The sequence below is a fragment of the Lepisma saccharinum genome, chromosome 22 (assembly GCF_977018435.1).
Source record: "Lepisma saccharinum chromosome 22, izLepSacc3.1, whole genome shotgun sequence".
NCBI classification, from domain to species: Eukaryota; Metazoa; Arthropoda; class Insecta; order Zygentoma; family Lepismatidae; genus Lepisma; species Lepisma saccharinum.
In genome coordinates this window covers 39707118-39851296 of record NC_139250.1, presented here as the reverse complement: position 1 = coordinate 39851296, position 144179 = coordinate 39707118, and the positions used below count along the sequence as shown (strand labels likewise).

The following is a 144179-nucleotide window of genomic DNA, read 5'->3' as shown; positions in this document are numbered from 1 at the left end:
TTTTTTACAAAAAAAAAGAGAGTTGAGAGAGAGGGAAGAGTTAAACAACCGACAAGTACCAACACCCATCTACAGCTTTTTTTGGTCTAACCTAACCTAAAGCAAGAAGCTGGCAATTTTACTTAAGACTTGGTTTACAGTGCATAAAGCACTGGTATTTTTGCCATGGCTTTTTACAAAAAAAAGAGAGGAGAGAGAGAGAGAGAAAAGTTAAACAACCGACAGCTGCCAACACCCACCCTAACCTAACCTAACCTAACCTAACCTAACCTACTCTAACCTAACCTAACCTAACCTAACCTAACCTAACCTAACCTAACCTACTCTAACCTAACCTACTCTAACCTAACCTACTCTAACCTAACCTAACCTACTCTAACCTAACCTACTCTAACCTAACCTACTCTAACCTAACCTAACCTAACCTAACCTAACCTAACCTAACCTACTCTAACCTAACCTAACCTAACCTAACCTAACCTAACCTAAAACAAGGAGCTGGCAACCTTGCTTGAGGCTTGCGTTACAGTGCATAAAGCAATTTTGCCAACCTACTGGTACTTTTGCCATGGCTTTTTACAAAAAAAAGAGAGAGGAGAGAGAGCGAGAGAGAGGGGAGAGTTAAACAACCGACAGCCCACCTACAGTTTTTTTGTCTAACCTAACCTAAAGCAAGAAGCTGGCAACTTTGCTTGAGGCTTGCGTTACAGTGCATAAAGCAAATTTTGCCAACCTACATATACTAAACAAGAAGATAGGTTAGGTTAGGTTAGGTTAGGTTAGGTTAGGTTAGGCAACAAACATATATACTGCCGTAAAAGAGAGGGAGATATGGGTGGATGGTAATATAGTATGTGTGTGCGTGTGTGCGTATAATATGTAGCATTATTAACTAGAGTGTGTTGGCAATTTACTTCCAACTAAAAAAATAGAGATGCCAATTTTGCTGTAAGATGAAGAGAGAGAGAGATTTATGGCTGGCAACAGTGGTGAGCGATGTCCTCTTATTGTAAATTTTTTCCAAGTCCCAAAAAAAAAAAAAAGAGAGAGAGGCCAATGTTCATATATTGTGACTTTTGTAAACTTCTCTCGGGGAAACGATGTGCCACACACGCGTGCGCGCTTATGTATTGTGACGCAAACAAACAAACAAAATAATAATTGTTGTTTTTTAGGATACCTGGCCCCTAACCCCGCCAGGGTGCGTGGTGCCCAACCCAAAAAGGTTCTAACGGCTGCGGTTATCTACAACCGCACCTCTGTAGGGTTTCACGTGTTTTTTTCCCCCCAAACTTCCATGAAACCCTACAGAGGACCTCCGTAATGCATGCAACGTGTACTAACGACTCTAGTGTTATTTGATGTTGTGATATTTTTGGATATAGAGTTTTATTGTGAGATATAGATAAAAATAATTATGTTTATTATAATATTTTCTTGATGAAGATGGAGAATATGTGTGTGTTACAAATAAAGTTGCATGCTTTTTTTTTAGTGTGTGTGTATGTGTTTTTGATGTTTCGGCAGCATCTGAAACGATAAAAAAGAAATTTTATTGTTAATTTTCACGTGTAAAAAACAACAACAAATTTTGTGCAAATTCTGATTGTCTTGTGCTATAGTGCAAAAAAGATATTGTAACTGATAACTAATAAAATTGACATTTGTAACTGATCTGAACTAGTGAAATTCGTATTGTGCTATTGTAACTGATTGTGCTAGTACAAAAAATTTCTTATTGTGCAAGAAAAGATGTTAAAAAACTTGTTAAAACTGCTCTGTGACCCTCTCGTTCTTCACGTCGTAGGCGAAGGACTTCTCTGCAATCAGGATGACACTGCATAGGGTATCCTCGGGCAAGGCATCGTGGAACTCGCAGACGATCTTGATGTTGGTTCGATCGTTGACCACAACCTTCTTTCTCTTAGATGTGTTGATGACGGTCATGGGTCTCCGTGCTTTGAACTCGCTGGGCGTGTAGTACATGTCCACGCTTCCCTCGGTCACGCGTTTGTAAGCCGAAAACGCTTCGTAAAGTTTGAGGTAATCGTTTTTGGTCACGTCGAGGTTGTAATTCTCGCGCGGGAACACTTCGTTGCGTCCATTCTTCAGATAAACGTTCTTGATCTTGCAGTCGTCGAACTTGCTGGAATCTTTTTCCTGATTCTTGTCCCTCCCGGTCTGAAAAAGCACTACGACGAAATCTGGCATGTCGAACTGTATGTTGTTGAACTGCGTCGTCACGTCGAATTCCATGTGACTTCCCGACGCCATCTTCTGCACGCACTGGTAACCGTGAAAGTGAATCGGCACCTGCGGACTTTTCAAGATCTCCGCTTTGTACTTGAGGGCGTAGTTCGTTTCGTATTCCACCACCGGCATTCTCAATTCCATGCTCCGGATGACGCATTTCGCCGCTTCGGGTAAAGTGTTGGCTATCGGCGTGGTGCCGTCCGGACCCAAAGTAGCGTATCGCATCAGTGCGTCGTTGTCGTTGGCCGCTCTTCGAAACGTGATCCTCAGTCCTCCCTTCCACATGATCTCCTTGTAGTCCGAGAAGAAACCAGGCAGCAGACGCATGGGAAAAAGCACAGTGTGACTTCTCGTCGATATTTTGGTCCCGGCTTCGAATCCCCCGGCCTGGTAGTACGCTGCGTCCGTTTTGGATAATTTCAATGTTCCCACTGCCGTCGACGTGATGCCTGGATAATCTATTCTGTCGATGACGGTGTTGTGTTTCCTCACCTCCACCTGCGAGAACAGGTGAGGCACGAAGTTGTCCACGAGTATCAAGTTTGCTGCTGCAGGAAACGCGTCTCCGCTTTCTTTCTTCACCACGTCGAATTGAAGGTAGAGGTCCGCTCTGTGAGGATGAACGAACCCGTCGCCTACGTCCACGTCGTATTCGATCTCCCTGTTCGCTTCGTTCAGATTGGCGAACGTGCGACGGTTGGGAGGGAAAGATTGCAATTCGTAACTTTCGATTTGCTCCATTTTACATGTATGGTTATTTATTATACGTTGATCTCCACGATGGCCGTCGTAGTGGCACCTGCGAAATCCACCGCGTCTCCTTTCTCGTTCGTCACCACCAACTCTATGTCGTCTATGCGGTTGCGACATACTGGAAAATAGATCGGCGAAGAGGGCGTGTAGATGATCGGTTCCATGAACTCGGAACTTGGTTTGAAAGTGGCTATGATTCCCGTCTGCTTGTGACTTCCTAACAATCCGTCCGAAGATTTCGTGATCATGCCTTCCGCCACGTTACAGTGTACGTTCAGAGTCTCTATGGCCAAGAATTTAGGAATGTTGGTTGCTACGTGCTTGATGCCAGCTTCGAGTTTTGTGTCATTCTCGAAACCTAAAAGTTCTCCCATGGTGCCCAGGTCCACGGTCTCCGTCGCGGATAGGATTTCCACTCTGTGAGTGACCGAATTTTGAGAAAGGTACGTGCCTTTGGGTAATTGAGCTTGCAAAGTGGAAAGATTGTATTGTCCTGGCGTGACGACGATGTGTTCGCTTCCGACGCTAATTTTGTTGTTGTGCTGCGTGACGTTAGGTATGAGGTACATGCTGTAGAATGCACGCAGAGCCACGGATTTAGGATAGACGATGTCGTCGTGCAGCGTGAGTTTCAAGATTGAAGATTCGCTCGTGAGATGGAACACGCCCATCCTAGTGAAGCTGTTTGAGGTTCCACAATGCTTTCTGGAAATCCTCGATCGTAGGGTTATTTATTTCAGAGAGAAACGCGAGCACGGAGAGGCAGAGATGGCCGCAGTTCACGTCTCCGAAATTTTGAATGCGTTCGTCGTTGTAGTATATAGAGGTTTTGCTCGTTTTCAGATAATGAATTAAATTTGTAGGTGAAACACCTCCGAAAGAATCGAAAACAAATGCTTTATCATCATTTTTGTGGTAACATATCCAATGCGTGCCTGGATTTTCTTGACCTTCCAAGTTGACTACTCCGCATTCTTTTTTTTTAACGCTTGAAGGTAACGAGTCGGACATAAAAACTCCTCTGAAGTGTTTGATTTGTAACGGTCCGATCAGAGATTCAATGTCTCGGTTGGTGAGTGCTTCTGTTTCTTTTTTTTAAACTTTCTCATCACGCCCTTCCCCTTTTTCTTCTCCATGGCCAGGTTGTGACGTTTTTGTTCTTCCAATTCCGCTTTGTTCTTCTTCGAGTCGATGACGGTTTTCGCGATGGCGGCACTTCCGCCGGCTAAACTTCCAACGGCCCCCAATGCTGCCAGGATGGCCGGGATGCTGAATATGAAACCTCCGACCTTTTGCTGTTTCCGCGAACGCTGCAAGCGTCTCAATTGAGGTGTGCTGAGAAGTAATTTCATTCCGTGTCCTTTCGACAAGCAAGAACGTTTCTTCTCGCGTTGTTTCTTGGTGAGTAACCCATCGAGGGCACCTAGATTTTTAAGATTGGAGTATGGTATCTGGTACACGACACCCTTGGGCTTCATGTTGATGCTCTATGTGTTATTTTCACGGTATGTTATTTATATATATATTCTGAGATTTTTTTCTTGTGTAGTTTTTTTACGGTATGTTATTTATATACCCCACCCCAATTTTTGTTTCGTGTTCATGGCGATGGTGGTACCCAGTGCGGCGACCCGTTCACCCAGCGATGCGTCTCTGCTCACGAACCTTTCGAAAGCTGCGTGTTCCAATTTTTTGTCTGCTTCGTGACGTGCGTCCAGATCCGTCTGCGTGGTGTTGTAGGCGATGTCGTGATCTTTGCATGCGGCATCCAACGGATTCACACCCTTGTCTCCTCTCTCCAATCTTTTCTCGAGTTTGGTACCCGGTCCGCAGTACTGGTAGCCAGGTAGATGCATCTCGAAAGGTAACTTGTTGGTGATGTCGTTCACGAGCCCCTTTCCTTCGGCCACGTTCCAAAATTTCGGAGGCAGCGTGTTGATGATTTTGATCAGGTAACCTATGCCCTTGTCGTCGTTCACGATGAAGTTGGAAAGTTTCGTGCTGATCATGTCCACGATGCCAACCTTCTCGTTGTAGAAATTACGGTTGCCTGCATTCTCTTCGCCGGCTATCACCAACAATCGGTCCACGAGTTTCCTAACGTCGTCCACCCAAACGAATTCTTTGGGTAACGTGTTGTAGCGTTTGACGCCGCTGCCTGTTTTGACCTGGTTCCAAATCGGTTTGATGAGATTCCTGTACTTCTCGCCGCTGCTCGATTTCACCCTATTCTGCGAGGCGTCGTTGTTCTGGTACAAGGCATCCGTCATGATCAGAATTTCCTTGTAACTTTGGTAATCTTCGTCGGTGTAATCTTTCGGCTGCTTTTTGGCGACGAGTTCCCACAGTCCCACCGTACCTGGATACCTGTTCCAACTATCCTTGTCGCCTAAATTGACTTTAATGTCGTTGCCTTCGAAGGTCACCTTCGATTTCCCAATCTTCCACACCACACCGCCGCCTTCGCTGGTTTCCATGCTGGGATACAATCCGAACACTTCATCCTTGTCGAATTTCCCCGTGCTCAGGTAGTCTCGTGCCAAAGGTCCCAACTCGATTTTATCCGAAGACGACGACGTGCTACCAATAGCTCGACGTCGTGCCGGTGCATCCTTCAGTTCGAACGGCGTCGAAGGAATGCTCGAAATAGGTGTGGGTACGGTGTAACTTTTAGCTGCGAGCGGTACGAGTTCGTTGATCAAATTTTTATTTTGTTCCGTGACACTTTTAATTTCTTTACCTAGACTGCTGATGGCATCGATCACGGGTTGATCCTGACGTTTCTTCTCTTCGTAGAATCCGCGATTCTCGGATTTCCAACCTTTGAAGCGTTTCGCGAGGTAATCGCGAAGCTTGAGATTTTCGTCCTCAATTTTTCGTTTCGTCATCATGTTTATTTATACACGTCGTTTCTCACAACGTTGCAACGTTTAGAAAATCGTTGATTTTGTTTCTGTATTTTCCGTCGTTGGGTTTCCTCGTCATGTCGATCGTCGCGAATCCGAAATCGTCACCGTTCCAGCAAGTAGAGCAGCAGCCTTCCGAAAATTGATTGTAGTTCATGTCTCCGCCTACGTAGTCATCGTACGCATGCTTGAGGTTGGTGTGATCTTGACGAAACAAACATATGAAATTAGCGTTGTCGCGCACTAACTGTTTTGGAATTTTGGAAAACGTTTGAGCTAGGTAAAAACAATCCATTCCTTTGTGACGACCTTGCGTGAAAAAGTTGCGAATTTCATTTTGATTTTCCAGGATGGCGTCGTCGAACACAACAACTGAATTTTCACGACAATCGTCGAGTGGTTTTATTTCCGAGGCGAACGTTGCAATGTCCAGACCATCGTACAGTTTCATCAGTTGCTGGTATTTGGATTGCTCCAAACTTTTCGAGAACACGTACAGGTTCCTGTTCTTCCAATCTAACCAATTCGGTGCGAGGAGAAAATTGTCCACGAGCAGTGTTGTTTTCCCACACCCCGAAGGACCTACGATCAGACAGCGGATGCTGTCGGGAAGCAACTCGCCGTTCTTTTTCTTCGTTTGACTTTCCGGATCCGGTAGACGCTTCACCACGTTCCACGTACTCATAAGATTACTTCGTCTGCGTCGATCCAACTCTTTTCCGGAAGTCCCAGCCATTTGACAAACAGTTTGTCACCTTTCCTACGCAATACTTTCTCGATGAGGTACGTGTCGGGGTGTTTCGTTTTAGAGAGTTCCTCTTCGTAAAATCTTCCTTTCAAAATCTTGCCGCTACTATCTTTTATTATATACGTGTGTCGGTTTCCGGGTAAAACTCGAACCACCGTAAAGAGTTCCGTGCTCCAATTTTTTGTGAACCCCTTCTCGAAGGTGCGTTTGAATTTGCTGATCCTCACCCGGTCTCCAATTTTGTATTTAGCTTCTTTTGTCGTGGGTGTGTACTTTGGACAGTAAACGGTAGAAATTAAACGCTGCTCGTCAGATTTCGTAACGTCAGCTGGCTTCATGCCTATCGTTCTGTGTACCGTATCATTATAGGTGTCGACGAGTTCCGGTAGGATGTCGACCCATTTGTAATTTCCCCGAAGCGTGAATCGTTTCCACATGTGTGTTTTCAAGGTTCGATTGAATCTTTCCACGATGCTGGCTTTGATGTGACTGAAAGTCGAATAATGTCGAATCTTGTGTTTTTGAATAAACTTTTGGAATACGGCGTTGTAAAATTCCTTACCCTTGTCTGTTTGCAGAAACCGTGGTCGTCTGCCGCCGCTTTCGCGAAAAATTAATTTGAATGCTTCCGTGACGCATGTTCCCGTTTTGGCTTTCAAAGGTAGAGCCCATGCGAATTTCGAAAACGTGTCTATGACGGTGAGGAGGTACTTGTTACCCTTGTTCCATTTATGTACGTTTTTCAAATTGCCGCTGCTCATCTCCACGAGGTCACTTTGCCAGAGGTCGTCGATGCCCTTGGTTACCACAGCCAAAAGTTCGTAGTTGCGGCGTGCAGGTTTATGCAATTCTTCGACGATGGCTTGCCTAGACATTTTTTTGTTTAGAGATTACGTTTCAAGAGAAGCACCAGCGTGATGGGATTCAAAGAGGGTGGCACTTCGCTCGTGTTTTGAATGATCAGCTTATCGCCGGCACTCACGTCGAAAACGGTAAGATCTTCGTCTTCGTGTATTTCATATATGTTGCGCGTTTCGTTCCAACGTGCCAGAGGAATGTTTCCTGCTTTCTGGACACCACGATTCGATATCAAGGTCATGGTGGGAACGCTAGCTTTTCTACCGTGAGACCAGTACGAAAATTCGTTTATCTGAATCGTGCCATCGAGGAGAAACTTGTAGTACGGATGATAAGGATGCAACATGTACAGTTTGTTACCTTCGACGAACGTGGAGATTCTCTGTTGATTGGGTACGCTGTTGATTTCGATGGCTTGCAGAGAATGCAGTTTAGCGAATTTTGTGTCGACGCCGAGCAGATTACTGTGAACTTGTCCGAGTTTATTTTCGATGGGCAGCAAATGCTCGACTATGGTATCCGTTACGGCAGAAAACGACGGTTTGATTTTCACTTCCACGTTCAACTGCTTGTAGTTTTCGTTGAGTTCTTGCAACTTGGCACCGAAAGAGGTCAGCGTCGATTCCTGCGTGGATTCCAGCACTCCAACTTGATCTCTGATGTTGACGACGATGTTCTGAAGGTTCTCGACTTGATTCAATTTCGAGCTCTTCTCTGTAAGATCGTTCACGATGCTTCGCATCTCTGTAAACTGCGTGTGAAGGTCGGCTACGCTCTGCGAAGTGGGCAGCGTCGACACCAGCGAACTGATTTCGTCTCGAATCTGTTCCACGTTCGCCGTTTCCGTTTCCAGTCGTTTCAGCATACGTGATATGTTTCTTTTCAAAGCGTGCAATTCTTTGGAGGTGGGGAGATTGGCCACCCTACTCTCGAGATCGCTCAACGAACTTTTGATGTCGCTCGAATCGGATAGTGCCGTCACCGCCGTTTTCAATTTTTCCAAATCTTCGCTCGAAGGCACGCTCGTCCGTAACGATTCCAAGTCACCCTGTATGTTGTCCAGTACGTGATGAAAATGAGCGAGATTCGTTTCGACGTTCAAATTTTCTAAATATTCGATCTTCTGCTGAACCGTGCTCAACGTGTCTTGAATGCTCGTCAACGCTCTCGCTTCAGCGTGAATATTTTTAATTTCTTCGTTGATCAATTCCAGAGACGCCTGAAGCGTAGCGATGGTGGTTTGAATGTGTTCGAAATCTCGATACGCCTCCAATTGAATTTTTATGTTCGCGACGCTTTTACCGATGACCTGCAGTTCGTCCGACGATGGTAGGTTCGTCATGGTATCTTCCAAAGTCTGCAACTTGGATTTAATTTCTTCCAACGTGCTGGTGAATTCTTCTTGTAATTTGGAAACAACAACGTGCAAGCGTTCTACATCAATATCGTTCACGACGGTTTGAAGTTCAGAGAAATTCTTTTCGATTGCGGAAGTTCGTTCTTCGATTTCGAGTTTCAATTTTTCCAAATCTTCATTTTTCGATTGAAATTGCTGTAATTTGGCCAAATCATTTTGAAGCGAATCCACGCTCAACTGTATATTTTGAACGCTGTCGTAAGAAGGTACGTCGACATAATTTTTTATGAGTGTTTTTAGTTCGGAATCGATTTTCAGAATGGGGTCGAGACATTGCGTTTGGAGCGTAGCGATTTCCGACTCTAAACTTTTGTTTAAGGTCTCCTGCAAAGCGATCAAATCGGTCCTCAACTTCTTAACTCGAATGTCCAACATGAGAATCTCTTCTGCATGGTCTACACGCTTGGTGTTGCCGAAAATGTCGTTAGGCATTTTTGGTTAACGGTTATTTATAATAGGATAGACGATTCGTAATTCTACAAAAAGAGGAATGAGTTTGTCGTAATCTCCGAGGAGTTCCACGTACAGGTAATCTCCTGCAGACACATCGTACGTAATGTTAGAAAGCATCTTGTCGTGCTTGATTCGAAAAATGTTCTTGCCGGTAGAAATTTTGATTTCGCCTGCGTTTTCCGGATTCACGGTAATTTGAAGTTTCCCGTCGATCGGAATTTCGTAGAAATGTAAATTGTTATTAAAAACATAAAACATCTTGCCCACATCGTCATTCAGTTTCGTCCAAATGCTGTTGAGGTGAATGATCAACAGACCGTTGAGTTTAGGTAACACGGAAGGTAAGACTTCATGATCTGGTATGGTTTCCATAATGATCTCTTTTTTGAAACCGAACAAATTCATAGGCATGCTGGTTATTTAAGAATACGGTCAAAGTTTTTTTTGTAATGACAGTCAAAGTGTTTTTTTTTTGTTTTGTTTTGTTTTTATGAATCTTCTGTTGAAGATGGACATATGTTGCAGGTTTTGCTTTCTGCTAAGCGATAGTGCCCCCACGACAATACGTGAATACCACACTCGAGAACGTACTTCTTATTGTCATCAGGATCCAGCGCAATTTTTCTAACTTTGTTTGTGGTCAACACATGGTCGACGCTCTGGATGCGCTGTTCTGCTCTTAGAACCGGTGACCTGGTCTTGAGGCAATCGAAGAAGTCCTTGAATATGAGATTCTCCTGAACCACCTGTCTGCCGACACCCTTGGCCATCTTGGTAACGCTGCCCTCGGCTTTGATGGCATAGGTTTTGGAGCAAAGACCGGCATTCTCGAGAGCCACATCACCTTTCTTCTCGTCTTTGAGTTTGCCGACCACCATCTTGTTGCGAGCCAGGATGCCGTATCGGTTCGGCTGGGGATAGTTTGAGGTGTCGAAGAGGTCAACCAAAGATGGAACCGTGGCCATATCCTTGTACGCGTCGGCTGTGCGAACGTGGTACACCAAGTTGTCCGTGTCCGTGTAGAGTAGGCTAATATTGTCGTTATAGTGCTGGCGTAGTATCCCATAATATATTTGAAACATGTGCAGCTTGCTCAGGTCTAATACTGAGGCGCCAACATAAATTGGCTTGTTGAGCTTCACCTCGCTCTTCCTCATATGCACCAGAGCAAGCTGTTCGTTATAAATGGTCCTCGATTTGAATAACGGGTTTGCTACGAGCCTGCGACATTGTGCTTTGTTTGATATTAGCCTCACATCTACACGATTTCGTACATTCTCCATGGTTTTCCCGAACACCGCATTGTTCATAAGCTTGAAGAAATCCTTATCAAGCTCGGACGTGGCTGCGGTGCGGTGTTTGGTGTTGACTTCAATATATGGACGCAACCATGGAGAATGCTCGAACTTGAGGATGCGGTGAACTGCGTGGACCGCGACCCCTTGCTGCATCAACCACCGGAGATTCTGGTAGTGTAGGACGTAATTCTTCTTGGGCTCGAAATCCATGACGAGCTTCTTCTGGTTGGAATTGGGTGGACACTTGAACTCGGGTGCAGGGGAGAGATCGTTGAACAAATCCTGCAGCTTCTCGGAGAATTGCAGATCAACCTCGGCGAAGAACCCATGTTCTGAATCGTCGAAGCTTTCGATGTCGAAGTTGGAGGGGTCGGCCCACTCGAAGTCTCTAAAAGGGAGTGGCTGCATCATGGAGTGTCCGTACAAGTTATTCACGTCCGTGTGCATGATGTAGCTGGACGGTTGTGAGGGGTCGTAGCCAGTAGCCATGTGATGGTTGTTGGCGCGCGCGTACCGTTGCGACACCTGGACCATGCCACCCCGGATGCCGCGTTCCACAAACAGCACCATGTCATAATCGGAAAGAAGCTCCAGCTCGATCTTCGTCACCAGAAACATGGCTGACCACGCCAGTCCGGGGAGACTATAGAAGTAGGTGGGGTCCAGCTGGTAGATCTTCATTGCGGTCGCACGGAACGTCTGGAACACGTCGGCGAGGAGCGTCACATCAAGTCTGAGGTAGGCGTCGTGGTAGTCCCCGAGAGTTCGACAGCCCAGCTCGCGCCACATGGACTGGGCATGGTGATATTCTTCGTCGGTGATGTTCGAGCCTCGTAGCTGACTGTAGAACTTCGCCTGGGGAGGTAGCGACGTCTCCGCGAACTTGGAAGGGTCTGTGATGTATTCGTAGGGATAGACCCCCTTACGCTTGAAGAGGCCGGCGTCCAAGTTCGGAAAATTTGCTGAGGTGATGAGCATTTGCTCGTCGCTAAGCTTCCCCACGAGAGCATCGAGGCTTGCCGGGAGGAACCTCAGGGAGTCGAGGAAGCGAAGCTCGACGGTAGAGCATGACCCCGGGATCGACACTTGTTTGCTCACACTGATGTAACGCTCCTCGTTCTGGGCGAGAACGTTGATTCTCTTGTTGTCGTATCCAAGATGCTTGATCAGGTGGTGGAAGTCGTATCCCGAGCCATTGTGGAAGAAGATCGGAATAAATCGAGAGTCCCGGGCCATGAGGTTGCATCCGTTGCACCATGGACCAACGTACCTACCGTTAAAGTGATCGTGGTGTTGGACTTTACGGTTGTTGGCGGTGTACTTCTTGACGCAGACAGGGCAAGCGATGGCCTCGTCGTGTCTACGTTGATCGTCGGGGGACAGTGGGAGCATAGACTTAGGGGCCAACAGTATCTTCCCTATCTCGTTGGCCTCGACAACCATCCTCTCGAGGAAGTGTTTGGCTGCGTCGGGGCCACGGTACACGTAGGGCTCGGGGGCGATGTGCTGGTCACGTCGCACCACAACGTATGCGAAACTGGATGCCTCGTGGAGTTGGTAAGGGGTGGTGGAGGAAACTTCGGGATCTGGATCGCAAGTGGACAGGGGTTTGAGGAAGGCCTCGAAATCCGCGATGATGATAGCGGGATGCTCCACCATGGCACCGTGCATGCGGAAACGCTCCACGGCACCACGTTCGGGTAAGACTGCCACACCCGGCTCGTTGTTACTACAGTAGAACTTGTGGCGAGCGAGCTTTTCTGCAGCGATGTTGGGACCTCTGATGCGCTGGTAATCCTGCTGATTTTGATTGTCAAAAGTGAACAGACACCTGCGACAAACTTCTATGTGGTGTTCGTGTTTGCTCCGTTGGCTCGACACCAACCGGCAGAGGGAACGGATGAGGGTGTAGTGGTGATGGGTCTCGTCCTTGATGAGCAGAAGGTGAATTTCCTGCGCACCATCGTCCTCTACGTCGCTCACCTGGATGGGGTACACCACATTTTTGTCAGTGAGGCCATAAACGTTGATAGCCAACCGCGCACGAGCCTCGAATTTTTGAATGTCCGGGACCTCTACGGGATAGTCGATCCCAACCATAGCATCTTCCAGCTCTGACTCGTAGGGTAGGTAGTGGTTAACTCGATGTGGATGGTTTTTCCTGTTGACAGGGTGCAAAGCTGCCAGAACACACCATACGAAGCACTTGGCGTCACTGTTCTGAATGTTCAGGACAGCCTTCTTTGCCGCGATGGAAGGTGGTAAGGGGACGTAGCTGGAGGCGGAGAGAGGCGTAAACTTGCAAAGTTTGACGCACAGTTCGTGAGGCCCCCCACACAGCGAACCCCCCGAGCCTTCAGCTTCATGTTCTTCTTGTTTTGCCACCAGCTCCTCGGCAAACTGGTTGTAGATGACCTCGAGGTTGTCGACATCCGCCAGATGCAGCGTCTTCGCCTTGGTGTTGTGGCAGAAGCTGTAAATTTCATCGGACGGCTTCTTGTACTGGCAACGTAGCGATGCGTAGAATTTGGTGGAGTGCGTTGCAAGCGCATCACCGAGGATGGAAATTATCTCTGCTCGCTTCTCCTCTAAAAAGCTACGCACGTCGCATAAGCCCTCCGAAGTGAGGACAAAGTCCTCTAACAACCGCTCGAAAGCAGTCCGGTTCGCTTTCGCCACAGGCTTGACACGTTTCGTGGGTGGTGCATTGATGGAGGCTGCTTCTGCCTTCCTCTTGGTGGAGCTGGTCGACGGTTGTGGAACAGGTGTTCCGACGACAATTTTGCATGATGTTATATGCCTCTTTAAATTATTAATGGTAATATGTATACCGCACCTGGGACATGGTTCGGTGGCAGCCAAATGCTTGCCTGGCACGCAGGTACGACAATGTCTTGCAAAATTTCTGCTTGATATGTTTATTTTGCACACAGGGCAACTTTTCATGGAGCGCATTTTTTTTGGGGGGTATGTTTATTTATATGTGATCTGTTGGTGGTAGAGTGTTTACAAAAAAAAATGCCTTACGAGAAAAATTTTGTTTTCCTCAAATATGTGCTTTAATAAACCCTGTAAAAAAATTTAAAAAAAATATATAAGAAAAATATGATTGTAGATAGAAAAAAAAGCACAATAAATATTGTATGCATGTGTAATTCTATTTAGTTTATTTTTTGCTAGACACGAATCTTCTTCAGATTTTATTGCCCATTAGTATATTTTTCTACCAATCTAGTAGAGGTATGAAACTATGAAAATGTACTTGTTTATATATATTCTATTGTTTCGGCTGATATAATAGCAAATATATATAGCTATTTTGAAATTCTAAAATTTTCAGGTATACTTATTTTTACATGCAAACATACATCATAAAAAATTACACAATCGTATTTTTTTTCCATACACACATTTTTTTTATTTTCAGAAAACAAAATTATTTTCGATTTTTTTAAATCAAACAATAAACATTATTTGTGTTTATAGTATTTGTCGGGCAATAGCAGATAAAACAAGAATGGGTTTTCTACGACCCATAGTTTACGAGTTACAAAACAACTTAGAAATTACATCTTGAAATTTAAATTTAAAATAACTTGGAAACAGTAAGCACTAATCATTATGTTTCCAATAGGTTGTAGAGTATATTCAATTTTTTATCAAATATCATTAAAATTTTCGAAATAGGGTAAAAACTAAGCCGGCAAATCAAGTTTCTCAAAAAATTAAAAAATTGTCTATATTTTCGAAACTTGAGGGGGTGGAATCGATTTTATTTGCTAGTCGTATAGTTTTCGTCAAATCCTATCCAACAAACCTAAAATTATTATCCTAGCTCAATTAGGAGCCGAGAAAATCAATGTCTTGGAAAACGTCTTAAGATTTTTGTCTTAAGAAAATTTTCTTGACAGACCGGAAGTAACATCTTGACAGACCGGAAGTCGACTTTCTTAAAGATTAAGACAAAAATCTTAAGACGTTTTCCCAAGACATTGATTTTCTTGGTTCCTATGGGGCCTAGAACCACGCAATTTTGGATTATGTATATACCGTTGTTTTTTCCTACATATTCATTAGGGTTCGAAAGTGCGGTGGTTGTGTTGTTGCCTTGTAATCAAGAGGTCCTAGGTTCGAACCCGATAAAAGTACATAGTGGTTCGGATCCTATTTTAAAAAAACTAAAAGCCTAGTCCCGATTAGTTTTACTGTACATATGTGAATATAGGAAAATACAATGCAAAATCACCAATGTGTGATGTGGTCAGCACCAAATATTTTAATTTTATATGTATATTTAAGTTTCATGCATTAAACATGGCAGTTTTCCTATATGCTTTTATGGTATGGTGCTATGCACAGAGGAGCACTTTATTTAAGCATATTTAACTTCTCTTTCCATCTCTCAATCTATTCATATTTGACACAGTCATTGTAAGTCGGCCATTTTGTTTACGTAGCAATTAGGCTTAAAAAAAACCTTGACACACTCATTGCAAGTCGGCCATTTTGTTTACGTAGCAATTACGTTAAAAAACTTTAAACCACATTATTGTTATTTTTTTGTGAATGCTTGTTGTGATAAAAAAACATAATTAGATATATTTTATTTAATTTTATGTTTAATATCTTTTCTGTGTATAAAACTAAATAATAATAAAATTCGAAACACTATGTACCTCCACTAAATATCAAACGCACAAAAAAAAAAAAACAGGCTAACACACGCAAAATTATACTGGTCTGCCAGACGCCAGAGCCTCGTTACTCTACAGTCCAGGGTGTACTACGTGGAAGTGAGGTTAACTGTTGGGCGTCTTACCAGAAAGTCGTTCTCTTACACCCCTGCATATTGCTATTTTGCATATGCTTGGTGTATATAGTAATATGTAATAAATATATATATAAAAAAGCAAGAAAAAAAAGAGAGATACATGCAACACACTTAAAACTCGTATACTCTATCTCTCTTCTTTTTGCGTGCTTTGCGAGTATATATTCCTTCCACAATATGCTTAAGAATTGTTTTGGTTTTTGTAGAGAGTTTTACTTTTTATCTACAATTTCTTTACATTTGTTTGGTTATTACAGAATCAACTCACAGAAGCAACACTACCCTATTTATATAACACAAAGCCAACTCATGCAAGCTAACAAACAAATTTACTCACGTTAGTTAATTTCAATCACAATCACAATATTCTTCTTGCAGCTCACAATAAAAAATAAGACCTGATGCCCCTCGAGCTTCTAGTTTATTAGTCGAGGAGTAATATGTAGGTTAACAACGTGGACTAGTAGAAATCCAGTCTAGAACATTCTTCCCCCTATATTTCAGCCACATCATTTTGCGAGTTCGAAAATTCACAAGTTAATACATCGCATCGCATCACTGCTACCAATGCTGTTAACTGACGTCACTATTTCTCAACAGTTGCCAGACCTGATGTTAACAGCTGTTGTAACCTAAGCATCATGTGTATGCTCTAGAAAATAGTTCTATACTTCAATTTTTTAGCACCGTCATTTTTCCTATTTTCGTAAATTCATCACGTCACCCCCACCAATGCTGTTACCTGACGTCATTATTTCTCAACAGTTGGCTGAGCTGATGTGAAAATTACATAGCATTATCTGTGCTGAACACGAATTTTTGAACAAAATAAATGCGTCAGCATGAAATTCCATCATTATTGTTAGCTTTTGAAAAAAACAGGAAGTACATCCGCCACTGTGAATAGCCATTCTTCCCCCTATATTTCAGCCACATCATTTTACGAGTTCGAAAATTCACAAGTTAATGCATCGCATCGCATCACTGCTACCAATGCTGTTAACTGACGTCACTATTTCTCAACAGTTGCCAGACCTGCTGAAATGCCAGAAATGCTGCCCCCCTCCCAGTCATCCATCTCTCTTACAATAGCGTGTATGTGCTGGCAACTCTCTCTAGTTGCAGGTTTTTTTTAGTTAACTCGTAATCCTCGTCAAAAACTACAGTAACATCATAATGTCATATTGCACAGAAGAGGGAGGACATCGCTCACCACTGTTGCCAGCCATAAATCTCTCTCTCTCTTCATCTTACAGCAAAATTGGCATCTCTATTTTTTTTTTAGTTGGAAGTAAATTGCCAACACACTCTAGTTAATAATGCTACATATTATACGCACACACGCACACACATACTATATTACCATCCACCCATATCTCCCTCTCTTTTACGGCAGTATATATGTTTGTTGCCTAACCTAACCTAACCTAACCTAACCTAACCTAACCTAACCTATCTTCTTGTTTAGTATATGTAGGTTGGCAAAATTTGCTTTATGCACTGTAACGCAAGCCTCAAGCAAAGTTGCCAGCTTCTTGCTTTAGGTTAGGTTAGACAAAAAAACTGTAGGTGGGCTGTCGGTTGTTTAACTCTCCCCTCTCTCTCTCTCTCTCTCTCCTCTCTCTTTTTTTTTGTAAAAAGCCATGGCAAAAGTACCAGTAGGTTGGCAAAATTGCTTTATGCACTGTAACGCAAGCCTCAAGCAAGGTTGCCAGCTCCTTGTTTTAGGTTAGGTTAGGTTAGGTTAGGTTAGGTTAGAGTAGGTTAGGTTAGGTTAGGTTAGGTTAGGTTAGAGTAGGTTAGGTTAGAGTAGGTTAGGTTAGAGTAGGTTAGGTTAGGTTAGGTTAGAGTAGGTTAGGTTAGAGTAGGTTAGGTTAGAGTAGGTTAGGTTAGGTTAGGTTAGGTTAGGTTAGGTTAGGTTAGGTTAGAGTAGGTTAGGTTAGGTTAGGTTAGGTTAGGTTAGGTTAGGTTAGAGTAGGTTAGGGTGGGTGTTGGCAGCTGTCGGTTGTTTAACTCTTCTCTCTCTCTCTCTCCTCTCTTTTTTTTGTAAAAAGCCATGGCAAAAATACCAGTGCTTTATGCACTGTAAACCAAGTCTTAAGTAAAATTGCCAGCTTCTTGCTTTAGGTTAGGTTAGACCAAAAAAAAGCTGTAGATGGGTGTTGGTACTTGTCGGTTGTTTAACTCTTCCCTCTCTCTCTCCTCTCTTTTTTTTGTAAAAAATTATGGCAAAAATACCAGTAGGTTGGCAACCTTGCTTTATGCACTGTAAACCAAGCCTCAAGCAAGGTTGCCAGCTTCTTGCTTTATGCACTGTAAAGCGAGCCTCAAGCAAGATTGCCAGCTCCTTGCTTTAGGCTAGGTTAGACCCAAAAAAAACCTTGGTGATTTTTTTCGAGTAAAATATTGGCAACACTGCGAGAAAATAAAGCTTATGCCTTATCCATTAAGGCGAGCCTCACTGAGCCTCAATAGAGGGCGCTCAACCGGCACGCTTCCTCTACTGGCATCGTTTGATGAAATTTTGATTCACACGCGAAAGTTCTTCTTCCGTAATTCTTCCAAGTTCTGCCCTTATATTGTCTTTTAGTTCGTCGATGCTATGAGGGTTATTTCGGTAGGCTCTATTCGGAGCTTTCAGATTGAAAACAATGCTCACGAAGACCATTGGCTTTTAACGGTTTAGTCTACATCGTAATCTTGATACAGTGTTGCACATTCGAAACCTTCAAACGATTATGAGCGAAGTAAAACGCTTTCGAGGATAAACGTAAGCGGGACGTTACTTGTCGAAAATGTCGGCATCTCCGCTAGCGCCGCCCGCCACACTTCTCCCGATCTCTCGGCCTCGCAAGGAAATGGACGCACTGTACATTAATTAATATGTGTCTTTGAAATTAAATATCAGTAAAGAAGTAATGCAAAAATCATAAAGAGTAATGGTTCTATTAGGGATGTGCCGAAGCCGATTACAGATGTATGAAAATCGGCCGAAATTGACACATCGGCATCGGTATCGGAATTGGCAAAAATCCGATATTTAAACCGGTACAGATTATACTAGAGTTTTTACCTTCTATTAAGTTTCATATTCTAGTTTTGTAAGATTTATTGAAAATTTGGTTATGATTCATCATTATTGTAGAATTTTTGTAATAAAATTATTGCAAACTCATTCAGAGGATCAACCTAACTACAAATCGGAAATAAAACAGTACATTGCTGAACCAGGATCTGCTGTTGTAATGGAAATTCAAAAATGAATATTCAAACCTGAAGCAAGTCCTGAGAAAATACTTGGGCATACCTGCTGCATCAGTATTCAGTGATTGAGTGTTCAGTGTTGCTGAACAGATTTGAGATAAGAGAAGAAGTAGGTTACTTCCTGAAGTGCTTCCAAAACTCGTGTTTCTGAAGTTGAATCTGGCAGAACAGGAATTCATTTTGCATTTCAAAGAACTGCTTGTGTACTAATGTTTAATCTCATGAGAATCCATGTTCTTCTTAAAGGTTCACATAACATTTTGTAGATGCAAATGTACATTCGCATCTCTTGAGAATATATATGTATATACATATGATATGCAATAGAAATGTACATACCAAATTTATTTTTGTCATGCTGAAAATAACATCCCATTTCTGTTTAATAATCTTATGTATCGGAATCGTTTAAATATCGGCATCGGTATCTGTTCCAAAAATTATCGGTGAGTACATCGGCATCGGTAAATTTTCAGCTTCGTCACATCCCTAGGTTCTATTATGTCTAAGCTTGTTGACAAATATAAACGTTTGTTGATGAAAATTGCTGCACAAATTAAAATTTCAAATTCCAAGAAAACATTTCTCGGTCTGGAGCAATTGATGCCAGGACCCGGTACGGAGGCGCAGTCCGGTGGTTCCGAAACACTGTTCCATTATGAAACACAGCTAATCAACTGGAATGTGGTAAACTGAATATGGCTGACATAACAAACAACACCTTTGAAGATTATTTACACAACATTAGAGAACTATCTCCGCGATTGCTATTAAATGCTATCACAGTGCTGTAATATTTTAACGAACATTTTACTTATTTAACGTAATATAATCCGTGGCGCAGCAACAGCCCTTGAGGGCCAAGGTCAAACTACCGACTAACAACCTTACTCCCACATTCAATCATGGTGGACAATCATCCAACCAGTTAAGGGGTGACGTGTGGTCAGCAGAAGGGGATTTATAAAATTCCGGCTCCTAAGGCATCCTTTGGTTTGTGGCCCTGTTGACATCATCACCACCATCATCATCATCATTATTTTTTATTATTATTATTATTGGAGTACTGTTACGTGCAGGGTGCTAAATCACTGCAGATTGGGGGGGGGGGAGGAGCAGAAAGACAGACAGACACAAACACACACACACACACTATATATATATATATATATATACAGGGTGATTGGTAATTAGATGTATTCCCTGAAAGGGGTTAAAGTAGAGACAATTTGCAATAAATTTGACCATATGATACCCTGTCCGAAAATTAGTAGTTTTCGAGATAATCGAATTTCTTTTGTTTTTAAAAAAAATGACAATTTTCCACATAAAAAGATGAATTGAGAAAAAACTGCGCAGTGTATGGAACTTATTTCAGCGTTTTCTGATAGGTAACGAATAAGTGGTTCGTTGAAAAAAAAGTTTTTCCCAAATAACAATCACATGTAAGTACAGGGTGGGTCTAAACTTACAAGTGATGATAAAAAAAATGCACTCTTAGTTTACTTGGCAACGTATTAATAACAAAAATGGTATGGCACGAAGCGTACAAATTACTTAAATTACTTCCTTGTGTCATCTGCTATCCAACAAGGTACAAATGTTGCTAACATTCATATTTGTGTACAAGCAATAATACTTCATTCATCTTCATGTGAATGGAATCAATGAACAATACAATTAAAGAACATTACACGTCTTGCTCAAAGTGGGCACCTCCGTTACGAATGCAGGCACGCAGGTTTTTACGGACATTTGGTCTCTTAACTCGTGATGTGATGGTGTCCTTGATGTGTTGACCAGCTGTTAAGATCCTCTCCCTGAGCTCTTCTTGCGAGTTTACCGGTGTCTTGTCATGTGGCTCCAAATGTAAAAGTCGCAAGGCTACAAATCGGGGGATCGAGCCGGCCAGGGAATCAGGCCGCCTCGGCCAATCCATTTCTTGGGTAATTTTCATCCAGCCACTGTCGCAAGCCCAGGCAGAAGTATGGATGGGCGTCATCAACAATCATTTAATCGAGTGATTTTTCCTGCCTCAAATCTTAAATGGCATCAGTTATGAACATTTTTTGAGGAACGGGATGGCAATGTTGTTAGAGGATGTGCCTCTAGCTACAAGATGTGACATGATTTATCAGCTTGATGACTGCCCAGCTCGATCACCCGATCGATTTGACGCCTTGCGACTTCTACATTTGGAGTCACATGACAAGACACAGATACTTTTGTAACAATGGTGCTAAACCCAGCACCCTGTGTTTGGCGAAAATATACCGAAGATCTCCATTTCAGGAGTGGACATGTTTCAAACAAAAGAAAGTAAACCGCCCGAAGGAACCGACCAACATCTTTCATCTCTTCCGCATTTTCCGGTTAGAGGGTGCGTGGAAAACACCCTCAAATTTGCCCTTTCTCAGCATCGACACAAGGGGTTGGGATGCCTCTATTATCGCGAGGAATTTTTATGACAGGAAATGGTAGAAAGTTGTGTTCACAGATGAAGCTAACGTGCCGCCTTTCGTTGTCAGCGATTTTCCACAATCTTTCAAGTCGAATGCTAACAATAACAAATCAATTTGACTTCTGATGGTGTTCGTGTGCAGCTATCGATAGGGGTGGGCACGCGTCCTGCACCATAATGAAAAAATGCATTACGTATGTGAAATATATTTGGTGAATTAGACAGCATGTCTTCGTCAATAATTCAAGATAGCAACGCTTATGCTAGGGTGCCACCCATCCTCCCCATCTGCTAGAAATACACACACACACACCCACAAACACATACATGTATAACATAATTTGCCCACGCTACGAAGTCAGTGTTTCTACCTCGTAAGGCAAGGACGTTTCACTGTGTTTGTGTCACTTCATCCATTTCATCAGTTTTTCATTCATCCATATTGTCGTACTTACCCGTAGAGGCACAAAAGCGACGTAAAATAACTAAAATAAAAATAGAGTTTAGGGTGGGATAAAATACAGCCATCTAAAAATAGTAATGTAGTAAAAGTAATAAAATAATTGCACAATTGAGTAGCGTTTGACATAATTTCACAGTTCAAACAGCACTTTTCAGGGCTGAGTGGAGTTCCACTCTATCTCTCCCCTCCATGTTCAAGTAAGATGAGCAGGAAACGTGTTTTTGAACTGGCCGTCGGAGGTGCCATAGCAATAGTTTATTATGGAATCCTACCGAGAAATCAATAGGTCTGGCAACACTGACGTTGGCGACTCTGAAGGCTTCTTCCTCCTGTCTTTTTCCCCCACCCGCCAGCGCGATGGGGTCTGCGCAGGTTTCTTTCCTTCTGGTTCCACTATAGACCTCTGGCAGCCGTCAGGGCGATTTTTGTTTTTCAAATTTTCCTCTACATTAGAGAAACCGCTGTGATATTCTAAAATATGAAAAATTACATACGCTTAGAATTCCATCTAGAGCATTGACGTAAATTTTCGTGTTGTTTGCTTTCACTGTTAACTAGATATTATCAATAGTTTAATAGACTCTCGTAATCGCACATTCGCACGTGCACACCCAAATAAATCTGTAATGCAAATCATTATTATTATACTTATTTATTGAACTCTATCTCCTTCGAAACATCAAGTGTTCCCACACCGCTCCACCAAGAGAGATGGTAGAGAAGCCTGCGATCAGTGAAATCAACCCGCGTAGACCAGGCCGCGATCGGGGCTGGAACACAATGGTAGTTTCGCTCCCTATGACGCTGTTGCAGCAGTCGCGTAGAGGACGCTGATTGGGTGCTTTGGCTTGAGCGCCGTGTGAGAGGAGGTTGCATCATTTAGGAAGGCTGTGAACGCAACAATCTGTGTGCGAGCGAATGTAGTGTTGCAAACCCATTTCATTGGAGATCGTGTGACGGAGTCGATGTAACCCATACATAATCGCAAATTGAGTTTTTTTTTTTATTATATAGAAAAGGGAAATTTCAATGGTATATTGTCCCGAGCATAACAGGGGAAGAAAAGGAGGAGAGGGGAGGAGGGCAACTGAAACCAAAATGAGCGTTTTAAGCATGCCTTTGCTTCGTGCATCTTGGCCAAAATAAACGGTCTCTGTGGCGCAGTAGTCGAATTATCAACCCGCGGGGAGGGAGCGTGCATCAAATAGTCAGCTATTTTGCATTGTGTGGCTGTTACTGCGTTACAAAATTATTTAACGCTGTCAAAGGGTCGTTCCTGTTTCAGTGCAAAGTGTTTGATTTTATGATGATTAGGGAAACTGTACATAGCGAAAGCAGACTATTATTGAATTTTTGGAGGGAAGTTGGCTACAAAGCCTGTAGCAACTGCAGTAATATATAAATACGGCGGAAGAGAAGGAAAATTCTGAAGTACGATTACGAAACAGGGCAGTGTGAACTGATTGAGTACTGTTATTTGCTTTAACATTTATTATTCTCTTGATTTCGCTTGATTTGCTTGGTTTGATTAGTCTGTCATTACAAATAAACAACAGCTAGATAGATTACAACTGATTTCCTCCATGTGGTAGTTGGATCGGCTTCTTTGGTGTACGCCAATGTTATTTTTCTCCTTGTTCATTAATATCAGCAGAGCAGGGGAGAAAGTTTTTACGAAATATTTTGCAAATCGACAATAGTATTGACAGAACTGCCTGTAAATTGCAGAAAGGAGAGAAATTTGGCCAAATTTAAACGACAGATTAGGACATTAATCTATGAATACTGACACCGTGCCTCATCTAGCTCATTGCCTCCTCCATATAATGTATCTGCAAAAATGTTTATTTCATTCTATTTCTTATATTTCCAATTATATAATTTTTTATTATTAAATTTTATGTATAATTATAAACAAATATCATAACTGTGTATTAATTCATGTAGGGCAAAAAGCTGTTTTTGTAGTTATAGAAAAAATATAAAGCTAATTGTAAGCTTAATTGCAACCCTACTTTAATAATAATAATAATAATAATAATAATAATAGTAAAGTTGTAGATCGGTATTTCTATGTTTTGAGTGATTTTGTCAGGTTATCGAATACTGAACAATAACATCGCTCTTCTCGTGATTAGCTGGATAATTTCCGAAATATTTGAAATTTGTAAAAAAATCCGTGTTAAGAAAATTATGAAATATAACTCTGTCATAGCCTCATTTTCAGTGAAAGGCGATCAAAACTTGGGTTGCCAATATATTAAGCTTCATTATATACGCAAAAACGGGTGTGAGTATTTCACAGGGGTGGTATAACACTTCTGGACGCGAGACTGAAGTGCACACCCATAAAGCCAGGCCACGAGCCGCCACTGGATAAAAGCTAAAGTAAACTAACTACACGCACGTCAATACTCTTGAAGGAATTCTAAGCGTATGTAATTTTTAAGATTTTGGAATATCACAGCGGCTTTTCGAATGGAGAGCAAAATTTGAAAAAAGAAAGAATCGCCCTGACGGCTGCCAAATGTCCAGTCGAGCCTTAATATAACAATTCCCACAAGAATGTGCATGCTACAAACTCAAGCAAATCATTATTGTTACATCTTGTATATGTTGTTATTGAAACACAGTTCCTTCTTACAGCATGTGACGTAACTTGTAGCCAATTACATACATATTTTGGATAATAGCTCAGGAACAGAGAAACCAGCTTCGAAGATTTTCGCAACGAATTTGTGATCAATTTGTTTCTTCTAGATGAAAGTTGTACAAGTATTAGTTTGTTGAAGAGATTATAATAACTACAAAAGAATCTGAACAATTTAAAACTGAGATTTGTACATTTTGAATGAAGCTTCTTACAGTGCTACAGGAAAAACTCCATGTTACAGTAGAGAATTCTTACTTTTCTTACCATTTGTGATGTTGTTGCTCTTGAAGCCCTTATTCTTTACAACGTCACTTATCATGCACTTTTATTTTGTCCCATGTAGCAAGAACGAAAACCATGGCAACAACAGCTTAACCATTGTTGCATCGAGAAATTATTTACTAGACCTTTTCTCTTATTGTTTCACATAATGATGTCTACATATCTACATACACGTAGTGGAAGGGGCGACCTTCTGATAAGGGTCCCAAAAGTCAACCTCACTACCCTGGACTGCATTTGACGAACGAGGCTCTGGCGACTGGCCCTATAACTAACTAACTCTTTAGCCTTCTTAAACCCGAAGGTTCATGGCTGCAGCAATACAGGCCTTCCATCTGCTCTGTCTTGAGGAAGATCTATATACTCTTTTCCATCCCTACCGATTTCCTTTAGGTTCAACTGAACGTTGTCCCTCCACCTTTTCGTGGCCTTCCTACAGGTCTCTTACCATCAGGTTTGCCAACAAGAATCCTGTAAACTCCTCTTTCCTCTCCCATTCGTGCCACATGGCCTGCCCACCTAAGTCTTCTTGATTTAATTATTCTAATAATATCCGGACATGAATACAAATTATGTAACCTTCTCCACTCACCTGTCTTCTCATCCCTTTTAGGTCCAAATATTTTCCTAAGGATCTTATTTTCAAATACTCTCATTTTATGATCCTCTCTCAATGTAAGGGACCAAGTTTCACACCCATATAATAATACAGGCAAAATTACTGTTTTATGGCCAGTATAATTCTGTGTGTTGTCCTGTGTTTTGTCGCTATATGCTCTGAGTGCCTCTGTACAGCCTCAGCTTTTAACCCAGGTAAGAATACTTTAGTTTTCAGACACGATTTTATTTTTCTTATGATAAGGGGCTGGACCCCGCATAGTGTGACGGGTGCAAAATAGCCTTAGTGCTGACGCACCCAAAATTTTAATTTCAAATTTATACATACACACCCGGTGGAGGGTCGTAGTAGCTTGGATTCCACTTTAAAACTGTAGGTGAAGTCCCAATTAGCCTATCTGTGCATAAAAGTGGACTTAATATCTCATCTCTCTCTCTCACACACACACACATACATATTCAAAGGGTGGAACAGAGGTGAATTTGCACGCCTAGCCGTAATAGCCGTCCGCAGACGAATTTATTTGGGAATCCCTTCGAGGGGGGGGGGGTGTTAGTTGCCTATCTGCACAATGTTATAGCCTAATTGTCGAACATCATGGTCCTTTTACACAGAAACTATTAGATATATGAAGATGAAATTTGAACATTATAGTCATTCTGTGAGTATTCGTTATTACTTTAGCAGGGGTACCCACAAGGGGGTTTTATGGCGCAGGTTGCACCATCGAGATTTTTTGGGGGGATTTTTCCCTTCAAATAATATAAAATTCAACATTTATATCTTTTCCAAAATATATGTAAAAATTTTACACCTTAAATGCACCATATTTAATCCATTAGATGAAGAAATGAAAGTGTTTAGGGCATTATCGAAAAGGGGGGGGATATCGAACTCGTACATATTAGGCCTTAATTGACACGTGGGTCCAGAGGGGGATTCTCAATTAAACTCTGGGGGGCGGGGGGCAGTACCCAACTCTAGGTCTTAGATTATGGCTAGTACTTTAGTTAAGAGGGGGATTGAGCGTTAGATTGAAGGGGGTATCCAATTCTTGTGTATTACTATTGTCTTAGACTGTTGCGGAAATTCTGGTGTGGAGACTGAAAATTTGATTTTTTGTGGAGGCAATATCCACTCTTCAATATCAACAGTGAGTCTAAAATTGGCATGGAAATTTTGGTGGTAGGATTGAGTATGAAATTTAAAGTGGGAGATAGAAAGCTCTTGATAAAATGTTAAATCTTAGAGTGTCAAGGGATTTCTGTAGTGGAGAAAGAGTTCGAACATTACATTTTGGAGACTGTATTCAGCAATAAGGCATCCACATGTTTTCGACTCCGAATGTGCCAAAGGAAAGGCTGGAAAAGGAAAAGACTAAATATTTCGGATCTTAAGAAAATATTGACAACCCATTAAATTAATATTCTTCAAAGCCTGCAAAGAAATGGATGTAAAAATTTTCGTGCTCGCTTCCCTCGCAATGATTTGTTGCTACGATGTGTGTTTGGCGCTTTAATGAGATGAATATAAAGTTTTTATACTAAAGCTGCATTACAAAACGAGCGATATTCCCGATTGATTGATTTGATTAATTTGCTATTCTAAGACCACTTTATGCACTCTGAGGCTAATCGGGATTGAACCTACAGTTTAAAGTGAGATCCACGCGATATTCTCAATTATGATGAACGATTTTAGGGGTGGTCTTGAGTGATGGCACCCCTGTTTATGGAGGAGGGGCAGCTCAATTGTAATGTTCAGTAAAGCTAAGAAAAAAGTCACTTTCGGTAGACACGCTGTCGTAATTAAATATTTTGTGGGGATTACGATACGGTTTAAGGGCGCGAATGGTATGATTTGGTGGACACGCATGACATGATTTTGGGGGGATGCGCCATTGGCCTTGGGGCGGATGGGCACCCCTGTACTTTAGCACAGGTTTTCCTATCATTGTGACGATATTTTATATTACTTAGACAATGAAAGTAAACAAATGATTGGTTGGTTGGTTGATTTGGTGTTTTAAGTCCACTTTATGCACAGTAAGGCTAATCGGGACTGGGCATGCAGTTTAAAGTTGGATCCGAACCACTATGTGCCTCCACCAGAAATCGAACCCGGGACCTCTTGATTACAGGGCTATGACGCACCAACTGCGCCATAGGGGAGGCCAGTAAACAATTGAAAATATTTGTACAAAATAACGAACTCTAACAAATGTAATACAAACAAGGCTACAGGCAATATCAGAATTCCTTTCATTAAATAAATTAAATATCAACAATTTCTCATAATTACTATTTGCCTTCATTTAATTACTATTGTCATCACTTTATAAATCGCAAAGATCTTTAAAAACACCGGTTTGCGTTTTTATTTTTTCTCTTCATGTAATAAAAGTAAAGTAAAGGTAAAGTGTTCCCCTGTGCTTAGCACCACGCCATGAAGGCGTATAGGGGGTGTGGGGGTAACGCCCCACACTTTCTTGATCCGGTCGTGAGTGGGGGTGATGTGGTCAGCATCACGCCCCTGACCACCTTTACCCCCCCAGGGTTTCCCCAGGTACCCATGTTATTCGACGCTGGGTGGGCGCCGGGGCCGCTTCCATCGTTAGAAATGTAATACATTACATTACATTAATACAAGGTAGTTAGATACTATATAACGAACATTTTAGTACAATAATAATAATAATAACTAACTCTCTAGCCTTCTTAAACCCGAAGGTTCATGGCTGCAGCAACACACGCCTTCTATCTGTCCCTATCTTGAGCAAGATCTATATACTCTTTTCCATCCCTACAAATTTCCTTTACGACCATCCCAACGTTGTCCCTCCATCTTCGTCTTGGCCTTCCTACAGGTCTCTTACCATCAGGTTTCCCAACAAGAATCCTGTGAACTCCTCTTTCCTCTCCCATTCGTGCCACATGGCCTGCCCACATAAGTCTTCTTGATTTAATTATTCTAATAATATCTGGGCATGAATACAAATTATGTACAACCTTGGTGACAAATGAAGTTCGACCAGAAAGGAATACGTGATTAAATGCACAGAGGCATAGGCGGTGGAATGGGTGACCCTCAGAAGTGACGCATGTGTGTAAGAGGAGGCGTGTGAGCAGGCAAGAATCGTGATCCCAGCATGTTGCACCCAAGGTCACGTAAAGAACAAAAACGGGGAACAATACGCGTGACATTGAACTTCGACCAGGCACCAGACCCATACGGAAATTCCAGATAGTGGCGCATTCGACGGAAGCATGACGTCACGGACACGATAAGGGAGTCCGCCGTATATAAACGCGTGCTGTGCACCGAGGAACCGCAGTGCATCGTCACCATGGCCAGGGTCAAACCTATTGACAACACCGTGAGGAGAAGAGTGGTGGAGTTGCAACGGGATGGACTCAGTGAACGGGAAATAGTGCGCCAACTGAACTTACCCAAGTCAAGCGTCCACTGCATCATCAAACACCACCAAAATACGGGTACTACAGAGCCAGGTAAGGCCCCCGGTCGAAAACGCCCGCTGAGCGTGCGTGACCTACGGATATTTAGGCGCTATATCCAGACCAACAATCACGTTTCTGTGGCCGAATTACGACTGTGGACTCGAGAACGCTTTCACATTGAAGTGTCAACCAGAACCATTCGCCGTTACCTACAGCGATGCGGTTACCGAGTGTACAAGAGTAGTAGAGGAACGCGCCAGTGGCTGTTTTCTTTGTGGGTGGTCTTTAATTTGCACGTACTTAGAATTTATTTGCACGGGTTTTAATTAATTCGCATGTACTTAGAATTTATTTGCACGTACTTAGAATACTTTACATTTATGTATTTGCATGTTTATAACTTTTATGAATATATAATTATTTATTTTATGAAAAATATGTATATAGAAGGTAATTAGAGGTACTAAACGCTATGCATATGGTTTTATATTCATTACTGCAAAGTATGTAATGTATAAATCGATAATATTAATGTTTATAGTATTGAAAATAAGTTTTCTATGGTTTATGAACCGCTATGAACGGTGGTAATGGCTGTAGGTACAGGTCCAATTACGATTGGGGACGGTCCCGGTACTCGAACCCGCGATATGTAATATTATTAATTAGTACTATGTAATAATTGCATTATATTATGAAACACGATGGTGCAACACGCCAGACAGAATACTGTCTCCGAATCTCGACTCCGCTCTGATGCCAGACAGAGAGAATGAATTAATATTCCGCGCAGGTAGAGAAGAAAGTAATTTTGGGGTGTGTGCGTTCAAGGTCAAATGACGTCACAACGTCAGGACAAAGGAAGAACCTGATTGACCAATCAGAGAACGCGTCGGTAGATTTTCAGAACCGGTTTTTTTCCCAAGGTTAACCAGTACGCAAGAAGAGGGGAAAGGTATGCAATGCCGTAGGGCAGGGGAGGGTTTGATCCAGACAACAAAGAATGTCTGGAAATGCGCAGCAAGGGTTAAATTTTTTTGAAACTGAGCGTCGCTTGCATGCTACGACATGTTTCTGTCAAAGTATGCCAAGGTTACCGAGAACACTAGAACAAAGGATGATGGGAAGGAGTTCAAGGTGAACTAGACTGCAAGAACAAAGAAAGCGTCGGTTTTATTTCAACCAATCAGAAAACGCGTCGGTTTTATTTCAACCAATCAGAGAACGCGTCAGTTTTGTTTATGAAGTATAAAAAAACGCGTAAAAGCAAGAAGATGTTAGTTTGAGGAGAATTTCTGAACCATTGTGTCAGAAAAGAAATCAACTTGTGATTTTTGTCTGAGATTTGAAGACAAAGAACTCAAAAGAAGCTATAATTAAGGTAAGTGATTTTTATTATGTAGTGTGTTTTTTAAATAATATGTAAATGCTAATATTGAACCGAAGCAAAAAACAAATATGCGTAATGTGAACTAGTACTACAACTATGTTTTCTATTTTTTTACAGGTGATTCTATTTTCTGTGCACGTGCGACTGGAAGGAACTGTTAGTGAAAGATGGCGTCTACAAGCTCCACAAACGAGGCTAACCACACTGCGGTGAGTACTTCGAACGAAATTATATGTAATTTTCATTCTGGAAAGTATACTTCCCCACTAGAACTCGTTAATGCATACTATGATATGTGTGACAGAGTTATTTTCCACGACGATATCCCTTCATGTGATCCGACTTTTTTCTGCGAGACAGTGCAAACAGCAATGTGTCAATTAGGGGTGGGGGCAAATCAGTTTTCAATTGTGGATGAAAGAGAAAGATATTTTAGACAATTCGGAATGCTAGGACGGGAGGTATCCATTGAAATACCTAATCAGGTTGTGGGGGACCCTGAATATTTGGTTGGGTCGATGTTTCAATTTCTAATGAAAAAGATTTTCTTTGATGTGGCACCGGACAGTCAGGTTGGTTTGATTATTTTCGGCAATGAAACCAATAAGGATATTTATATCCCTTGGCGCCGCCTTTCGGCATTAAATCCTAAAATTATTCAACACTATGTGACCAAAGTGCTGAACAGCAATGAATCCTTCTTTGTAGATAACTTTTTGAAATGCATGGCGCATATTGTCGAACCCAAGCGCGGTAGAGAGAAGAACAAGTACCCCCTTTATAGAAAATATGCCCCTTTACTATCAATAAACAATCCTAACCAGAGACAGACTGCTTTTACTATTATGACTAACGATGACAATTTATGCTTGCCACGAGCAATTGCATTTGCCCAAGCTAAAGTCGACAAGAATACTAAGAAAGTCGACTCGTTCCGTAGATACGATAATAAACTGAAAGAAGCCGCTCTACGGTTATGCCATGAAGCTCGCGTTGATCCAACCAATGGGTGCACTGTAGAGGACATTGTTAAATTTCAAAACCAATTGGGCCCAGAGTACCAAATTGTTGTGTTTTCAATGAAAGAGGGGGAAAGGGAGTATGAAGTTATTCGGTCAACGCCGTTCGCCCCTAAACAGATTAATTTATTGTATCACGATCAACATTTTGATATAGTCAATTCTGTCCCCACACTTCTTGTGAAACATTATTACTGCCCCAAATGTCAAGTCGGATTCTCTAAAAAACCTCAACATACTGAATGCACTAGGTATTGTTCATTATGTGAATACAGTCATGATGGTAATAAAGCCACTAACACTATCCCCAGAAAATGCACTGCATGTAACAGGAAATTTTTGTCCCCGGAATGTTATGAAAATCATTTGCGCACAGAAGGGCGGAAATCCAGTGTTTGCCAAACTATTCACCAATGTAAAGTATGTTACAAAGTAGTGAACAAGAGATTGCGCAAAACACCACACAAATGCGATGAATTTTTTTGTAAAAGCTGTAATGCTTTTGTTGACCCAGCACACAAATGCTATATTCAGCCTATTAAGCTCGAACCAAGTGCAAAGTTTCTTTATATTTTTTATGATTTTGAGTGTATGCTGGTAGAAAGAGAAAATGACCAGAAACACGAAGTCAATCTGGCTGTTGCTAAGCAAGCCTGTCATGTCTGTAAAGACACTGATGCTGATTTCTGCGAGACGTGCGGTCCTCGTGTTCATATTTTCCCTAATATTCAAGAATTTATGCAATATATACAAACTCCGAGGGAAGGGTTTGATAAAATCGTGTGTATTGCACATAATGCAGGACGATACGATTCACATTTTGTTTTAAATTATCTGATTACTAAAGAGAATATTACCCCCTCCGTAATTATGCAGGGTAGGAAAATAATAGAGATGTCTATTACCAAGAAAATAGTGTTCAGGGACTCGTTAAATTTCATGCTCATGAAATTGAAAGACTTACCTGCAAGTCTGGGACTAGCGGAAGATTTGCAGAAAGGCGATTTTCCGTATTTGTTTTCAACCCCTGCAAATCAGAATTATGTAGGTCCATTCCCTGATATTCAATATTATGATATAGATTCCAAGTCCCCCAAAGAAAGAGAAGAGATGCTAAAATGGCACGAGGAAACTGTCCAAGCAGGGAAAATTTTTGATTTTCAAAAAGAGTTGCGTGAATACTGTATTAAAGATGTGGAAATTCTTGCTGCTGCATGTATTAAATTTTCTAATCTGATCGAAGATCTGACTAGAATACAGTGCTTTGTTCGCTGCCCGACTCTTGCGTCGTTAGCGTCTTTGATATTTAGAAGTAAATATCTTAAAGAAAACACTCTTATTAAAGTTCCGCCATTTGGATTTCGGGAACAAGACCAACAGTCTCTAATTGCCTTAAAGTGGTTAAAGTGGGTAGAAAATACTGAAAAGATCACTCTAAGACACGCAGGGAATCTCGGGGAGGCTAAAATAGGACGTTATAAGTTGGACGGGCTCCATGAAGAAAGCAAAACTGTTTATAGTTTCCAAGGGTGCTACTACCATGCTTGCCGGATTTGTCTTCCTGACAACAGAGATAAGCCTCTTAACGAGACTGGCGAGACCCTAGACCATAGGTACGAACGTACTGTTACCCGTAAAGAAATGTTAGAGCAAATGGGGTACAAAGTTGTAGAAAAATGGGAATGTGAATTCAATGAGGAAATTAAAAAAGATCCAGAATTACGCAAATTTATTGCTGAGAATTGTTATTCACTGAATAACCCACTTATCCCAAAAGAAGCTTTTAATGGGGGACGCACTGAACTTTTCAGGGCAGTTTATGAAAAACAAGAGAATGAAAATACGAGCATGAAACTGCTAGATGTAGTTTCCCTTTACCCTGCAATGATGAAGCAAAGAAAAATGCCTACAGGGAAACCAGTGATTTACACGTCAGAGTTTCCTACCTTGGATAATGTGTTTGGGGTTGTAAAATGTGATATTCTCCCCCCTAAAGATTTATATTTACCAGTACTGGGCATGTCATGCAACAACAAATTAATGTTTGCTTTATGCAGAACTTGTGCACAAAGCGAGAATCAAGAACAATGTACACACGCAGATAAAGAAAGATACTTACATGGCACCTGGGTATCAGAAGAACTGAAACTGGCTGTAAAAAAAAGGGTACAAAATACTCAAAATATATGAAATTTGGGATTTTCCTTCGGCTCACCAGAATGATAATGTGTTCAAAGACTATGTAGACACATTTCTTAGACTGAAACAACAGTCTTCAGGATATCCTTCCGGCTGCAGTTCAGAAAATGACAAAGACAAGTATATTCAAGATTATTTCGATCGTGAGGGAATTCAACTTGTAAAAGATGAAATTGCATTTAACCCGGGACTTCGTTTTATTTCCAAAATTCTGCTGAATTCTTTGTACGGGAAATTTGCCCAAAATCCTTTAAAAACTAAGTCTATTTTTGTAAATACAGAACAGAAATTCCATGATATAGTGTTTAATCCGCAGTATGAAATCAGTAATGTTGTACCTATTTCCGAATTTTGTTTATTAGTGAATTATATTGATCTGGAAAGCAAAAATGAACCGTTAGTACTTTCAAACGTACTTGTCTCTGCGTTTATTACTGCTGATGGAAGAATGCACTTATATTCTTTTATGGACAAAGTCAAAGAAAGTATTCACTACGTGGATACGGACTCTGTGTTCTATGTAGAAAGAGAACATGAAAAACTTATTCCTACAGGCTCATTTCTTGGTGAAATGACGGATGAGATTAAAGAGCCCTACCAAATTACATGCTTTTTGGGTGGTGGTCCCAAAAACTATGCATATAAAATGGTGAACAAACATGATCCTCAGGATGAGAAACATGTTATTAAAGTAAGAGGCATTACCATGAATTACAGAACTCGACTCCAGATTAATTTTGATTATTTTAAGCAACTGGTCAAAGGGGAAATTGAAAAGCGAGTTGTTGAGAACCCCCGTAAAATTAAACGAAAAGCCAATTTTGAAATTGTTTCTGAATCTGAGCAGAAAACACACCAAGCAGTGCACACAAAACGAAGAAAAATTGAAAATTTTGAGACGGTTCCATATGGAATCTAAATAAAAAACGAGTGTTTTGTTTTATTTTTTATTGTTTCTTAAAGCCCCAAGATTGTCTGTAAAATCTCAATTTGGCGTTCTATCCACGGGCACTCCCCGTTGATGCGCCGCCTGGCGCAGAAACCGCATCTCCCCTCTCTTCTTCGCCTCTGGCGCGACGAGGGAGGGGACACCAGGCGCAGGCGGTGTTCTGCCCTTATATGGTCCATAAGGGCCTTTTTGCCCCTAAATCCCACCTCCCAGCATACTTCGCATTCTCTTTTGATTTCATCCTGAAAAGAAAAGATAAAATTAATTTGTGGTATATATTTGGGCCATTGTGTGTGTGCGCTTCAAGCAGAGAACGTGTGTTGTTCAACATGGAATTGCGTTTTACACACCCGTTTGCAATGATGGTTTGCGGGCCCTCACAAAGTGGAAAAACCACTTTTGTGGATAAGCTTCTATTTTATAAACATAAAATGTTTACACAAGTTCCAAAAACAGTAATATGGGCGTATGGTGCGGTTCCTCCCAGATTAAAATTAAGCCAAAATACAAATATTCACTTTATTGAAGGAATCCCTGATGTAGCAAATATGGATATTGAAACTCCTGGATTAATAGTCATTGATGATATAATGAATGAAAGCAGCAAAGATTCCGCAGTCGCAGATATATTTACGAAATATTCTCATCACAAAAATATAAGTGTTATTTTTATAGTACAAAATTTATTTCACAAAGGTGCTAAAATGAGAGACATAAGCCTCAACTCACACTATCTTGTGATATTCAAAAATCCACGTGACAAACACCAAATATACCATTTAGCACGACAATTCAAACCCGACAATAGTAAAAGTGTTTTGGAAGCTTTTCAAAATGCAACTGAAACACCACACAGTTATTTAATGTTCGATTTAACACAAAATACACCTGAAATTTTACGTATGAGGGCGCATATTTTCCCCGATGAACAAATGGCTATTTATGCCACTGGAAAGCATGTCAACAAACCATTTCTTGTGCGAACGTCAGAATGACATCACAACTAAAAGAACATGCTCCGGCACTTAAATTATTGTGTAAATTAAAACCTATTCAACGGAAACGCCTTTTGCAACGAGCAACACCAGGACTAGTTCGTGTACTAGGACAATGTGCAGCCAACACAGTACGCGGTAATATTCCACTTTCAGGGGTACAAAAACTAAGCTTCAAAAGTATAAGGCCAGTTTGCGTAAACTAGCGGCGAAGGGCACTTCGCTCAAAAATAAAAAGAAAATATTAATTCAAAAAGGCGCCGGCTTTTTACCATTTTTAATCGGTCCTATTATATCAGCGTTAGGTAGTGCATTGTTTTCACAATGAGCGTGAGAAAAATGATTCTTGTTCCCGAGGACTTTGCCACTAATATGCATGCCTCCGTTGAGAAAGCTCAGAGACACGAATCAAGATTAGATTCTAATATTCGTACAATATTAGCACGTGAAGATATAGGGGAAAGTGAAAAATGGAAACTTTACCAACAGGCACTTCGACAATTTGTTAATTTTACTAAGCCTATTCCCACACACCTACCATTGATCGAAGAAGAAAATAAGCTGCCACAAATAAGTGAACCAGTGCAACAAGACGACCCCCCTCCTAGTGTTACTCTCAGGGAAGAAATTCTTGCTTCAGTACCGAAAACTGTTCAGAAGAAAACAGAACTTTTACTTAAAAGACTATTCTCTTCTCAATATATAAATTGGGACGCATATGGAACAGTGTACATAAATGGAAAAAGAATTCAGGGTTCAAATATCATAGATCTGATTAATGATTCTGTTCGCCCCCGTAAGAAAAGTAGAGATCCTGTCGGGAGAGATCAGTTCCAATCTATCCTTCATTCTCTAAACATACCCAAAGAATATATAGTTACACGCACGCCCACACCCCCTTCAAGAAATAGGAAAGCTGAGTTTATATGGGAAGATATATAAAGTATGGATCTTAAAACATTGTATTATACACATGAACTACCGACTTCATTTTCCAATACTGAAAAATTATCCAAACATTCTACGCAATCACGAAAGAATATTTCTGAGTGGCTATCAAAACAAGATGCATATACTTTACATGTTCCAGTTAGAAAAAAATTCCCACGTAAACGTTACGAAACCACTTTTCCCCTGGAACTTATGCAAATGGATTTGGCAGATATGCAGAATATCGCCAAGTACAATGACGGTATGCGCTATATACTTTGTGCAATTGACGTGTTTTCAAGGCAAGCGTTCTGTATACCAGTGAAAAGCAAAACGGGTGAAATTATGGCAAAAGCAATCACTAAGATTATAAACATGTTAGAATATCCTCCTGTTTACTCCCAGACAGATCAAGGAAAAGAGTTTTATAACGCCCAAGTGAAAAAAGTGTTTATACAATTTTGATTTTAAGTACGAATAAATCGTTCCACTACTGCTGCCTTTAGTTCTGAATAAACGCTATAATGAATAATATTGTACTTGTCAAACACTCCTATTTCCTTTGTGGAACCCCATGCGCATGCATTGCGCAGCTGCCGCCTAGTGTTTTTCGGATGGGCGACTTTGGTGTTCCTTTTGATTTCGTTTGTTCCGCCTTTCTACCTTCACTGGTACTGGCTGTACAGAGGTGTGAAGTTCATTTTCACACGTTTTCGGCGTTGTCTAGCTCCTCACGGAGGCATCTCTCGGCAAGGTGGAAGGGGAACTTTCGTCTCTATTTCATGGGAGGTATCTGTGGTTTTCGTTTGTACTATACCTTTAGAATCACCCTGTATTCACACTTTTGGAAAAGATGATTAGAAATAGACACAATATCCATTAATCTATGAAGCAAATTAAACATATATCTACAGTCTCAATCTTCCAAAGTAGCTTGTCTAAAGTAGGTTAATGAAGTTTTTGTTTTAATCATTACATTAGCTGTATTTTTCAATATCAACAGGTAAGAGTCCCTCAGATGTACTTTATTGGGATATGTGATCAATTAGATGATTTTCCCTATTTCCATGAGAATTTAATTTTTTTTTCCAAATTCCTTGAGATTTTCAAGGTTCCAGTTTTTCCAGGTGTGTCGGTACTCTGCATATGTACATTGAGACTCCTTTTAGTGGCAAAATCTTTGTTTCAAAGGCTTCTCCTTAGTATGAACTCTCACATGCCTAATAAGATTGCTTCTAATCGCAAAATCTTTGTTGCAAATTGAACAATTCAAAGGCTTCGCTTTGGTGTGAATTCTCATATATACATTGAGACTCCCTTTATTGACAAAACCTTTGTTGCAATTTGAACAATTCAAAGGCTTTTCTTTGGTGTGAAGCCTCATATGTACATTAAGAGACTTCTTTTAAGAAAAACTTTTATTGCAAATTGGACAAAGGAAAGGCTTCTCCTTGGTATGAACTCTCACATGCAGAATGAGTTGGAGTTTATCAGCAAAATCTATGTTGTAAATTGAATAATTGAAAGGTTTCTCCTTGTTGTGAACTCTCACATGGCTAATAAGATTGCCTTTGTCGGCAAAATCTTTGTTGCAAATTGAACAATTAAAAGGTTTTTCCTTTGGTGTGAAGCCTTATATGTAAATTGAGATGCCCTTTTTGAGAAAAACATTTATTGCAAATTGAACAAAGGAAAGGCTTCTCTGTGGTGTGAATCCTCATATGTACATTCAGACTGCATTTAAGGACAAAATCTTTGTTGCAAATTGAACAATTAAAAAGCTTCTCTTTGGTGTGAAACCTGATATGTACATTAAGATGCCCTTTTTGAGAAAAAAAGCTTTTATTGCAAATTGAACAAAGGAAAGGCTTCTCCTTGGTATGAACTTTCACATGCACAATGAGGTGGCTTTTAGAAGCAAAATCTTTGTTGCAAATGGAACAATTGAAACACTTCTCCTTGGCGTGAAGCCTCATATGTACAGTGAGACTGCCTTTAATGGTAAAATCTTTGTTGCAAAGTGAACAAACAAAAGGTTTCTCTTTCGTGTGAACTCTTTCATGAATTATGAAACCTCCTTTGTAAGAGAAAACTTTGTTGCAGATGGAACATATATATTGCTTCCTCCTGTTATCAATTTTGGAGTGGTCAGTACATGCTCTGGTTTGAAGGGATATTGCTGAAGTTTCTGTCTCAAATTTTCTTATGACATTTGTATGTTCTGTATTATCTTCTGGATGCTCTTGTTCACCTACTCTACTGCAGATACTTGCAAATCTGGAACTGACCTTGGAAGTTCTTGAATCTCTCCTTCCACATAGTTGTTGTTCAAGTGTCTGAGAAAAATAGAATAACACAAAAATGTAGTGTCACTTCCTAAGCAGGTAACTTATTTTACAAGCAGATCATTGAAGACAGAGAATAGTAGAGTAGACTGTTAATGAGGACATATTCACAGAAATGTAAATATATTATTGATTCAACAAATACTATTTATATAATTTTCTTACCACTTAGACCAAATGTTATTGTCAATATACACCTTAACTTAAATATATATATATTTACCCTCTGCTTATATAAAATCACACCCCTGAATCAAAGGTCAAATTGACCCCTCTGGATTCTTCTGTTAACTACCCCCAGCGCACTAGCCCTGATCAAGTCAATTCCGTGAGAGAAATCCATCGAACCCGGCCACCGAAAGTTGGGGCTTTACTACCCCCGATAATAACTTGTTCCCTTCTGTGGCATTTCTTAACCTGTCATTTCTCCCGTGTCTAGGGGGCAAGGTCGAAGTATAGACTACAATGTTTTAATGATAACTTGTTCTCTTTTATGTTATTTCTTAACCTAATCGTGCAGTTTCCTTCTTTTTAATCTCCTATGGAGGGGGGTTGAAAATAATTGGTCAATTATTCTCTTTTGCGTGCCGCTTCTAAACCTACATATATATTTGTGTTGGTCGTGTCTCTCAGTGTGAGGGATGGATGGGGGGATGTTTCGTGAAAAGAGAGCAAGAGAGGCACATGACCTACCTACCTCTCTCTCTCTCTTGCTTTTTCGACAATCGACGTACTGCTGGGATGCTGCCTGGGAGAATGTGGAGGACCCTCAGATTGTGTGGATTTTTTTGGCTTTTGCTCCACCTCCAACGGGACAAGGAAAGAAGATAACGACTGGATATCGCAAATAGGTCACCAGTTTCCCCCTCCCTCTACTCAGCAATATCCCAAGCGCCAGGGAAGCAACCAAGGAACTAGAACCTGAGGTGAGGCCAGATGTAAAAAAGTAAGTGGTAATGGTCACGTGACCAGCAATTATGTCGATAAAGGAACTGCAAGTGTAAATGTTTCCTACCAAAATGTGAGGGGCTTAAGAACTGAACTCAAAACATTCTACCTGAGTGTATTAAATAATGATTTTGATGTAATCATGGCTACGGAAACATGGTTAAATCCATCGTTCAGTGACAGGGAAGTAATTGACGATAGATATATTCTGTTTCGGTCAGATCGCGATGCACAATCTTCTAACAAAGGCTTGGGGGGGAGGGGTACTTCTGGCTGTAAACAGGGCTTTTCGAGCTATCGATATTGAAACTCCGGTAATTGTACCTCTGATAAATTACTTGTTAGTAAAAATTAGCGAAATAAATATGCATATTTGTGTAGCCTATTTCCCCCCAAATACGAATCGATCTGTATACAGTTCCTTCTATCAAACTTTAGAATCACTTTATGAGCAGGGGTCTTCGCTTATTATTGCAGGGGATTTTAATTTCCCTGAGATAAAGGGGGCGGATCACAATCTCTTATTTTCAAACGAAGCTTGCGTAGAATTGAGTCATTTCATGTCACTCCACCTACTAAACAGCTTCAATGACATAAAAAATGATAACCAACGAACGTTAGATTTGATTTTAAGTAACGTTAATAGCATAACAGTCACAAGGGAATCCGATCCTCTCGTACCAGAAGACATTCATCACCCAGCTTTAAATATTGACATTTCCATGACTAAATTTAAATCTATCACGAAAAATTCAATTCAAGCAGAATATAACTATAACTTTAGGAATGCAGATTTTTTAAAAATGTATAATCTTATGAGAGCTGTAAATTGGAATGATCTGAAGAAATACACTAATATTAATGCCGCTATTGATAAGTTCTATGAAATGGTGTATGACATATTTAACAAATGCGTACCTTCAACGAAAACTCAACCGAAGAAATTTCCGAGCTGGTTCTCACGGGAGTAGTTGTATTGGTGATATTATAAACTCAAGAAAGTATGAACCCCCCTCAAGCAGATTTGGCTATACTTAAAACAAGCTCAACATGCCCATATGAGCTTTTTGCTCAAGTGTGGAACCCCGTCTAATCCAAGATTTTTGTAAAAATGCCCTCAAATATTTCCTGAGAAAGTATGAACCCCCCTCAAGCAGATTTGCTATACTTACAAAAATTGCATCAGCCGGATTTTTGTCCATAAACTTCTCAAAAATTGATATTTTTTGGCTATACCTGAAATTAAGCTAAAACCCATACCTACATATACATATTTACTTCAGGTTTAAGTTTAATTGGATGCCAGGTTCAATTTTTTTATCTATATGCAGAGCCCCTCTAGAATGGCAATGACCTGGCACTGTGTTATGTATTGATTTTTGCTTCCCAAGTAATGAAGCTTTGCGTGCAAACAATTGCATCAGCCACTATTGTGAGAGTGGTTGAGAAGAACAGATGCGTTGTTACAGTGCTTCTCATACTTACAGGCCTGTTTGTTTTAATATCATATTTCTGGTATATTGAACAATATTTTGCCTGACATCCAGCTTGTTTATTGTAATCCACTCATATTTAGGGGGTCAGGCTTATATCTGTCCCAGCCTGTTATACAAAAATCAATACATAACAAGGTTATTGCCATTCTAGACATGCATGTCCGTGCAGGTATTTGTGCTAGGTCAGTGTGAATGAATATTTATTCTTTTTTTCCACTTGTAGGCTATTGGCTTTACAACCTGTCATAAGATAAGCATAGAGTTTTTGATTTGGACCCCAAGAAATTTTATATAAATACCAAAGCCAAAAAATATTAACACACATACACATACACACACACACACACACACACACACAAAATATACAAAGCACAGTGCTGAACCCAGCTGATATTTTTTATCCAGTATAGAGTTTTGATTTGAAACCCAGGAAATTGTATATAATAAACAACAACAAAAATACCAAGTCAAAAATATTGTAATCAATGCAATAAAAATATATCCAGCCCCAATTGGGCCAAGCACCAAAAGATTTGTAACCCGGACAAATACAGAACTCCCACAAAAATATGCCCCAAATGCCATAGAAAATATAACATGCAATACTTCACATATAAACATAAAGATACTTGCTCTGCACAGTTATCAACATTGCCCTCACAACCATCTACTTCTGGTCTGAAAAGGAAGCATGAAGCACCTGCTAATGCTAGAGCAGCAAAGCAGCCACGCTATGCACCCATCCATAGCAGTTTTAATGCCCAATTAAGAGATTATCGGTTTGTATCAGAGCCAAGATGTGGTATTAATAATTTTTTGAACAGTATAAATTCTGATCTGCAGGCAATTCTAAATGCACAAAATGGCTCTTATAAGCTGTCCCTCAAATTGTTTACACAATATAAAAAGCCAAATGGCACAAAATTTACACAGCCCCACATAACAGAAACTGTACCGGTATATTCAAATGCAAATTCAGACAAAATAATAAGCAGTTTAATAGATCAATTGAATATTAAACACTCTGAATTTGCAGCAAAAGAGTCAGGATGGAGCCTATGTGGCTCTCCGCACAAGTTATATGTTAATATTTCTGAATTCAGCCCATTACAAGGATCTACATATTTGCCATTACCTGCCAATATTAAAAACAAAAGAGCCGTGGTCAATATTGAAAATACCGACCAGAAATGCTTTTTGTGGTGTATTTTAGCTGCTTTGTTTCCAGTTTCAAGGAATCCTGAGAGAATAAATTATTACAAACAACATGAAAATGATTTTGATGAGGCAATGGAGGGTTTAGAATATCCAATGTCTGTTCAGAATATTGATAAATTTGAAAAAAGGGCCAAGCATATCAATGGCAAACAATTATCTATTAATGTATTTATTTGTTCCACTGGCAATTGCTTGATAGCACCTCTCAGAATCAGTACACTTGATGATGAATCTGCAATTCCGATTGATCTGCTCTTAATTGAAGGGGATGGCACATATCATTACACTCTGATACACAGTCTTGAAGCTTTGGTGAGAACACAACTAGACAAATTTAATAGAATATTTAAGTTGTGCAGAAGATGTTTAACTGTTTTTGATGGTAGAAAAATGGTGAATGGGGTTTGGGAAGAAAATGCAGAAATTGCTAAAAACAAGTTAATTGAGCATCTGAAATACTGTAAAAATCATAAACCTGTCCATATGGTGATGCCCAATCCAAGTGAAAATTGCAAATTCAAAAAGTTTGAAGCCTTGTCGGAACACCCAGCATATATTGTCTGTGATTTTGAATCAAATCTCAAACCTCTTGCATTCTGCAATCCAGATCCTGAAGAATCTTCAATTACACCATACCAGCTACATGAACCTTCCAGTTTTTGTTATATAGTTATACGGGATGGTGTAGCTAGTGAGCCACACTTATACATGGGACCAAATGCCATCAAAGAATTTGCACATAGAATAGAAAATGAGTGCCGTGACATAGCATCCAACATCTTATTAAAATCAAAGCCTATGTTGCCTTTAACCGAGAAACAGATTGAAGATTTCAACAATGCAGAAAAATGCCCGGTATGTGATTCTGAATTTTCAGATATAAATATCAAGGTGAAACACCATTCTCATACAGATGGTAAATTCAAAATGGCCCTGTGTAATAGCTGCAATATTAAGATCAAGAGACCAAAATTTGTCCCCATATTTTGCCATGGAGCATCCAATTATGATTTCCATCATCTGATCAGATACGAGGGGTTTGACAAGCAGAATTTAAATATTTTAGCTGAAAATGATGAGAAATATATATCTATTAGCAAAATAATTAAAGTTAATGGTGTTCCTAATCACATAAGATTTCTTGATTCTTACAGAATTTTATCTGCTAGCCTGGCTACACTGGCCACTCAATTATCTGATGATCAATTCAAAATCACAAGTGCCTTGTTTCCAAATCAGGACCTGAAATTAATTAGGCGGAAGGGTGTATATCCATATGACTATGTTACAGATTTTTCTAAATTTGATGAGTGTTCTCTGCCACCACAAGAAGAGTTTTACAGCAAAATCAGAGGATCTGGAATCACTGATGAAGATTATCACCATGCCCAATTGATGTGGAACAATTTAAATTGCCAGACATTTGGTGATTATCACATGGCATATTTAAAACTTGATGTCACCCTCTTAGCTGATATATTGCAGGCATTCAGAAAATCTTCTATGCAAAATTATAAACTGGATCCAATATATTTTTTCAGTGTTTCGGGCCTAGCATGAGCCGCAATGTTTTTCAACACCAAAAAGCCATTGGATCAGATCCAAGATCAAGATACGTATCTGTTTATGGAGAAATGTATAAGAGGAGGGATGGTGCAATGTTCCCAGAGATATGCCAGAGCAAATAACAAGCATATTCCCAATTATGATCCAGCACGGCCATCAAATTATATAGCGTATGTAGATGCAAACAGCCTCTATGGTCATGCCATGATGGATAAACTGCCATATGCAGGTCTTGAGTGGGTTGAAAATTTCAATATTGAAGATCTTAAGGACTTTGATGACAGTGACTATGGCCTGTTCTTAGAGGTTGATCTGACAATTCCTGATGATTTACACAACACATTTTCTGATCTGCCCCCAATTCCCGAGGTTCAGTGCTCACCTGGCTCTAAACAGAAGAAGCTCATGATGACTCTGGAGCCGAAACAGGGTTATGTCATATATTACAAAAACCTCCAGTTCCTGATGAAACATGGTGTTCAAGTGACCAAAATTGGAAAAGTTTTGAGGTTCAGGCACTCAGAATGGTTGAAACCATACATTGATACAAACACAGAGCTTCGAACATCTGCAAAGAGCCAATTTGATAAGGGCTTGTTTAAATTGATGGTTAATTCTGTGTATGGCAAAACTATTGAAAATGTCAGAAAACATACCGATGTTAAAATAATTACTGACCCCAGCCTGAGCAAAAAATTGGTTGCAAAGCCTAATTTCAATTACAGAAGAATTTATGATGAAAATATGGCACTTTTCAACATGAAGAAAACAAAAATTAAGTTTGATAAACCTATTTATGTAGGGGCTGTAATATTGGAATTGGCCAAATTACATATGTTAACATTGTATTATGATGTGTTGAAACCTTTTTATGGTGATAATATAAAATTGATGTACATGGACACGGATAGTTTTATTCTTGATATTAAAACAGAAGATGTTTATCAAGATATTGCACAGCCTGAATTGTTTAAATATTTTGATACCAGTGAACATACAATAATTCAACCCCACAACAAAAAGGTGCCTGGCAAGTTAAAAGATGAGACACTTGGTGATGTTATTGTGGAATTTGCTGGGTTAAGTGCCAAGGTGTATAGTTTTAAAACATGTAGTGGCGCTGTTGCCAAAAAGGCCAAGGGCATTGGCAGAGTGACTGTGGAAAAAGAGTTTGTATTTGAAGATTATAAAAATTGCCTCAAATCCCAGAATTTAATCAAAACATCAGAATCCAGAATTCAGAGTGTGGATCACTTATTGACTTCAAATATTGTAAGAAAAGTGGCCCTGGACCCACATGATGATAAGAGATGCATTTTATCATGTGGCATACATACTTTACCTTGGGGGCATTGTGATTTGAAAAATGGAAATCAATGCCCAATTACAGAGCATGATTTGAAATAAATAAACATGCCTATGAACTTATTTGGGTTCAAAAAACAGGCTATTATGGACCTGCCGACACCACAACCCTCTTCTGATATGCTGTCTAAACTGAGTGGCTTGTTAATTATTCATCTAAACAGCATACTTACAGATGTTGATGATGAAACAGGCAAAATATTGTACATATTTAACAATAATTTAAATCATTACCAATTACCTGTAGGTGGGCAATTGCAATGTATTACAACCCCTGAGGGTGATGTTAAAATTTCAGTAGGGAGAAATATTTATAGAATTAAGCACTCAAACATGGTTTCTGGCACTGTTTATACTGTTTCTGCTGGTGACTGCTTATATATTGAGGTCCCTGGGTCATATGACAAGCTTATACCCTTTTTTATAGAATTAAGAATCAGATACTCTATAATAAATAACCACTAAAACAAAAATGCCTAATGATATATTTGGCCATACAAGACATGAAGATCACAGTGATGAGATTCTGATGCTTGATGTCAGAGTCAAGAAATTAAGAAGTGATTTACAAGCTTTACAGACCACACTCAATGCCAGTCTTCAATTAGAAATTACAAATTTACAATCACAATGCATGGACCCTCTTCTTAAAATTGATTCTGAACTCAAAGTGCTGCTTCAGAAATATACTGATCTGGCAACATTGGATAATTTTCAAAGTTTGGAAGAAGCTGTAGCAGCTCTTCAAGCCAAATTTAAGACCCAGGCTACCAACTCCGAGCAATTGAAACAACAATTGGAAGAGCAGATAAATAATGTCCAGGCACAGCTCCAAACAATTGTCAAAAGCATAAAATCACAAGAAGATTTTGATCTAGTGATTTCCACTCTAAAAGAACAGATTCAGTCACTCCAGATACCTAATCTGGACCCCCTGAACAATGCCATAGCCGAGGTTAAAGAAAAAATTGAGACACTTGAAAATTTTATGAACAACTTGCCATCTTCTGATGCTTTGAATGCAATAACTCGGAGTGTAGCAAATATTAAGCTGCAACTTGAAACATATGAAGATTTTGGAAAAATTCAAAGTTCCATAACCCATCTTGAAGGTACAATAGCAGCAGTGCAAAATGATTTGGCAAATGTACTAGAATCCCGATTACCTGGAATTGTAGATACCCTTGTCAGTGTCCAGCAACAAATCACAAAGCTTGAAAACCTCAACACTGAATCTGAACTATCTCATTTTCATCACTTGATAGATGATATCCAAACAAAGCTTGAAATTTTACAACAATCCACACCCTCTCAGGCAGATATAGCCCTGCTCCAAAATGCTATGCAAAATGTGGCTGATGCATCTGAATTAAACAATGTGAAATTGGCACTTGAATTTTTGCAAAATACAGTATCAAATCTTCCCACATCACAGGAACTTAAAAATATTAAGAGAGCAGTGAATAGGATATTGAAATCAGAAGATATCAAGAATATCCAGGCAGAAATCAAAGATCTCACTCAGACAGTGGCCACTCTACCAACCAATCAACATATTAATGAACTGCATGCCCTGTTTGAGGATATCAGAAGACAGGTCCATGATCTTACTGCTCAAAATTCAAAATTGGCAGTTGTTGAAAATTTACAGCAAATTGTAGCTAATATCAAGCAACAGCTAGGGACCATGGAATCCAATCAAGCAAATGCTCTGTCTGTTTTTGCCACCCAGCTTCAAGAGATTGTGCAACAATACAAGAAACTTGTTGTGGACATAAAAATTAAGCCAGGCCATGATGATGTTGTTAGGACCATCAATGAGCACCTTGAATCTGTAACAAGCAGATTGCTTACAGCAGAAAAAGAAATAACCGGCATAATCGAGAATCCAAAACATACAGTAATTCTTGAATTGTACAGCATCCCCAACAAAGAATATGATTCACCATTTACACCAGGTGGCAAAATATATATGCTGTCCCCTGCACAATTTTATTACCAGTTTTTTGTTGGGGGACCAATCAAGATCAAATATTGGCTTCAACCACAGGTACACCACTACCCCACCTTATCAATAACAAATGCTGACAACAAACCGAAAATCACCAGTGTAGAGTTAGAGGATTTTACAGATCCCAATACATTAGAAACAGCCTATACTGAAGATGATGGCTCTCTGGAATTTAAAATACAAATAGGGGACAAATTATATTTAGAAAATCCTGCAGTATCAGCTGCTGAACACCCCATAGTTGCAATATTCTTGTTTACATATTATGTCTAGAAAAATTATTGTTGATGAATTACACAGACAGGCCAGACATAATTTTAAGAGACTCCCAGTAGTCACAAAAGGCATAGATGATTTATGGCAGAGCGACTTGATTGAAATGGCAAGTGGGCAGTTGAAAAACTTAGACAAAATCAACAAGGGCTACAAGTATCTACTCACTGTAATAGACACATTTTCAAAATTTGCCTGGGCTGTGCCACTCAAATCCAAGACTGGAACATGTGTTACAGAAGCCATCAGGACAATCATCAATCAGAGTGGAAGATCCCCGCGCTATTTGCAAACAGATAATGGCAAAGAATTTTATAATTCAGTGTTTCAACAATTTATTAAAAGCCAGGCAATAAAACATTACTCGAGTTACAGTGACCTCAAAGCCTCAATTGTAGAGAGATTCAACAGAACCCTAAAAAATCATATGTATAAACAATTTACCCTCCAAGGTAATTATAAATGGATTAATATTCTTCCAGAACTTCTACATAAATATAACAACTCGGTCCATTCCACAATCAACATGAAACCCTCTGAAGTAACTTCATCTGATGAGCAAAAATTGATCAGGACTGTTTATTATCCTAGATACCAGCCAACAACAAGAAAGGCCAAATACAGGGTGGGTGATCAAGTAAGAATCAGCAAATATAAGCACTTATTCAAAAGAGGCTTTACAAGAAACTGGAGCACTGAATTATTTACAGTGGTTCAAATTAAACCCGGGACCCTTAACACATATATAATAAAAGATCATCGAGGAGAAATTCTCAAAGGCCGATTCTATGAACAAGAGCTCAGCAAAACTAAACAGCCTGACACATATCTCATAGAAAAAATCATCCGCAGAAAAGGCAGCAAGTTATTTGTCAAATGGCTAGGACTTCCAGAACACAGCTGGATCGATGCAAACAAAGTGATACTATGAACACCTGGGATGTTATAAAAAGGCTGCCAGAACCTGAACAACAGAATAAGAGAAATGGCAACTTGCTGCCTGATAATATTAGATGTCTTATTGTTGGGCCATCAGCTTGTGGTAAAACTACACTAATGGTTGATAATTTTTTATTGGCACCCAACTGGTTAGACTGGAAAAACAGGCATTTGTATATCTTCTCTAAGAGCTTGGAACAATTAAAATATCAGCAGCTGATGAAGCTATATGATGGATTGGATATTGCTACTTTTGAACCAGATGTTAAGCCACTTCATGACTGTCTCGATAATTCTGTTGTTGTGTTTGATGACATTATACTGGATAATCAAAACAAGGTTAGAAATTTCTTTACACAGGGCCGACACAAAAACATTGATTGCTTCTACCTGGCACAGACTTTTTCAAAAATACCGAAGCAACTGATCCGAGACAACAGCAATTTTATATGTGTGTTTCATCAAGATCATACCAACCTCAAACACATACATGATGAATATGTAGGTGGGGACTTGAGCTACAATGATTTTTCCAAGTTTTGCAGCAGGTGCTGGAACCAGGACAGTTATGGGTTTGTCACAATTGATATGACAAGAACACCCAATAGTGGCAAATACAGAAATAAAATCAACAATTTTCTAGACATTGAAATATAAATAAATAAACATGAAAAGGCCAATCATTGATGATCTTAAATTAAGAGATTATCTTGTAAAAAGATTTAAGGGATGGAAATCAGAGAACCGGGGAATTTATGAAAAACACAAACAAGCAGAACAGCCTATCATTGATGCTATTAGTGAATTAGGTAAGAATATCAAAACTGTTACAGAGCAAAATCAAAATTTGATCACAGAGCTTGTACCTGTAGCTGCAAGGAACATATTAGATTATCCAATCACCCCACTTTCCAGTATTCATACACCTAGTCCTATTGCTCCTAGAAGAATTGAAGCTACTCAGGATCCTATTGAATTGGGTCTTCTTGCTCAAAAATATTTAACCACACCTAAAGACAATAAAGATGAGGTGTTTGGCTTATATGCTGACACAGAGCTTGATGGTAGTATCATACATAGAATTGGCAATTTCAGAGTAACATTTATGGGGGATGATCTGATTGTTTATTCAGAATCTCGTCTCGGAGAAAAAGGTGCTTTTGTTAAGTACCCCGGCACACCTGGGTTGTGGGAACTGATAACTAGGAAGAGGCCTGGCAGCTATACAGATCAAGATTATGATTATTACAAAGAAATATTAATAAAATCAGATGCTCTATACCAGAACAATGATCCCACACAAAAAAGAGTCAAGTCTAGCAGTGGGGCAAAATACAATAATTTAATCAAGCCCATATGGTCACAGATCAAGACTGGCAGTGGAATCAAACAATACAACACCCTGCCTAAAGAATTTGTGTGGGTTGATGATGTCAGGAAACTTGTAGATAGGTTATTGGTGATAGCTGGGGAGGAAAATGCTGGCAACCAGAATTTTTACAATGAAAAGGTTGGAATTATGGACATGATAAGCACCAAATTGTCTAATTTTATAGTGAATGACACTAAGGGGATTGGATATCTTATAAAAATTATTAATACTCTACCACCTAAATTTTGGAATATTTCTGAGGGCCGGGGACTGGTTAATGACATTATAAACAAGCTGCCATTTGAACTACATATTCCAGGCTATCAGTATTGTGGTCCAGGCACAAAATTGGACCATAGATTAAACAGAGGGGACCCTGGTGTTAATCCCCTAGATGCTGCTTGTAGAGACCATGACATAGCATACAACACACATTCTGATCTTGACAAGAGACATGTTGCAGACAAGAAATTAGAAGAGGCTGCATTTGGCAGATTTGTAAGCAAAGATGCTTCTTTAAGTGAAAAAATAGCAGCATTGGGAACCACCATAGCTATGAACACCAAACAAAAACTGGGGTGGGGGCTGTAAATATGTATATAATAAACCTACAATGAAGGCCAAGGGTGTTATGTATCAAATACCTTATGCAGGTCTTAAATCTCTTGGGCCTATTGATAGTCTTTTGACCAAAAAGCAGCGCAAGAAAAAAAAATCTTGTATTGCAAAGGGACATGGTATGAAATTGTTGCTTAGCACCCCCCAATTAAAAAAATTACAACAATCTAGAAAAAAATCACATGTGGGGGGATTCATATTTACTATCCCGGCCATCTTAGCTGCTCTCGGGGCTGTGGGGAGCTTGGCTGGGGGATCAGCTGCCATAGCAAAAACAGTAATAGATGCCAAGAAAAATAGGGCAGAATTAGATGAGCAGAGGCGCCATAACCTGGCCATGGAGAAAAAAGGCAAAGGTGTTAAGAGAGCCATGAATAAGTTTAAAAAAAACAAGAGCCGCTTACAAACCAAGATATTGAAGCTTTAATCAAGCCACTGGGCATCAAACATTTTAGAGGTGTGTACATGTCTGATTCTTTACCAGAACAACCACTCAACAAAGAGTGTGGCATTGTTAATTTGGATAAGTACAAAAATCAGGGCACTCACTGGATTTGTTATCTTAAATATTTAAAAGATGAGGCTTTTGTGTTTGATTCATTTGGAGGTGTTCCACCTGAAAATTTAGTAAAATATCTAAAATCAGCTAATCTTTATTACAATAATGCCCGTGTTCAAAACTTCAAAGATGTTAATTGTGGACATTTGTGTTTATCTGTTCTCAGATATATGTCTCAAATAAATAAACCAACAATTGAAAATTTTCAAAAAGCCTTGTGGTATCTGAAACATCATGGGGGTATTCCATCTCACCAGCCAAAATTCAATATTGAAACTCAAATTGCATGATGACATAGTGTATCCCAAAACAATAGCTCTCAGAGCATTTTATGGCATGTACTTGATCCCTAATATTACACACCACAACAACAAAATTGCAGTAGGGGATCAAAAAATTGTCATCACTCCAGGGCAGTATAATCTATCCACTCTAAATGCTCAATTACCCAGAGGTGTAGTGTTAAGTCAAAATTCTGTCACTCACAGAGTAGAGATTGTATCTGCTACAGAAACAGTGGATCTGGGTACTATAGGAGAGCTGCTAGGCTTTGAGAACAACACAAAACTTGAAGCAGGCATCAAACACACTGCTATGAATATACCTAAATTCTTAGCCATAGAGACTCTGAATATTCACTGTAATGTGGCCGAGGGTATGATCACCAAATCAAATGGTATAGGCACTCACAAACAAACTGGCATCATTGCAACATTCAAACCTAATTCCGAATTTATGGAGCCCATCATCTACAATCCATCCCCAACATTATATTTTCCTGTGTGCCATAACAGAATAGATTATATTGAATTGATGGTCACTAATGAAAAAGAAGAATTAGTTGATTTTGCTGGAGCCACAACAACTGCAATCATAGAGATTAACATTTAAATAAAAATACATACAATGGAAAATATTGAGAGTTATGAGCTACAATCATTCTCCTCAAACAGGAGGACATTTGCAAATTTAAATCAACCCAACACAGAGATTGAGGTTGATCTTGATGTAGGGGATGGATTTATACACCCCCACAGAGCAGATCTATACATCAAATTTGATGTTGTAAAGCTCGATGGAACAGATTATCCGGCAAATTCAAATATAAGATTGGTGGACAATTTTGTGCCGCATCTGTTCTCTGAAATTGAGATCAGAAAGCATGGTGTTGTTATAAACAGAGTGGATTATCCCGGCATTACCTCCACAGCTTTGGCCACACTAAAATTATCCAAAACCGAGGCTTCTTACTACAAAATAGGTGGATTTGAGGCTGGTGATAAGATATTATCTAAGAACCACACAGTGCTGTTTCCTATGCGCCTGTTGCCAGGATTCTTCTCAGATTACAAAGATATTATGTGGAAGGGTGGTTTAAGAATTACATTTAGAAGAGCTGCCAATGATAATAATGCTTTGATGAGGTACAGCACATTAAACCCTACAGGAGAAGCTCTGCCTAATACCTTACCAGATGCAGGCAAATGCATTATTCAGACTATGGAGCTAAGAATCCCTGTTGTTGAATATGAGGCCAGTTATGCTCTTAAATACAAAGCTGATATAATAAAAAATCCACAGATTCCTCTGCAATTTTATACATATCAATGTGTACAGAAGCCCGCAACTGGTTCTTATTATGAGTTTGATGCTACAAATTCATTCTCCAGTATTCAATATGACATGCCTGATTTTGTGGTGGTATTGTTTCAGAATGGAAGACACAATAATCAGGAAAAAAAATCAAGTAGATTTGATAACTGCAACATCAAGAACATATATCTTAAAAATGGCAGAAATGAGGTATTTCCTAGAGAAAATTATAATTTAGACATGTCCAAGAATGATTTCCTTAAATTATATGAGGCATTTACATCCTTCAAAAGGGTCACTACTGGCAATACTGACATGTATTACACACCAGATGAATTCAAGGCACAGAGACCCATGTTTGTCATCAACACTTCAAAAAGGAAACAAGTTGTGGTGAATGACAGGACAAACATTAAAATTATCTGTGAATTCCATGAGGCATTACCTGATGACACCATATGTAGTGTTATTCTCATAGGTGAAAAATCATATGTTTATGATGTAAGAAATGAGAGGGTCACAGAGCAATTCTAGAAGATATTTGCTCTTATTATGCTGTTATACAACACACAAACCTCAACTGTATTATCAGCTAGCAGTGAATATCTTATGTGTGGGCATATTATTTTGTTGTATGTATTTCAATCTTACATATTTTATCAGAACTCAAACCTAGAGCCCCTGATTACAAGGCAACAATATTAACACTTCTCCATATGGAATATATCCATATTTTACTGGGTTCTGAGACCCTAATACAGACAAAATTGGATTTTGACTGCAATGAATTATTCTCCAAGCCTTGCCTAGGCTCTTATTATCAGAATAATACAAAACTAGAATTGCTTTCAGCATGAAAAGCAGTTCATTGCTACTGTGTCAGAAAATATGTATCTTTATCTCAATAATCTTTGTTACACTTTTACATGTTGCACAGAAAATGCGTATCTTTATCTCAATAATCTTTGTTACATTTTTACATGTCACACAGAAAGATTAATGGCCTCTTCAGTGAATCGCACAGAAAAATCATTAATGTTCCCTTCTAGCTGTATAGATTATATCTCTTGCGTGCCGGCAAAACATGCAAACAATTAATTATGCTTACCCGCTCTTCTCCTATTGTATGGCTGAGCGGGTGGTTCCCAATATAAAATAATTTTGCTCTGTTGAACAACACTTTTTACCAGGTTTCAGATCTGGGAGCTATCAACTAGCAATAATTATTCTCAAAATCTCACATATGGAGATATTATTTTGCCACATATATTTCAATCTCTCAGAACTCAAACCCGAGCCTTTTGCTTACAAAGCAACAATATTAACATTTTGCCATCAGGGGAGGCTTCACATTTTACCAGGATTCAAACCCGAGCCTCCCGATTACAAGACAATAAAAACCATGCACCACACTCTACTGGGTCTCAGAACCCAGTATATCAATTCAAGATTCCTGGGATTTTGACAGAAAAAAACACACTATAAACAATAAAATCATATGGGAACTTGGCATTGTTTTAAGTGTAGCAAATCTGCTTGAGGGGGGTTCATACTTTCTCAGGAAATATTTGAGGGCATTTTTACAAAAATCTTGGATTATACGGGGTTCCACACTTGAGCAAAAAGCTCATATGGGCATGTTGAGCTTGTTTTAAGTATAGCCAAATCTGCTTGAGGGGGGTTCATACTTTCTTGAGTTTATAATATCACCAATACAACTACTCACGGGAAATTATAAAGAATATCAGGAAAAAAGCATATCATAGGCAAAAATGGAAAAATAACGCTCCCCACGCTGAACATCATCATGAGAAATTTAAAGAACTTCGGAATATTGTTAAACGAGGGATTCAAAAAGCATATACGCATTATATTTCAAGCACAGAGTATAACATACTTCATACCCCTAATCTCATCTTCAGCTTTGCCAAAAATATGAAAAAACAAAAAAGAGCAGAACCTTTTCAATATCAAGGTAAAGTACTTTCTGACACTCTAGAAGTAACAACAGCGTTTGCTAAATATTTTCAATCGGTGTACCGGCAGGATGATGGAAAAAATAAGACTTTGAATATTCAAACTTACAGTGAAATCGATAAACTAAACCTATCAGATATTAGTCTTAAAGAAATCGAAGATGCCATTAAAAATCTTAAACCGAAAAAATCTATTGGTTCCGATAAAATTCCGCCTTACATACTTAAAGGATGCGGTGAGATACTCAAATACCCCCTGCACACTCTGTTCAATCTTGTACTTTCCACCTCAACATTTCCAGATATTTGGAAATTAGCAAAAATTACCCCGATACCAAAAACAAATAAGCAAAATGATGTAGAGAATTACAGGCCGATAGCAGTCCTGGCAGCACCTGCCAAGCTCTTAGAGCAAATTCTTTACAAGCACATTTCTTTTCACATACGATCAGTGATCTCTCCTTATCAACATGGTTTCTTATGTAAAAGTCTGTCTGTACCAAGCTATCAGAAATAACTCATTTTATCGCAACCGCGATGGATAGCGGAGCTCAAGTAGATGTAATATATACAGATTTTTCGAAAGCGTTTGATACCGTAAACCATAGAATCTTAATAGAAAAACTGAAATCATACAATCTATCGAATCCGATGTTACAATTGTGTCAATCCTACTTAACAAACTGCAAACAGTACGTAACGTTTCAGGGAAATACTTCCGATGAATTTGAAGCTACATCCAGAGTTCCCCAAGGCTCTAACCTTGGTCCCTTATTCTTTCTCATGTACATAAATGATCTTCACGAACATCTGAATCAATCGGGTAAACTACTTTTTGCGGACGATTTAAAAATATACAAAAGAATTTGCAGTTACAGTGACTGTACCGAGTTACAAGCGGACATAAACAGTCTTGTGGAATGGTGCAAAAGCAACAAACTAATCTTAAATAGCGAAAAATGTTACCAAATGTCATATACTCGAAACACTACATCAATAAAATACGACTATTGCATAAATAAACAAAAATTAAAACGGGTAGAAACAATCAAAGATCTAGGAGTTCTGTTTGATTCTAAACTTACATTTCACGCGCACGTTAACTTTGTAACAAACGAGGCTTACAGACTTCTGGGATTTATAATGCGTACATGCAAAGAGTTCAAAAATGTCGGAAGCTTAATGATGCTTTATAATGCTTACATTAGAGCGAAAATTGAATACGCAAGCATAGTGTGGCACCCTCAAACCCAGCAAGATGTAAACAAAATAGAACAAATTCAAAGTAAATTCTTAAGACACTTAAAGTACAAACTAGATGGTATATACCCTCAAATGGAATCCCGTGAGAACCTTCTCAGATATTTTAACCTAACAACTCTCAACAACAGATGCATCATGCATCAGCTCATTTTCCTCCACAAAATTTTAAATAATCTCATCGAAGCTCCTTTTGCCCTGTCACAGCTCGACTTCTACGTCCCCTCAAGCAAATTACGACCAAGAACGCAACTCTTCAGCCTCCGTCATAATAGAACCAACGCTCTGACAATATCCCCAATTTGGAATATGTGTAAAACATTTAATGATACCATCAAAAGTGAAAACAGTGTGGACTTATTTTGCCAGACCGCAATTTTGAAAAGGAGTATACTAAAATTACATAAATTACGATAGAACCTAAGATTTATATGTTTGTTAAATGTTTTCTGTCTATATACTACATTCATCTGTGCAATATTTCAATAATGTTATCACAAAATTATTGTATAATGAACGCCATTAATGGGTAATATACCTGTTGCGTTCAATTTCTGAAATAAATAAATAAATAATGTAATTATTTTGTAACAAAACATTTTTTCCTTGCTTACCTTCCATGGTAGCAGTCTTTTATGGTGGGGGTTGTTTGGTTTCTATGTTTAAAATGACAATTTTTTTATTTGTTAAGAAATACCTGGCTCCCAAAGAAAATTATCCCACCAGGGGTGCATGGTGCCCAACACAGTTCTATAAGCCACGGCCATATATATATATTCACGCCACGCCTCTGTAGAGCTTCACAGGTTGTCTTTTTATGTTTTTTTTCCTTAATCACCCAAGACACCCTACAGAGGCCCTCTGTGTGTGTCTTGCATGCAACGTGTGTATGTAGCTATCGACTCTAGTGTGATTGATGTTGTTTTTTTTGTTACAGGTAATGACAATATAGGAAAAAATAGAACCTATCCAAAAATAGCATATTCTTAATGAATCTTGGTTAATTAACATGGATGAATGTAATGTGTATTAACTAAAATTGCATGCTTATTTTCCTAGTGTGATAGGCAGGGGGGAGGGAAGTTGATTTCAGCACCTAAAAAAAAAAAAAAATTATAATTTTTTTAAAATATTATATTCACAAGTAGTATTAGTGCGAATGACATTTTTTTTTGTTAGTGCTAAAATATAATATGAATAATTGCCACTTGTTTTCGAATCTTCATCAATTTGTGCAAATAAGCAATTTTCTAAATGGTGCAAATATTATATGAACAAAACTTTGCTACTTCACTATATTTGAAGCTTCTTCTTCTTGCTCATCCTTATCTCTCCATATTATTGGTATTCAAAACTGCTCCATCACTCTCTCATTCTTGACATCTTGGACATAAGTCTTCTCAGCGATGAGGACGATGCTGCACAGGGTGTCATCAGACAATGCATCGTGGAACTCGCAGACGATTTTGATGTTGGTGCGGTTGTTGACCACAACCTGCTTGCTTCCTCTTTGAAGTGTTGATGATGAACATGGCTCTCCGTGCCTTGAACTCGCTGAGGGGTGTAGTACATGTCCCCGTTGCCTGTGGTCACCCTTTTGTAAGCGGTGTATGCTTCGTAAAGCTTGAGGTAATCATCCTGGGCAATGTCGAGATTGTAATTCTGGTGCGGAAAGATCTTGTTCAACTGAAACTATGAGCGATATATTTTTTTTCAAGGTCTGATCTGTCGTGAAATAAAAACTAAGGTGAAATAAAAAAAAATATATTTGAAACATTTAGCTACAACTTCCAGCTACTTCTATGTAGCAGATTTAGTCATTTGTCATAACGTGGTACCAACTTTCCAATACCCTTGTCATAGAAGGCAACAGCCTGTGCTTTCATCCAATTCTCTACGTTGGTCTGCAGCTCGTTGTCTGTGCCAAAATGCTGTACTCCTAGCCAGCGTTTCATGTGCGTAAAGAGATGAAAATCTGAGGGAGCCAAGTCTGGGCTGTAAGGTGGGTGATCAAGCACCTCACGTCGAAAATGCTGCAGGAGCGTCAGTGTTGCAGCTACAGTGTGCGGCCGAGCATTGTCATGAAGAAGGACAATACCTGATGACAACATTCCACTTCGCTTGTTCTGAATTGTCCTTTGAAGGCGTTGAAGCGTCACGCTGTATGAGACTGCAGTGATGGTCGTGTCACGTTCCATGAATTCCACCATCAACATTTCTTTTCTTTCCCAGAACACAGTAGCCATATACTTTCTGATGGTGAAGGTTCGCTTGCACTTCTTTGGTTTACTTGGGGAATGGGAATGCATCCACTGTTTGGATTGCTCTTTTGTTTCTTCATTTTCGAAATGGACCTATGTCTCGTCCCATGTGACAATTTTGTTCAAAAAATCCTCTCCTTCATCATGGTAGCGCTGAAGAAATGTTAAGATGGCGCCCATTCGCTGTCTTTTGTGCTGGTCGGACAGCATCTTGGGAATCCAGCTCGCACAGAGTTTAAAGTACTGAAGTGTCTCAGTCATGATGGTATAGATAGCTGACTTTGAAATTTTGGGAAACGACTCACTCAACACAGAAATTGTGAACCAACGATTTTCTTGAATCACCTGATCCACTCGCTGAACAAGATCATCGGTTGACACTCACTTCCTTCCCTGACCGCTTGCCTCATGAACGTCTGTACGTCCTGTTTCAAAGTCCCTGTACCATTGCCGCACCTTGCTGTCACTCATGAAAGTTTCACCGTACACTGCACTCATTTGTCGATGAATTTCGGCTGCATTGCACCCCTCAGCATGAAGAAATCGAATGACTGCACGCACTTCACACTTGGCGTGCAACTCTAATGTTCAAGGCATGTTTCCGTGTAATTGCTGAATTGCAATTACTTATGAACTACACTCTCAGTTAAGTATTGAACAATTGAACATTCATTATTAAACATTTTCCATAGTTTTCCGTTTATTATTTATCTATTTATTTACTCGTATTTAGTTATTTGGAACACCTAGTAGGCTCAAAATTAATTTCATGCAATTTTGTTTTAATTTATTGATTTTCAATTTTTGTTGATGTTATTTTGTTTAATGTCTAGAGAGGCATGAATTTTGGTTCATAGTAACCATAGTAACAGATATTATTGACATTGTCATTGCTGGTATTTTTTTTGCAAGTGTATTGTAAGTTTGCTAGCTTGAAAATGAGACATAAATAGGTAGTAAATATAATTAAGATCCAAGGTCACAGGGTTTAGTTGGGAGTTAAACATATATATATTTTAAAAACGTATTTCAGTACATAGTATATAAAGCCAAAACGTATATTCACACTTTGGGCAAAAGAAGTTTAGAAATAGACACAATATCCATTAATCTATGATGCAAAATATACATAAATCTACAGTCTCAATCTTCCAAAGTAGCTTGTCTAAAGTAGGTTAACAAGTTTTTGTTTTATAATTACATTAGCTGTATTTTTCATTATCAACAGGTAAGAGTCCTTCAGATGTACTTTATTGGGATGTGTGATAAATTAGATGATTTCCCCTGATATTTCCATGAGAATGGCTAATAAGATTGCCTTTATCGGCAAAATCTTTGTTGCAAATTGAACAATTGAAAGGTTCATCCTAGGTGTGAAGCCTCATACGTAAATTGAGATGACCTTTTTGAGAAAAACTTTTATTGCAAATTGAACAAAGGAAAGGCTTCTCTTTGGTGTGAAGCCTGATATGTACATTCAGACTCCATTTAAGGACAAAACCCTTGTTGCAAATTGAACAACTTTAGGCTGCTCTTTGTTGTGAAACCTGATATGTACCTTAAGATGCGCTTTTTGAGAAAAACATTTATTGCAAATTGAACAAAGGAAAGGCTTCTCCTTGGTGTGAACTTTCACATGCACAACGAGGTGGCATTTAGAGGCAAAATCTTTGTTGCAAACGGAACAATTGAAACACTTCTCCTTGGTGTGAAGTCTCATATGTACATTAAGATGCCCTTTTCGAGAAAAACTTTTATTGCAAATTGAACAAAGGAAAGGCTTCTCCTTGGCATGCATTCTCACATGCACAACGAGGTGGCTTTTAGTGGCAAAATCTTTGTTGCAAATGGAACAATTGAAACACTTCTCCTGGGTGTGAACTCTCACATGCTTAATAAGATTGCCTTTATCGGCAAAATATTTGTTGCAAATTGAACAATTGAAAGGTTTTTCCTTGTTGTGAAGCCTCATATGTAAATTGAGATGCCCTTTTTGAGAAAAACTTTTATTGCAAATTGAACAAAGGAAAGGCTTCTCTTTGGTGTGAATCCTCATATGTACATTCAGACTGCATTTAAGGACAAAATCTTTGTTGCAAATTGAACAATTGAAAGGTTTCTCTTTGGTGTGAAACCTGATATGTACATTAAGATGCCCTTTTTGAGAAAAACTTTTATTACAAATTGAACAAAAGAAAGGCTTCTCCTTGGTATGAACTTTCACATGCACAATGAGGTGGCTTTTAGAGGCAAAATCTTTGTTGCAAATGGAACAATTGAAACAATTCTCCTTGGTGTGAAGCCTCATATGTACATTGAGACTGGCTTTAATGGTAAAATCTTTGTTGCAAATTGAACAAACAAAAGCTTTCTCCTTCGTGTGAACTCTTTCATGAATTATGAAAACTGATTTGTAAGAGAAAACTTTGTTGCAGATGGAACATATATATTGCTTCCTCATGTTATCATTTTTGGTGTGGTCAGTACATGCTCTGGTTTGAAGGGATATTGCTGAAATTTCCGTCTCAAATTTTCCTATCCCATTTGTATGTCCTGTGTTATCTTCTGGATGCTCTTGTTCACCTAACTCTACTGCAGATACTTGCAAATCTGGAACTGACCTTGGAAGTTCTTGAATCTCTCCTTCCACATAGTTGTTGTTCAAGTGTCTGAAAAAAATAGAATAACACACAGATGTAGTGTCACTTCCTAAGCAGGTAACTTATTTTACAAGCAGATCATTGAAGACAGAGAATAGTAGAATAGACTCTTAATAAGGACATATTCATAGAAATGTAAATATATTATTGATTCAACAAATACTATTTATATATTTTTCTTACCGCTTAGACCAAATGTTATTGTCAATATACACCTTAACTTATTTTTAGTAATAAAAAAATATGTGACATTCCTCACAATGTATTTCCTGTACTTACTGTAAATAGTTTGCTTCAGAGAAAAGTAAAATTAGACATCAACAGTACTGAGATAGTAGAACGGGTGTGTCTGCCCATCATGATCCGACCTTATATACGGTATATATATATATATATATGTGTGTGTGTGTGTGTGTGTGTGTGTGTGTATATATATATATATATATATATATATATATATATATATATATATATATATATATATAAGCAGAGGGTAAATTACACCCCTGCATCAAAAGTCAAATTGACCCCTCTGGATTCTTGTGATAAACTTCCCCCCCGTGCCCAAACCCTGATCAAGTCGATTCTGAGAGAGGAATCCATCGAACCAGGCTAACGAAAGTTGGGGCTTCACTCGTCCCCCCGATAATAACTTGTTCCCTTTTATGGCATTTCTTAACCTGTCATTTCCCCCCGTGTCTAGGGGGCAAGGTCGAAGTATAGACAACAGTATTGGAAATGATAACTTGTTCTCTTTTATGTTATTTCTTAATCTAATCGTGCAGTTTCCTTCTTTTTAATCTCCTATGGAGGGGGGTTGAAAATAATCAATCAATTATTCTTTCGCCTGCCGCTTCTAAACCCACATCTATACTTGTGTTGGTCGTGTCTCTCTGTGTGAGGGATGGATGGCAAGGGGGGGGGGGGTGTTTCGTGAAAAGAGAGCAAGAGAGGCACACGACCTACCTACCTCTCTCTCTCTCTCGCTTTTTCGACAATCAACGTATTGCTGAGATGCTGCCTGGGAGGATGTGGAGGACCCTCAGATTGTGTGTTTTTTTTTTGGCTTTTGCTTATAACCTAACTATTTTGTAACAAAACATTTTTTTCCTTGCTTGCTACCCTCCACGGTAGCAGTTTTTTATGTTGGGGGTAGTTTGGCTTCTATGTTTAAAATGACTTTTTTTTCATTTGTTAAGAAATCCCTGGCTCTCAAAGAAAATTATCCCACCAGGGGTGCATGGTGCCCAACACTACCGACCATGGCCATATATACAGGGTGGCTCAAAAAGTCACTTAACACCTCCGGTACAAGGCCACTGCAGTGCGCAACATGGAAATGGTGATGACCAGTCATTATCAGGCCAAGGGGGAACCACATTGACGCCACCCGCACGATCGGTGGCCATCTTGAATTCAACTTCAGAATTTTAAATGGGAAGGGGGTCGTGTGACATATCAAAATGGGCTAGAATTTTACGAGAAATGCAATGGTGAAGGTTTTTTTCGACGTATCTTTAACCAGTAAAAAGTTATGACTGAATTCTTGTACCATTTTGCTCCTTTTCGAGGTGTTAGAAAAATGCCTTAAAATTTGTTTAGCGCATCGGTAATGCATCGAGATCAAAGTGATGTCTAGGGAGAGAAGTTTGCATGCTATTGCACACGATTTTAATTGGATCCATCCACGAAGAGCTGCGCATGATGAATGGTTGTCGCGAACAATGTACAGTGTGACACTTCCATTGAATTAAAAGTCCTTCACAGTGACAAGGCTAATGTTTATGTTCATAAGGAAGTTCATAAACAGAATTTGCGACCCTTGTCATCTGATAACTAACTTTCGAGAGAAACTGCTTCGCAACGTTCCCATAGTGTTCTGGTGTTCCTCCCCATTGAAAAACTCTGTAAAAAGTACCTTCTGCCATAAGCAATGATGAAAAACCCTGTTTATTTAACAAATCCAAGTAGCTCTAAGCATTTAAGGTTCCATTGATGAAAAATTGACTAACCAATCGCGTTCCACACAGCACGCCACACTATTAACTTACCAGCACTACCATTCAGCTTTGAACTGACGAAAATAGGTTATCAGATAAAGAGCATTGAATATTCTGTTTATGAATTTCCTTATGAACATAAACATTAGCCTTGTCACTGTGAAGGACTTTTCATTTAATGGAAGAATCACGCTGTAATTGTTCACGACAACCATTCATAATGCGCAGCTCTTCATGGATGTATCCGATAAAAATCGTGTGCAATGGCGTACGAACTTCTCTCCCTAGACATCACTTTGATTTCGATGCATTACCGATGTGCTAAACAAATTTTAAGGCATTTTTCTAACACCTCGAAAAGGAGCAAACTGGTACAAGAATTCAGTCATAACTTTTTACTGGTTAAAGATACGTCGAAAAAACCTTCACCATTGCATTTCTAGAGAAATTCTAGCCTGATTTGATATATCATATCACCCCCTTCCTATTTAAAATTCTAAAGTTGAATTCAAGATGGCGGACATCAAGATGGCCGCCGACCGTGCGAGTGCCGTCAATGTGGTTCCCCCTTGGCCTGAGAACGATTGGTCATTACCATTTCCACGTTGCATGCTGCTGTGGCCTTGTATTGAGGGTGTTAAGTGACTTTTTGAGCCACCCTGTATATATACATATCCAAGCCACGCCTCTGTAGAGCTTCACAGTTTTTTTCCCCCTTAATTCCCCATGACTCCCTACAGAGGACCTCTGTGTGTGTCTTGCATTCAACGTGTGTATGTAGCTATAGACTCTAGTGTGATTGATGATGTTTTTGTTACAGGTAATGACAATATAGAAAAAAATAGTACCTATCCAAAAATAGCATATTCTTAATGAATCTTGGTTAATTAGCATGGATGAATGGAATGTGTGTTTACTAAAATTGCATGCTTATTTTCCTAGTGTGATGGGAGGGGGAAAAAGTTGATTTCAGCACCTAAAAAAAAAATATATAATTTTTTAAAATATTATATTCACAAGTAGTATTAGTGCAAATTACATTTTTTTGTTAGTGCTAAAAAATAATATGAATAATTGACACTTGTTTTTGAATCTTTGTCAATTTGTCCAAATTTTCAGTGCAAATTTGAAATTTTCTAAATGGTACAAGAAATTATATGAACAAAACTTTGCTACTTGTTTCTATTTGAAGCTTCACCTTCTTCCTCATCCTTATCTCTCCTTATTATCGGTATTCGAAACTGCTTCATCACTCTCTCATTTTTCACATCTTGGACATAAGTCTTCTCAGCTATGAGGATGATGCAGCACAGGGTGTCGTCAGACAATGTGTCGTGGAACTTGCAGACGATTTTGATATTGGTGAGGTCATTGACCACAACCTGCTTGCTTCCTCTTTGAAGTGTTGATGATGAACATGGATCTGCATACCTTGAACTCGCTGATGAGTGTAGAACATGTACATGTTGCCTCTGGTCACCCTCTTGTAAGTGGTGTATGCTTCGTAAAGCTTGAGGTAATCATCCTGGGCGATGTCGAGGTTGTAATTCTCATGAGGAAAGATCTTGTTGCACTGAATCTACGAGGGCTATTTTCTTTTTCAAGGTTAGATTGATTGTGAAATAAAAACCACGGTAAAATCAAAAATGTTTTTATATGCAACATTTAGCTACACCTTCCAGCTACTTCTCTACATAGTCGCCGCCCAGATTTAGACATTTGTCGTAGCATGGTGCCAACATTCCAATACCCTCGTCATAGAAGGCAGCCGCCTGTGCTTTCAGCCAATTCTCTATGCTGGTCTGCAGCTCGTTGTCTGTGCCAGAATGCTGTACTCCTAGCCAGCATTTCCTGTACGTAAAGAGATGAAAATATGTGGGAGTCAAGTCTGGGCTGTAAGGTGGGTGATCAAACACCTCACGTCGAAAATGCTGGAGGAGCATCTGTGTTGCAGCTGCAGTGTGCGACCGAGCATTGTCATGAAGAAGGACAATGCCTGATGACAACATTCCTCTTCGCTTGTTCTGAATTGCCCTTCGTAGACATTGAAGCGTCATGCTGTATAAGGCTGTAGTGACGGTCGTGCCACGTTCCATGAATTCCACCATCAACATTTCTTTTCTTTCCCAGAACACAGTAGCCATACACTTTCTTACGGTAAAGGTTTGCTTGCACTTCTTTGGTTTACTTGGGGAATGGGAATGCATCCACTGTTTGGATTGCTCTTTTGTTTCTTCATTTTCGAAATGGACCTATGTCTCGTCCCATGTGACAATTTTGTTAAAAAAAACCTATCCTTCATCATGGTAGTGCTGAAGAAACATTAAGGTGGCACCCATTCGCTGTCTTTTGTGCTGGTCGGACAGCATCTTGGGAATCCATCTTGCACAGAGTTTAAAATACTGAAGTCTCTCACTCACGATGGTATAGAGAGCTGACCTTGAAATTTCGGGAAACGACTCACTCAACATAGAAATTGTGAACCAATGATTTTCTCGAATCACCTGATCCACTCGCTGAACAAGATCATCGGTTGACACTCACTTCCTTCCCTGACCGCCTGCCTCATGAACGTCTGTACGTTCTGCTTCAAAGTTCCTGTACCATTGCCGCACTTTGCTGTCACTCATGAAAGTTTCACCGTACACTGCACTCATTCGTCGATGAAATTTGGCTGCATTGTACCCCTCAGCATGAAGAAATCGAGTGACTGCATGCACTTCACACTTGGCGTGCAACTTTTATGTTCTAGGCATGTTTCCGTGCTCACTGCATGCTCCGAACTGACACGTGCGACTTGACACGATCAACGCACATACCAGGGATACTGCGCAAAACATCCGCACACAGCTTCATCTGATTTTCAATGCAGTTTTTATTTTGCAACCGATCGGACCTTGATAAAAAAATAGTCCTTGTAGATCTGCTTTTCTTGGCATGATCCTACTTCATTGTCATTTTAGATTTCCTTAGCCAATAATACTGGTACAAGATAGTATGTGAATGCGGAAAGGAATACGTGGGACAGACTGGGAGGAGTATGCAAATTAGATGGAGTGAGCACGATAAAGAAGTAAAAGAGAGTATACCCAAGACAGGATTATCTGAGCATGTATTAGTTAACCGGCATAAGATCGCTAAAAGAGAAGTCATCAGGAAAATTAACAACAAATTAGATAGGAATGTGTATGAGGCAGCCTATATATGCATGGATAATTGGAATAAACCCAGATGACGGAAACTTGGAAGACGGCTGGATAAACTTTTTTTAAAAATGGAATAAAACCACCAGGAATAGAGTTGAGATCGGCTTCCATGTTATCCCCGAGGTTAGGAAAACCACCGAGGTGGAAGTGGAATTCACCTTGGACTGGTGACTCATGAGCCCCAGTTGGGGAAAGGCCGGAGGGGAGGAGTTTTCCTTCTCCAAGCGCGAGCTAACCCATACATTCGCCTACACCGAGCACCAATCGGCAGTTTGCCTTCAGAAGCTTTGAACGTTCTTTTGTTTCAATAGAGTAATGCGCGGTTTTAAGTATGTATATTTTAGATCATCTTTTTAGTAAGTGTTCTTTCCTATACCTTTTCACCTAAATCCTCAACCAACACTTTCTCGATGAGGCACCATGTGAGGAGTCTGAAAACATCGGATCAACCTGAAGAAGGAGGTAGTATAACCTTCGAAATGTAGTTTGAAAAATCTCATGCTCACACACGTAAGTTACTGATTTTTAATCTTTTAACCTGTAGTTGATATTCGATTGTGAGCAATTCGCACATTATCAGTATGTTCATCAAGTTGTCCTGCCAGGCTTTGGGTAAGGCGAGGAGAGTACGCCTTTTAAGGAAACCAATCGATGTGCCGTGTAGTCTGTAACACCTTTGAACTCATTTATTATCATAACCCTAACCAACTTTTAGGTTTCAGTACCGGGATTAATTTTGTCTCAGAATTTTGCTTCATTTTTTTCCAATTTGGATTTTGCATAAACTGTTGAGTGAGAAAACTTCTTAGCAACAAGTGATTCACCTAATTAAGAAAGAGATTTGTTCAACAACTGAAGTGAAGTGTTTGGGTCCAATATCTTGGCTTTCACCACTGGCACCTGCCATTATATTTTCATCAACAGAAGGTTCTTTAGTTTTAAATTCAGACAGTGTCTTTCTGCACTTATCACATATTTTCAAGGGAGTGTGAAGCGAATATATGCTACCCTACAAGAGGGAGCACGTAGCCTATTCACTCTAACTCCACTCTCACCTTCAAGCTGGTGGACCCTGTTAAGCTGAGCAACCCAGCCCAAAGTTGAGGTCAGCGAACTGACGAGAGATGGGAGTCCTGGCAGGTACAAGGAAAAACCTTGACCAAACCTGTCAGGATGGTGTGATCGGCAGCAGGATTCACATCTTTGTACTCGGCGGAAATCTCAAGTAGAATAACGGAGGCACCCAAGGTACAGTGAGATTACCTACTACGAGGGAAGGAGAATCTCTTAAGCCATGGTGAAGGCAATCTCCTAGGAGTCTGGTCTCCAAAATCAAGTCCTCTGGTCCTCCAGGTTCGGGGTTAGTCGCATGGCCAACCTCCTCCCTCCCCCACACTATAAAATTAACCTTGTTCAGAGACCAATCATCGAGCCTCGGAATAGCAATACCAAACAAAGACGACAATGGCAAAGGAAAATGAATTATGGTATTGGCACATGGAATGTTAGATCACTATTGAGAGCGGGAGTACTGGCAGCAATTGTGATGCAGATAATGGAATATAAATTAGATGTGATCGCAATACAAGAAACAAGATGGAAAGGCAATCAAATATGGGATACAAAAAAACACACAATCTTCAGTAGTGGAAGACAAAAAGATCAAAAAGATGGAGGAGTAGCATTCATAGTAAGCAAAAAACTAAAACAGATAATATTAGGATTGACCTGGTAAATAATAGACTAAAAACAACTTTCTTCAACATATCTATAATTAACATTCATGCACCAACAGAATAGAAGAATGAGCAAATAAAAGAATCCTTCTACCAAGAATTGGAGACATATGATAGAATACCATCAAATGATATCAAAATGATCATAGGTGAAGCTAATGCAAAAAATGGAAAAGAGGAAATGTATGGAGGAACAATAGGAAAATGGAGCATACATGAAGAATCGAATGATAATAAAATCCGACTGATAGATTTTGCAGCCAGCAAAAACATGAAAATTGTATCAACATGTTTCCCAAAAACATACATTTGGGGACATGGATGTCAACGGACAAGAGGACGGTTAAACAAATAGATCATGTACTGATAGAAAAGATAGCTGCATCCAGTATAATGGATGTAAGGGCATACAGAGGAGCTAGTTGCTCGACGGATCATTTCCTAGTAAAAACAAAATTTAGAGCAAAGATAAGGAAGATCAGTAAACCTCAGAAACAGAAGGACATAAAACTAAATTTAGGAAGATTAAAAGGAAGAATAAAAGAAGATCAAATAAATCAAGAACTAAAAAGGAAAATAACAGAAAAATTGGTGAAAAATGAACAAGGAAAGGATAGTGCGACAGAAGAGATTGAAGAAAATTGGAAACATACAAGAAACAGCATCCAAGAAGCAGCGACAGAGATACTGGGAGAAAGACCAAAAGAAAAAAGAAACCCATGGTTTGATGAACAATGCACACAAACAATTAAAAACAGGAACAAAAAGTATAAACAGTACATTAGTAGACCAACTAGACAGAGGAAATCAGAATATGATGAAGCAAGAAGAAGAGCAGATAAAATATGCCGGAACAAAAAGAGAAAATACTCGAGTGAGAAAATACAAAAAGACTGGGAAGAAAATAATCTGAGAGCAGCATATAAGGAAATTAAAAATATTAAAGAAGGATATAAACCAAATACCAACGTAATACAAGACAAGGAGGGCAAACTAGTTGGAAGTATAGAAGGCATAAACAAGAGATGGAAGGGATAATTTGAGGAAATTTTGAACATAGAAGAAAAAGGAAAAGAGGACAATGAAGGCAAAGAAGATGATAGAGAAGTGGATATAAACTATGAGAGTGAGGAAAATAATCAACTTCAATATAGACATACACTAGAAGAAACTAAAGAAGTTCTCAGGGGACTGAAAAATGGGAAAGCCCCAGGTGTGGATAGAATAACAAATGAAGTAATAAAACAAGGAGGAGAGGAACAAGTTTACATATACTCATAGTAAAGATATGGGAAGAAGAATATATGCCAGAGGAATGGAATAGCATCTGCATAGTACCCATACACAAAAAAGGAAGTAAACTGGAATGTAATAACTATAGAGGAATATATTTACTGTGTACAGTTTACAAGATATTTACTTGTCTGTTAAAAGACAAACTAAACCCACTTACAGAGAAAATAATGGGAGAATATCAAGGAGGATTCAGGAAAGGTAGAACTACAATAGACCAGATAAACCAGACAAATAACGGAAGCCTTCTGGGAGAATAATCTAGAATTAACACAAATATTCATTGATTTCAGAAAGCATATGATAGCATATACAGGAACAAAATCTACGAAATCATGTCACTTTAAAATACCACAAAAGCTCATACGACTTACGAGAATGATGATGATACACACAAAGACCCGAGTAAAATTATTGCATGAAACAACAGACGATTTTGCAGTTAAAGTAGGGCTAAAACAAGGAGAATATACTGGCACCTATTCTCTTCAACATGGTATTGGAGTATGTAATAAGGAAAATACCAGTAAATGCAAATACAACATTAGAGCACAAAATGGTACAAATAGTAGGATACGAAGACGACCTGAAAATCATGATTCGAACACATAAAGAAGCAATAGAAATATTCCAAGAATTAGAGAAGAACGAAAGGGAAGTTGGCCTGCACATAAATCCCAATAAAACCAAACCAATGATATCAACAAAAAGGAAGAGAAGGGAGCCAAAAGAACTAACAAGTAATTATCAAAAAATAGAAGTGGTCACACAATTTAAATATTTAGGGGCCTGGATTACAGAAAATAATGAGGAAATGGAAGATATAAAGAAGAAAATCCATCAAGCCAATAAAGTACATTATTCCTTGATATCAATTTTAAAATCGAAAGAGATACATTATAAAAGGAAAATAATATTCCGTAAAGTAATGCTAGGACCAGTAATATGGTATGGCAGTGAAACCTGGACCCTAAATAAACAAGCCACAAACACCATCAACTCCTTCGAAAGAAAAGTATTAAGAAGAATTTTAGGTCCTGTGAATGAAAATGGATGGTGGAGAATAAGATATAATCAAGAAATTTATAGAATATATAATGAAATATACTGCTGGACAAAAAGAAACGGACACCTTAATATTTGACATCTGAAATGCAATTACTTATGAACTACGCTCTCAGTTAAGTATTGAACAATTGAACATTCATTATTGAACATTTTCCATAGTTTTTCTGTTTATTATTTATCTATTTATTTACTCGTATTTACTTTTTTGGAACATCTAGTAGGCTCAAAATTAATTTCATGCAATTTTGTTTTAATTTATTGATTTCCAATTTCTGTTGATGTTATTTTGTTTAATGTTTAGAGAGGCATGACTTTTGGTTCATAGTAACCTTAGTAAGAGATATTATTCACATTGCCATAGCTGGTATTTTTTTTGCAAGTGTATTTAAGTTTGCTAGCTTGAAAACGAGACATAAATAGGTAAAAAAAAAGGTAAAGTGTTCCCCTGTGCATAGCACCACGCCATGAAGGCGTATAGGGGGTGTGGGGTGACATAAATAGGTAGTAAATATAATTAAGATCCAAGGTCACAGGGTTTTGTTGGGAGTTAAACATATATATTTTAAAAACGTATTTCAGTACATAATACATAAAGCCAAGATGTATATTCACACTTTTGGCAAAAGAAGTTTAGAAATAGACACAATATCCATTAATCTATTATGCGAAATATACATAAATCTACAGTCTCAATCTTCCAAAGTAGCTTGTGTAAAGTAGGTTAATGAAGTTTTTGTTTTAGTCATTACATTAGCTGTATTTTTCATTATCAACAGATGTCCCTCAGATGTACTTTATTGGGATGTGTGATCAATTAGATGATTTTCCCTGATATTTCCTTGAGAATTTCATATTGTTTCCCAAATTCCCTAAGAATTTCAAGGTGCTAGTTTTTCCAGGTAGATCGGCACCTTGCATATGTACATTGAGACTCCTTTTAGTGGCAAAATCTTTGTTGCAAATTGAACAATTGAAAGGTTTCTCCTTGGTGTGAAGCTTCATATGTGCATTGAGACTCCCTTTAATGGCAAAATCTTTGTTGCAAATTGAACAATTGAAGGGCCTCTCTTTGGTGTGAATTCTCATATGTACATTGAGAGTCCCTTTATAGACAAAACCTTTGTTGCCATTGGAACAATTCAAAGGCTTCTCTTTGGTGTGAAGCCCCATATGTACATTAAGACATTTCTTTTGAGATAAACTTTTATTGCAAATTGAACAAAGGAAAGGCTTCTCCTTGGTATGAACTCTCACATGCAGAATGAGTTGATGTTTATCAACAAAATCTTTGTTGCAAATTGAACAATTGAAAGGTTTCTCCATGGTGTGAAGCCTCATATGTAAATTGAGGTGATTTCACATGGCTAATAAGATTGCCTTTGTCGGCAAAATCTTTGTTGCAAATTGAACAATTAAAAGGTTCTTCCTCGGTGTAAATTGAGATGACCTTTTTGAGAAAAACTTTTATTGCAAATTGAACAAAGGAAAGGCTTCTCCTTGGTATGAACTCTCACATGCAGAATGAGTTGATGTTTATCAACAAAATCTTTGTTGCAAATTGAACAATTGAAAGGTTTCTCCATGGTGTGAAGCCTCATATGTAAATTGAGGTGATTTCACATGGCTAATAAGATTGCCTTTGTCGGCAAAATCTTTGTTGCAAATTGAACAATTAAAAGGTTCTTCCTCGGTGTAAATTGAGATGACCTTTTTGAGAAAAACTTTTATTGCAAATTGAACAAAGGAAAGGCTTTTCTTTGGTGTGAAGCCTCATATGTACATTCAGACTCCATTTAAGGACAAAATCTTTGTTGCAAATTGAACAATTTTAGGCTTCTCTTTGGTGTGAAACCTGATATGTACATTAAGATGAGCTTTTTGAGAAAAACTTTTATTACAAATTGAACAAAGGAAAGGCTTCTCCTTGGTGTGAACTCTCACATGGCTAATAAGATTGCTTTTATCGGAAAAATCTTTGTTACAAATTGAACAATTGAAAGGCTTCTCTTTGGTGTGAAGCCTCATATGTACATTAAGATACCCTTTTCGAGAAAAACTTTTATTGCAAATTGAACAAAGGAAAGGCTTCTCCTTGGTATGAATTCTCACATGCATAACGAGGTTGCTTTTAGAGGCAAAATCTTTGTTGCAAATGGAACAATTGAAACACTTCTCCTGGGTGTGAACTCTTACATGCTTAATAAGATTGCTTTTATCGGCAAAATCTATGTTACAAATTGAACAATTGAAAGGTTTCTCCTTGTTGTGAAGCCTCATATGTAAGTTGAGATGCCCTTTTTCAGAAAAAGGTTTATTGCAAATTGAACAAAGGAAAGGCTTCTCTTTGGTGTGAATCCTCATATGTACATTCAGACTCCATTTACGGACAAAATCTTTGTTGCAAATTGAACAATTGAAAGGCTTCTCTTTGGTGTGAAACCTCATATGTACATTAAGATGCCCTTTTTGAGAAAAACGTTTATTGCAAATTGAACAAAGGAAAGGCTTCTCCTTGGTATGAACTTTCACATGCACAACGAGGTGGCATTTAGAGGCAAAATCTTTGTTGCAAACGGAACAATTGAAACACTTCTCCTTGGTGTGAAGTCTCATATGTACAGTGAGACTGGCTTTAATGGTAAAATCTTTGTTGCAAATTGAACAAACAAAAGGTTTCTCTTTCGTGTGAACTCTTTCATGAATTATGAAAAATGATTTGTAAGAGAAAACTTTGTTGCAGATGGAACATATATATTGCTTCCTCATGTTATCATTTTTGGTGTGGTCAGTACATGCTCTGGTTTGAAGGGATATTGCTGAAGTTTCCGTCCCAAATTTTCCTATCCCATTTGTATGTCCTGTGTTATCTTCTGGATGCTCTTGTTCACCTAACTCTTCTGCAGATACTTGCAAATCTGGAACTGACCCTGGAAGTTCTTGAATCTCTCCTTCCACATAGTTGTTGTTCAAGTGTCTGAAAAAAATAGAATCACACACAGATGTAGTGTCACTTCCTAAGCAGGTAACTTATTTTACAAGCAGATCATTGAAGACAGAGAATAGTAGAATAGACTCTTAATGAGGACATATTCATAGAAATGTAAATATATTATTGATTCAACAAATAATATTTATATATTTTTCTTACCACTTAGACCAAATGTTATTGTCAATATACATCTTAACTTATTTTTAGTAATAAAAAAAATGTGACATTCCTCACAATGTATTTCCTGTACTTTTTGTAAATAGTTTGCTTCAGAGAAAAGTAAAATTAGACATCAACAGTACTGAGATAGTAGAACGGGTGTGTCTGCCCATCATAATCGGACCTCATGTATATATATATATATATATATATATATATATATATATATATATATATATATAAGCAGACTGTAAATCCCACACCTGTATCAAAAGTCAAATTGACCCCTCTGAATTCTTGTGATAAACTTCCCCCAGCGCCCTAGCCCTGATCAAGTCGATTCCGCAAGAGGAATCCATCGAACCGGGCCACCGAAAGTTGGGGCTTCACTCGTCCCCCCGATAATAACTTGTTCCCTTTTATGGCATTTCTTAACCTGTCATTTCCCCCGAGTCTAGGGGGCAAGGTCGTAGTATAGACTACAATATTGGAAATGATAACTTGTTCTCTTTTATGTTATTTCTTAATCTAATCGTGCAGTTTCCTTCTTTTTAATCTCCTATGGAGGGGGGTTGAAAATGATCGATCAATTATTTTCTTTCGCGTGCCACTTCTAAACCTACATATATACTTGTGTTGGTCGTGTCTCTCAGTGTGAGGGATGGATGGGGGGATGTTTCATGAAAAGAGAGCGAGAGAGGCACAGGACCTACCTACCTCTCTCTCTCTCTCTCTCTCTTGCTTTTTCGACATTCGAGGTACTGCAGGGATGCTGCCTGGGAGGATGTGGAGGACCCTCAGATTGTGTGGATTTTTTTTTTGGCTTTTGCTTATAATGTAACAATTATGTAACAATACGTTTTTTTCCTTGCTTACTACCTTCCATGGTAGCAGTCTTTTATGTTGAGGGTTGTTTGGTTTCTATGTTTAAAATGAAATTTTTTTATTTGTTAAGAAATCCCTGGCTCCCAAAGAAAATTATCACACCATCCCATCAGGTATGTGTGGTGACCAACACAGTTCTACCGGCCACGGCCATATATATATAACAGTTGGGTTGAAAAGTTCATAGGCTGATTCATAGATGGCGTTACTAGAATTAAATGCATGTGATTTTTACTTAGTACTAACCTTCAAAAGATACGTGTATAAATTTCACAGCTGCCGGATAATTAGTTCGTGAGATATAGCATTGTGAGTGAAGCAGCTTTTGTTATTGTGAAAAAATGGATAAAAAAGAATTTCGTGTGTTAATAAAGCATTGCTTTTTGGCGAAAAAAAATACTGTTGAAGCCAAGGCTTGGTTTGATAAACATTATTCGGACTCTGCACCAGGAAAATCAACCGTTGAGAAGTGGTTTGCTAAATTTAAACGAGGCGAAATGAGCATCGAAGACGATGCACGCAGTGGACGCCCCAAAGAGGCTGTTACCGACGAAAACATCAAAAAAGTCCACAAAATAATTTTAAATGATCGTAAAGTGAAGTTGATCGAGATAGCTGAGACTTTAAAAATATCAAAGGAACGTGTTGGACATATTGTGCATGAATATTTGAACATGTGAAAGCTGTGTGCAAAATGGGTGCCGCACGTGCTCACAATCGATCAAAAGCAACAACGTTTTGATGATTCGGAGGAATGTTTAGCGATATTCAACCGTAATAAACACGAATTTTTCCGTCGATATATTACAATGGATGAAACATGGCTCCATAACTACACTTCAGAGTCCAATCGACAGTCAGCCGAGTGGACTGCACGTGATGAACCGAATCCAAAGCGTGGAAAGACGCAACAGTCGGCTGGCAAGGTTATGGCATCAGTATTCTGGAGTGCTCATGGTATTATATTCATCGATTACCTCAAAAAGGGCCAGACCATCAACAGCGATTATTAAATAGCGTTGTTGAAGCGTTTAAAGGATGAAATCACGAAAAAACGGCCCCATTTGATGAAGAAAAAAGTGCTGTTTCATCAAGACAATGCACCGTGTCACAAATCAATGAAAACGATGGCAAAATTATATGAATTAGACTACCAATTGCTTCCCCATCCACCATATTCTCCAGATCTGGCCCCCAGTGACTTTTTCCTGTTTGCAGACCTTAAAAGAATGCTCGCTGGAAAGAAATTTAGCACTGATGAAGAGGTAATCGCCGAAACTGAGGCCTATTTTGACGCTAAAGAGAAATCGTACTATAAAAATGGCATCGAAAAATTGTATGACCGCTATAATCGTTGTATAGCCCTCGAAGGCAACTATATTGAATAATAAAATCGAATTTTGTCAAAAAAATATTTTTTACTATGTTAGCCTACGAACTTTTCAGCCCAACTGTTATATATATAAAAATATATACCGCGTGAGGCACCTAAAAGTACCACCTGAAATAGCAAAGAAACCAGAAACAGGAGCGATGTGAGGTTTACGGGAAACAATAATATCAAATGGGGCTCGTAAATTGGAGGTATGGGGTGGGTCGAAAAATATCGACAAATGGGGCATCTGGAGCAAAGTCGTATTTTTTTAAATGGAACAATATACAATAACATGCATAATACAAAAGAGCACACGCAGAGAAACACAACGCCGTTGGTCTCATGCATCTACTGCACATAGGAACGAAGATATGGCCATGTGAAAATATGTAAACAAACTAACAAGTGGCCCACTTGACCGTCAGTACCACGGCATGTAAGACTTCTCAGGTGCCTGACAGAACTGCCTTTACGCAGAGCAAGTTTTGATAGCAGGTCCACGAGATCGTGTTAGTTCATAGCAAGCAGTCGTAGTGGTAAGAGCGAAGATTATGGTGTTCACAAACATAGAAAAAGTGGACATGATCCTGATTTATGGGGAATGCCGAAAGAATGCCTCAGAAGCCTACCGTGTGTACGCAGAGAGATATCCGGACAGACGACAGCCATCTCGACGTCTGTTTGGTAAGTTATTTATTAAATTAAGAGACACCGGAAGTGTAACATCACGAGCACGTGTGCAGAACAAGCCAACTACAAGTGAGGCAGGTGCAACAAATGTTCTCGCCGCTGTTGCTGTGAATCCGCACGTTAGCTCCCGTGAAATTGCCAGGGATGCTGGGATGAGTCAGCGAAGTGTATTGCGCATTCTGCACACACACAAGTTTCACCCATATCATATCTCCCTCCATCAGGAACTTCACGGGAATGATTTGTGGACCGTGTTCGGTTTTGTACATGGATTTTACAACACGACACACCCGATTTGTCACGTATCCTCTTCACTGACGAGGCAACTTTTACCAATCATGGAAATGTCAACCTAAGGAACATGCACTATTGGTCGGTGACAAATCCACATTGGCTTCGCCAAGTGGAATGCCAGCGCCCATGGAGTGTGAACGTATGGTGTGGTGTAGTGGGTGAACATCTCATTGGCCCTTTTTTTACACAAGGGACACTGAATGCTGACCGATACATACAGTTTTTACAACATGAGCTGCCTGTACTATTGGGGGACATACCACTTCAGACAAGGAGGGAAATGTGGTACCAACATGACGGGTGCCCAGCTCACAGTGCAAGACATGCTACAGCATGTGTGGAAAATACATTTCCAAATCGTTGGATTGGACGTGGAGGGCCTGTCAAATGGCCGGCTCGTTCCCCAGATTTTACACCGTTAGACTTTTTCCTGTGGGGAAAGCTGAAGGACATTGTCTAATGGGATGTGCCAACAACTCCAGAGGATATGCAACAGCGCATTACTGCGGGCTGTAGGGACATTCCCTACGAGATGCATGCTACATTCTGTGCAATGATCTTTGCGTGGGTGCCTCGTTGCCTGTATCGCAGCTGACGGCCACCACTTTGAACACACAATTTGACAGGTTTTCGCTTCTTACGCAGTGGTTCTTCGACATACTGTCATGGTCATTTTCATTATGCTGTAACACTGTCAAATATATGGTGCTGACGATGTCTACTGTATTTTTTCTTCCTTTAACACGTTCTGTCTTCATCTTGTGCAATGGCGTCCGACATCTCATACTTGTACATGCCATGGTACAGACGGTCAAGTGAACCACTTGTTAGTTTGTTTACATATTTTCACATGGCCATATCTTCGTTCCTATGTTCAGTAGATGCATGAGACCAACGGCGTTGTGTTTCTCTGTGTGTGCTCTTTTATATTATGCAAGTTATTGTATATCCTTCCATTTAAATAAGTATGACTTTGCTCCAGATGCTCCATTTGTCGATATATTTCGACCCACCCCATACCTCCAATTTACGAGCCCCATTTGATATTATTGTTTCCCGCAAACCTCACATCGCTACTGTTTCTGGTTTCTTCGCTATTTCAGGTGGTACTTTAACGTGCCTCACGCGGTATGTATGTATGTATGTATGTATGTATATATATATATATATATATCCAAGCCACGCCTGTGTAGAGCTTCACAGGTTGTCCTTTATATGTTTTTTTTTCCTTAACCCCCATGACTACCTACAGAGGACCTCTGTGTGTTTCTTCCATGCAACGTGTGTATGTAGCTATCGACTCTAGTGTGATTGATGATGCTTTTTTTTGTTACAGGTAATGACAATATAGGACAAAATAGAACCTATCCAAAAATAGCATATTTTTAATGAATCTTAGTTAATTAACATGGCTGAATGGAATGTGTGTTAACTAAAATTGCATGCTTATTTTACTAGTGTGACAGGTGGGGGAAAGAAAGTTGATTTCAGAATCTAAAAAAAAAAGAAAATTATAATTTTTTAAAAATATTATATTCACAAGTAGTATTAGTGCGAATGACATTTTTTTTGTTAGTGCTAAAAAATAATATGAATAATTGCCACTTGTTTTCTAATCTTTGTCAATTTGTGCAAATTTGCAATTTTCTAAATGGTGCAAGATATTATACGAACAAAAATTTGCTACTTGTTTTTATTAGAAACTTCTTCTTCTTGCTCATCCTTATCTCTCCATATTATCGGTATTCAAAACTGCTCCGTCACTCTCTCATTCTTGACATTGTGGACATAAGTCTTCTCAGCGATGAGGATGATGCTGCACAGGGTGTTGTCAGACAATGCGTCGTGGAACTCTCAGACGATTTTGACGTTGGTCCGGTCGTTGACCACAACCTGCTTGCTTCCTCTTTGAAGTGTTGATGATGAACATGGCTCTGCGTGCCTTGAACTCGCTGAGGGGTGTAGTACAGGTCCACGTTGCCTGTGGTCACCTTCTTGTAAGAGGTGTATGCTTTGTAAAGCTTGAGGTAATCATCCTGGTCAATGTCGAGAGTAGTGTAATCAGATATGTTCAAAATTGTACTTGGTACGAGGCCTATTATTTTTATTAATTTAAGCACAGTGGAAAACCTATATTGACGATGTTTTTGTCGATTTTATATTATTGCAACTCTGCGATTTTTCATCTCCTATTTTGTACGAGTGTCATAATTTCTTACAAGTTAAAGTACGTAACACCCACACCCACCCACACCTATACTTACATGCACACAAATTTACTTCCGGTCTACTTGACAGACACCTGCGGGTTTTTCTAGTTTTTTATAAGTACATATATTTTAGGGGTTCAAACTCATACTTGGTACGAGGCCTATTGTTTTTATTAATTTAACCACAATGGTAAACCTATTTTGACGATGTTTTTGTCGATTTTATACTATTGCAAATCTGTGTTTTTTTCACATCATACTTGGTAGGAGTGTCATAATTTCTTAAGAGTTAAATTACGCAAGATTGAGATGGCTCGTAAGGTAAACTATTGTGCAATGTTTATGCAACAAGTTATTACGCAGACCCGTATCTAGCATGTTATTGGTTGATTGACTTACTATTTCGGATGTTTTCATCCGCGCTTAGGTTACTTAAAGGGTTTTTGCATTACAGATCAGTCAGTATCGTGTTTTGAAGAGTACGGATGTGTTGTTGCATTGTTAAAAGTTAAGTATTTAATTTATTTCAAAGCTACATACTATTTATTATTTTAAGTATAAAAAAGAGTATCAAGTGATTTTTGTCATAGTAATTTCGATCAGCTTGAGTTTTGATGTATTTATTAATTTTTTTCTACTTAGTACAAATATATATTTTATATATAATAAATAATAGCTAATATAAAATAAAACTTCTAGAATATTTTTGGGTTTAAGAAGCAACAACATAATCAGCCTGTAGAGAGAATTCCAGTAAACATGGATGTATTTAGAGAAATTTATCATCAATTGAAAGGGTTACTTCTTGTTCACTTGAATAGTATTTGGTCTCATGTTGACGAGGATACTGGAAAACACTTATTTGTATTTAATAATAACTTATCATCATATAAGTGGGAAAATTCAAATAAATATTTCTCCACCCAATGCGGCATTTTTCCACATAGGTCGAAATTTGTATAGAATTAAACATAGTACATTACTTCCTGATATGTCTTATGATGTGGAAGCTGGTGAATTTTTGTATGCTGAGATAATTGGAGAGTATGATAAATTGATTCCTCTGTTTATTGAAATAAGAATAATCTATCCTCTTATTAATATATAAAATACCTAAAAAAAAACAAGGATATATTTGGTAATAGAAGGCGACAGGAGATTCCAGATAATTCCAGCGAGATTGCTAGTTTAGATGCACGTCTAAAGAAACTAAAATCAGATTTACTTAAAATACAGAATTCGCTAAATCTAAATATTCAAGCACAGATTACAAATCTTCAAACTCAACTGATTGATCCTATAATAAAAATTGATGGAGAACTCAAATCTTTGCTTGAGAAATATACTAATTTAGCTTCAATAGATAATCTTCAGAACTTAGAAGAGAATATTGCCAACTTGAAAAAATAACTTAATAAATTTAGACAAATCCGGAAAACGAATACCGAACAGCTGAAACAGCAATTAAATGACCAGGCAAATAGTATTCGTACCGAACTGCAAACCATCATCCAGAATATCAAAACTCAAGAAGAATATGAGCAGGTAAATGCTAGTATTGCTAAATAGCAAGAACAGTTTCAATCTTTCGAAGTTCCTACATTGCAAAGTATCAAATCTGAATTACAGACAGATGAACTGCATACAGCTATAAAAGAAGTTCAATCGAAACTACAGACATTGGAAGATTTTATCAATAATTTACCTTCATCTGCTATTGCTCGGAGCGTTGCCGGCATCAAATTACAGTTGGAGACTTATGAAGATTTTCGGAAGATACAAGGTACCATAGCTCACATAGAAGATACTATGGCAACTATGAGAAATGAGCTAACAAGTGTACAGGAAACTCTGGAATCGAACCTGCCTGGCATTACTGATATTCTAGCAATAGTTCAACAGCAAGTTACTAAGCTTGAAAGCTTGAATACTGAATCAGAATTATCGCATTTCCATAATCTTATTGACGACATTCAGATTAAATTAGAGACACTGCAACAGTCTACACCTACGCAGGATGACATAACGCAACTGCAAGAAATTTTGAAAAATGCAGTTGATGCAACAGAACTCGATGCTGTAAAATTAACTCTTACCACACTTCAGAATACTGTAGCTGCTTTGCCTACCACTCAGGAAATCAGAGCTATGACGAGAGCAGTACATCGAATTCTAAAATCTGAGGATATCAAAAACATTCAAGCAGAAATTGAGCAAATCAGAGAAACTGTTGCTACTCTCCCCAACAATCAAATAATTAATGAACTACACATATTATTTACAGAAATCAGAAGTCAAGTACACGATCTTACTACCCAGAGTTCTAAATTGAAACTTGTAGAAAATTTACAGGAGATTATTTCTAATATTACGTTACAAATTACTACTCTTGAAGCAAGTCAAGAATCTGCTTCATCAGGTTTTGCTACTCAACTTCACGATCCCAAAGAGGAATATAAACAACTGTATGTTGATGTAAAAATCAAATCTAGCTACGATGAGTTGGTTCGTACTATCAACGAACACTTGGAATCGGTATTAAGGAGACTAGATGATGTAGATACTCGTCAATTTTATTCTATCAAAATTGTTAGGTTACAAAGTGTTCCAAATGCTTGAGGGCACTGGACATACTCCAATGCTGGCAATGTTTACAAATTATATCAGTACACTCAGGTACATGAATTTTTTGTTGATGGTAGTTTACGATTTCTGAAGTTTAGTTTTCTAAAACATGGGAAACATATTGAAGTTCCTCAGTTTACTATAGTGCGAAAAGATGGTATACCAAGGCAGTTCAAATACCTATTGCATACTGGGATGAGTCTACCAATAAATATAAAGTAAATGACGACGAACAATTATCAGTTTTTGATATTGAAATTGGTGACAAGCTAGTATTTGACATAAAGCGGTTATACCCTGAGAACAATCCATTTTATGTGATATTTTCACTTCGAACTCGATGTCAAGACAAGATATAGTTCATGAATTACACAAACCAGCCCGTCGCAATTACAAGCGATTAAGTGTAGTAACAAAAGGTGTAAATGTTTCAGGCTGATCTGATTGAGATGCCCCCCCTCCAAGGGGGACTTTAAAAAATTTGGATAAGATAAATCATGGTTGCAAATATATGCTTACAGTTATTGATACCTTTAGCAAATATGCATGGGCTGTTCCCCTAAAATCCAAGACTGGTACTTGTGTTACCGAGGCTTTTAAGTCGATATTTAGTGAGGGAAGCATACCAAAATATTTACAGACAGATAGAGGGAAAGAATTTTACAATTCTACACTTGCTAAGTTAATGCAACAACATAATATTAAACATTATTCTACATACAGTGATCTGAAAGCTAGTATAGTGGAACGATTCAACAGAACATCGCATTTGGAGACAATTTACTCTACAGGGCAATTATAAGTTGGTACAAATTTTACCCGAGTTAGTTCATGATTACAACAATACAGTACACAGTACTATTCACATGAAACCTGCTGAGGTAACCAAATCTGATGAGCAACGATTGATTTCTACTGTTTATTGTCAAATATATACATACACTAGCAAGAAGCCAAAGTTTAAAATAGGGGAGATCAGGTAAGGGTCCGTAAATATAAACAGTTATTCGAGAAGGGATTCACTAAAAATTGGAGTACGGAGCTATTCTCAGTGGTTCAAGTTTTATCAGGGAATAGAAATACATACATAACAAAAGATAATCATAACAAAATATTGAAAGGGAGATTCTATGAAGAGGAACTTAGTAAAACAAAATATCGAGATACATTTCTAATCGAGAAAATATTGAAGAAAAATAATAAATTGTATGTGAAATGGTTAGGTCTGCCAGACAAAAGTTGGATAGAAGCAAACCAGGTGATTCTTTGACACCAACATGGAATGTGGTACAGCGTTTACCAGATGTAGTGGAAACTAATAAAAAAAAATGGAGAGTTGTTACCTGATAACATAAGATGCCTCATTGCAGGCGCATCCGGTTGTGGAAAAACCACTTTGATGGTTGATAATCTCTTGCTTGCCCCCAATTGGCTAGATTGGAAAAATAGACACTTGTATGTATTCTCAAAAAAATTAGAACAACCGAAATACCAACAACTCATGAAGTTGTACAAGGGACTGGGCATAGCTACATTTGCATCAACAATAAAACCTCCCGACCATTGTTTGAAAAATTCTGCTGTGGTATTCGATGATGTTATTCTGGAAAATCAGAATGAAATTAGAATTTTTTTTACACAGGGTCGTCACAAAGAAATAGACTGCTTTTATTTAGCTCAAACTTATTCCAAAATTCCCAAACAATTACTACGAGATAATACAAACTTAATCTGTTTGTTTCATCAAGATCATACTAATTTGAAACATGTATACGATGATTATGTGGGAGGAGACTTAAATTACAACCAATTTTCAAAATTCTGTTCATCTTGTTGGAATAGCGACGATTTTGGATTTGTCACTATCGACATGACTCGGAAACCTAACAATGGTAAGTTTAGAAATAAAATCAACGACTTTTTAAATGTTGAAGCGATATAAAATAACCACTAATCAAAAAATAAATATGACGAAACATAAAATAGAAGATAATTCGAAATTACGAGAGTACTTGTCCAAACGTTTCAAAGGTTGGAAATCAGAGAATCGAGGTTTTTACGAACAACACAAGCGTCAAGACCAACCTATTATCGATGCAATCAGTGGTCTTGGTAAAGAGATTAAGAGTGTTACAGAACAAAATAAAAACCTCATCAATGAATTGGTACCTCTTACTGCTAAAAATTATGCAGATTTCCCTCCTACGCCATTATCTAGTATCCACACTCCTCTGGTACTTAAGGAACCACCTGCTAAAGCAGCTATAGAAGAATCAGAGAAAATCGAGTTGGGTCCCCTGGCAAGGGATTACCTGAGTACAGGAAAATTCGAAAAAGATGAAGTATTTGGATTGTATCCAACTATGGAGGGTAATGAAGGTGTAGTATGGAAAATTAGTAAGTCTAAAGTTACATTCGAAGGGGACAACATACAAATTAATTTGGGTGGGAGAAACGGCTGGTCCAGATATCCTGGTACCGTAGGGCTATGGGAGCTCATTACCAAAAAACAACCAAAAATTTTTACAGAAGATGATTATCAAAGTTACTCTGAAATTTTGACACTCTCTGATGCTTTGTACCAAAATAACGATGCAAAAGTGTGTGAAATCGAGCAGTGGGGATAAATACGAAAATCTGATTAAACCTATTTGGAATCAACTAAAAACCGGTAGTGGTATAAAACAATACAATACTCTACCTAAGGAATTTGTATGGGTAAACGATGTGAGAAAACTTATAGATAGGTTGCTGGTTATAGCAGGGGAGGAAAATGCTGGGAACAATAATTTCCATAATGAGAAAATGGGTATTGTAAACATGATTAGTGACAAACTAGCTACTTTTATTGTAAACCATCCTAAAGGTATAAGATACTTAATTAAAATTATTAATACTTTACCTCCTAAATTCTGGAATATATCAGAGGGTTGAGGTTTAGTAAATGATATTATTAATAAACTTTCGTTCGAGTTACACGTACCTGGTTACCAATATTGTGGTCCTGGTACAAAACTTGAGAAACAAATAGAAAGAGGGACAGGGGTATTGATCCTCTGGATGCAGCTTGTAAAGAATATGATATTGCATACAATACACACAAAGATCTGGATGATTGTCATGTGGCTGATGAAAAACTGGAAGAGGCAGCTTTTGGAAGATTAACAAGCAGAGATGCATCATTGGGTGAAAAAATAACAGCGTTGGGTACAACCATTGCTATGAATACAAAACACAAATTAGGGTGGGGTTTGTAATATAAATACCTTAAAAAATAATAATAATAATAAAACAACATGAAACCAAAAGGAGTTGTATACCAAATACCATATCATGATCATAAAAATTTAAAACTTAATTCGATTTTAACTAAAAAACAAGAAGAAAAGAAGAGGCAATGTTGTAACGACCCTGCGTGGTCGCCACATTTAACAACCCTGCGAGGTCGCAAAATTATATTTTGTTAAGAAGGTATGGATGAAGAATGCATGCTAAATGTTTAAATGTGTTAACGGATCCACCTCTATGGTTATTAGTTTCGCTTATTATTATTGGACCCTACGTGGTCGCTGTATTCTATAAATGTTAATGGGTCCACCTCTACGTGGATTAACTTGGCTGATTATTAGACCTTGCGTGGTCGTTGTTTTTTTTGGTAAATGTTATCAAATATTGTGACATGAGAATTAAAGGTTAAAAACCTGAAAAGTGGAATGTGAAATGAAAAAAAATTGAAAATTAGCTCAGCGAGAAGCACTCTTTGAAATCAGTAAGTACTAGGCAGAAAGGCCTGGAGTTCAAATTCTGAGTACAGTGTGAAGGTTTATGACATGAGATTGTTAGCCATTTTGATTGTCATTTATACTGTTCAATTTGTTGATGCAAGTGAGTGCTAAGGGTAAAAGTAAAGACACTTGAGTAAGTGTGCTAAAGGACATCTTTGTGATACGATTATAATAAACTGTTACATATATATGTATAAACCTGGTTTAGTCTTTCTTTGCACCTAGCTAGCCCTGCGATATTTCTGAGTCCTTGTACTACGACTGAATCAGTTAGCACATATGGGTAACTTTTGCCGACCCTCCAACTGCAGTGTTTAGCGTGTTGAACGCAGCCAGTACCAGTACTCCTGCGCCTTGGTGCTGGGCACTGCGTGGGTGGACGTTGCATAAAGTTTTGGCGTCTTAACGTGGGGCACGAGAGATTGTAAAGACTGAAACCAGCAAGCCAGTGGGAGCCTTTTAGCTACAAGGACTAGAAAGGGTTCATAAGTGTCAGTGTTGGTGTTCTTCCAAAGAATTCACGAAGGTGAAGATATAGTGTCGGTAGTGGAAGAAACCATAGACGGTGTGCCAAAATGGAAAGGGATGCGTCAAGTATGAGCTTAAGAAGCAGAGGGAGGAAAACCGTAGATGAAGAAACTGGGTTCGGATGCTGTGAGGATACCGGAGGAGAGAGGGAGTCTTTCCAGTGTTGCCAATGTCTACAGAAGTTTCATTGGAAATGTGAGGGGCAAGAAGAGACCTCAATCTCCACTGCAGAGTCCAGATGCAAGACTTGCTTATCGGTACCCTTGATGGTTTTAGGACAAGAACCAAGTGCTCCTAGTACGACCCCATCAGACCATTGGTTATTAGAATGGCTGATGAGAGATAAAGAAGAGAGAAAGAAAGAAAAAGCGGAGGAGGAGAAGCAGAGAAAGAAAGATATGGCTCAATTAGAGAAAGCTAGAAAGAAAGAGAAAGCAGAAGAAGAAGCTAAAAGAAAACTAGAGACACAAGAATTTAGGTCGCTAATAGAGTCTCTAGAAGAGAAGAGAGAAATGGAAAAACGAGAAGCAGAAGAGAAGAGAGAAAGAGAATTAGAGACTCTCCATGCCTTAGTTCAAGGTCAAGAAGAGAGGAGACAGCAAGAAGCTGAAAGAAGCCGAACAGAGATTCGAACACTGTTCTCCCAACATAAGACAGACCAGTTAGAAAGTCTTAGGGAGGAATTAGATAAAATTAGAATCTCTTGTCAGCTGGAAGTAGTGAAAGTAGTAGAAGAACAATTAGAACCTTTAGCTGTGTGGCGTGGTGAAATGGAGCAAGAGCAGGAACAAATGAAGAAAAATTTAGAGGTCTGTCTGCAATTGGTAGCTCAGTCTACGACGGAAAATGGAAGTGAAGAACCAGAGAGAGTTAAGCAGATAGAAGCATCTATAGAAACCATAAGTTCAGCAGTAAAGACTCTAAGTGAGCAGACTGTAGTTATGGAGAAGGCTGTCCAAGAACAAAAAGTAGCTGCAGAAACGATGGCTAAAGCAACCGGCGAAAAGGTGAACTCTCTTCGCGGAGAGACACAGAAATTGGAGGTATCTCTTCGGCAAGAAATACAGGAGCAGACTGGGTCTATGGTCAGAAGAGTAGGCGAACTGCAAGATAAAATTGAATGGTTGCAGCTACAACCGGGAGTGCCTTCTGATGTTCTCCCAGATTCCATTGAACGAAATAGAAGTCTGAATCCTGAAGCAGCCTCTTATGAACCTCCTAGAGTGGTGCAGAATCCTTTCTATATGGGAACCATTCAATCGGATAAGCGTAAGCGGCCTAGAGAAGCAGATAGTTCCGACGGGACATCTCCTCGGCGAAGAACCGAATTTAAGATGCCTAGAATGTCTGACATCGCACACATCCCCAAGTTCAAGGGTGATATCGAAGCTCAGTCAGCTGAGAAATATCTTCGTGAGCTCAATGTAAGCTTCGAGCTTACATTGACAATTACAGACTCGAATTGCTACCTAGAGTATTCACAGGTAAAGCTGAACATTGGCTGGCAGGTAACATAGACAGTTTTGTTAGCTATGCTGATTTCTGCATAAAGTTTAAAGAAGAGTTTGCCTCCGAGAAGGCTAAGCAGAGACAATTAACAGCTGTAAGAAATAGAAGATATTCCCGTCCAGTACATGAAAATATGGAGAGCTTCGCTTGGAGCATTTACGCCGCCTATAGGAATCTAAGTGACAACTTCAGCGAGAGCGAGGTGCTGAATTTAATCATAGGTCAGTTACCTTATAGAACTCGAAATCTCTGCCTTGCGCACTCTCCCCGAACAGTTGACGAATTGACCAGTTTCCTCAAGGACTTTGAAATATATGATGATTCCGACTACTGGAGAAATAAAGAGGACTTCAAAGATAAAGAACTTCCCCATAAGAATTTCAAAGTGCGAAGCATTGAGACCAAGGGTGACACTAAACCTGAAAACTCTTGGAGCGCTCGGAATTTTAATAGATTTGGACGTAACAGAGGGCTGAACCATAACCAGAATGGTCGATGGGAATCTTATCGACCAAATCGAGGGCCAGATCGCAGGTTTCCCGATTGGAGGAGGAACAATCAGGGACGCAGTAGTCCTAATTCTCCTAGGCGATCCTCACCTAGAGAATCGGGACCAAGGGGAAGACAGTCACCCTCCAGAGAAGTTATGACCTCTGAGCAGGAGGGAGCCCTAGAAACAACCCGGGACTTCTTGCATAATCAAAGGTCTCAATCCTGCCAAACAAACTAAATCCTTGTCTAGGTGCTTCGTTCCCATTTAGGCAAGGGGCCTCGGAGGAGCGACCTGATACAACTATCCAAGAACTAAAGGTTAACTTTCAACTAACTGAAACAGAAGAAGTAAAATTACAGAGTGAACTGAAATCCGCAAGGGAATCGAGGATTAGATATAAATCACCAGCAGTGGCTGCAAAGTTAATAGATATACCAGTGACTTGTGTAATAGATACTGGGAGCGAATGCTCTATTTTAAGTTATGAAGTTTGGACTAAGTTAAAGGAACAAATTCCAGGTATTCAAGTGCAGAAGGTTCCAGAGATAAGATTGGTGGATTTTTCTGGGAGCCATAGGAAGCGTGTCTTTGGCAGCAGACGTGTGGAACTGGAGATTGAAGGTATGGTGTTCAGTACTGAAGTTTTTATATTGAGAGGGTTTGTTACAGATCTTCTTTTGGGCATGCCATTCTTGAAGCAGCACGAGGCCGAGATAAATTTCAGAAGAAACTCGGTAAAATTGTATTTTGGAAAAACTCCGGATCAAGATGTAGGGAATCCACTGGATGTTGAAATTGTGCGGTACATCCAAAAGGTCCAAGAAAGAGACGAAGAGTGGATGTATAAACCGACAGACCTCAAGGAGAAGGTCGAAACTATAGACATTCTTAATGATTCCCAGAAACAGGAGTTGCTGCAAGTGCTGAATCAATATATAGCAGTGTTCTCAGAGAAGCCCGGTACCATGGAAAGTGCAGAATGTGAGATCCTTTTAAAAAGTACCGAACCAGTTCATCGCCCTCCATATCCAGTGCCGCTCTCGAAAAGGGCCGCTCTAGAAAAAGAACTTAGCTTGTGGAAAAGCTGGAACATTATTCAACCATCGGTATCACCCTATCTCAATCCATTACTAGTGGTGGATAAGCCCGATGGTAGTGTAAGACCGTGCCTGGATTTTCGACTATTAAATGCTATTATGATTGTTCCTAAAAGCTCAGTGCCACCTATTGATGAGTCATTGCAGAAATTTAAACAAGCCCAGTATTTTTCGAGTTTAGATCTAGCTTCAGGCTATTTACAGATTCCTTTGAAACCAGAATGCCGAAAATACACTGCTTTTTCGTACAAAGGTCGCCAGTACGAATTCTTGAAGATGCCTTACGGCTTATCTAATGCTGTGTCTACCTTTGTGTCAGTTATGCAAACAGTTTTTGGACCTGAAACTGAAAGTTATCTGACAGTGTACATAGACGATATTTTTATTTTTGATGTGGATTTCGATAGCCATATCCAACATATAGAAGAGGTGCTCCATAGATTAGAAGAGGTTGGACTTAAGGTGAAACTTCGCAAATGTAACTTTGCTAAAGGTGACTTGGTTCTTGTCAGGAACCATAAGCTGAGTTCAAGAAGGAATAAGACAATCGCCAAGCTATTTGAGGTGTTTATTGGCCCCTATGTCGCCACGGATGTTCGAAGCAACACTGCCCTGCTGTTGAACCCGACGACCAAGAACCCAGTCGACAGAGTCAACTTCGACAACCTTCGCCTTTACAGATGTTCTCCGGAGCGAAGAAGAGAAGTAGTAGGGGAAGAAGAAGACCAAGTGACTGAAGTGTAGAAGAGACAGAGATTCTTACCAGTTTGATCTTTAATATTTCCAGTAAAATTTTTCCAGAAATTGTAAGTTTTAAATTTCTACCAAAATTTTTGCCCGAGGAAGGGGCGTATGTAACGACCCTGCGTGGTCGCCACATTTAACAACCCTGCGAGGTCGCAAAATTATATTTTGTTAAGAAGGTATGGATGAAGAATGCATGCTAAATGTTTAAATGTGTTAACGGATCCACCTCTATGGTTATTAGTTTCACTTATTATTATTGGACCCTACGTGGTCGCTGTATTCTATAAATGTTAATGGGTCCACCTCTACGTGGATTAACTTGGCTGATTATTAGACCTTGCGTGGTCGTTGTTTTTTTTGGTAAATGTTATCAAATATTGTGACATGAGAATTAAAGGTTAAAAACCTGAAAAGTGGAATGTGAAATGAAAAAAAATTGAAAATTAGCTCAGCGAGAAGCACTCTTTGAAATCAGTAAGTACTAGGCAGAAAGGCCTGGAGTTCAAATTCTGAGTACAGTGTGAAGGTTTATGACATGAGATTGTTAGCCATTTTGATTGTCATTTATACTGTTCAATTTGTTGATGCAAGTGAGTGCTAAGGGTAAAAGTAAAGACACTTGAGTAAGTGTGCTAAAGGACATCTTTGTGATACGATTATAATAAACTGTTACATATATATGTATAAACCTGGTTTAGTCTTTCTTTGCACCTAGCTAGCCCTGCGATATTTCTGAGTCCTTGTACTACGACTGAATCAGTTAGCACATATGGGTAACTTTTGCCGACCCTCCAACTGCAGTGTTTAGCGTGTTGAACGCAGCCAGTACCAGTACTCCTGCGCCTTGGTGCTGGGCACTGCGTGGGTGGACGTTGCAATGTATAGCCAAAGGAAATGGAATGAAATTATTACTCAGTACGCCACAATTAAAACAATTGCAAAATGCAAGAAAGAAAACACACAGTGAAGGATTCATATTCAGCATTCCAGCTATCCTGACTGCATTGGGGGCAGTTGGGAGCTTGCTGGGGGTAGTGCTGCTATTGCCAAAACTGTAATTGATTCGAAAAAAAAATAAAGGCAGTACTAGAAGAGCAAAAGCGTCATAATCTTGCCATGGAGAAAAAAATAGGCAAAGGTGTGAAGTCTAGAGCACTCAGAAAATTAAAAAAAGGAAGAAGCGCTTACCAACCAACACATTGAATCTTTAATTAAAATATTTAAAATTAAACACTTCAGGGGAGTTTTCATGTCTGATTCTCTCCCTAAAGGTAGTCCTCACTCTCGAGAATGTGTTATGGTCAATTTGGACAAGTCCGAAAACGTTGGAACCCACTGGATATGCTATTATAAACAAGATAACAATGCTTTTATTTTTGATTCTTTCGGAGGGGTACCCCCTACAGAATTAATTCGTTACTTGAAACATGTTAAAATTTATTACGACGACGATCGTATTCAAGATTTCGATCAAATCATATGTGGCCATGTTTGCATTACGATGCTCAGAATTTTAAATAAAATACCAAACATCAAATTAAAAGATTTTCAAAAAGCTGTATTATATATTAAATTTGGGAATTTTTCATCTCTCCAGCGAGACTTCGGTTTTGAAACTACCTCTTCACGATGATATTATCTATCCAAAATCCATAACTCTAAGAGCATTCTACAGTTTGTATCTGATACCGAATGTAACTACCTACAACAATACTATATTAGTAGGTAATGAAAAATAATTATTCCTCCTGGACAGTATAACTTATCTACTTTCCAATTTGAACTTCCAACCACTGTCTTGCTTTCTCAAAATTCTGTTACACACAGAGTAGAGACCAATGAAACAGTGGACTTATCTACCATGGGAGAACTTTTAGGATTTGAGAACAATAGCAAATTAGAACCAGGTGTTAGGCACATAGGTAAATTTATTCCAAAATTCTTAGCTATTGAGACATTGAATATTCACTGTAACATTGCCAAAGGTATGATTATCAAAGCAGAAGAAAATTCGATTGGCAGTCACAAGGAGACAGGTATCATTGCTACATTTAAACCAAATTCGGAATTTATGGAACCTATCTTCTATTCCCCAATCCCACCAGCCTATTTCCCTGTTTCTATTGATAAAGTTAATTACATAGAAATAACAATTACGAATGAGAAAATTGAAATCATCGATTTTGCTTGTGCTAATAGCACTGCGATAATAGACATTAATATTTAAAATATATAAATAAATACCAAGATGGAAAATATTGAGAGCTATGAATTACAGTCCTTCCCTCCAAACAGGAGGACATTTGCAAATTTGAATCAGCTCAATAAAGAGATACAGTATGACATCACGTTGGGGGACGGATTTATTCATCCACATAGATCTGATCTGTATATAAAATTTGATATTGTAAAACAAAGTAATGGTGAAGAATATCTCCTCCCTGGGGCTAATGTAAAACCTATAGATAATTTTGTTCCATTCTTATTTTCTCAAATTGAAATTAGGAAGCATGGTACAGTGATTGACAAGATTGATTGTCCTGGAATTACATCCACTACAGTGGGGACATTGAAACTGTCCAAATCAGAGTGTGCATACTATAAAGTTGGTGGGTTCAAAGCTGGAACAAAAATTCAAGCAAAAAGTCACACAGTACTGTTCCCCATGAGATTGCTATTTGGAATTTTCTCTGATTATAAAAAAAATATGTGGAAAGGTGGTTTGAGTGTCATATTTCGCAGAGCACATAATGATCATACTGCTACCATGAGATACAAAACTTTAAATGCAGATGGAACAGCTAATGAGGCTAGTTTACCCGAAGCTGCGAAATGTGTGATCCAGTCTATGGAGTTGCGAATGCCTATAGTTGAATATGAATCAAATTATGCTCTCAAATACAAAGCCAACATTTTGAAAAATCCCCAAATTCCGATTCAGTTTTATATATACCAATGAATTCAGAGGTCAGTGGAGGGTAAATTGTTTGAATTTGATCTTACTAATCAGTTCCAATCTTTGCAATATGACATGCCAGAGTTTGTAGCTGTGCTGTTTCAAACAGGGAGAGATGACAATCAGGAAAAGGATAGCATCCAGTTTGATAATTGTAAAGTTAAAAATGTGTACCTGAAGAATGGCAGAAATGAAGTATTTCCTCGTGAAAATTATAATTTAAATATTACAGAACAAGATTATTTAAAATTATATGAAGCTTATAGTGCATTTAAAAGAGTAACTGAAGGTAACATAGATATGTATTATAATCCAGATGAGTTCATAGTTCACAGACCAATGTTTTTAATCAATGCATCAAAAAGAAAATTGGTAGTTATAAATGATCGAACATATATTAAATTAGTATGTGAATTTCATGACACTCTACCTGAAAATACAATATGCAGTGCAATTTTAATTGTGAAGAAATCATATATTTATGGTGTAAAAAATGAAACTGATAGAAAAATTTTAATAGGAGAGAATAATATATACAAAATTAAACTACGTGTAGATTTTTTCTGTTATTTTCAAAATTTAGGTTTTATGTTAGGTTTATTTTTTTCACATGTGTTGAGTGCAATTATTATTAACTTCTAAACTAAAGTGTCCCCAAGGCAAAGTATGGATTTCACACTCGAGGATACACCTCTTGTCGTCGTGTGGATCCAGAGCTACTTTTTTTTTTATTCGTTGTAATCTCATGGTTTGAGCTTTGTATTCTATTATCCTCTCGAAGTATCCTCGACTGTGAAGAAAGGCAATCAATATAATCCTGGGATGTTAGTTTGTTTTCCACGGTATCTTTGCACGTTCCTTTTGATTTCTGTGTGACGCTGCTCTCTGTTCTGAATGAATACATCTTCGAATGCAACCCAGCAAACTCAACAATAATATCACCGTTACATTCATCTTTGAACTTACCGAGAACCTTCTTGTTGCGGGAAGGAATTCCAAATCTGTTGGGTTGAGGATAGGAAGAAGTGTCGAAATACCCAACAGCTTATCATTATAGAAAGGTTTCATAATATTATAATGAAATTCGAACATGTGCAGTTTAGACAAGTCGAGAACTGTTGCACCAACGTAAATAGGTTTTCTGAATTTTATTAATTTTATATCTAGATTAAAAAGTGTTAAATTCTCGTTGTAAATTTTTCGCGATTTGAATCTAGGATCAGATACTAATTTTCTACATTTATTGTTATCTGAAACCAATTTTATGTCTATATGCTTTCTGACGTTCTCCATTGTTTTTCCATAAACGGCATTATTCATTAGGTATTAAAAATCTTTATCTAATTCTGAAATGGCAGCTGTTCTGTGTCTCGTGTTGGTCTCAATATAAGATTTTAACCATGGAGAGTGTTTGAACTTGAGAATTTTTCTCACATTTACTACCTGAACACCCTTCCCAATCGAAAACCGGAGATTCTTGTAGTGGACGACATATCTCTATTTTCTCTCCAGAGTTAACATAAGATTGCTTTGATTAGAATCAGGTGAACATTTAATTTCGGGAGCCGGAGGTAAATTGGAAAAAGTATCATGCAAATTATTTGGAAATTCAATGTCCACCTCAATAAACCAAATTCACGATCATCGAAACGATTAATATCAATTGCAATGGGATCTATCCACTCGAATCCTCCGTATGGAAGTTTTTGTATCATTGCGAAACCGTAGAGATTGTTTACGTCAGCATAAAATATGTAATTCGATGGTCGATTTGCATCGTACTGATTCTCAGACATGTGAATATTGTTTGCATTTGCATGTCTCTGCGAGCATTGCACCATCCCCCCCAACGTATCCCCCTTTCTATAAAAAGTAACATGTCGACAACCGATATCAACTTCAACTTGATCCTGGTCTGGAACAACTTAGCAGACCACGCCAAACCAGGAAGACTCTAGAAGTATGCTGGATATAATTTATAAATATTTATTGCTGTTTTTCTGAATACCTGAAAAACATCAGCAAGTATTGTTACGTCTAATTTGAGATATGCATCGTGATAATCGCCGAGAGTATTGTATCTCAATTCCTTCCATATTAATTTCGGATGTTCGTATTCTTCATTCGTAATTCCAGTTTTTTTCAGTTGACTGAAGAATTTTTTTGAGGTGGGAGAGTGTCATCGTCAAATTTAAATTCATCGGTTAAATATTCGTAAGGATAAATGCCTTTTTGTTTAATTAGTTCTATGTGTATGTTGGGAAAACTAGCTTTTGGAATTTTAAATTGTTTGTCAGTAAGTTTACTCGCTAAAGCATCGAGACTTGCCGATAGGAATCTAAAATAATCTAAAAACCTCATCTCTATGATTTCATTCGTTCCTGGAATTTAAACTTCCTTACTTATAGAAATATAACGTTCTTCGTTTTGAGCAAGAATATCTATTTTTTTGCGAATTGTATACAAGATTCCTAATTAAAAAAAGGAAGTCGTAATTGGATCCATTGTGAAAAAATATTGCTACGAATTTAGGCTTCTGGATTTTGAGGTTGCAGGTGTTACAGATTCCACTAATGTAGTTTCTGGTGAAATACTTTCCGATTCTCATCCGTGAAATGTTGATCACACACCGGACATGTTTCAATGTTATTGTAAGATTGAAGTCCATCACTAGATAATGGAAGCATTGATTTCGATTGGCATAAGAGGCTACCTATGTTCTCAACCTCCTCCACCATCTTCTTAAAAAAAGAGTTCAATAACATTCAATCCGCGATATATATATGGTTTATCTATTCTATTCTGCCAAACAACAACATATCCAAAACTATTTGGATCATGAAGCTGGTACGGTGTTGTGGAAGAAAATTCTGGATCCGGATCGCAATAAGACAATGGTTTGAGAAAAGCCTCAAAGTCTGCGATGATAATGGCCTGATGTTCCAACAAGGCCTTGTACACTTTAAATTCTTCGAATTCATTTGCTTTGGGCATCAACATGCGAGCCGGTCTGTTGATTCCACAGTAGACTTTATGTTCAGCAAGTTTTTGTTTGGCAATTTCTTGATTTTTAAAATATTGGTAATTACATTGGTCACGATCGTCGAATATGGTTAAACACCTTGGACAAACTTCGATCTGTGCACAAAACTTGGTTGTTTGGCTTCTGACCAAGCGGGAGAGTGAACGAATTAGCGTGTAATGATGAACATCATCGTTAGCAATAAGAAGCAGATTAATATTAGTTATCCTAACGGGATGCACAAAATGCTTAACTGAAGTATAAGAATATACATTTATAGCTAATCGTTTTCCTTCTCCATTTCGTGCCCTGTTTTCAAACTTTGTTATGTTGGAAATAGCAACAGGGTATTCGATGCCCGTCATAGCATATTCAATCTCGTCTACATATTGTGATTAATTACTAATCTGTTGCGGATTATTTGAACAATGAACCGGGTGAAGTGCCGCTAAAATGCACCACATAAAACACTTATTCTCAGTGTTATGAATGTTCAGCACAGCTCTCTTATGCTGAATTTCTACTGGAAGCGGAACGTAGCTTGAAGCAGAAAAAGGTGTAAATTTGTTTACATAAGCGATTAATCTGTGAGGACTTCTACATAAAGACCAACCTGATCCCTTAGCCTCAAAATCATCATGTTACCTAATAAATTTACTAGTAAGATTAAAATAAAAATCATTCAAATTATCAATGTCTGCCAAATAAAGAACTTGGTTTTTTGTTTTGTGAAAAAAAATATTTCTTGTACCATTGCTTTTCTCATATTTACAGATTAGATCAACATATACTTTTATGGAGTTGTTTTCCAGTTTATTTTTCAAAATATTTATGATAAATGTTTTAATTTCACTAAAAAAAGCTAGAAATATCACAGCCTGGTTTCGAAGTAAAAAGAAAATCCAGGAGTTGGTTGTTAAATGCAGATCTAATCGGCTTTTGGTCATTAGACATCTTAATTTGTTTGGAAGTAGAAGCTTCAGTTTCAGGATGATCAATTTCTCTTTTCAATGTTCCATGTTGGGTTGATGCCTTGCAAATTTTCATGTCTTTACTTAAATTACTTATTTTTCCACATTGAGTACAAGGCTTAGTAGGTAAGAAACGATTTATTTTCCAACCTGTTTCGCTACATCTTGCACTATGGTTGCTAATATTAGTTTTGGAGATTAATTTCCCACAAATAACACATTCGATGAAATTGGTAGATGACAATTTTTTAATATGCTTTAAGTAAATAGGAATAAGATGCACAATCAACTCAAAATTCAATAAGTTTCTATTTACTAGAAAAAAAACACTTTTAAACTTACGATAATTGATAGAATGTAACTTAAAAAAATAATTGTTATAATTATAATAATTTTTTTTCAGCTCTGGTATTTATATATAAATTTTCTCGGGAAAAAATATAAAATTCAATACAAACACAAATTTATACAAATTCAATCTGTGTGAAAAACGACTTGAACCACCTTCAAAATAAATTAATTTTAGCTATTACGATAAAATTTTCAGCTATGTTATTTATACAGAGTTTCCGGAGACAACAAGTAACATCTGATCACATCAAAACTCAAGCTGATCGAAATTACTATGAAAGAAATCACTTGATACACTTTTTAAACTTAAAAATAATAAATAGTATGTATCTATAAAATAAATTAAATACTTAACTTTCAATACTGCAACACTTCAAAACACGATACTGACTGATCTGTAATGCGAAAACCCTTTAAGTAACCTAAGCGCGGATGAAAACATCCGAAACAGTAAGTCAATCAACCAACAACACGCTAGATACGGGTCTGCGTAATAACTTGTTGCGTAAACATTGCACAATAGTTTACTTTACAAGCCATCGCAATGTTGCGTAATTTAACTCTTAAGAAATTATGACACTCATACCAAGTATGATGTGAAAAAAACACAGATTTGCAATAGTATAAAATAGACAAAACATCGTCAAAATAGGTTTACCATTGTGGTTAAATTAATAAAAACAATAGGCCTCCTACCAAGTATGAGTTGAGTTGATGCTTTAAGTCCACTTTATGCACAGTAAGGCTAATCGGGACTGGACCTACAGTTTAAAGTGGGATCCGAACCACTTGTGCCTCCACCGGGTATCGAACCCAGGACCCCTTGATTACAAGGCAATGACGCCACCACTGCACCCTTACCAAGTATGAGTTTGAACCCCTAAAATATATGTACTTATAAAAAACTAGAAAAACCCGCAGGTGTCTGTCAAGTAGACCGGAAGTAAATTTGTGTAAGTATAGGTGTGGGTGGGTGTGGGTGTTACATACTTTAACTTGTAAGAAATTATGACACTCGTGCAAAATACGAGATGGAAAATCACAGAGTTGAAATACTATAAAATCGACAAAAACATCGTCAAAATAGGTTTTCCACTGTGCTTAAATTAATAAAAAAAATAGGCCTCGTACCAAGTACTATTTTGAACATATCTGATTACACTACTGTCGAGGCTGTAATTTTCGTGCGGAAAAATCTTGTTGCACTGAAACTATGAGGGATATTTTTTTTTCAAGGTCCGATCGGTCGTGAAATATAAACCACGTTGAAATCAAAAAAATATTTTTTTTGCAACATTTAGCTACACCTTCCAGCTACTTCTATACATAGTAGCTTCCCAGATTTAGACATTTGTTGTAGCGTGGTAGTCGAAGTGTCGTAGCATCATAGAAGGCAGCCGCCTGTGCTCAGCCAATTCTCTACGCTGGTCTGCAGCTCGTTGTCTGTGCCAAAATGCTGTGCTCCTAGCCAGCGTTTCATGTGCGTAAAGAGATGAAAATGTGAGGGAGCCAAGTCTGGGTTGTAAGGTGGGTGATCAAACACCTCACGTCGAAAATGCTGGAGGAGCGTCTGTGTTGCAGCTGCAGTGTGCGGCCGAGCATTGTCATGAAGAAGGACAATGCCTGATGACAACATTCCTCTTCGCTTGTTCTGAATTGCCCTTCGTAGACGTTGAAGCGTCACCCTGTATGAGGCTGCAGTGATGGTCATGCCACGTTCCATGAATTCCACCATCAACATTTCTTTTCTTTCCCAGAACACATAAGCCATACGCTTTCTGATGGATAAGGTTTGCTTGCACTTCTTTGGTTTACACGGGGAATGGGAATTCATCCACTGTTTGGATTGCTCTTTTGTTTCTTCATTTTCGAAATGGACCTATGTCTCGTCCCATGTGACAATTTTGTTCAAAAACCCTCTCCTTCATCATGGTAGCACTCAAGAAACGTTAGGCGACGCCCATTCGCTGTCTTTTGTGCTGGTCGGACAGCATCTTCGGAATCCAGCTCGCACAGAGTTTAAAGTACTGACGTGTCTCAGTCATGATGGTATTGAGAGCTGACCTTGAAATTTCGGGAAACGACTCACTCAACACAGAAATTGTGAACCGACGATTTTCTCGAATCACCTGATCCATTCGCTGAACAAGATCATCGGTTGACACTCACTTCCTTCCCTGACCGCCTGCCTCATGAACGTCTGTATGTCCTGTTTCAAAGTTCCTGTACCATTGCCGCACTTTGCTGTCACTCAAGAAAGTTTCACCGTACACTGCACTCATTCGTCAATGAATTTCGGCTGCATTGCACCCCTCAGCATAAAGAAATCGAATGACTGCATGCACTTCACACTTGGCGTGCAACTCTAATGTTCTAGGCATGTTTCTGTACTCACTGCACGCTCCGAACTGACACGTGCAACGTGACGCGATCAACCTGCATACTAGAGACACTGTGCAACACATCCGCACACAGCTTCATCGGATTTTCAATGTGGTTTTTATTTTGCGACCGATCAGACCTTGATAAAAAAAAAAAATAGCCCTCGTAGATCTGCTTTTCCTGGCATGATCCTACTTAATTGTCGTTGTAGATTTCCTTAGCCAATAATATTGGTACAAGATAGTATGTGAATGCGGAAAGGAATACGTGGGACAGACTGGGAAGAGTATGTAAAATAGGTGGAGTGAGCACGATAAACATGTAAAAGAGAGTATACCCAAGACAGGATTATCTGAGCATGTATTAGTTAACCGGCATAAGATTGCTAAAAGAGAAGTCATCAGAAAAATTAACAACAAATTAGATAGGAATGTGTATGAGACAGCCTATATATGCACGGACAATTGGAATAAACTCAATATTGATGATGAAAACTTGGAAGACGGCTGGATAAACTTTTTTAAAAAATGGGATAAAGTCACCGGGAATAGAGTCGAGATGGACTTCCATGTTACCCCCAAGGTTAGGAAAGCCACCGAGGTGGAAGTGGAATTCACCTTGGACTGGTTACTCATGAGCCCCACTTGGGGAAAGGCTGGAGGGGAGGAGTTTTCCTTCTCCAAGCACTTGCTAACCCGTACATTCACCTACACTGAGCACCAATCGGCAGTTTGCCTTCAGAAGCTTTGAACGTTCTTTTGTTTGAATAGAGTATTGCGCGGTATTAAGTAGGTATATTTTACATCATCTTTTTAGTAAGTGTTGTTTCCTATACCTTTTGACATAAATCCTCAACCAACACCTTCTCGATGAGGCACCATGCCAGGTGTCTGAAAACAACGCATCAACCTGAATAAAGAAGGACGTAGTATAACCTTCGAAACGTAGTTTGAAAAATCTCATGCTCACACATGTAAGTTACTGATTTTTAATCTTTTAACCTTTAGTTATCCACTCCAACTCCACTCTCTCCTTCAAGCTGGTGGACCCTGTTAAGCTGAGCAACCCAGCCCAAAGTTGAGGTCAGCGAACTGACGAGAGACGGGAGTCCTGGCAGGATGGTGTGATCATAGTAAACAAAAAACTAAAACAGATAATATTAGGATTGACCTGGTAAATAATAGACTAAAAACAACTTTCTTCAACATATCTATAATTAACATTCATGCACCAACAGAATAGAAGAATGAGCAAATAAAAGAATCCATCTACCAAGAATTGGAGACATATGATAGAATACCATCAAATGATATCAAAATGATCATAGGTGAAGCTAATGCAAAAAATGGAAAAGAGGAAATGTATGGAGGAACAATAGGAAAATGGAGCATACATGAAAAATCGAATGATAATAAAATCCGACTGATAGATTTTGCAGCCAGCAAAAACATGAAAATTGTATCAACATGTTTCCCAAAAACATACATTTGGGGACATGGATGTCAACGGACAAGAGGACGGTTAAACAAATAGATCATGCATTGATTGAAAAGATAGCTGCATCCAGTATAATCGATGTAAGGGCATACAGAGGAGCTAGTTGCTCGATGGATCATTTCCTAGTAAAAACAAAATTTAGAGCAAAGATAAGGAAGATCAGTAAACCTCAGAAACAGAAGGACATAAAACTAAATTTAGGAAGATTAAAAGGAAGAATAAAAGAAGATCAAATAAATCAAGAACTAAAAAGGAAAATAACAGAAAAATTGGTGAAAAATGACCAAGTTTCACATCGATAAAATACTTCAGGCAAAATTACTGTTTTGTATATTAAACTTTTAGTTTCTTAGATATTAAAGGATAATGCATCTCCTTGTTTTAACCCATCATGAATTGTATATTTGTCAGACATGTTAATACCCACACGAATTTTACTTTCTGTTTCACTGGTGCATATTTTTATCATACTAACAAGCTTCTTAGGTATTCCAAACTCTACTAATATATTTTATAATTTATCTCTCTTGACCGAATCATATGCTTTTTGAAATCAATGAATAGGTGATGGACATTTTGATTATATTCCCACTTTTTTCAAGTGTCTGTCTGATGTATAAAATTTGATCTGTAATTGATCTGTTACGTTTAAATCCACATTGATAATCACCTATAATTTCATTAGCATATGGTGTTAGTCTTGTTAAAAGAATGTTAGACTATATTTTGTATGTTGTTGAGAGTAGAGAAATTCTACGGTAATTATTGCAGTTCATTTTATCACCTTTTTTAAACACAGGAACAATTATGGATTCTTTCCACTGTTGAGGGATTTCTTCTTTATTCCATATTAAATAAATTAATTTATGAATTTGACATATTAATGAATTTCCACCATATTTAATTAACTCAGTTGGTATTAAAGCAATGCCAGGTGCTTTGTTATTCTTTAGCCTTTTAATAGCATCTTAACTTCAGTAAAGTTAGGTTCTGAAACTAAAGGTTCTGCTGTGTGGACTTCATTTACTTCTGATTTATCTCCTACATGAACATTTAAAAGGTCATTAAAGTAGTTCTTCCATCTATTTAGAATATCGCTTGGGTCAGCTAGAAAATCAGCGTCTTCTTCTTTTATCAAGTTTACTTTAGGTTGCCACCCCTTTCTAAACTCATTTACACCTTTATATAAATATCTGATATTTTTGTTTTTGCTGTTTGTTTCAATTTCGTTAATTTTGCTTTTCAAGTAATCTCTTTTTTTACTTCTAAACGTGCAGTTAACTTCTCGCTTTATTCTATTATAATTGCTTAGATTTGTATCATCAGAGTTATTTAACTACCGAAGTCTAGCCTGATTTCTTATTTCTATTAGATTATGACATTCATTATCAAACCATGGCTTACTTTTTCTCGGTTTATGGTATCCTATACTCTCTTTAGCTGCTGATTCTATTGCATTACGTATGTGCTCCCAATTCTTATTTACGTCTGTTTCATTTATATTTTCATCATCATTTAAATCCTGCAAAACATCAAATCTATTTGACAGTTTAATTTGGTAATCTTTCTTAATTCTTTCATCAGTAAACTTTCCTGTATCAAATTTTAGAACTTTTAGATTTTGTTGCTTATGATTTATCACTGAGAGTCTTTCTCTTAATTTAGCAATTACTAAATAATGGTCACTGGCACAGTCAGCACCTCTATGTGTACGAATGTCAATTATACTAGTATGCCTTCTCTTATCAATGAGAATATGATCTATCTGTTTTACCATCTGGAGAAGACCAGGTATATTTATGGATATCTTTATGTTCAAAAGTGGTACTTTTCACAATTAAATTCTTTGAGGTTGCAAAAGTAATCAATCTTGTACCATTATCATTACTTAATTCATGACGACTTTCTTTACCAATCGTGGGTTTAAATGTATCTTCTTTGCCAATCTGTGCATTACAGTCACCTAACAGAATTTTCAAATCATACTGAGAAAATTTATCAGAGACCTGTTCTAACTCTGTATAAAAATCATCTTTAGTATTATCATCTTTATCTTCCGTTGGTACATGTATGTTTATTAAAATAATTTTACACCACCTACCCTGTAAAACTGCATATGATATCCTATCATTAATAAATTCTAGTGTTTTAAGAGCTGAGATAATTCTATTATTTATGAAAAAGCCTGTTCCAAAATTATGATTTTCAGTACCACCATAGAAAAAAGTATAATTTTTAGTTTTACAGTTCCCTTCTCGTGGCTACCTAACTTCCTGGACAGCTACTACATCTAATTCATACTTAACTATCTCATTAACTGTACACTGAAATGCCCCAGGCCAGTAAAGGCTCAGAAGATTCCAGGTGCCTAATTTAATATCCTTATTCCTAATGTAGATCTTATCCTTAGTCCAGGGACCTCCCAAAGTAGTCCCCACCCGGAGTTCCGAACGGGGGACTATTTTACCTCCAGAATATTTTACCTTGGGAACATCCATGGCCGTATTTTGCTGTTTCTTGACATTTTTTTTTTTTTTTGCAGTGCAGAGTTGTCAGCTCTACACCTAACCCCCAATATGAATGGAGGAACTACTACACAAGACAAACACATTAGACAGCACAATTACTACACAAGATGAACACAAAGCCATTAGACAGCACAACTACTACACAAGACACACACAAACACATCACAACTATAACACAATATAAACACAAACACACCACAACTACTACACAATATAAACATAAACATAAACAACTACACACCACAACTACTACACAAGACAAACACAAACAGATTAGACAACACAACTACTACGCAAGACAAAATAAACAAACTAGACAGCACAACTACTACACAAACACACAACACAAGAGACATACATACACACCACCGCTACTTCACAAGACAAACAGAAACAAGTCCTTTCGCCATATTTTCTCCAACCATATCTCAGATCTACGAGAAACCTTTCGCCCTTATTCCATTTCACCCTTAAAACTTTCGCGCTTATTCCATTTCAAAATTAAACTTTTCGCCCTTATTCCAATTAGCCCTTAAACCTTTCGCCCATATTCCATTTAGCCCTATAACCTTCACTTCCACACCACCCAAAAATCGACTATAAGCCAATCAAACGTACACCAATGAAAGTAATGCCAGAATAATGGCAGATAAAATATGCCGGAACAAAAAGAGAAAATACTTGAGTGAGAAAATACAAAAAGACTGGGAAGAAAATAATCTGAGAGCAGCATATAAGGAAATTATAAATATTAAAGAAGGATATAAACCAAATACCAACGTAATACAAGATAAGGAGAGCAAACTAGTTGGAAGTATAGAAGGCATAAACAAGAGATGGAAGGAATATTTTGAGGAAATGTTGAACATAGAAGAAAAAGAAGAAAAAGGAAAAGAGGACAATGAAGGCAAAGAAGATGATAGAGATGTGGATATAAACTATGAGAGTGAGGAAAATAATGAACATCAATATAGACATACACTAGAAGAAACTAAAGAAGTTCTCAGGGGACTAAAAAAATGGGAAAACCCCAGGTGTGGATAGAATAACAAATGAAGTAATAAAACAAGGAGGAGGGGAACTTGCAACTAGTTTACATATACTCATAGTAAAGATATGGGAAGAAGAATATATGCCAGACAAATGGAATAGCATCTGCATAGTACCCATACACAAAAAAGGAAGTAAACTGGAATGTAATAACTATAGAGGAATATATTTACTGTGTACAGTATACAAGATATTTACTTGTCTGTTAAAAGACAAACTAAACCCACTTACAGAGAAAATAATGGGAGAATATCAAGGAGGATTCAGGAAAGGTAGAACTACAATAGACCAGATAAACCAGACAAATAACGGAAGCCTTCTGGGAGAATAATCTACAATTAACACAAATATTCATTGATTTCAGAAAGCATATGATAGCATATACAGGAACAAGATCTACGAAATCATGTCACTTTAAAATACCACAAAAGCTCATAAGACTTACGAGAATGACGAGGATACACACAAAGACCCGAGTAAAATTATTGCTTGGAACAACAGACGATTTTGCAGTTAAAGTAGGGCTAAAACAAGGAGAATATACTGGCACCTATTCTCTTCAACATAGTATTGGAGATTGTAACAAGGAAAATACCAGTAAATGCAAATACAACATTGGAGCACAAAATGGTACAAATAGTAGGATACGAAAACAACCTGAACATCATGATTCGAACACATAAAGAAGCAATAGAAATATTCCACGAATTAGAGAAGAACGCAAGGGAAGTTGGCCTGCACATAAATCCCAATAAAACCAAACCAATGATATCAACAAAAAGGAAGAGAAGGAAGCCAAAAGAACTAACAAGTAATTCTCAAAAAATAGAAGTGGTCACACAATTTAAATATTTAGGGGCCTGGATTACAGAAAATAATGAGAAAATGGAAGATATAAAGAAGAAAATCCATCAAGCCAATAAAGTATATATTCCTTGATATCAATTTTAAAATCGAAAGAGATACATTATAAAAGGAAAATACTACTCTAGAAAGTAATGATAGGATCAGTAATATGGTATGGCAGTGAAACCTGGACCCTAAATAAACAAGCCACAAACACCATCAACTCCTTTGAAAGAAAAGTATTAAGAAGAATTTTAGGTACTGTGAATGAAAATGGAAGGTGGAGAATAAGATATAATCAAGAAATTTATAGAATATATAATGAAATATACTGCTGGACAAAAAGAAATGGATACCTTAATATTTGACATCTGAATTGCAATTACTTATGAACTATGCTCTCAGTTAAGTATTGAACAATTGAACATTCATTATTGAACATTTATTATTCAATATTTTCCATAATTTTTCCGTTTATCATTTATCTATTTATTTACTCGTATTTACTTATTTGGAACGCCTAGTAGGCTCAAAATTAATTTCATGCAATTTTGTTTTCATTTATTGATTTTCAATTCCAGTTGATGTTATTTTGTTTAATGTCTAGAGAGGCATGAATTTTGGTTCATAGTAACCATTGTAACAGATATTATTGACATTGTCATTGCTGGTATTTTTCTTGCAAGTGTATTGTAGGTTTGCTAGCTTGAAAATGAGACGTAAATATGTAGTAAAAGCAGTAGCTCTTCGCGATGATGGTTGTAGTGTACACTATATTGCTAGGGTGCTAAATATACCATGAAGTACTATCCATGAAGCTCTCAGACAGTATGATGCAACTGGTTCCTATGGTAGAAGACCGGGTTCTGGCATTGTTCTGTTCGGGAATGATGCACAACAGCACAGGAAGATGTTTTAATGCGTATCATAGTCTTAAGAGACCGTCGTACAACTTCAAATATTGTGGCACAACGTTTGAGAAATGTTCATAGATCTGTGGTTTATTCACGAACAGTTCATAGAACACAATGAAAGTGGTTTATGATATCGTAGGCCGTCTACAGGTCCCAGGTTGTTAGCACGTCACCGGAAGCGAAGACTGGAATTTGTTACAAAACACTTACATTGGAATGTGGAGCAGTGGGAAAAGGTTTTATTCTCCAATGAGTTAAAATTCAACCTACATTTATCAGACGGGCATGAACATGTGTATAGAAGTCCTAATGAGCATTATGCACAATGTTATTTCGTTGAAATAACACCCTTTGGAGGTGGTGGTGTCATCGTATGGGGAGGTATCTCTTTACAAGGACGTACAGAGTTGGTTCTTGTAGAGAAAGGGGCAATGGCAGCTCGCAGGTATATTACAGAATGTGTGGCAGATCATGTAGTACCATATGCACCATTCATAGGCCCGGACTTTGTTTTTATGCATGATAATGCGCATCCTCACATTGCGAATATTGTCACGGAGTACCTGGACATAGTTGGGATTATGCGATTAGAATGGCCACCACAAAGTCTGGACCTAAATCCGATATAGCACATCTGGGACCAACTGAAACGACATATCAGAAACCACACAATAGTTCCAGAAACAACTGAAGAGCTAAGACGTGCTATTCAAGAAGAATGGGAGCAATTGGACCAAGAAGTGATTGCCACGTTATTCGAAGTATGCCACGGCGGTTACAAGCTGTAATTGATGGCAGGGGAGGTAACACCCGCTACTAGGCAGCTTATATACCCCACCAGTACCAGTTAACAATATTAAAAATAATATTGCTAAGATTTTTTTTTCTATTTTTTTGTTAGTTTCTTGTAACTTTCATTTATGTTCTAATTTAACTTATTAACAATAAATTTTAATTTGCTTTCTGTTAAATATATTCAGGTTGTCTTATTTCCAATAATTTCTGCAACATTTAGTTAGCTTTTGAATCAGAATTTATGCATTATCACAAAAAATGCAAGTGTCCGTTTTTTTTTGTCCAGCAGTGTATTTTGTTTTAACCTTTAAAATAGAAATATCACAATTTCGATTCAAGTTACGGAATTTATTAAAATTTAATTCACTCCCTTCAGTGTCAATCACAAGATTTCATCTGGTTACCTAATCACAACGTAAATCACTAATTCACTAAATAGAGACAAACGTTAAAGGTTGTTTTAATTAATGTAAAACTGATTGTTATTTTTCATTAAATAACGATGCAGTTTTGCGAATTTTGTCTGTAATTATGATTAATCGTCACACAGAATCTTTATAGCCCTCCCCCTTTAGGAAATAATCACATTTTACATTCAGTTATATTTCAATACGGTTCAACATGCATGCAAGTTTACTCTCCGGGTAGGCAGCTCGATTGCAGATTTATTCATTGTTTTACTACACGAAGCGTGTCTAAAGTCAGCTGAGCTTACAGTTTCAGCGTATCATATTATGCAGTCCAGGGAGTCTGGTATCAAAGCTGGTGATGTGAGTTGTCAGGTTCTTAGCATTTCGTTCCTTGCGAGAAAATGCTGACTTAACTTAACCCCCCCCCCCCACACACACACCAATGAGTCTGATGAAGATGATCAGCACACGTTGGGGTAAGGGAATTACACCCACCCACCCCCAGCAAGCTCACAAATCTTTGTGTATATAAGTGGTCGACCAGCAGCAACTTTTTTAGGAGATAGATATGTATTGATACGCCTATTATGATGTAAAGTTTTGTGAAAGATATTGTTTTTAGCCCCTACATAGTTCCACAAAGTGAATATCAACGTCACTCACACTGAAATGCTAAGGCTCGAAGAAAGCAAGTTTATATAACTCCAGGAGTTATTAGGTTAGCGCTCCGAGAAACAGTCTCAATTATCATATGCTTCAAATGGAAATAATTACGCGCTTATTATATACATGTTCTACAAGGGACGCCCTCTGTTTTAAGCAGACGGTAAAGGATGACTTACGCCGCCACAGGTTCTTTTTTCTTTTTTCTTGTAGAATCAGATTTTCCATTGTTTTAGTGTGGTGTTTGTTATATTGTGTAGTAGTTGTGGTGTGTTTGTGTTTATATTGTGTTATAGTTGTGATGTGTTTGTGTGTGTCTTGTGTAGTAGTTGTGCTGTCTAATGTGTTTGTGTTCGTCTTGTGTAGTAATTGTGCTGTCTAATGTGTTTGTGTTTGTCTTGTGTAGTAGTTCCTCCATTCATATTGAGGGTTAGGTGTAGAGCTGACAACTTTGCACTGCAAAAAAAAAAAAAATGTCAAGAAACAGCAATATAAGACCATGGATGTTCCCAAGGTAAAATATTCCGGAGGTAAAATAGTCCCCCATTCGGATCTCCGGGTGGGGACTACTTTGGGAGGTCCCTGGACTAAGGATAAGATCTACGTTAGGAATAAGGATATTAAATTAGACACCTGGAATGTTCTGAGCCTTTACCGGCCTGGGGCATTTCAGTGTACAGTTAATGAGATAGTTAGGTATAAATTAGATGTAGTAGCTGTCCAGGAAGTTAGGTGGCCAGGAGAAGGGAATTGTAAAACTAAAAATTATACTTTTTTCTATGGTGGTACTGAAAATCATAATTTTGGAACAGGCTTTTTCATAAATAATAGAATTATCTCAGCTCTTAAAACACTAGAATTTATTAATGATAGGATATCATATGCAGTTTTACAGGGTAGGTGGTGTAAAATTATTTTAATAAACATACATGCACCAACGGAAGATAAAGATGATAATACTAAAGATGATTTTTATACAGAGTTAGAACAGGCCTTTGATAAATTTTCTCAGTATGATATGAAAATTCTGTTAGGTGACTGTAATGCACAGATTGGCAAAGAAGATACATTTAAACCCACGATTGGTAAAGAAAGTCTTCATGAATTAAGTAATGATAATGGTATTAGATTCATTACTTTTGCAACCTCAAAGAATTTAATTGTGAAAAGTACCACTTTTAAACATAAAGATATCCATAAATATACCAGGTCTTCTCCAGATGGTAAAACTCATAATCAGATAGATCATATTCTCATTGATAAGAGAAGGCATACTAGTATAATTGACATTCGTACACATAGAGGTGCTGACTGTGCCAGTGACCATTATTTAGTAATTGCTAAATTAAGAGAAAGACTCTGTGATAAATCATAAGCAACAAAATCTAAAAGTTCTAAAATTTGATACAGGAAAGTTTACTGATGAAAGAATTAAGAAAGATTACCAAATTAAACTGTCAAATAGATTTGATGTTTTGCAGGATTTAAATGATGATGAAAATATAAATGAAACAGACGTAAATAAGAATTGGGAGCACATACGTAATGCAATAGAATCAGCAGCTAAAGAAAGTATAGGATACCATAAACCGAGAAAAAGTAAGCCATGGTTTGATAATGAATGTCATAATCTAATAGAAATAAGAAATCAGGCTAGACTTAGGTGGTTAAATAACTCTGATGATGCAAATCTAAACAATTATAATAGAATAAAGCGAGAAGTTAACCGCACGTTTAGAAGTAAAAAAAGAGATTACTTGAAAAGCAAAATTAACGAAATTGAAACAAACAGCAAAAATAAAAATATCAGAGATTTATATAAAGGTGTAAATGAGTTTAGAAAGGGGTGGCAACCTAAAGTAAACTTGATAAAAGATAAAGATGCTGATTTTCTAGCTGACCCAAGCGATATTCTAAATAGATGGAAGAACTACTTTAATGACCTTTTAAATGTTCATGTAGGAGATAAATCAGAAGTAAATGAAGTCCACACAGCAGAACCTTTAGTTCCAGAACCTAACTTGACTGAAGTTAAAGATGCTATTAAAAGGCTAAAGAATAACAAAGCACCTTGCATTGATTTAATACCAGCTGAGTTAATTAAATATGGTGGAAATTCATTAATATGTCAAATTCATAAATTAATTTGTTTAATATGGAATAAAGAAGAAATCCCTCAACAGTGGAAAGAATCCATAATTGTTCCTGTGTTTAAAAAAGGTGATAAAATGAACTGCAATAATTACCGTGGAATTTCTCTACTCTCAACAACATATAAAATATTATCTAACATTCTTTTAACAAGACTAACCCCATATGCTAATGAAATTATAGGTGATTATCAATGTGGATTTAAACGTAACAGATCAACTACAGATCAAATTTTTCATATCAGACAGACACTTGAAAAAAAGTGGGAATATAATCAAAATGTCCATCAGCTATTCATTGATTTCAAAAAAGCATATGATTTGGTCAAAAGAGATAAATTATATAATATATTAGTCGAGTTTGGAATACCTAAGAAGCTTGTTAGTATGATAAAAATATGCACCAGTGAAACAGAAAGTAAAATTCGTGTGGGTATTAATATGTCTGACAAATTTACAATTCATGATGGGTTAAAACAAGGAGATGCATTATCTCCATTGCTCTTTAATTTTGCCTTAGAATATGCTGTAAGGAAGGTAAAAGAAAGTAAAGAAGGACTAAAATTAAATGGTGTGACTCAGTTGTTAGCATATGCAGATGATGTAGACTTACTGGGGGATGATGTGAATACAATTAAGAATAATGCTAAAATATTTTTCAAAACTGCTAAAGAGATAGGTTTGGAAGTTAACAAAGAGAAAACTAAATATATGCTTACAGGCTGAAACCAAGTGTTAGGTAATAATCAAAATCTAATTATTGATAACAACTCGTTTGAACCAGTTTCCAAATTCAAATACTTAGGAGTAATACTAACAAATGACAATTATATTAAAGAGGAAATAAAAAGTAGGCTTAATTCAGGAAATGCATGTTACTTCTCTCTTCATAAACTTTTGTCTTCTCATTTAATATCTAAGAAACTAAAATTTAAAATATACAAAACAGTAATTTTGCCTGTAGTATTATATGGATGTGAAACTTGGTCCCTTACATTGAAAGAGGAACATAAATTGAGAGTATTTGAAAATAAGATCCTTAGGAAAATCTTTGGACCTAAAAGGGATGAGGAGACAGGTGAGTGGAGAAGGTTACATAATTTAGAACTACATAATTTGTATTCATGTCCAGATATTATTAGAATAATTAAATCAAGAAGACTTAGGTGGGCAGGCCATGTGGCACGAATGGGAGAGGAAAGAGGAGTTTACAGGATTCTTGTTGGGAAACCTGATGGTAAGAGACCTCTAGGAAGGCCAAGACGAAAATGGAGGGACAATGTTGAGATGGACCTAAGGGAAATCGGTAGGGATGGAAAAGAGTATATAGAACTTGCTCAAGATAGGGAAAGATGGAAGGCCTGTGTTGCTGCAGCCATGAACCTTCGGGTTTAAGAAGGCTAGGGAGTTAGTTAGTTAGTTAGTAGTGTGGTGTTTGGCGCATATGGCTTCAACACTTTCACGTTTTTACACATATTGTTCTTTTTGTTAGAGGAATTTCATTAATTTTATCACGATATTGGCAATTTCTTTGTTTTTTCTACTTAGCTGCCTGCATCATCGTCGAGACTGCCGGAGACCCATTGCAGTACAATTTCATGCTACAGATGATATAAATAAAATTGCTTTAAGAAGCACATGTGGCCTTGGTATTTTTCACGTTTACGAAAATGTGTGTTTTACTGTCCTAACTACGGAAATACAAGGTAACAAAAAAGCTCTTGCCATTCTAGAGCAGTGATAAACAAAGAGCAATACAGTGGACGGTACGTACCTTTAGGTTTCTAAGTAATCTCCATCAGCATCCAACACCTTTTGCCAACGTTCCTGCAGCTGCACAATACCCTGGTGATAAAACTCAGTGAGCTTGGATGCAAAGAAGTCCGTGACTGCGTTCCGCAGGTCTCCCTCATTTGCGAAGGATCTCGCACGGAGGTGGTTGTCGAGGGAATGAAACAGGTGGTAATCTGTTGGTGCAAGGTTCGGTGAATATGGTGGATGGCACAGTGTCTACCAGCCAAGTTGCTGAAGGGTCTCTCCCGGGTCCCTTTTGCCACATGTGACTTGGCATTGTCGTGCAGCAGCAGCACACCCTTGCGAATCACCAATGCCGGCTCCTTCTGCCGCAATGCACGGTGCACTCTTTGCAACTGCTGAGAGTAGAGGTAAGCAGTGATGGTCTGAACAGGTGGAAGGAGCTCGTAATGCACCACTTGCCGACAATTCCACCATACAGAGAGCATAACCTTTCGTGGGTGCAGAGGTGGTCTCGATGTGTAAGGAACAGGGTCACGTGGCGACAACCAATGTCTGGTACGCTTGGGAGTGTCATAGAGGACCCACTTTTCGTCAGCAGTGAGCAAGCGATCAAATATGGGTGTGTTCAGGTGCGGAATGAGCAAGGACAAACAGGCTGTCACTCATTGTTCCTTGTTGGCAGTTGACAATGTGTGGGGAACCCACTTGCTTAACTTGTATGACTTCCCTATCCCATGCAGGTGTAGTCTGACTGTTTCAGTGGAAACATGGAACCTTTCTGCAAGTTCATCACACGTTAGACTACTGTCCTCCTCGATGGCTGCTTTCAGAGCCTCATCATCCAACACATGTGGTCGTCCACTGTGAGGTTCATCCGAAAGGCTCACATCTCCCGAACGTAATTTCTGGAACCAATGCCTGGCAGTGCGTTCGATCACGGCATTCTCCCCAAATGCCTGACAGGCCCACTTTAAAGTACTTTAAAGTCGTACAACAAACACATGCGAACAAGCTGCTTCCATACCTCCATTTCTCTTTGACACTGGATGAGCTACGACTGCTGTGTGTGCGCAACGTGCCTGTATTACTGACAGTCGATGGTCAGACTAACTCCCGATCCCTTGGCAGGCATGTGCGTCATTTCATTTCCTCTCTGTGAGCGCATGATTAATGGGACGTTAAAAACAGCAATAACTTTTTTGGTTACCTTGTACATGAAAACACATTCTCCGTTCCCCCCATAATTAGGTCCAGCACAGATATAAGTTCGGTCATTTCTGTCTTTCTCATATCCAGCAAGATCAATTGCACACAGCATTAAAATAAGCAATTTTTTTTTGGAAGGGATGAGTCATAGTTATAAAGGAAACTAATATGCCTAGTTTTTATGGATTATATTCCTTTTGGCCAACCAAAGTCACTCACACTAAGATGTTATGGTTACAACCGAGTACATTTATATTATGAAACTCTAGGAGTTATTCTTATGTTAGCACACAGTGAGACATATGATATGCTTAAAAAGAAAATAATAATGTGCTTATTATATACAAGCCCCCCCCCCCCCCCAAGGGGCACCCTCTGTTTAAATCAGATGGGAAGGATGACGTAAGCCGAAGGCTTTTGATTTCTTTATTAATTTGTGTGCTGAGCACATTCAATGACTTACAAGAAGTACATTCTTCGCTATTTTGGTGTGATGTTGGACCAGCATGGCCTTAAGAATACTTCCGCATTCTTATGCATATCATTTTCATTGCATGGATTTGAGCCAAGTCTAAGTCAAATACAGTTATATGGATACCGACGTTTTATAGATGGGCAAGAGATCTATGCACAAATAAAGACAATAAGTAACAAGTAAATAAGTTAATGAAGATAGGACTGCTTCAATAAGTAATTAAGAGACAAATATGGTTTACTTACTCATATATATATATATATATATATATATATATATAAATGACTGACCTCGCTAGTTAATCTAACTCTCCTTCTGATCATTGCTACGAAAACATAGGTTTTACAATCGACAACGTGCCCGCAGATCTGGAAGGGTGTACTCAAGACCAGACTCCATCGGTTTCCAACCACATAAATAATGCAACAAAATTCCTAAATAAATCCATTGTCCGCACAAGCCGCTGATTTCTCCTAAAGAATCGCTGGCGAATTCTATTTCTGATAAGACTCAAATCTTTCACGGCAGCTTTAGATCTGCCAAGTGAACTTTGACCGCATCGGGTGTCAGCGCTTCATACTCTTTCTTTCTCTCTCCACCATTCCATGTTTGCCCCGGAAGCCGGTGTAGTGTTGCCAGAGCACCTGTCTGTAGTTCGAATCCGTTTTCCTTGCATCCCCAGATATAAGTCTTCTCAATCCTGTCTCTGGTTGAGCACATGGGCATTGGATTATTAACTTGTTGTTCAAATCGTTGGTTCAGTTGCCAGCAGTGCAGCAACATGCAAATCGACTCCGAGTTATTTGCAATTCAGCATTCACATGCTCCTACATCTCACAGCTCGACCATCTGTAATCAAATACTATACTGTCATTATCCATAAATCACTTTGCTGCAAAGCCGCTACGATCAAGCAATATCCACAGCTTGTATTTTACCTCGACTCAAAGCCTGAGAGTACAAAGTCTGAACATATGTCCCCCTTCCTCGAGTTTTTCTGTTGTATTAAAGTACGGGCAACAGCGGGACAGCGGCCCCCATCTGGAAAATGAATATATACCTTAAAATAATATATTTCACATATAATTTCATTTCATCCACTTGTTATTATAAATATGTTAACGAAACAGAATAAGCTGAGACTGAAATAGTGTTTCTTTCTTTTAAAGGGGACATCACTATTATGGGCAACGATCATATTTTCCCTCGTTCATTTGACGACAGCACTTACTGGGAATTTAACTCGTCTTAATCTTTACAATATCTAAATAAATTGTAGCTTAAACCGATACCTTTGCCTAATCGCAACGAATCTTATTACTCATAGCTTTTATGCAGCCATGATAGGCCATATGCAATACCTTATTGCCCTTGCATTTTTTATTAATTCCTTAGATCCCCTGCCTTTTTCTTATCCGAATTTACATTTACTTTCATACAAGTAAATTATCTCCACCCTCTGGGAATCTACAAATTACTGAAGGTTCCAGGACATTTCCTCTTTGCCAGAGAGGACCCCCCTTCCCCCACATTGGAAGGCAGAACCCTTGCAGCTCCCAAGGGAAGATAATGTCCTTCATAAAATTATTATTATTATTATTTTTTATACATCAACATGATAGACACACGTAACGACTGAACAGGTGTCATCTCTTTTGTTTTTACTAACTTCTCTCTCTCACACCCTAACCTATCTTCGTGTCATGCCGGAATCAACTGAGGCCAGCATTTCTCCCGGACCTCAACTGGGGAATCCAGCACCCCGAAGGATAACATTCCAGAATTCCGTACTTACAGACTTCAGAGAGTGTTCCAGAAATACTGTCAGACAGCCACAGCAGTGCAGTAACCTCCCTCCCTTCCTGGAGTCTTCCAGCTACATGGTCAGGTATCTCTTTTTCCTTTCAGCTTGTCGCTACTCTTTTCAGATGGGCAACCATGGAGGTTCGACACACCGACCTTCTTAGATGAACCAGGCACTCTCCCCGGCAGGATTTCTACGAGTAGGTATTTTATTTTGTGTTCCATTTCTTTCTGATCTTTTCAGACAGGCACCCCCCGAGGAATGCAGCCCCGACCGTCACAGAGAAAATCGGCAAATTTGCCAGCAGATATATCTTTTCCATTCTCATTCTTCTATGCTCTTTTCAGATAACCGCCCACCGAGGAACTACGCACCGACCATCACAGAGAACACCGGCACTCTCGCCAGCAAGATTTTCGCACGGAGGTATATCTTTTTCGTTCTCGTTCTCCAGTTTCAGGGGTCGAAGTGAGTTCCTACTTAGAAAGTCCCAACCCCCTTCTTTTCCAGGTGTTTAGTCTCCTCTTTCCAGAAAGTTCAGGGTTCGAGTCGCCAAAGGTCCTTTCCCGCTTGTCCAAAGAGCGTTACATTACCCTGGACAGCCTAGCAGCAGATCCAGTTATCAGATCAGCCCAGCAGCCTTTGCAGTAGAGCTAGGATCAGCCCAGAAGCCTTTGCAGTACAGCTCGGATCAGCCCACCAGCATTTGCAGTACAGCTCAGATCAGCCCCGCAGCATTCCGGCCCTGTGTTCCAGCGAATGATGTGGTTCCAGAACACCCCCCCCCCCCTTGGTTCTTCACTTTCCGGAGTCAAAACAAAGCCAGCAGAGTTGCCGTCCTCCCCCCCTCCCAAACAGGATCGTCAGGATACGTCACAGACTTTCCATGTGTCACATTCGTGTGTGTTTCCGTGACTGTGTGTTCGACTCCCATCGCCGGATCTTCATGAGCAGTTCGCCGATCTCCATTAGCAATGGACGCTCACCATCGCGATTGCTAATGGAGTTTTCTTCAGCAGTGCATATAGTACAATAACTAAGTCTTTTTTTCTGTTCCTGCTGGCATTCTCATGTATTCAAGCCAGTAAAGACACAAATTCGCAGTGTAACATCGGAAAAGAGTTTTCTTCTGACCGGCAGAAAGAATTTAATAAATTTTCAACTTAAATTTCTGCCACAAATGTTAATCCTTTTTAAATTTATGTGTACCCAATAAATAGACAATGGTTTTTGGTGGCAAAACGCCTCATTTGTATATATCAAACATTTCAATTTTTGAACTTTTTTGTTCCTGGTATTTACAATTTTGTTACTGATGAACCCTTCAGGTTGTTACCTTGTATTCTTTGCATGATTTTCTTTCTTGGGTTTTGATACCAAGTTTTTTTTTAGGTGATATAGACATCACTCCTCGTTCAAGGTGTAAACAATCTCGGTGTTTTAAGAACGATGCACAATGGAACTAACCTTGCCCCGGAAGCAAGGATACCTTTTATCTTCAGTGTTACAGTGCTTTCGTGTGCTCCGCGTGTAAAGTGCTTCAATGCGTGCTGAGTGAAATGTGATAAATAAGTTCATCGTCAGCACTGACACGAGAGATTGTTCTTTCAGCTATGTTGCACTTTATGCACAGTAAGGCTAATTGGGACTGGAACTACCGTTTAAAGTGGGATCCAAACCACTTGTACCTCCACCGGGTATCGAACCCGGGACCCCTTGATTACAAGGCGACGACGCTACCACTGCGCCGTCGGGGAGGACGAGTAATTGCTCTGTCAGCGCCACCGGAGATTAATAAGACGCACACTGTCAGTCTCGCAAACCGCAAATCAGTTCAGTCTGTAACCCAACAAGTTTAGATTTATGCTCTGCATGATTGGCTGTTGTGTTTGTTTTTATTCCCATTTTTTAAATTTTTTTATTGTTCTCTTGCTTTTTTGGGCTTGTTCAAATTAACTATCTCTATCCTTGACTGAACAGGATGGGTACCTGCGACCAATTTTTTTTAGGCAGCAGCTTTACAAAAAATTAACTTCCCTATGCGAATCTAATTTTTTTTGCCCCAGACCGGTGTGCCGAATCATGCTGCAGGCATGAATTGAACCTAGGACCTGGGCATCATAAATAAATAAGCTAATCATGTTATAAAAAGGGTGAAGCATTGAAAAAGAGCTTCTTCAAAGCTAATTACAAAAGCAACCTTAAGCGAAGTTGGAAAACAACTGCTGACATTGCATTAGGCCGACACAGTATGAGAATCAGGAAATCAGTATTTTTCCTCAGAATTGCCATTGCCGAAAGATGCGATCGAGTCAACCGTCATAACGGCTGATAGTTCGAATTTCATTTAAATAGGTCGCCTGAGAAAATAACTTCCTTAGTTGTTTCCCGTTTTTCATCCACGTCAGTTATTGCAAAAGAACTCAGTTGCTTTCAGTTAACGTCGATTCAGTTATCGCGAGAGAACTCCTTAGTTGTCGTTAGCTAAGAAGGAGGAACGAACAATCGAAAAGTTGAAGTTTATTATTTAGAACATCGGTATACGCGAGTCTAGGGTTTAGGAGCCCCGAGAAGCGCTCCCTCGTCTGTGTTATTACAGAGTAGGACCGCATAGATCCAAGGACCAGTGGAAAAGACATTGCAGCAGAGCTACAGGTAAACGAGCATTCCTTATGTCTTTCCTCACCCTACCTGTCTAGTCGATAGAAGTGGTTTTTATAAGAAATTGTGTTTAGTGCTTCATTAATCAGGGGTGTCACCCCTTGCTCTTTATGTTCTTTTCACTTGCAAGCGAGTGGCCAAAGGCTCTCATAGCCTATCAATGATCTTCCAAATATTTGGTCTTTAAACAATATTAATATTTTTATACATTTGCCACAAAGAAGTAAATTTTCATTTTCATTGATCCTGATATATGGAACTATGAATTTTCAGAGAATAAAGACACTGGTAACAGTACTCAGACATGAACCAGGGACCACATGTTTCTGTACTTCAAAATGCATACCCTTCTCATAACATGCTATATGGAATTGATACATACCCAGATGATTTTGTTCTTAATTCTGAGTTATTTCCAAAGCTTGGATTAGAATCAACAAGTGCAGAGTCACTTTCTTCAGACTGATTGGAATAACTGTCATCATTTGAAGTTTCACTCACCACTGTGACCTGGAAAAAAAAAAGTATCTTAAAATAATAACACACATGTAATATAAAATTATAACTGATGTTGGAAATGCAAATTATAGCTACGTAATACTCATTACATTGTATAAGAAATAATGGACATCCCTGCACCAGACTCCAATTTAGTGAATTATAAGATGCAGAACACTTTGTGTTCACCAGTGCATGCAATGTGTGCGTTAACTGCATTATACTGCCACCTACAGGCTAAATCTAGAATTACATGATGGGGCCTATAACAAGTGCAAACTTGGAGAAATTCTTTATGTACTGATATGCACCTTTTTGCAGTAAGTATGTAGTTCTTGTACTATAGATGTTCAAAAACCCACAGGGAATTATGAATCACTCTGTATATGTGGGGAAATAAATACAACGGTGGTAGTATTGTTTCATTTGGTGTTAATCTGTGCTTGGTCTCTTTCAGCAATGTAGATTTAATCAGAATTTCTCTGGTCTACCTCTCTATTGCAGCTTGAGAGAAGTAGTCAGTAGGCCCTGTCAGTTAGAATTGTTGCTTTACATCCACTAAAAGTGCAATAAAAATGCCCACGTGCCACTTCCATCAGGTAATAACCCTTGAACTCCTTGATTGCAAAATGACAATGTTATCACTGCACCATCAGGGGAACCCTGTCGTAGGATGTGGACTGGAGTATAACAGAAGCATTTTCTTCTGTGCTGAAGTGAAGTTGTATTTCGAAGGAACGGTGTTTTTTTTTAAGGGCAATGTATGCTTTTAGGTGTACAGGCTTCACCAAGCTATAACATCCTTCATTTCCCAAATCCGAGATAAAACCACAGGCATAAATCTAGGGGTGGAGTGAATACTGACAAAGGAGGGTTGGTTTGGAGTTGCCAAGCATCTTGCCACTCCCACCCCCTCCTCTAAAACAGGAAAGGGAGAAGGTGGTGCAGGGGGACGTTCTCCCCTTGCTCCTTTGAGGATGTTTTGAGAATGGCATAAGATTAGGTCCAGCCTCTTTGTTTTTTAACATTTTTGGCCTTATCCCTCCCTCACATGCATGTCACTGGACAATGCAGTGAACATACCCAGAGGAGGGCTGGTTGCTTGTAGAGAGAAGGGAGAAAAGATGTAGCAACGCTTTTGACTGTCAACCATGGCACGCATGGTGGTTTCGGCAAGAAGAGCTATGGAGTAAGGACACTTAAACATAGCGAGTTCTTCATGTCTTGGGTAGCTGCAGTGGTGTAAAGTAGTCAAAGAGAGAAAATTACTGATTTAAACACCACACAGAGAGAAAAAACAAACAGATGCTGCATTTCAAAAGAAGAACTGGAATATCATTAAAAATATATTATTTGGCCTCCAGATCCCCATTCAATATTTTTTATTCAACACACAACTAATGGTTTTATGAAAATTAAAAATATGTTTTCATTACTATACAAAAAACACAATGAAAAATATATTTTACTTTAAAATATGCCACTTCAATGTATATTATCTGAATATTTATCTTTTCATTGCCTTAAGTGTAATGATAATGTACATAATATACCCTTATATATAAAACAGCAAGCTTAGTTGGCTGGTCACTATTTTGAATCTGCCATACTTAACATGGGATTTTTGGGAATCCTTGCTATGTTATTCAGGAACATGTAAACTACCAAGTCTCCACCAATTTTTAGCTTTACATTACTGTCTGGAATGTTAAATCATAAGTTAAATGTAAAAGAACAGTCGTATTTGCCTCAATGCTAGATGCTGACTGTGCATTTAAAATTTTTCAACCAATCCTAACATATATATCTATTTAACATGTTCTTAATGGCTGAATATTGTTTTCACTTGTGTTACTCATTTTTGTACAAAATTAATTTAAAGCAAAAGTATATTCTGTAACAATTTTATTTAAATATTTTTTATTATTTATGTACATTTCTGAAAATATTTTCCATATGAGCCTGGAAAATAAAAACTTTTGAACATTTTCCAAAAATTTGGCGCAATTTGGCCCATTGGTTGCTCAGACAACATTATTGAATGACAGCACTGTGAATCACACATCTTGGTGATAATCTTTGGGGCTACCTAAAAATTCTGTCCATCCATGTGCAGATAAAGTGTAAAAATTTTGTCCCTTTTTTCCAAAAACTCACAACATTCTCACATACTTGATCTAATTTAAATTTTTGTAAACTAGCATTATTTACCTGTTCTGCCTCTCGTTGATTGAATTTTACCCTCTTTATGGAGGCAGTATCTTTCAACATCATATCAGCATTAATACATTTTTGAAGGAAATCATCAAAGCCATGAATCTCATGCTCACATTGCATGCATATAACATCTGTTGAATCAAGTTGTGTTGTTGCCTGAAAGAAAGAAAAAAAAATGATAAGTGAATTAAAACTATGTCCATGTGGCTCTGACATCTAGACCCACAGTTAGGATAATTAATTGTGCTATATACACATAGGCACACACAGAATGACTAGCTTTACCAGATGGTAAAGTGATGAAGCTAGTTTTCGAGCTATTTTCACCATGTTTTAAACTGTGCATGCACATAATCTTTGACCTGGTGTTGCACGTTACGTGAACGTGTGAATTCTTTAGTTGTTGGCAACTGGCATACATCAAGTTATTTCTATGTGCATAGATTTTCATTCGGGTGACAAGCACTTTTTTCTGCACAACATGAAGTTTAAAAATACAAGAAGTTCCAATATGGGGTGCTGCTAAAATGTCATGTGACATATGTATGAAAGGGTATTAAACCTTAATGTTTTCATTGTTGGGTTAGGCAGGGCTGTTAGCATTAAAATTCATGGTTGAAACATTACATGTAAAGTATCATTTACATAAATAAAAATAACCTTCATCAGCATCTTTATTATTTTTCTAATATGAAGAAAACAAGACTTAATCATGTTATGAAGAAAGAGGCATGACAGCCTCCCTGCCTATAATGCCAATGTACTAAAAATTGTGTTTTTATTTTTCAAGTATGTAAAAACTAGGGCTGAGCTGATACACAGATACCAATGTATGGGCCGGTACCAGCAGTATCAGTATTAGTGGTTATTCATTGAATTTTTTATTTCATTTCATTTATTCATTTGACCATCACAGAAACAAAGTTCCATTTATGTTGAACATAATACACACAAAGATAATGTTGAAATGTATGACAGTGAAACAACATATTATAAATAGAGTCAAATCCAATAAAATATAAAACTTTAGAGAATTTTGCACATAATAACATTATATGAATTGAAAAAGTATGTCCAAATTGGAACAGCAAGTTCCAACGAGGATGGTGGCAGTGGCCACTGAAATTAATCGAAAAAGAAGAAAAAACAGCTTCGCGGATAAAAGTGAGTACTAGTTTCTCCGTATTTATATACTACCGCGTCTCTCTTTTCCCAATCATGAAGGAATAACTTATTAAACAATTCCAGAACTCTTACTTTTGGATAGTTTTTGTGTACCTTTAACCTTGAGAATGGTATGTTGAAAGGTGTTGATTCCACTGATATCAATGATTTTGAGTGGCTAGAAGAGAAAGTCAACAGCAACAACTCGCCTCAGCATTTGTTTTTTCCAAAGATCCATTTACCCTTCCCTATGACACGTTGCGGGCCAGCGCAAGAAATTCCACAGATTTTACGATAAATGCTTGAAACACATCCATGCTCCTGGGAAGTAGATAGAAAAGTGAAAGAAGAGCATGAACTAATTGCCTGGTTGACACTGTGCAAATAATTCATTGCCAAGTAGTGCTCAAAACTTTGGGGGGAGGTGGGGTAAGATAGGTAATTTTTTTTTAAAGCAGCACTAATTCCGGGCCATGTGATTGCAGACCTCTTGCGACAGAGGGATAAAGGTCGCTGTGAAATTAGCTTTATTTTATCTACATTCAAGTGGCAAATGGATTCAGCAATTTCCTCTTGTGCTATTCTATTCTGTATTTAAGATGCTTGACTGCTGGCATTGGCCAAGCGAGGATTATTTATTTTCGCCCAGATTAGATTGGGACCATAGGCTTGAATGACAGTACCAAAGAAGATTTATGCACATTACTACTTATAATAATATACACAAAATACTAATTAGAAACATTACATTTCATCAACTAGACATAACATCATTTTCTGTTGTTCAATAAATATTCATTTTTTTTTAATTTTTTTATTTTGTGACATTAATTTTCTTGCCAGGGCAGTTGTTTTCATATAAATTTTAGGAGTCTACACATAAACTAAATGATGAATACTTGTGTTTTATATCTCTAATTTTACAGGATTTTAAAGCTATTTATATAATAATTAAATTAACTTACATCTTATCATGAATAGACCGATATATTAACGTATTAATTACAAACATTTGTATAATTATTATTTCTGAGTAACTTAGTTCGGACCCTCCCCCCCAAAAAAATATATGTATGTGCTTGGTGATGTGAGAAGTTAGTATGAATCAGTAACTAGTCTTTAATATTTACACTGGAATTATAGTCGGTATTGGCAGCAATGATTTATCTGCACACCCCTAACACCTCCCACCCAAGCAGAAAAGTGGAACACCCCTCCTGTGGGGGAGGGGGGGGGTATATATGGATCTTTATATCGACAATGGCATGACAATACCTCAACATTAACAGAAAGTAACCATTTGCTGATCTACAAGATGCATAGTCCAATGCACCTTTCGATCAACTAAAACCAAAGTGTCAAGGAAGAAGGGTGGAATGTGCAGCATGGTCATTTCCTGCAAACAGCAGCTCCCTTGACAAGGCTTCGGTCAGTTCCAGGGAAGGGACATTGCCATCTGGAAAATGTCAAACTGACCTCTTTCCCTCTTTACAGGGAAGACATACCGCAAACAATGTTGACAGTTCAGCGTTCGAATACCTAAATAAATATTTCTTAAATATGTTACAGATCTGTAAATTCAACCCCTGAGTCAATGAAATTTACATTTGTTGCATTTTCCTTTTGATTCTTTCATGTGAAACATGTACGATAAAAGTAAGGGAAGAAATTGAAAGATACTCCTTGCAGTAAATTCTGTTACCATGGTTAGGAACACTATTTTTCTGTAACTTGGGCGAGATGTATGATTTTGGAGTGGTAGAGAAGAGAACAGTCAAATGCCTCAGTGTAGCGTCTCAGTTCGTGTGTTGTCATTCTGCTTAGTGTAACAATGTCTGAAACTTTACTGCAAAACTGTCTGAAGAAGGTAGAGAAAATGAAACCAGACAGAAAGAAACCAAAAGTGGCGAGTAGAAAAGCAGTGACGCTATATGTAGGTACAATTTCTTCAAACAGATACTCATAGAGTATGAATATAAAATTTACTGACTAAGTATTCGATATAAATATTTCATGAAGAACCTAAGTGATTCATTCACGTCTATAGTTGATGTATGTGACCATTTTTGTGGCTCTAAGAATTCTCACCTTAGTAAAAGAAATTATACATTAGAAAGAGAGTTGTAAAAGGGGGGAAGGGGTTCGCATGGGGTGGTTACCTGGGCACTAAGGACAAATGGGATCCCGAACAAGCAAAATACATAAAAACAGAAAAGTGTTAACATCTTGTCAGTTTGGAAAGATATAGATTTTGTAAAAATTGTCTTTCTCTTTTTATCTAGTTGGTTCCCTGACATATCTATTTTTTTCCAATTTTTCAGTCTAAGCAAAGAAAGTATAAGAAATTAAACATAAAAATAAATTTAATTTACATTAAGTTCCAAATTTACATCTGACCATAGGCGCACTAGTGGGGGCATGATGGCGCTTGCCACTGCCTGCTGGAAAACGTGGACAGAAAAATGTGTTTGGTTCATTGTGCTCTTTGTGTTGGAAAGTAAAAGAAATGCTATTCAATTTTTAAATAATTGAAAATAAAGCATTACCTCAATTTAGAAGTGCAAATTGCTTGCCTTCCCTTTCCAGTTAACATGCCATGCATTTATTTGCACATGTTATTTAGTTTTCTTTTAAGGCAAAGAGGCACATGACTCCTAATGGACATTTCCACTCTAACCTAAAATATGATTTTAACTGTATCACTGCATGCCATTCATTATATATTAACATTGTGCAAAATAGCTTGTGTTAATTCAAAATAGTTTGCAAAAAATTGGCCTTAGAAGTTGTGCCAAATTGATGCTATACGCCACAAAAACTGAACGGCCTCTGATTGGATATTCCAGTTATGACGTTCTCGTTAGGCAGTGAACTCGGTCGTCTGCTTAGCGCTCTAGAAGTCCATGTACGAAGGCGTTTGTTGTTCATCGTGTCTGTAATGCTGAATATTGAAGAGGATTCTCTGTGGTTTTCAAAATTAAAGTTTCGATTATGACATGTGAGAGATGTACGAAAGCCAATTTCCTGCAATCTAACATGTGCAGATGCATTCACGGTAGCTCCATATTTTGCACAAAGAGGAGCAAAAGCAGTGAGTTAAGTTTTGCAAGAGAAATTTGACATGGTGTTTACTTTCATCGACAGCTTATTCAAGATCATTTAATATTATTCTGTTGAAAGATTTTTCTTAGTTGCAATCATTCCTAATTTTAAGTCATTAGTAGTGCTGGTATTAATGCAGTGCAATAAGTTTACCTGGAGATAAATGTCAGTGTCTTTTTGCATGATGGTATAAACCAGCGTTTTTTCTTTTTTTCTTGCGTAGCTGAAATGTAGGCTATTTAATGCAAATGAGCATCGGGAAGGGCGGGCGTTCGAACTGATCCGTTGACCAGCTCCTAGAGGTTGACATCGTTCATTTCAAGTTACAAAAACAGAAAATATATTACTTTTATTGTAAATAATAACAAAAATAAATTTCAGTTAGATATTTTTCCAACGGTAGCAGTTCCGATTGTTTTATGAATTCTCCGGAGCAATTTTACAATACCGGGAGATTCTCCAATTTGTTTCAAATTCGACATACTCACTAATTTTGACCTCCTAATCACGAATCTGCAGTTACAATTTGGCGCTCACACGTGCAAATTGCAAAATAACCGAAATTAAATGGTCTGCGATAGACACAATTGCTCATTATTTATCGGAGAATTTTCTGTTTCAAATAACTAAAAAACGATATATACACCCCTGAATAATAATCTGGAGCACGGAAAAAAGTATTTACGAATGTATAGCCGTTCAAAGTTAAGATATTGCAGTTTTAAATTTTTGAGTCCAAATGTCCTACCTATTCTGGGCTCCGCCCCTGGGGTAATTGACCTACCACCCCCTACCGCTACCGTGGCACTGCCTCCACTATGGCTACCCGACTTTCACTATAGTGTCCCTTTTTAAGGCCATGTTACAAATTGGCCGGAGTCACCTGCCCCCAAATGAGCGCCAAATTGCAACTGCACATTAATGATTACAAGACCAGAATTTGAAACAAATTGGAGATATTTCCATTATTGAAAATTAACGTAACCTATCCTTACTGTCAATGATTCGTTGAACAAACATACAATGCACACCCAAATTTCAATTCCACATTCATGGTTACGATACCAAAAGTAGTAAGTATACCGAATTTAAAACAAATTGGAGATATTTCCGTTACTGAAAATTAACGTAACCTATCCTTACCATCAATGATTCGTTCAACAAACATACAATCGACACTATGCGACATGCCATTTTCTCACATACAAATGAAGGCTCCATGCAACTGGTATAACTTTCGGCACAACACTCTGGGAATCGCACCGTTGCCAAACTTACCTTCGAAGCCACATTCCACAACCTCTTCTCCCTCTATATCCTCATCCTCACTGTAAATAATTGCACCACATTAACGATCTTGGTAATTTTGAAGTAGTTTTTTTCAACATAGGTAACGGTTTTTGGAGTCCAAACAGTGGTCATTACTTTATGGAGGGTTCGAATTTCGTGTGACAATGATTTCCAAAATTCTATGATAATTAGTCTTTGTGCAAGGAGAAATGGTATGATTTAACAATATGGGGAGTTCATTCGATTACTTTCAAATTCGAGATACTCACTAACTTCGGCCTCCTAATGATGAATCTCAAGTTGAAATTTGGCGCTGGTGTATAGAAATTGAGAAATTATGTGCAATTATTAACGGCATGATTGTCGATGCACTATTATGGTAACCATATTTGATGATGTGAACAATTGAAGATCGATATTCGTTACGCTGTCTACAGCATTGTGACACTGTTAATTTGTCACTTGGAGGTCATTGATTGGAAGAATAGAGGAGGGAAGGAGCGAAAAGATCGTGGTAAAATTTCAGTAACCGCCAAACATCTCAAATTCCCTTATTTTCTTATTTTTCACATTGGAACTTACGTTTTCTTCATTCCTAACGATTGTTGAAGGTGCCATTTAGTTTTTTCCACGCAAATAATCTCAAATTTGGACATATCCAGTAATTTTTGTTTGTTTGCTTTCGCTTGCGTTACACGCGATATGGCGGAGAAATCTTGTCTAGCGTTGTCCGTGATCAGTGGTTATGCAGTGTTGCAACCTTCTTCATAGAAAACTACCTACTTTTCTGTTACTAAGATTGTATTTTTTTTCCAGGTTCGAAAACCCCACGAACCATGCACGGCAAGGTTAGGTTAGGTTAGGCAAGACAAACATAGTTAAAATTAGAAAAATATTTTTTCTTCGGGTTCGAAAACCCCACGAATCATGCACAGATAGCCCAACGAACCATTCATAAATAGCCCCACGAACCATGCATGGCAAGGTTAGGTAAGGTAAGGCAAACATAGCTAAAATTGTTTTTTAAAATTAGAAAAATATTTTTTTTCAGGTTCGAAAACCCCACAAACCATGCACAAATATCCCCATGAACCACTCATAAATAGCCCCACGAACCATGCATGGCAAGGTTAGGTTAGGTAAGGCAAACATAGTTAAAATTGTTTTTTAAAATTAGAAAAATATTTTTTTCTGGTTCGAAAACCCCACGAACCATGCATGGCAAGGTTAGGTTAGGTAAGGCAAACATAGTTAAAATTGTTATTTAACATTATAAAAATTGAAGATAATTCATTTCAACATAACATATATTCTGAGTTTTTCCACATTTTGGACATTCCAATTGCTTGACAATTCCATGCTGAATTACAAATTCTACTGGATCTTCAACGCCGTGCAATTTCACGATGCATCCTGTGCACGTCATCTTGTTATAAGTTCATAATCAGAAATGATGCACAGTAACGTACATTTATTTACGTTCTACAACTGTTACATTTACAAAACCACGTGGTTTGAAACAATGACCGGTTATTATGTCATGAAACGCAAAAATTTGGTTCACGTAGTAGATGGACATCAAGGGAACAGATTTCGTGCATCGGAGTGAAATTAATGTCGAAAATTACATGATTTACCAGCAAAAAACTTTAAGCAAGGGAAGAAACACTTCCAAGACCTTTGTACACTATAAATAAACTCATTTCGCTAAGTACTTTCTCCTGCAAAATTGAAGAAATACGTTTTGCGGATACAAAAATGTACCCTTTATTTTAATGCTAAGGGAACCAAACCCAACCTGCCTAACCTAACCACGAAAGCATATATTGAACAAAACCTTAAGTAATTTCTAAAACTCCGCAGTTCTGTGTTCATAGACGTACATCGAAATCGAACCATGTAATAAAAATTGCATTCGTAGCATGATGAAATCGCATTAAAACAAAAAGGAACTGGGGCCGATTTATGCTTACCCATAAACAAGGGGTAACAATTAGATATAGCAGAAACACATTTCTTGAAATTTACAGGAGAAAAGACGAGGAAGTACTTACGGAATTTAGTTCCTCTGGACTTTCTGAAGTTGGGAAAAGTGTTTTTTCAAATCGTGCAACTTATTTGGCCTGTAAGTAAGATATTTTTCGACATTCATGTATCTCCGTTGCACGATAGCTCGTGCCACCATTACCGTTGACTACGTGAATCAGATGTTCCGTGCGTTTGATTATGAAACCCCCTGTCAGTGTAGCAATCATGTAGTTTTACAAGATGACGTGTGAGCGGTTTTTTTTTCAATTTAATTTTCTGTTTGCCTAAACTAACTGAACCTAACCTAACCTTCCGTGAATGGTTTGTGGATCAATTTCCGCTTAAAAACCTTTTGTGAATAGCTTGTGCAGCATTTATCGGTTCACAAGTTTGGAAACACTGCATATCAGCTGACAATAGATAACATGAGTCAAGATTTGCCCGCCACTTAGCAACGACCAATAAATACGTGTAATGTTAAAAATTACGTTTTTTTTCATTGAAAAAAAAAGTAATCCCAAGTTGAAAAATGTTCCGCTATGCATATGAGGTAAGTACAAATGAAATTTACTTGAAAATAAACGAGTTATATGTGTTTCCGGTATATCTAATAAGTAATGTGAGGATAATGTGCGGTATATTTGACTTTTTTCTCCTACGGAGTACAATTTTTCAAGCGCGTAAACCGAGGGCTCAATATTCTTGTCACGGGTAGTAGTCTTTAATATTTACACTGGAATTATACAAGTGTCGAAATTGGTCAGGATATACCCGCATTGGTACTACTTTACTACACCTGAGACACCTGGGAATAATTTCTTTCGCACTTTTTTACATTGCTAACGTACTATTCTGCATTCCGGAACACTTATTTAGGTGAAATAATTGATTTTGTTAGGAAAGTAATGTATATTTCTTACATTTACGAGTACTTACTGTTCTTGTTTATTTCCACACACAACATGGCGATAGCTTACCGTTGATCGTTCCTTGAGCCATAAAAACCATTGACGTTAGCCCAAAAATTCACGATAGCCCCACAAACCATCACGGGGATGAGGTATACCTACTAGGTTAGGTTAGGCCTGTTAGGTTTGGTTCCATTAGCACGCCTTTCGTTCAATTTAGCATATACGGACAATACGAGAGCGTATTGTGCTCTCATGCAGGAAGCAAATGGCGGCAGCAGCAATAGCACGTCGGAAATAGATTTCATACAAAACCACATGCATTCGCATTAAAATGAATCAAAATTACATTCCCGAACATCAATAACGCTACAGAAAATGATATGCGTAAGTACTTTCTCCTGTAAATTTGAAGAAATCTGTCTCAGGTATAGTAAAGTGTTACCTAAATATTGGTTCATTTCACATAGATTAATGCTTACCCATACACCAAGGCAATTCTTAATTTTCCTTAGAATATCCATTCCATTTTCTTCTGCCTTCATAATACTTATACTATCGTTTGATGTAGTTTGTTCCGAACAGAAAAAGCATTTCGAATATGCCATCATTTCATACAACTAATTCAGCATTAACTTCGGTATTTTACATTACTCATTTACTATAATTTTCTGTTAGATACAATTTCCTTAAAAAGTCAAGACTGAGTTGGTGTTTTAAAACCACTTTATGCACAGTAAGGCTAATTGGGAATGGACCTACAGTTTAAAGTGGGTTCCGAACCACTTAAAAAGTGAACCATCTGTCAAACTCGTAGACATACGCCAAACTGATTGTTTTCAAACAAGCACAACAGACGAAATACCGTCACAGTATTCTTTCTTGGTGTGTTGCACATTTTCGTGTCGATTTGATAACTGCCGCTTAAACAATGCAAATAAGATTGCTGTAATTAACGATAATCGTTATATTTAAACAAATACAACACAGGCGCAGCAAATCTGAACACTTCCATCTCCATTTCTTGTACTTGTTGATTTCCGTTACTATGGTAACAACAATTTGTCTTCTTCTTTATCCTCTTTACATACAAAGTATTTTATACAGCACGATAAAAGCAATATAACAATATATATAAAAACAAACATGCATAAGTTAAAGCAACATTAATATAAATAATATTAACGTTGAACATAAAGTTTGAGAATAGGACTGTCTTAGCATAGAATAGTAAGGTTATAGAAGGGGAAGCTATATTTAAAGCTCGCTGCACTTGGAAATTGCAGTTCCGTAGGTGGTCAACAGATGCCGCGGCGGTCTACTTTTGCTGTTTCCAGCACAAATTGGGGTAGAGCTCTTTCGGTGACAGTCACGTGGGTTCCAAACGTCCTTATTGGTCAGATCTCTTGTATCCCAGCAAGGCTGTTACCAATGGCAAGGGCTTTATTTTCGCTGGTTCGGTTCCAGCACCGTTCTTAGTGTCTGGTGGGGGGGGGGGGGGAGGGATGGGATGGGATGGATATGATGCGTTTCCGCCACCGCAAAGTTCTTCCGAATCTTTTACATGAAAGTAAGGCTGCCTTTCCTATGTAATTGTCAACAGATTCTCTGAGTGTTTATTTGAAGTCGAAATTGGGAAAGTAAAATGTAGGCATTTTCAACTGGCGCCTGAATTTTCAAATTCAGTTCTCAAAAAAAAATTTTTAAAAAAATATTTCATTTTCCATTACCACTTTTGAAATAACGAGTACAGTGTGTGTTTTCTGCATCGTGTATCATTAAATCACAATAAAAAACATACCAATAAATTCTTGAGATTTACTTGAAAGTAAGACTTTGACCATATCACTAACACTAAACCCCATGGTTTGAAGTGTATCGCCATTATTTTCATTTATCGGTCGTGGCGAAATCTGAAACGTTTCGAAGACACCCTTCTGACTTTTTAAAACATGTCTCTTTTTTTACTTTTCTTCTAGCCTTTCAAAATCCTGATTCAAATTTACGAAATTTCCTTCGTTCCCTAGATATTTAATTTCTTCATATAATTCCGATTCTACGCATTCGCACACACTACTGTCTCAAACAAGAATGACTTGAAAATTGTTGGCACTCTGGCATAGTTGTAAAATCTGGCAAAATACCCCTTCCCCGTCTGCGGGAAACTGCATTCTCCTAACCAAGCAATTTGCACTGGAATTCCAAATGATAAAGGCCTTCAGCAGCACTGAGCAAAAATTAAAAATGACGATAACTCATAACTGAAGTACAAACTGGTGGCGGCGAATTCGATGCACCGGCGCAACAATCTTTACTCGCCCTCGCCGCACGAGAAATGAAAATGAAGTGAATAACGTGATTCACATAATTTTTGTCTCACTTTTGCTCGAAATAAAATAATTTCTTTAAGATAGGGTGACCATTCGTCTCGTTTTGACCGGGACAGTCCCGTTTCATAGGCGTGCCCCAGTTGTCCCGCCGATATTATACAAACACATTATTTATCCCGTTTTATAAAAGTCAAGGAGTTAGCTTGAAAACCAAGTCTAAATTTGAGAGACATTCTTAAAAAGAATGAATTCCTGTGTCTTGACAGAAATTCAAAAGACAAATCCCTCGTTTTGTGTTAGATATTGATATAGGCTATGATGCAACTTTCTCGGGGAGCTTTATTAACGGTTAGTGAAGAATAAAGTTGTTCTCAAGAAGATTGGTTCTTCTGCAAAATACTCCTGGCACTCTTCAACTTCAGCGTAGCACTAACATCAAAGGTTGATCACAAGAGCCCAGAAACACTATGCAGTCAAACCGAGATTATAAAAATTAATAGCTCTTGACAACGAGAGATCATATTTTACATAGATATTGTACATGATGTATCATTTATGTGATCTATACTATAATAAACAATAAAAAAAGATAAAGTGCTCCCCTGTTCTTTGCATCACGCCATGAATGCTTAGAGGGGGTGTGGTGTATAGGTAGAGTGTCCAGACGTCCTGATTTTCGCAGGACAGTCCTTTCTTTGAAGGCCATGTCCTGCGGTCTGCGATGCTACTCCAAAAAAAAATATATGTCCTATTTTTCAACAGCTTCCTGCAAAATGTCCTGCAAAACATCCAGACGAATTGTTTACCTCTATGAAACTGTTAGTGCCTTCTAAATTAATAGTATTGTTAGTTTGCATAGAAATATTTATAGATCTAAATGAAGGGCTCGGTGCATAAAGGAGCTAACCCTCACTTCTGTTAAAATTGAGATAACCACACCGTGCAGTACGTGCGGCATGAACGTCTGCTGCGTTCACCAAGAGGTGGTGCTGGTGCTGTGTAACATTCGCGCGCAATCACATGGTACCCTTCTTCGAAAATAACGTACGAACGGAAAGTTCTGTGCAACAAGGTGTCAAGCCACAGGAAAATGTCGGATAACGAGGAAGGTCTGCAGAGCACCTCCTCATATATTTGTGATTCTGATCAGGAAAATGACCCTCTGTGCCGTGCCAACAGCTTTGATGACCCAGACTATGTGTGTGGCGTGTCGAGCAGCGAAAGCACCGACTCTGAGGTAAGAAAGAAGTTTTTATTTTTGGTATTTTTTGAAAATGTTGGTTAACACCTTATTGTCTCAGACTTGGGCACGGTGAAAACGGTTGGTAAGTGTGCGTCGTCATGTGCATGTTAATGTGCAAATCAGCTCACTATGCATTCGTCAGGCCTCTTGCAAGTTGGTACAGTAAAATCATGAACTTATTCTGATGACAACTGCTGCTAACATAATGAATGTAGGTTAGCACCATATTGCTGAAATGATTAATCACGAAGAAATCGACATGACACACGTACATGGTTCCCTATTAATGACAAATTCTGACAACGTATCATCAAGGACATTGCGATAAATCGTATAGGATAATAAAGGTGGCCTCCCGGATGGCGCAGTGGTAGCGTCGTCGCCTTGTAATCAAGGGGTCCTGGGAGCAATTCCCGGTGGAGGCACATAGTGGTTCGGATTCCACTTTAAACTGTAGGTTCAGTCCCGATTAGCCTTACTATGCATAAAGTAGAATTAAAACAACAAATCAATCAGTCAATCATCAGGAAAGGTATTGTAGAAATAATGTAAAGATAAATAATCAGAATTGTTTTGTCATTTGCAAAAATTATGTGTTTCGGAAATTTCTGTTTGTCGAGTGGATTGGACTGTTATTGATTAGTCCTAGTTTACATTTTCAAATAAATTTGTTACTCTGATCCATTTCAGAATGACCTTCACATCACAAGGACGACAGAGAGATCTCCTGTGAAACATCCTCCAGCCAGAAAGAGACGATGCGACCAAGATAACAGGGAGAGAGTGAAACGTAAGAGAAGAAGAAATAAAGGGGAGCAGTACACATCCGGGCACACAAAGGATGTTGTTCCAGCTAGGAAGATAGGTGAGCCATGTACTTGTCCAAAGAAATGCTGGAACAAAATTAAGGGGGGTGCACATTCTAGGACTTGGCTGATTATGCAACACAGAACACATACCTCATGCAAAATATTAGAATTCAGAATACGAAACGTTCCTAAACAAAGAGACAATCTTCCAGGAATCCATTCACATTTTCCTATAATATACAATATACAACAGATGAATGGGCAGATGTGATCAGCAGTGCAAACAGAAAGAAGAAATTTCACGTAACACGCATGCAGCAAACAGACTTCAAGGATCTCACACCACTGGTGGCATCAATTACCAAGAAAACCACCACAGATGTTAAGGAGCCCCTCAAGTTCAAAGAGGCTGCGGTGTTCATGATTGAATCCGCTACTCGCCACATTCTGCATGAGAGTTATTCATACCAGAAAGAAGCGCCAGTATGGGCTAGGTGCACCCTAAAGAAAAGATATCCAGAACTTCTCCTCCCTTAACCATTCTGCAGTGGGATTCTGTGAAAGGGAAGTAAGAGTCCAGGACAAGAGAGTTATCTCTACCAGCTTCCTTCCCTAATGTAGACTGACTTTCTGGTGATGGAGAAGCAATTACAATATTCAACATTAGTCTACTCTGTGCAATCAAGATCAATTCATTAATTGATTCTAATCTATGGTTTCTATTAAGAAGGACGAAATATTTTGCATTTCGTCTCCACATACTAAACTTCAAATAATATTTGAACTGGTACATTATTGTAGACAATTTGCTTACAATGGACAAGAAGTCGATTTCTCTTTTCCCCGAGAACCATTCAATGTCCCAATGTGGCCACCAGTTTGTTAAGAACCTAGTTGTAATTATAGTTAATGGCCTTGTATATTCCTTGCTAATTAGATCGACATGCTCTTTTGATTCGTTGTCATAAATAACCACTACTGTTCGAGCAGTGCGGAAATATTTCTTGAAAATATCTCCTACGAGATGAATAGTATTTTCGTGAACTTTTGTTGTCAATACTTGTGGTATAGTGACGCAGATAGAATTGACGATGAACAACTGAAACATCAACACCATCAATACATTCTTCATCCTGAATCCAAAGAACCAGCTGAAATGAAAAGTTATAAATATAAGAGGAGCAAATAACTTGAAATGTTTTAACATGTTTCAATATTTTTATAGAAGTTTAATGATTAATAGGGAAAGCTTGGATGTTTCAGTGAAAGAAAACCTACCCAGTTGGCAGAGACTGAATTGGGGTTACCATATGATGGAAAAATAATGGCAGATACTGTCCTGGAATAATAGCCTACTTGAATTGGAAGGCTCTACTTGATCAGGTAGATTGAAAGGGACTCAATTTGGTAAACACGCAAAAGTATGCGGGTTAAGGATCTGAACTATAGGAAAGCGCGTGTTTCCCATGAAATTCTTCTCCATTTTGATGTGTCACATTACAACCTTTCCATTTAAAAAATGTAGTTCACACCAAGATGGCAACTTGAAATGGAGGCCATCTCGATAGCATGGAATGGATGGTTTTACCCATCACCCACATCATGTTTTGCGATCTGGGCCTACGACACACGATGATCAATTATAAGAAGGATTGACTGATGGTTGATTAAAACTGAAATCACCATCGTGTTTCTAGCCCATTTATATATGTTACATGACCACCTCTTGATTTAAGAAAATGACGTTAAACAACCAAGATGGCGGCTTTTAAAACAGCGACCCCTTTGGTAGCATGGCCTGGGTGGTCTTATCCCTCACCCACATCATGTTGAAACGGACGTTGCTAGGGAACTTAAAGAAAGTTTATTTTCACCCCGAAAACTACTGTAAGTGAATTATACTAGACATTTCGTATTTCAAAATACGAGCGTCAGAATTTATTACAGAGGCAAGGTAGGAATTTGAGAGGAATGACGGAAAACAATTATTTTTCAATTACGTATACAAATGTGAAAATGACAAAAGACGTAAACATTGCTTTTTCAATTTAATGTAGCTCTTGAATTCGTTTCTGCCCTTACAAAATATCCACGAGCTCTCTGCATCTTCAGTCATTTTCCTCTGGTGCTGTCATTACGTGTGGTTTAATTTTAGCTGTGAGATGAAAACGTTTACATTTTATGGACCTATTTTTGGTCCATTTTGTATGGAATATGGTAACGTTCTGATTGATATTAACCTCTTTCAACGCCCGCGGCATCATTTTGTGATGAATCTAAGAGGAACAAAATGCCAAGAACATTGCAAATAGTCACATTGGCTCCGGTGGCCGATTAGCGGTCCATTAGCAATCTTTCCATATAGAATCCGAATTTGAGTTCCGACTTGAGCATACGTGTTACTTTGTGACAGTTCCACCATAAAATCTATCTTATCATGCTTCATCCTGATTATTGCAAATAGGCAAATGAGGGAAAAGTGACAATATAAATGGAAACAAATAGAAATACAAAATGCGCAAATCCTGACTCTATGCGCTGTAATGTGTTTGTATTTTTTATATTTAGCGTCGCTTTTTTGATATTTTTGTCTAGTCACGACGATGAGGATGAGTGATGATCATATGAAATTCATGAAGTGTTGCTCTTACAGAACCACCCCCCCCCTTTTCATGTGAGCCCGGGATTCGAAATCGAGAACTTCAGTGGCGAGATCATTGCTCAGTTCACACCTAAATATGTACGTATATATGATGTCGCGCACGCAATAATTATTGACACTCTTTTAGTAGAATAGTACCAAACAATATGTCCATTTCGTGTAATGTCTTACTGTAAAAATTAAAACGAACGAGTAAAGCTGACTTTTACTAATTTTCTTATAACTTAGACACTAGAAATATTTTGTGTGTTGGTTTATACAATTTGCTTGAGTAACGTAATTTCTACCTCTTGAAATTAATGATGACTAGAGATGAAAAGACACACGTGGCAGAGTGAAAGTGCTACGAAGCCAGAAGCCTTAAGTTCGAACCATGATGTTTGGCCCATCACATCCATGTAATCAATTGGTCATTCATCCTCATCGCCACGGATTATCCAATAGGCAAAAAGGGCAACATAATATATCCTAAATAGAAAAAAATAAGAAAGGGGCAAGGGAATGCATATATCGTGCCGAGTCGAGGTTGCGTGTTGCAAGATGGAAATGTGTAACTTTAATGGCAAGAGCACGTTCAGTTGTAAGGGTAGAACCATATATCACACAATACAGGTGAAAATGTTGTAGGTTCACGTGAATTGTTAATCTGCCTAAACTCTTAAAATACTCTAATATCAGGTTTTCTGTTGCAATTATTATTTCAATTTTGAGGGTCTCCATCGCCGAGTGCTTTGCATAATGCTCTATGAAACCGGAGACCCTATGTTCGATTGATTTATGGATTGATTTGCTTTATTTTATTTCGCTTTTTGTGCCACTTTTGGCTAATTTGCAAATATGGGTATGAGTGACGATATGATGAAATTGATGAATGGACAATCACAAATCCATGCGCAGGCCAGGATTCGAACGCGGGACCCCTGGCGTTGTAGCGCGATGTGATAACCATTCTGTCACTGGATCCGACGTCTATGTTCGAAGCTTCTGTAATATATAAAAGCTTATTGTGTTCGTTCATTTTTTCTGGTCACTCCAACATTCGTCCTTATCGTTGAAATTAAACAAGAGGGATAGAAAATGGTCGTAAAAATAGCAAAGTTACCACATGCCTGTCACGCGCCGAAAGAAACGACCTTCTTTGCTCGTTTTATCTTTATATTTGTTTCAGAGCTATGATAAAAACAATAACAAAAGATGAGAAAACAAAAAATTAAAATGAACAACCAATTTTCATTAATGAAGGAAATAAATCGCCAGCTCAGAACATGATTTCTTGAGAGCTCAAAATGGACAAAAGATATTTCTTCTGAGGCCGAATGGCCACAGAAAGAAACGCTGTGCTAATTCCTTGAAGACTCGTGGTTAACATTTTTCTCCTGTGTGGTGCTGACGACTGACAGCTGTGTAGCTCTTCCTTATCTTGCATACAGTTTCGGCATTCCTGTCCTAACGTTTCGACTTATCCCATTTCGCCTTCTAGCGTTTTCACCTGCCCCAATAGAATTTCAAATTATTTATTTGACACGAACTTTCTAAGGAAAAATGGAACATCCCATTTCGCCATATTCTGTTTCGCCTTACACACCAAAAATTTCCCACCTGGGAATATTGTTGACTTGAAGGGTAATTCATAATGGGAGCGCAGAGCTTGTGATGTTGCATACCTTGGCTCCCATTGTCCTGTCGGTTAGATTAGGTTAGGTTAATAATACATTAATAATAATGACCCTTCATGTCAAAAATATTGCTTGGTGGGAAATTGTCTGTGTGTAAGGCGAAACAGGATTAGGCGAAACAGGATTAGGCGAAATGGGATGTGCCGTTTCGCCTTAGAAAGTTAGTGTTACATAAATCATGCGAAATTGTATTAGGTGAGATGAAAACGCGATAAGGCGAAACGGGCCGAACCTCGGCATTGACGCCGCAGTGTTTCCAATTTAATATTGGTTATGTTGGGGTTTCTTTTGTAAGATGTGAGACCTCAGTGATGCCTTACATAAGAATTCCAGTGTGCACTAACGTATGCAAAACTTTAAGATTATGTTTTAACACCAAATCCATGCAGGTAGTTTTCTCATTGCCACTCTCTGTTGAATTACAATAAATTAAGAAAATTCGTTGTAATTTGCAATGTCAGTGTTTTCTTAATTTAGCACTAATTTTACACATAAGCCATAAAACGCCCACATTTTTTTCATAATATTTTAGAATATACATAAATGATTAGTGAAACACAAATACAAAAACACTTCCAAAGAAACACCTATTGTTAAAATATTAATTGATGCACTGTGATGGTTTTGGCAAGTTTGTTTATGACAATTCATTTCTTGCAACATTGGAAAAAACACGTAAGTCTTTTGGTATTTTCATTTAAATCTGCAAACTTTTATTGGTTTCAAGAAAACATTCATAGAACTATGAAGGTTGTATGCTGAAATATAATTATTTTATTAATGTATCACACTCCTGCAACGAAGAGACAAAAGCGACACATACAAGCAAATCCTGAAAAAGTTAACCTTCTGTAACTTTAAACGTTTAAGGCCTTGATATGGTTTCTTACCTATATCAAAGCTATATCTATACTTTTTTGTGTATTCCGGTGTCTTAGGGTGACATGCGTAGACCAATTGACATGGAATTACCTTATAGAAAGATATCCAATCGCTCTGAGATAGAACCAGTAGCGTATCGGTTACCCCCGCAAGTCTTGCAGTACGATACAGACGATGACTTTGTTACGGGCTGCTAATTTATTAACTAACTAATTAACTCAATTAACTCAACTGAACTGAGCTTAGCAACGCAACAACGAAGAATCTCTCGCCTCACCTGCTGGGCGAATTAAACATTACATGAATTATAATACGGTCAGGATAAGTGCCTAACAGTCGGAGTTACCAAGAATAAACCTAGGAGGATTTGATTTTAAATACCTGAAATGACGTTACATAATACTACGGTGTTTCTGAATATACACATATATTAAAGCACAGATAAAAACACAGTACATCTTGCCCTCTTTCACTCGATCTCACATTCATACTCTCATTCCATGGCATATGGCGACAATATGACAATTACAAAGGTTAGATTAATTACTACTTTGACCATACTCTTGCTATGTCTTGGCTACATTGCCTTTTACAATTTATCGTTTAGGATTTTAAGTATAAAGTGAATAATTGTTCCTTGTGCGAACACCTTCTATCTTTTCTGAAGGTACAAATATAATTCAATGAGCTATTGTTTGCTGTTAACATAAACTCTCATCTTTAACATTTAATTACTCCGCCGGAATACGATGTCTAGGTTTGCCATAGCACTGATTAAAGTTATGCAATGATTTGATTTACGCAGATTCGCGGTAGATAGTCGTCATCTCTCTCACACACGCACATGGTTGGATCTTACCTTCGCTGCATTCCCTCTGACCTGGGTTGGGTGAAAGTGGTCCTATAGTTTTGGAAGGCCTCCACACTCCATTGTTGCAGCTCGTGGTTATCCTGGTTGGCGAAAGTTGATCAGTCGGCAGCTCCATCTGGCATCATCGGATCCTGGCTTCACTCGTTCACTGTCGACTCCATACGATAACTTGCGCAATAATAGGTCAGTTCTTCGCGGTCACTCGTAAGTACAGATACGTGACTTGGGCGATGAGACGAATATACGCGATTAGCCATTCGCGGTTTCACATGGATATCAAATGTTATTAACTTTCACTACTTTGGACGATGTTTCGGACGATTGACACGGGTGGACGTGTCTGGCGTTGTTCTCACATAACCACACGTATGTGCACGGATGCGTTGACGGCGAGGGGGAGAAGGACCCCCTGGTTCTATTCTGCTCTACTCCATGGCTCTGAAACACTCACTCGAGGAAAAACAAATCCAGACCTCGAGTCTGCTTGCAACTCGCAGCTCGGTCGCGCGTAGCTCACACTCCGGTGGCGATTGTAGGCAAAACTGTGCAAAACTGTGTCTCGCTATTCCAAATCATCCCTTTTATTCCAGATTTGAACGTGGTGACGCGCTACCCTCTATGATCAGGTGCTTGTTTATTGTTTCTGGTGCTTTGACCGTTGTCCTCCTATCCTGGTCAATGCTCACTCCCGTCCTTAACCCCTGGTAGCAGCTCCTCGCGCAGAGATTAGGTTAAATCTTCCTCTATTGTATTCAGTCACGGAAAGCAAGGGCAACTCAGTAGGGTAGCGTCTCCCTTTCAATTCAACGATGAATTTTTAATAATTCATAACTCCCGCAGTTCTGTTCTGATTAGGCTCAAATCTTGGAATCAGTACTTTCATGATGTGTTCTTCCGCTGGTTAAAATCTCATCCAATTCGGTCCATTGGTTTAGAAGTTGCCTTTTTCTCGTTATTCCCATAAGAATGCATGTAAATCCGAATTCGGGCGAAAAACGGTGGTTGAGCAAGCTAGTGCTGGCTAAGACAGTTCGCTAGACACCTGTATTCGCGACGGATATTAATATTACCAATTGCAATTAATTCCTACTAACGGGCAATTAGATTAATTACTTGTCACTCAATATTTGACCGTTATAACTTTTATAGCCACCACAAGTACTCTATCCTCTTGATATTTTGTATCCCGGGAACTCTACAGATATTGTGGCTTACACGCAAACATTCTATTTACTGAACATAAGTTGCTTGTTCATGTGGTTGTGAATTTATTTGGCCAGAAAAAATAGTCAGATTAAGCATATCACAGTTCCAGATGGAACGCTGGATAGAAAGACCCGCTCTTGTATTTTACTGTAGGTTGACTTAGAAGATGTATGGACAATGGGAGCATTCAAATATTGCACAAATGTGTTTACGGCGTTTGCTTGTTCTAAACAGGCGATTTAGTTGAGTATCCAATTATATCTGCGGTAATACATAGTGTATTGTACAAGTAGTTTAAGGCAAAATATACCGCACAGTGTAAGTTAAGTGTCGTCATTATATTTGTAGTATTTGTGAATTTCCTATTTTTTCTGTTGCTCGGAATTAGACCAAGAGCAATGTTGAATTTACCTATTTTCCGTTCTTAACTTTTAGTAAAATTTATATCAAAGGTTTCTTTCTTTTGTGGTATGCTGGATTGATTGAGTTGGAGTTTTAAGTCCACTTGATGCACAGTATGGCAAAATATGTACCTCCACCGGGCATCGAACACGGGACCCCTTGATTACAAAGCGACGACGCTACCACTGCGCCATCGGGGAAGCCATTCATTTGTGATATGTAATTTGGTTATTTAATGCATTTTTTAACAAAAAAAGTCCCATATTCTGAAAATCGTGAGAACGTATATCCTTTTTGTATACGAGAGGAAAGTGCATCGTTAATTATGATTCGGATCAAGGTCCAATAAAACATTGTTTGCTTTCGTCTCTACCAGCGGCTTTGCATCAGGGAGTCGTAACGTAACGAAATGGAACGGTATTTTCAATTACGGTTTCCGTTACGTTACAACCAGAAACAGAATAACTTTTTTCGTGAACAGAAACGTTACCTCAGGTATATGAACATTACGTTACAGGTGTGCATAACGGTACCGAACCATAACTGATCTCTAAAGGAGTAGGTCTTCACGTGACACTTTAACGTTACATCCATTGCCGGCAACCAGTAACGTTACAGGGTAAGAAAGAGGTTCGTCACGTATTGACTAGTAACTTTAGTGTGTGTGGAAAGTGATAGTAACGTTACAATTAACCAGTAACTTAATTGAGGTCACTACTGAAAAAAACGTTACACTCCTTTTTTCAAAGCAACAACGTTATTTATAGCTGGTATCATACAGACGTTCCGATGTGCAATACCGTGTCCGATGCCGTGTTCCGGAGAGAATAACATAGGTCTCTCGTATAATTGTGCTCGTTACTTTTGTAACGTTACAGTTCTTTTCCTCCACAAAAGTCTGTTTCGAAAAAGTGATACACATATCCGTTACGAATAGCAAATACCGTTATCGAAGGCGTTTTCGAAGAAGTCTCATAATTGTTTGATTTTGATTTGCTGTATTTGACTTCGCTTTTTTTTTGCCACTTTTGGCTAATTCTCGAAGATGGTGATTGGTGATAACAATATGAAATTGATGAATACACACTCACAAACATCCACGCCCAGGCCGGGATTCGGACCCGGGACCCGTAGCGTTCTCATAATTGTGATCGGCAGCATAGTAACATTACAATATTTTGACACCTTGAAAGTCATTAAGTTATAATACGTATTTTCGTTTTGGATGTCAGTGAAAACATTAAATTGTAAAACAAAACGTTTCATTCGGCGTGACAGAATTCTGGTTATCGGAATTTACTGACTAACTATGTATTTATCACAAATATATTTCTTTTCTGCATACTTAATCACTTTACGTGAATTTGTTCTAATTTGAATATCTATGCAAGATGAATTTTAACATGTGCGTTCACTTTATACAATAGGAAAACAAACGTTTGTTGAAGGAAAACGTTTCTATCTATCTATCTATCTATCTCTCGCTCTCGGTTTACATGTGTTACATCAATTAAAAAAAAATACATTATGTTTTTCGATGAGAATGATTCGTTCTTAGATTAAAATGCTGAAGGACGAAACATAAAGGACCAACCATGGTCGAGCCAAAAAGTCATCCGTGCCACGCGTTCGTCCACATAAGCGAGAGGCAAGCTTTTTCCTATCGGAAGACGAAAAATAATTGCTTGCTGCGCGACCTTGAGAAGGCGAACCGAACTGATAGCAGCAGCACCACGCAAATCGGAAAATCTGAAACTTTGTACACGTGACCTTCGATCACGAAGCATCCGAGTAGACAACGCCCTGAGGCGATATGAAAGGCACTTTTAGCCAGTGGCGGCCGGCGGGTACTGTCAACGTGATCAAGAAATCGAAGAAAAAAAACCTCCGCAATGCCTTGGCCCCCCTCCTTGAGGTTGCCCCACTGGCCAAGATGTATATCCTTGTTTGGTAACGTGGAAAACAGTGTGTTTAAGTAATAACACACTAATACGATTCATCTTCACTCACTAACCTATCTTTAAACACTACAGGACACTTCACTAAAAACACAATTACAAGAGGAAGGGAAAGCAAATCTTCTCACCTTCTCCTCCCCCATGCACACGTATTCCAACTGGACGTTGAAAATATTCTACATTTGATGTAAAAAGAAATTGTCGAAATGCCAAAGGAATTTTTACTTTTATATTTTTAAAAAGTCTGGATGGCCCTCTAGGCGCATCTATCTATTATCAAAATGTTCATTTAACTTCGGAAAAATACTAGGTTCGTTTCTCCAAATGTTGGCAGAAAAGTAGATAGTACCTTTTTCACGAATTACTTCCCCAACGGGTCGTACAAATCCGTCGTATTTAGCGACTTATCTCTGAAGATGGCAACGGTGTCAACACTGAGAAAGTTCCCTCGCTGTGCTAAACGGGCACGGCTGGTGTCTTATGGGCTAACCCCATTGGCTAACACCACCCCCTGCCACCTTCTTCCCGGCTTATGGTGCAAAGGTTACTCGCTGAGACTTCACCAACCCTCTGCACGCGTTTCAACTTGGTTAGGCCAGCTCTTGGGTGGCGCCGACCGCTGCCTCGCCGAGGATACGAAACAGCTGGCGATGCAGTGAGGAGGTTGGGGCGGTTCATATCTAGTCTGTGGTTGGGGCGGTCGTCACGTCAGCTTGACCGATTGAAAGATTCGAATCTCATTGTCTGTAAACTATCAATGTATTAATTTAACAATACTTGGGCTAGGGGCTAGGTATGCATTTCTTCTGAGGGTAGTGCCATGGCACGGCGGCTCTCCCCCTTGAGCCGCCGCTGCTTTTAGCAAGTAGAAAATACGTATAAAGGATGGAATTTGTGTACGAAACAAATGAAACCGCGTTTGCGCAACTGGTCTGTAGCTAGACAGGGCCTTTGGACTCTGAAGTAGGCAACAATTGTATGGAGAGTGATTCTCAAAACTAAGCGAATGAAAGGACAGTACACGTATTTTACAAGGGCCCTCAATTGCTTACAATTTTGAAAATTACTTTCAGTAATTCGTGCCTTTTTGGACAGGAGATGAATTAAACTTTGTGGTGTAGAAACAGACAGAGCGCCTACCACGTT

The 144179-nt window shown here is 38.4% G+C and overlaps 1 protein-coding gene across 2 annotated transcripts; it reads right to left on the bottom strand.

The window, feature by feature from the left end:
- Positions 1-38422: 38422 nt before the first annotated feature.
- LOC146004775 (uncharacterized) lies at positions 38423-130010 on the bottom strand. Of its 2 annotated transcripts, XM_083143791.1 has the most exons (5): positions 129477-130010; positions 120497-120658; positions 118170-118297; positions 60621-60668; positions 38423-38535 (listed from the first exon to the last, which is right to left on the bottom strand). In XM_083143791.1, exons 1-5 carry the CDS (start codon positions 129603-129605, stop codon positions 38451-38453), a joined length of 552 nt encoding a protein of 183 aa, XP_082999917.1. In that variant the 5' UTR covers positions 129606-130010; the 3' UTR covers positions 38423-38450. The 2 variants fall into 2 exon arrangements, with proteins under 2 accessions (XP_082999917.1, XP_082999916.1); XM_083143790.1 differs by lacking the exons at positions 38423-38535; positions 60621-60668 and adding an exon at positions 70510-72936.
- Between the last annotated feature and the right edge of the window lie 14169 nt (positions 130011-144179).

Coding starts and splice junctions, on each gene's coding strand:
- LOC146004775 (XM_083143790.1), bottom strand. CDS start 129,605: ATGATGGCATATTCGAAATGCTTTTTCTGTTCGGAACAAACTACATCA. Junction 120,659..129,476: donor AGAATTGCCTTGGTGTATGG/GTAAGCATTAAT, acceptor TCTTTCTTTCAG/GCAACAACACAACTTGATTC. Junction 72,937..118,169: donor TTAAGAACAAAATCATCTGG/GTATGTATCAAT, acceptor TATTTTTTTCAG/ACACTTGAACAACAACTATG.